The sequence below is a fragment of the Schistocerca gregaria genome, chromosome 8 (genome assembly GCF_023897955.1).
Source record: "Schistocerca gregaria isolate iqSchGreg1 chromosome 8, iqSchGreg1.2, whole genome shotgun sequence".
NCBI classification, from domain to species: Eukaryota; Metazoa; Arthropoda; class Insecta; order Orthoptera; family Acrididae; genus Schistocerca; species Schistocerca gregaria.
In genome coordinates, this window is record NC_064927.1 from 120,375,167 (window position 1) to 120,519,345 (window position 144,179).

Consider the following 144,179-nt stretch of genomic DNA (forward strand, 5'->3'; position numbering starts at 1 on the left):
TGAGTAGGGAGAAGAAATAAAAACTTTGGGGTTCGTCGATGACATTGTAATTCTGTCAGAGGGACAGTGTCTTGTAAGGAGGATATAAGATGAACATCAACAAAAGCAAAACGAGGATAATGGAATGTAGTCGAATTAAGTCGGGTGATGCTGAGGGAATTAGATTAGGAAATGAGACACTTAAAGCAGTAAAGGTGTTTTGCTATTTGGGGAGCAAAATAACTGATGATGGTCGAATTAGAGAGGATATAAAATGTAGACTGGCAATGGCAAGGAAAGCGTTTCTGAAGAGGAGAAATTTGTTGACATCGAGTATAGATTTAAGTGTCAGGAAGTCGTTTCTGAAACTATTTGTATGGAGTGTAGACATGTATGGAAGTGAAACGTGGACGATAAATAGTTTGGCTAAGAAGAGAATAGAAGCTTTCGAAATGTGGTGCTACAGAAGAATGTTGAAGATTAGGTGGGTAGATCACGTAACTAATGAGGAGGTATTGAATAGGAATGGGGAGAAGAGAAGCTTGTGGCACAACTTGACTAGAAGAAGGGATCGGTTGGTAGGACATGTCCTGAGGCATCAAGGGATCACAAATTTAGCATTGGAGGGCAGCGTGGAGGGTAAAAATCGTAGAGGAAGACCAAGAGATGAATACACTAAGCAGATTCAGAACTATGTAGGTTGCAGTAGGTACTGGGAGATGAGGGAGTTTGCAGAGGATAGATTAGCATGGAGAGCTGCATCAAACCAGTCTCAGGACTGAAGATCACAACAACATCATTGTTAAAATTTATATAGCATATATTTGGAGAATTACAAGGCCAAATCTGTTTTCTTTGTGAGAAAATAATACACTTTCAGTACCAAAAAAATTTTAAGATGACCGATTCAGAAAATCAGTGACGTGGGACGGCTCTAGAGGTATTTTTGCAGGGGACTTCCAACTACTTGTTGAGTCCATGCCACGTCGAATTGCTGAGCTACGATGGGCAAAAGGAAGTCCGACGCGATATTAGGAGATATCCCATGACTTTTATCATCTCAGTGTACAAATCAGGAAAGTAACTTCGCTGCAACAAAACCACACGATAACAATTAGTTTCCAAAAACCTTCTCAAAATTTTGTAAAACGCGATGAAAATGTTCTTATATCGAGTACCACCCACCCTGAAAGCCTGGACCCCCACTAATTGAGGATATGGATCAGGATGTCTTTCAATGACGTAGGGGTAAGTTTTAAGATCATCCGTTCCTTCGGTAGTCACAGTTTTGTATTATCTGCATGACAATTGGGCTTTGCGGTGTACGGTAGGACCACAGCAAGGACGCGGGGGAGTATTTCTTCCTGGCTCCGGCAGGCAGAGTGTGAGGCCCGCCTGGAGAAAGGCGGCGGCTCCCGCGCCGTCGGATTAAAGGAAACAATACTGGCGGCCGCGATATTTAGTGGGGAGGGGAAGGAAAGCAGCGAGCGCCGTTTGTCTGGCGCGCGGCGGAGGTCGGATCGCTAATCGTGCCCCGGGCTAGGGGGCGCGCGCATTAGCATAACTGCCGGCTCTGGGGGGCGGCGGGGGCGGCCGGGGGAGGAAGAGGCGGAACAGAGGGCGTGCAGGCGGCGGCTTGACTTACATCTCCCGGCAATCGGTGCTCCGTTACTGCGGAAACAGATTCGGCCCGGCCGCTATCTCGGAAACCGCGCGCCCGCCGCTGATGCTCTTTTTAAGACGTCGGCGCTCGTAAAGCGCGGCGAACGGTTCGCCCGCGGGGGCGGCGGAGGCGTGCGGGGGCGGCGCAGCCCCGCCTTATGTCCCCGCCGGGCGCCGCCATCTTGGCTCCGGCGCGGCGGCACTAAAAGAAGATGGCGGGCCGTCTGGTGGCGGCTTGTTATCTCCATATTGCCCCCCACGCCACCCCCCGGGGCCCGGCAGTATTTTTTAGTATTTTCCCATCCCCGGCGGTGGCCGTATTTCATCGGGATCGCCGCCGTCTTCTGCGGTAATAAGACGCTGGCTGCGGCTGATAGCGCCGGCGTGGGCGGGGGTGGAGGGGGTGGGGGGGTGGGGGGCAGGATGGGGATACTGGACGCGACCCGCAAGGTCTTCCCGGCGGAAGGAGGGGGAGGAGAAAAGGAGGGGGAAAAAGTATAAAAAGAAGGGGCGCTGGCTGGGGGTGCTGCCGGCCGCGTCTGATTGAACTCGGCGGCCTCGCGCCGGCTTACGCGCCGGACAACTCCTGCAGGCTTCTGCCGTACGCCGACCCGCTGCTGCCGGCCCTGACCCAAATAACGAACAACAACACGAATCTCTCTCCGTTCCTCACAAGTCCAGAGTCGAAGGGTTTCCGATGTTTGCTGACATCAATGAGCATCTATCGTTTTTGTTTGTCAAACTTCGTCTACAGTTGTGTAGGTTCACACTAACTGCCGTGTCGTCCTCTGTGAATGGCGTCATTGGAGTAATTTCATAACATCTTACGAAAATACCACAAAATAGAAATTCATCGTTTACCATAAAATATAACGGGCCAAATAAAAAAAGTTATGTGAGACGCTTACAGTTGTGCAAAATTCCTTATCTAGGCGGCTAGCTTCCTTATATTCGTTACGATGTGAACATTCCTGCAATTCATGGTGTATGAAGGTTACAAAATTCCATTTTAAAATCCAATTTACGATCCTGCTAAAAGTTAGTCACATATCTATGGCAGAAAAATATCTGTGGGGAAGAACATGCTACGAATTGTCGAGTATTTAAGAAAATGGTTCAAATGGCTCTAAGCACTATGCGACTTAACATCTGAGGTCATCAGTCCCCTAGACTTAGAACTACTTAAACCTAACTAACGTAAGGACATCACACACATCCATGCCCGAGGCAGGATTCGTACATGCGACGGCAGCAGCAAGCGCCTAGAACCGTTCGGCCACAGGGCCTGCGATCGGAACTTACTTTCTGGGCAAGCCTCGTATATTTTTCCAAGCAAATGTTTAGCTTTTTTGCAAAATTGTACCTGATACAGCTCTGGCGAGTGAGCATCGTGCCTGGGGGTGCTGGTCGTTTCAGAACACAGGGCTCTTTCCCTAAGCTTCTCAAGGGCCTAAGCACGTACAGGATGCCTCTGACCGTTCTTGTTTGCTGACAGAAAAGAGCGCACCCTTTGAAGTCAGGAAGTTCCGTTGAGTCCCAGAACTTTTGCAAATAAAACGTTTCTGGTTTTCACTGTGGTTTCCATTTCGAGCCCGATCGGAACTTAAATGGTTCAAATGGCTCTAAGCGTTATGGGACTTAACGACTGAGGTCATCAGTCACTTAGACTTAGAACTACCTTAACCTACCGGCATCACACGTATCCACGCCCTAGGTAGGATTCGAACCTGCGACCGTAACAGCAGCGTGGTTCCAAACTGAAGCGCGTAGAAACGCTCGGCGACAGTGGCCGGCTATCTAAGAAAACTAATATCGTTATACAATAAGCTAAACTCCTAGTAGAACTGAAATACATTCGCCATTTAAAAGATTCGAAATAAGAGACAAATCATACATTATTCGTATTTCACTTGTATTGAAAATTTGTCGTCCTGTTTTTTTAGCTTTCTGCTTCGACCTACGTAATGAGAAGACCGAGATCTAGCTTCAGCAGTTTCGAGCACTCTGTGAACGTCTACTCTATGTTGTTGGTTATTATAAACTCCGTTACACTAACAGCACCAGACAGTAACCTAAATTCATGTGCTAGGTAGATGCAAGATGTTCACGACGTAGTTTCACCTTCAAAAACGTATCAACAGAACGCGCTTCCTTTAAGATATACGAGGGCTATTTAGAATGTAAGGTCCGAAAAGGCGTGAAACGGAAACCATAGCGGAAACCATCCGATGAAGCTTTGCACAGATGCGGTGAGCAGCATCTCTCTTATGCCTACAGATCACGTCGCGCCACTCTGTTCAGTTCTGAGCGCACAGTGACCACACAAAGATGCCTAGAAAATAGTGACTCCCGCGAAGTACGAGCACGGGAGAGAGAGAGAGAGTTTGTCTGACGTCGTGACGCCCCAATAACAATTCTCGGCCGCACTCTGCAGCAGCAATGAAAATGCTCCTGCGGCGGTTTTGGGGAAGTGTTTCATCACCCACAATACAGCCCGAAATTGGCTCCTACTAAGTTTCATGTCTCCTCAGATGAGCCGCTAGCTATGAAGACAACATTCTGGCACAGACAACGAGCTGTAGACCAGCGTAAAACATTGGCGGAAAGCACAGGGGGCTGCCTTCTATGAAGAGAGGACTGCAAAGTTGGCGGAACACTAAGTCGGAGCGGCGACTAAGTAGAGAAGTAGCTAAAAGTTGATTTTCGTGGTGGTTTCCTTTTCGCGACCAGTCGGACTTCATTTTCCGAATATCCCTCGTTGAAAACGTTTAGAACACTGCGATATCAAGAGCCAAAACACTTAGCATCCCAAAAGGATCACAACCACAAGGTTCTTAGATGTAATAGTCATGCCCATAATAAACACAATCATTATGGCAGTAATGACAATCGCAACATTCTACCCACTTTCCCAAATGTCACAATGTTAACGTTAAAACTAAGCTCTATTTACAAATGACAGAAATATAAAATGCAGTTAGCTTGATGAGAAACATTTCCTGTGCATTTCTACCTTTAAACAAATTTGTAAATGAAACAAAATGGTTACTGTTCGTATTGCTGTTGCTCTAGCGGCTGCACGAAGACTGACGCCTTCTTACCAGATTCATTACTTATATAGGCAAAACTCTTGCATCCTTGAACCCCTGTTTTCGATGTACGCTTGGCGGTTCTCGGCTGACGCTAGCGATCAGAAATTTTTTAAGTCCGAAGAGTGGATATCCTGGACGCGTACTGTAGAAAATCTAGCAGCACGCGTCTCATTTGGCTTGTCATGTTTGTACACACAGAGAGGTAAGCGGTTGCGTAACGACCAAGGTCAACGCTCACAGAGAGTATCTCGCATTTGGCTGATAGAATAGGCTCTTTAATTATTTTTCTTTGTTTGATATGTTATTTTTTGGTAAGGAGAAAGGAAGGGAAAGAATTTATTTATTTTCTATAATAATGGGTGAGATCACCAACGAGTTTAAATTTTTTTTGCAGTTGTCCGCACCTTTAACCCACACTGACACAGATTCAGATTCATTTATTTTAGGATGATTCCTGGTCCTGAGTACAAACAGCATCGACGACAGGTAATATGATTTACCCATATCTCTATTGTAGACCTCTGCGATGTGAAATGTCCGATAAGCGATGACGTCACGGCTGTTAAAACATTCTAGTCCTGGAACTTCATCAATTTAAGGTCCACGGACGAGGGCTACGGTTGCCCAACCGGTACCATCCTGAAGGGTGCAGCCACGTGCAATTATTGCTGAGGGTAAAGTTAAGAGATCCACGACAAAAGATTGTTGGACGACTTGTGCACCTGCATAGTTATCCGTATCAATTCTTTCCCTTTCCTTTTCCTTACCAACAAAAAAAATGGTTAATGAGCCTATTCTATCAGCCACATGCGAAATACTGTATGTGAGCGTTGACCTTGGTCGTTATGCAACCGGTTATCTCTCTGTGTTTACAAACATGACATGCCAAGTGAGACTCGTGCTCCTGTTGATACATCAGTATTGGTAATGTTGTGGGCAGTGGAATGGAGTATCTCAGCGACTTTGGTAACGAATTAGAAGAAAAATCTGGAAGAATTGTTCTCCATACGGTGGTGCTACCTAGCTGCACATTCGGTACAATTTCTAGTCAGGGAGTTTGCACGCCGACTGCAACACCCTGTGATGTCAATGGCAAGCATGTTAACTGCTCCTACGGACTGGCCTCTAATGGTACCCGCTCGAAGCGCAACCGGCCGCACTTCCCGCCAGGGAGTTGCCGTAGTAATGCAACCCTCCTGAATTTTCTCCGAGTCCAGCAACGTTTGTTGGGCCCGTTACAAGACAACAGGATGCTGGACGACCAAAAGCAGTCGATTGCTACGTATTTCGTGGTATATATTAGGCTTCCCAAACCCAGAAAACTACAATGAGAAAAAAATCGCAGAACAAAGAAGAAGTTAGTCCACGAACCCACGCGAATTGTAAATGGTTGCTAAAACACACTTGACCTCTTAGCCACAAACAATTCCGAGCTAATAGAGAGCATCATGGCTGATACAGGGATTAGTGATCACAAGGTCGTTGTAGCTAGGCTCAATACCGTTTCCTCCAAATCCACCAGAAACAAACGCAAAATAATTTTATTTAAAAAGCGGATAAAGTGTCTCTAGAAGCCTTCCTAAGAGACAATCTCCATTCCTTCCGAATTGACTATGCAAATGTAGACAAGATGTGACTCAAATTCAAAGACAGCAACAGCAATTGAGAGATTCATACCTCATAAATTGGTAAGAGATGGAACTGATCCCCCATGGTACACAAAACAGGTCCGAACGCTGTTGCAAGGGCAACGGAAAAAGCATGCGAAGTTCAGAAGAACGCGAAATCCCGAAGACTGGCTAACATTTACAGACGCGGGAAATTAGGCACGGACTTCAATGCGAGATTCCTTTAACAGGTTCCACAACGAAACATTGCCTCGAAATTTGGTAGAAAATCCGAAGAAATTCTGGTCGTATGTAAAGTACACAAACGCCAAGACGCAGTCAATACCTTCACTGCGCAGTGCCGATGGTACTGTTACCGACGACTGTGCCGCTAAAGCGGACTTATTGAAGGCAGTTTCCCGAAATTCCTTCAGTAGGGAAGACGAATGGAATATTCCAGAATTTGAAACACGAACAGCTGCTAGCATGAGTTTCTTAGAAGTAGATACCTTAGGGGTTGCGAAGCAACTCAAATCGCTTGATACGGGCAAGTCTTCAGGTCCAGATTGTATACCGATTAGGTTCCTTTCAGATTACGCTGATACAATAACTCCCTACTTAGCAATCATATACAACCGCTCGCTCACCGATAGATCTGTACCTATAGATTGGAAAATTGTGGAGGTCGCACCAGTGTTCAAGAAGGGTAGTAGGAGTAATCCATCGAACTACAGACCTATATCATTGACGTCGGTTTGCAGTAGGGTTTTGGAGCATATACTGTATTCAAACATTATGAATCATCTCGAAGGGAACGATCTATTGATACGCAATCAGCATGGTTTCAGAAACATCGTTCTTGTGCAACGCAGCTAGCTCTTTATTCGCATGAAGTAATGACCGCTATCGACAGGGGATCTAAAGTTGATTCCGTATTTCTAGATTTACGGAAAGCTTTTGACACCGTTCCTCACAAGTGACTTCTAATCAAGCTGCGGGCCTACGGGGTATCGTCTCAGTTGTGCGACTGGATTCGTGATTGCCTCTCAGGAAGGTCGCAGTCAGTAGTAATAGACGGCAAATCATCGAGTAAAACTGAAGTGATATCAGGTGTTCCCCAGGGAAGCGTCCTGGGACCTCTGCTGTTCCTGATCTATATAAATGACCTGGGTGACAATCTGAGCAGTTCTCTTAGGTTGTTCGCGGATGCTGCTGTAATTTACCGTCTAGTAAGGTCATACGAAGACCAGTATCAGTTGCAAAGAGATTTAGAAAAGATTGCTGTATGGTGTGGCAGGTGGCAGTTGACGCTAAATAACGAAAAGTGTGAGGTGATCCACACGAGTTTCAAAAGAAATCCGTTGTAATTCGATTACTCGATAAATAGTACAATTCTCAAGGCTGTCAATTCAACTAAGTACCTGGGTGTTAAAATTACGAACAACTTCAGTTGGAAAGACCATATAGATAATATTGTGGGGAGGGCGAACCAAAGGTTGCGTTTCATTGGCAGGACACTTAGATGCAACAAGTCCACTAAAGCGACAGCTTACACCGCACTCGTTCGTCCTCTGTTAGAATATTGCTGCGCGGTGTGGGATCCTTACCAGGTGGGATTGACGGAGGTCATCGAAAGGGTGCAAAAAAGGGCAGCTCGTTTTGTATTATCATGTAATAGGGGAGAGAGTGTGGCAGATATGATACACGAGTTGGGATGGAAGTCATTAAAGCAAAGACGTTTTTTGTCGCGGCGAGATCTATTTACGAAATTTTAGTCACCACCTTTCTCTTCTGAATGCGAAAATATTTTGTTGAGCCCAACCTACATAGGTAGGAATGATGGTCAAAATAAAATAAGAGAAATCAGAGCTCGAACAGAAAGGTTTAGGTGTTCGTTTTTCCCGCTCGCTGTTCGGGAGTGGAATGCTAGAGAGACAGTACGATTATGGTTCGATGAACCCTCTGCCAAGCACTTAAATGTGAATTACAGAGTAACCATGTAGATGTAGATGTAGAAGTTGTGCGTCGTAAGTGAAAGATGGTAGGCGTGTTAACCAAGGATGCGTTTAAAGCGACTGAGACACCATTATCACCACGGGGTCATGTAATAGGGCTGCGAGAAGCCGAATGTTCCTCCCGCGATGCTGCAGCAAGATTTGGCAGGAATGTAGCCATTGTACGTGTTTGGTGGGAATGGTCGTCACGAGAATAATCCACGATCTGTAGAAGACCGGGCCGCAGGTATCCACGTGGAATTACCGAGAGAGAAGACCGTCATTTTCGGCGAATGGCTCTGGTGCATCGTACTGCCACCTGCAGCAGCAATCTGAGCAGCAGTTCGTACCTCAGTGAGACGGCCAACTGTTACAGCTCGGCTACCTCAAGGACATCTCCGAGCCAGACGCCGTGTAGCATGCATTCCACTGACCCAAAACCACCGCCATTTCTGACCAGTGATGTCACGCGAGAGCTCATTGTTTTACTGAATCAAAATGTACGAAGGAAATAAATATTTTTTATTTATGCGTAACCATTTTCCACGAAAAAATGAGAACAAGGATTTTCTTGAATTACAGCGCCAGCTACCAAGAATCAAAACAAAATTTTAAGTCAAAATTTACGTAGTTTTTATGTAGAATCTGATTCTGCAATAAAAATGGGGGTGCCCATTTGAAATTTTAAAGTTGCCTCCCGCCCCACCGCCAGGGGGCTGGGGTGGCGGTCTAATTTTAACACCAGAAAATGTCCCCCTCGAAAATAATCAACTTTGGATTCTACACATTTTTTCGCGTGAAGCTTATTTTTCGAGTTGTTCTGGTTTGTCAACTTGAAATTTACACCCTGTATAAAAAAAGCAGGTTTATCAAGTGTAAAGTTATTGCCGTTGTGCAACATTACAACAATACTACGCACTGCCACTGACATATAGACCAACAACTGAATGCGTAAATAGGACAAAAATGAATGAAACTAAAGAAATGTATTGTATAGTTATCAATAGAAATGGGCAGATTTAAATAACCTGCCAAAGAATCGCTACAAATCTCATAGCAAAACATGTATAATTATATAAGATGCTTAGCAGGTACGGGCGAAAAGTGTTTGGTACAAACAAATTAATTCAGTTGCAAAAGACAGAATTTTTATAATGTATATCATAAAACATAATTGCAGTTACCAACTGAGGAAAATGGCTGCAGATATTAACAATTTTAATACAAAGTAATTTGTCTCTCAGGTTTTCTTGGCATGATTCACTGACGCTATGATTAATGTGTTCTACCAAGCTATTGACTATCGACACAGCCGTCTGCTTCAGGTGCTGAGCGTTTTACTATTATGTGTACTCGCTGCCTGCACCCAAACCGCACTTTCAACAATTCTTGTGAACACTCCGCTATTTATAGCCTAGTTCCGCTCTCAAACCCCACTACGCCCCTTTTTTCAGAGCCAACACTGATGTTCCGAGAAGTGCAAATTCTCACAGCGTTTTCCAGGTGGGTACGGAGTGCGCGCGAAAAGATTCACGTTTTCCCATCTACGAGAGAGAAGTTTCAGCAAGATCTCAGCACGCGCATCGACTGCGAACGATGAGGAATGTCGTAAACAGACCTCCTGTGTGTGAGTGTCTTATGTGCTACTAGAAAAAGTCTGCACTGAACTCTTGGTAGCACTGTTATCATTAGCACTTCCTCTGAGAACTGTGCTGTGCTGTTAGTGCCAGTTCCTACTGCTTGTAATGTTGCTGTGGAGCATACGACAAGTGAAAGAGATCATAAGTTGGCTGTTGCTGGCGAAATAAATTTCTGAAACACAGAGAAACACGATGTTGAGTACCGTGGTGTAGAGTAAAACCAGGTAAGTCACGTATTTACTTAACGATTCTTCAACCAACATTCTGTTAACTAATGAAGTCACAGTCGAAGAACCACTTGTAACCTAAACAGACAATTAAAGGAGCGTAAAACAGAAGGCTCTTACTGAATTATGTGAGGGCCCTTTAAAACTAATTCGTAAAGAAGTTGCCTCCAGTGGACTCGATTTTTCCAGCCAAGATGTTACTAAAATTAAGAAATATATTTATCAGGCCAGATGTCTATTTTACCGCCACTACCGAAAACGTTCATACTCTTATATAGAGAAAAATCAGCAAAACAAAAACAGTTCAGTTTGCTTGTATTCAACCTTAAATAGAAAGAACTTCATAGTGACTTGAAGGAAAAGTTTATTTTAAGTGTAGAAAAAGAATATATACTTCTCATCAACGACTCTAACATAAATACGCTCCTGGAAATTGAAATAAGAACACCGTGTCCCAGGAAGGGGAAACTTTATTGACACATTCCTGGGGTCAGATACATCACATGATCACACTGACAGAACCACAGGCACATAGACACAGGCAACAGAGCATGCACAATGTCGGCACTAGTACAGCGTACATCACCTTCCGCAGCAATGCAGGCTGCTATTCTCCCATGGAGACGATCGTAGAGATGCTGGATGTGGTCCTGTGGAACGGCTTGCCATGCCATTTCCACCTGGCGCCTCAGTTGGACCAGCGTTCGTCCTGTGACGTGCAGACCGCGTGAGACGACGCTTCATCCAGTCCCAAACATGCTCAATGGGGGACAGATCCGGAGATCTTGCTGGCCAGGGTAGTTGACTTACACCTTCTAGAGCACGTTGGGTGGCACGGGATACATGCGGACGTGCATTGTCCTGTTGGAACTGCAAGTTCCGTTGCCGGTCTAGGAATGGTAGAACGATGGGTTCGATGACGGTTTGGATGTACCGTGCACTATTCAGTGTCCCCTCGACGATCACCAGAGGTGTACGGCCAGTGTAGGAGATCGGTCCCCACACCATAATGTCGGATGTTGGCCCTGTGTGCCTCGGTCGTATGCAGTCCTGATTGTGGCGCTCACCTGCACGGCGCCAAACACCCATACGACCATCATTGGCACCAAGGCAGAAGCGACTTTCATCGGTGAAGACGACACGTCTCCATTCGTCCCTCCATTCACGCCTGTCGCGACACCACTGGAGGCGGGCTGCACGATGTTGGGGCGTGAGCGGAAGATGGCCTAACGGTGTGCGGGACCGTAGCCCAGCTTCATGGAGACGGTTCCGAATGGTCCACGCCAATACCCCAGGAGCAACAGTGTCCCTAATTTGCTGGGAAGTGGCGGTGCGGTCCCCTACGGCACTACGTAGGTCTTGGTGTGCATCCGTGCGTCGCTGCGGTCCGGTCCCAGGTCGACGGGCACGTGCACCTTCCGCCGACCACTGGCGACAACATCGATGTACTGTGGAGACCTCACGCCCCACGTGTTGAGCAATTCGGCGGTACGTCCACCCGGTCTCCCGTATGCCCACTATACGCCCTCGCTCAAAGTCCGTCAGCTGCACATACGGTTCACGTCCACGCTGTCGCGGCAGGCTACCAGTGTTAAAGACTGCGATGGAGCTCCGTATGCCACGGCAAACTGGCTGACACTGACGGCGGCGGTGCACAAATGCTGCGCAGCTAGCGCCATTCGACGGCCAACACCGCGGTTCCTGGTGTGTCCGCTGTGCCGTGCCTGTGATCATTGCTTGTACAGCCCTCTCGCAGTGTCCGGAGCAAGTATCGTGGTTCTGACACACCGGTGTCAATGTGTTCTTTTTTCCATTTCCAGGAGTGTATCATGTGTTTTACCACTGAAAGTAATTTACAGCTGCTCTATGATAGTGGATGTTTTTCTTGAGGATGTCTTTGACTACTGATGGCAACCTTTTTGTATCAGTTATTTACATTTCATGTTTCAAATAACAGTCGGGACATCCATATATGCGTTATTTATTGATACTACATTAAAATGAATGCTACAGACAGGCCTCACCGATCTAGCAACAAACGTGAAAAACATGCAGTAGACACAGGATACGATTTTAAATTACAGAAATGGATCCTGTCATGTTTGAAGTTCTAAAAAAGCCTTTTTTATACTGGTAATAAGGAATAAAAATGATTTTCGTATCTCTTTAAATAACTTGACAAATGGCCCATTACAGGAAAAGAGTGTTTTATCACCCATTTCTAACCATACCTTAACGGTCATATAGAGTTCTAAGTCTCTTAAAAAGGGAGGAAAAATGCTGTAGATTCAAATTGTGTTTTCTCTGCATACAGTTGAATTGACTCAAAATTTCGCCACTACACACAACTGACCTATTTCGAAAAGTGGTGGTGTGTGTACTTGACCACTTCAAGAGCAGGCAAAACTTCGGATCTGCGAGCATTTGGGATCACTTGCGTTCTCCAGCTGTAGTGGATATAATGGCTCTCAAGATGACAATAAACTGAATGCCACAAGTAGTGAGGTAAAGATAGTTCTGAGCCATTTTGTTTGTATGAGTTGCATACATTCAAGCATACATTCAGAGTAAAATTATCCCTCTCCCCTTGAACTAAGTGGTTTATGACACTATGGAATTGATTTAAGACCCTCTAGGGATAATTTGTCTTTTAGAGGATCTCCCTGACCCTCCCACCCTTTTGGAAAAAGGCACACCTTTTTGTCAGCACTCTACAGTTCATTTCTGAGCCACTTTTCCCCATCCTGGGAAATCGCAACGCCCTTCCCCAACACCCCTCACTTCCCCCCTCGCCTCCTCCACTTCCTCTCCTCTTCCTACACTTGTGAATTGGCAGGAAAAATACACAGTTTGTGCTAAGTATTTTTCCTCCAGTTCACAAGTTGACATTATGTCTTCGACATAATGATTAAATAAAGAATATGCAAATTGAACTGAATATTTTATTGTTATGTCAGTTAATACTAATTTGAGATTTCATGTCATGAGATCCTTCCTCACCAGCATTCAGCATGAACTGAGTGTTTTCAACCAATTCACATATGGGTAACAGGGAGTGGGAGAGGAAAAGGAAAGTCAGCGATGAGTAGGGAGGGATGGGGATTTTCCCATGGAGGGAAAAAGTTCAGAACTGAACTGGGGAGAGTGTCCCTTTCTCCAGAGGAGGGGAGGAGGTGGAGTAAGTAGGAGGAGTGGGGTTTTTTCAGAAGGATGGATTATCCCCAGGGGATCAGAAATCACTTAGCAGAACAATATGGTGAGAGGAGAGGAGATGAATGATTTACCACTGACTGTGTACTTGCTACTGAATGTATGCAACCCATACAAACAAAGTGGCCCAGAACTCTCTTTACACCACAACTGGCAGACATCAACCCTTGTTTAAATTGAAACCCTATGTACACGATTATTCTGTTTCTCACATCTTTATTGCTATTATAATGGTACAAATGACAACTTTCTGGGGAAGCACAGCTAAGGAGTGTATGAAAAAAATTAGGAAACCTAATAAGCTGGAACAGAGGTTTCAATTTAAACAAGAGGCCTGGCACTCGATTTATTATGATCTTGCTGGTCATCGAATCCACCAGAGCTGGAAATTACTGAGAGAAATTACGTTTCCGTTAATATCAGCGCAGGATCTGAAAAACAAAAGATCATCAAAGGGCATAGTGGGCATCGTGAATTGAACACTGCTATAACTAGCGGCCTGAGACCAACAACACAGTCTCGCTGGAGTCCAGGTAGCGAGTTAACATAACAATGAAACTCGTAGCAGCTGAGGAAGATGGCTGTATCAGTTGTCGAAATATTGTGAGGAAATGGGAACAACAACTCTTTCGAACACCTGAAATCACACCTTTAATAATGAAAAGTGTCCAAACCAGACCCAATTATGTTCGTAATTTAATAATAATAATAATAATAATAATAAAATATGTTTTAATGCATTTATTAGTCACATTATCATGTTATATGCCATTTACATTTTACACTTAGAAAATATGATAAGTAGTTATTATAAAAAGGTTAAAAAATCTCTAAAAACTATTGCCAGAATCGGACACCCTGCTTAAAAATAATCGAAATGGTACTATACAATATTAAAATAATATTAAGTCAGAGCAAACGTAAGTAATTTGAAAGTAAATATAATATACTATGTTCATATACTAACGTTATAGAATTTCTCTGTGTGTCTTTTGATGAACTCAAGAGACCTGCTGTAGGCTTTATTTCTACCACTTTAGTTTTGTGGCGTTTAAGAAAAAGACTAACCCACTTTTTCACAGAAATTTATTTTCTGAAAGAGTGTTCAAGAGTGTGCGATGTTACTTAACTCTGCTAATTGTATGGTCGTTCTTCACAAGTCAATATGAGTAAGAAAAAAAGAAGAGGCTCCCATAGCAAGACAGTACTTCTTCAAGATCTTTACCCAAAAACTGCAGGTCTCTTCTTGGGAAATCTCATAAGTGTTGTTTTAGGAACATTAAACTGCTTACTAGACTTCTTCCAACCCATTCTCTTTTCTCAACTGCATCAATAGTTTTAATGATTTTAGATGGTCTTCACTTTGTTTGATCAACCTTCCCCATTACCCTCTTTCAATCTGCAAGATGATAAACAGTTTCGTGCATCTCAGTCTGCAAGAGAAATCCAAGAAAATGAGACTGCGTACTAACACAAGCAGACTTTTAACATAAGAAAGTATGGATCTGGTTTAAACTACTAAAGGGGCTCCAGTTTAAGTGACTACAGCCTAAATTTTCTTAACAGAATAAATTTTAAGCAGATACCTAAGTGAAACATTTTATACACTACTGGCCATTTCAATTGCTACACTAAGAAGAAATGCAGATGATAAACGGGTATTCATTGGACAAATATATTATACTAGAACTGGTATGTGATTACATTTTCACGCAATATGGGTGCATAGATCCTGAGAAATCAGTACTCAGAACAACCACTTCTGGCCATAATAACTGCCTCGATACGTCTAGGCATTGAGTCAAACAAATCCTGGACGTCGTGTACAGGTGCAGCTGCCCATGCAGCTTCAACACGATACCACAGTTCATCAAGAGTAGTGAATGGCGTTTTGTGACGAGCCAGTTGCTACGCCACCATTAACCAGACGTTTCCAATTGGTAGAGATATGGAAAATGTACTGGCCAGGGCAGCAGTCGAACATTTTCTGTATCCAAAAAAGGCCCGTACAGGACCTGCAACATGTTGTCGTTCATTATTCTGATGATATGTAGGGTTTCGCAGGGATCGAATGAAGGATAGAAAAGAATGGTTTAAATGCTCTGAGCACTATGGGACTGAACTTCTGAGGTCATCAGTCCCCTAGGACTTAGAACTACTTAAACCTAACTAACCTAAGGGCATCACACACATCCATGCCCCACGCAGGATTAGAACCTGCGACCGTAGCGGTCGCGCGGTTCCAGACTGTAGTGCCGAGAACTCTGGCCGGCTGCAGGGTAGAGCTACGGCTCGTAAAACGTCAGAAATGTAACGTCCACTGCTCAAAGTGCCGTCAATGCGAACAAGAGGTGACGGAGACGTGTAACCAATGGCACGCCATACAATCACGCCGGGTGATACGCCAGTATGGCGATGAAAAAATGACGTTTTGCTAGTTGTGCACCCAGTGCAGCCAGGTTCGTCATTGAGTACAGCATCGCAGGCGCTCCTTTCTGTGATGCAGCGTCAAGGGTAACCACAGCCATGGTCTCCGAGCTGATAGTCCATGCTGCCGTAAACGTCGTCGAACTGTTCGTGCAGATGGTTGTTCTCTTGCAGACGTCCCCATTTGTTGACTCAGGGATCGAGACGTGACTGTACGATCCGCTACAGCCATGCGGATAAGATGCCTTTCATGTCGATTGCTACTGATACGAGGCTGTTGGGATCCAGCACGGCGTTCCGTATTACCCTCCTGAACCCACCGATTCCATATTCTGCTAACAGTCATTGGATCCCGACCAACGCGAGCAGCAATGTCGCGATACGATAAACCGAAATCGCGATAGGCCACAATCCGACCGTTATCAAAGTAGGAAACGTGATGGTACGCATTTCTCCGCCTTACACGAGGCATCACAACAACGTTTCACCGGGCAACGCCGGTCAACTGCTGTTTGTGTATGAGAAATCGGTTGGAAACTTTCCTCATGCCGGCACGTTGTAGGTGTCGCCACCGGCGCCAACCTTGTGTGAATGCTCTGAAAAACTAATAATTTGCATATAACAGCATCTTCTTCCTGTCGGTTAAATTTCGCGTCTGTAGTACTTCGTCTTCGTGGTGTAGCAAATTTAATGGTCAGTAGTGTAATTATAACCATTAACCTTAAACATTACTATTTAAGAACACATATAAGCTAAAAGACGCAGCTACCAATATCTAGGAGAAATTACGAAAAATGTAGCACAATGTAAAAACTTCCTCCATTGTCAAAACTTTCAACAGAGAACTGATAAGTAACAAATGAAATGGAAGACGTCTGCACTCTCCTACAGAGTGATAGAAGCCTAAACTACTGTTTACAGTTAGTCTCGTCAGAGTTGAGGAGAATGAACAGCCGAAAGACCAGCGGGTCTGCTTTAGGAGGCATGAGATTCCAATTTAGCGCGGTTCACTGTATAATATATGTTTCAAGGCCGCTCTTTGCTTAAGTTAAAACTCCAGGGCTGAGAATCCGTGATCGATATACACAGTGTAACTAAATTCGCTTTACAGGCTTTAACGAAGGTTCCTTGGCCCAAACGAGAAAAAATTCTAGAATGTCTGGGCTCCAAAATTCATACCTTAAGAGCTGTGAGCACTTGTTAATGAAAGAGGTGTGTTTCACAGAAGCGAAGATGATCAAGTGTTCACAGCTCTTAAAGTATGCACCTTAGAGCCCTATTTACTAAACATGTTTTCCTTGTTTTTGTGTAAAGAAATGGTTCAAATGGCTCTGAGCACTATGGGACTTAACATCTATGGTCATCAGTCCCCTAGAACTTAGAACTACTTAAACCTAACTAACCTAAGGACAGCACACAACAACCAGTCATCACAAGGCGGAGAAAATCCTGACCCCGTCGGGAATCGAACCCGGGAACCCGGGCACGGAAGCGAGAACGCTACAGCACGCCTACGAGCTGCGGCAGGTGTAAAGAAACTGTCCTTAAGGTTTATAAAGGGAATTTAGTTATTCCCCATATAAAGTTATACCGGATGTCTCCCCTATGAGTTGCCACGCGATTTTCTCTGCTGTTGCGGTAGATATTTTCAATTTCGTTTTTGCAACGTAGACAAATCCAGCTCATCACGTCTTCCATACGACGGAAAGCGTCACGGAAAACGTCGCTTTGATTCCCGTTCCAAACAAAATGATCTTTAAATGGGATTTCTGTATGTCCATTCGACAGGGCGATTCCCAATTAATTTCGTGTAACAGGGACAGTAAAACTCGAAGAATAACCAGTATTCCAGCAGCATATGAGAAGAGCGCTGCCGCTCAGACTGCTGGAGTACCGGTTATTCTTTGTGTTTTAGTGTCTGTGTTAATACATAGTGGTAAAACGAGTATCGCCGAAACCTGCTTGTCAAGGAAGGCAGTATTCGGCTACAATTGTGGATAGGGGTGTAATCAGTTACTATTGGTTCCCTTTTGCAAGTACACACATTTATTTTAAAATGGTAGTTCCAGGCTCAGCAATACATAAAGGTATCAGACATTATTAATGAAGGAATAAACAACTGTGTAATTAATAGTGCTTCCTGTGCGTTACAATTTACCAAATGAGCTTAAAGCACTGACACAAAAATCAAGCCAATGTGGTCCCAGTTAGAATTTTAAGGCAAGTAACCACAATCACGGCTGAAGGCCTTTAACGCCAAAACCGGCAATTATAAAAAAAATTAATCAACATACTGTAAAACAGCAATGGTTAATTTAAAAAGACAGGCAACTGATCACGAAACAGATGTGACAAAATGATGGTAAACTTGGTAGCAGAATAATTTAAACCTGCTGTAACGCCAAGAATGGGACTTATATAAAAAATTTTGAAAATATAATAAAACAGCAAATGCAATAATAAAACACAAGGGCATGTCACAGACGGTGCACCAGGAATCGCGAGTGAGTATATAGGCAGCCAAGAGTTGCATTCACTTCGTAAGATGGTAACTCAGGCTAGTGGCAGTCTGATGAATGACTTATGATAATCTTGCTCAGGCTACCTGACGACCAATAAACCAAATCCAAAGATGTAATAATACGCCAAAGCCCGAACTGGCGCTCTGGACTCTGCCCGCAGAATACTGAGCTTAGAGCGCCTGGAGCGGGAAAGGAATCACTACCACCAGAGTAGAAAAATCGTCAGCCAACAACAATCAGGAAAGCTGTAAAAAGTACACGCCTCACCGTACAGCAGCGGCAAGGTGAGGAAACGTACACTGCCATTACATACACTAACCCCCAGGGCAGGTAACTGGGCCATTAGCGGCCACCAGGCAGGAAAAATACCGCTGGTTAAACTTAAGAAATAGTAACAAAATGAACGCATTAAATAGTAATTAGAAGTCCGGGAAGGCTAATCAGATCCGCCTTCCCCAAGCACTCCACTCGCTGATCTTCGCCTCGGCAACATGACAAGCAAAACACGAACCCAAGTCACTGGAGAATCTCAAGATCTCGCAATGGTGGAGGTTTCTCTACTTGAATCCAAATGCACTCATCTTAAAGCATGCTGGATCCGGTTTACGAAGAGGTCGTGCAGCCTCGTGACCACAGGCCTTCCATCCGGCAGTCCATGCGAGCTGCCAGTGGTCCCGGTGTGTTCTCGCACTACGCGGACCTGGCTCCTCCTGAGTCCCCCTACCGACCTGCACACTCACATCACCCGGAAGAACAAAAACGTACCCCGAAATATAGGGCCACAGTTACTACATATCGATAACCGCCGCTGCTGCCACTAGTGGACAGGGAACGCTTGCGAAACCAAGTGGCGCCAGTCAAGACGAGAAGAAGACAAACAACCGCAACCATGTCGACTAAACGATACGGTGTGGCGTCTAAACAGAAGACAGAAACCAACAGCACCAACGCGAGCTGCAGCATGGCTCAGTCCCGTTACGGTAATTGGGGACCGCTTCGTCGAATGGACGCGTAAAATTCCGCTTTAAAGATAATTTTAGTTGCAACGGGAAACAAACCGACGCTTTCCACCGACGCTGGGTATCGCATGAAAGACGCGGTGCCGGTTATTCTTCCTCCCCGGCAATTGGGATTTATCGTCATCGCCCCATCTTGTGTAGTTGCTCTGCATTCCACGGAGTGTTTGACATACTGTGTGTGCGATGCGGTGGCGATAAAGGAGTCCGAGGTGTCCGCGAGGTGTGGTACGCGTTTGCGAGCACAGCTTGGATAGTGACACTGTGGCAACGAGGGAGTGCTGGGGTTGTGGGTTTCGTTAGACCGGCTGTAGTCTGGTGATAAGGGCTGCGGTCTGATGTCACTAAAGGCGTCGTTACATGTAGCGTCCTAGCGTTGTCGCTAGATGTTTCTGATTACTGTATTGGCCACAGTCAAGGTACAGGCTTGCGTAATTTGTAGCCAAGAGTGGTGCTTGTTCTGCGGTCCGTCGCTCTCTGAGAGAGACCAAACAGTGAGGTCATCGGTCTAGGAAAGGAAGTCGGCCGTGCCCTGTCAAAGGAAGCATCACAGTATTTAGGGAAATCACGGAAAGCCTAAACCAGGATGGTCGGACACGGGACTGGACCGTTGTCCTCGCCAGTGCGAGTCGAGTGTGCTAACTACTGCGCCACGTCGCTCGGTCCTGTTGTATGAAGCTTCACCGTTGTCAGCAAGGTGGCTAAAAGACGGCTCGAACACGTTTACTTCAAGTTGTAAGAAGAAAACAACAGTATAACACGCCACCTTCAAGACGATGTGTGGTGCTGCCTTTGCGGATTACTGTAACGACTGGCTACGACAGCACCGTGGCTTGTTTAAGTCTATTATTTGCAAATAAGTGTTATAATGCGTACCTGGCGTCGTAAAGTGACGGGAACGACCTTTACTAAGCTAGTGGTCACCTCTCGAGAGTGTGATCCGCATCGATTTCCTCTGCGTCGTTGCTATCGGATTAATCAAGAGAACGGGCGGTGACTCCTATGTATCGATTCCCTAACTGTGAAACTTGGAGTGTGGAACATTGACATGTCCCTGTGGTGTGTTGTCGCATGGTCAGACTATTTCCGACAGTGTAGGGTGTTATGAGATCAGTTGTCTTGTTTCACATTGGTATTGGTTTTGTTGAGTTCATTTTAAAGGTATTCATAGCGCTTCTTTTGCGGCTTTTATTACGGAGGGCGGTTGTGTGAAACAGGGCGATTCGCTTGTGTAGAATAATGAAGTGGTGCACCACTTAATTAAGAATGCTTCAAATGCTTCATCGTAAGTACTGATTGTGGTACGGTCGTACTGTGTTACTTCATTTGTTTTGCGTAGCGCCATAGGTCCAGTGCTCAAAACCTGTCTGACGTTTGCCCTTGCTTGCACGGCCTTGTCCGGTTATAAGTTTATCGGCATCTGCAGCTGACTTTGTGATTCTGTGGGCGTAATGGGCAGTCTGTGTGGCAGGAAAAAAGGGTTCTAATGGCTCTGAGCACTATGGGACTTACTATCTGAGGTCGTCGGACCCTAGAACTTAGAACTACTTAAACCTAACTAACTTAAGGACATCACAAACATCCATTCCCGAGGCAGAATTCGAACCTGCGACCGTAGCGGTCACGCGGTTCCAGACTGTAGCACCTAGAACCGCTCGGCCAACACGGCCGGCTCTGCAGACTTAGCTCTGCTTCTCCTGCAATTTTAGGTGCCGACATAAACATGCAGTAGCGTTAAGTTGTTGTGTTGGCATCGCAAACCAGAGGTCCTAAAGGGCATACTCCTATCGTTTGATAGTGGTCAGGTTGAATAATATTAATTTGTTTATTGAACTTTGAGTTCTTACGCATATGGTATGCTGTTGTCGTGGTGGTTGACACGAGACTTTTAGTCTGTACTAAGTCACTTGCAGGAAGAAAGTAGCAATGGAGGGGGCAGTTTCAGGGGCCCTGTCTCAGTGTGTTGCAGTTTCGGGCAGGGTCAGTTCTCACCAGCTGGTCCTGCGCGATACCCACCCCCCCCCCCCCCCCCCATGAGATTCGACCGAATTTCACAATTCCGCCTCCAGGACCGAGAGGGGGGCCCTCCATCTTCTCATAATCCAGCGGGTGCTGGCCATGATGGAGAGCCTGATTTTTCATTATTTGGTAAACAGATTCCAATAAATTCAGTCTCAACAATTAACGTGACGAGCAGTATTTGTTTGGGTTCACTCCAGCTACATGTTTCAAAAACGAAATTGCAAATGTCTGCCGAAACACCAGAGAAAATGCGGCTGATGACTCTTAGGAGAGACGCCCTTTATGTCGTGTACTTTGACCAGATACAAAGAGTATCCCGTCGATTCGAAGCAGGCTGCAATAGACTCAAACAGACTGTCATCTGAGAACGAGAACAGTCGAGAACAAGAACAAGTACAGCAGAATGAACACACCAGCGATTCCACGCTGGAACGATCGTCAAGTGCGGGAGATCCACATCGAATCGACTACAAAACTGATTTCGACGTGTGACCGTAAATCTTTTCGCTAAACCGTTTACTCTCGGTCGATCGACGAATCTTTGTCGGGCTACTAATGCGCGTCAAGCTGGAGAGGAACGTAATCAACTGCGTCACGGTTCGATCCGAGGGAGAAGCAGAGCCGATTCGCTGCGGTTTCTGTTAGGCGAGGGCAGCGTCCCCCTACGTACTGATCGACCCCTATCCTATGTGTCATCAAAATGAAACAATAAAAGCATGAGGCGCTTTCACTATCTTTTTATCGCTATGAGTGTCTTATTTTATGTCTTCGGTGGTCTACAAGGAGTACTCATTCGGAAGATTTCCGGTAGCAGTCCACCCTGAATAAATGCAGTACTGTCTCTTCGATAATATGTTTCCATAACAAAACTTTGTCTCGAAACCTGGCAGAAAAGAGATTCTGGTCGTATGTGAAGTATGTTAGCGGCAAGAAACAATGAATGCCTTCTCTTCTGGAGATGCTGTGGAGGACGGTGCTGCCAAAGCAGAGTTACTAAGCACAGCCTTCTTTACTGAGCTGGAGGCAACAAACTCCATGTTTACTTCTTGACTGTCATTAGTACGAATCAAACGGAAAACCAAATCGCAGGCGACATTGTATTACGGGGAAAAAAGATTAATGTAATTGTAAGGGGAAGCACCTAAAAAAGAACGATAGAAAGGTGATCAGTCAATAAAAGGTAATGAGGTGAAAATAACATTTCATGCTGCGGAAGATTATCTGAACGAACAGCGCAGTAATTTGGGAGACAGGTAGAGGAACAAGACATGGATTGAGACCAGTTTTTAGGTGTCTGTCCACTGCGTTTAGGAAAATGCTGTGCTCACGAAATTCTGCCCTAAAGAATAGGATACGAAAACAGCAGTAACACGATAACATCCAGAACACAGTTTACACGACTCACCGGCAGGGGGCTCTTGGAGCGAGAGCTCAGGTCCCCGTGTTTTTTCTTGTGTTACGTTTACTGTGGTTGGAGTACAGTGTGCTGCGCTATTGTAGACCGCTTTAGCACTACCAAAACAATTAGGTGGCAGTTTTATTTTCAGGTAGAAATGCAATGTCTTAGTACACTTCTGCGTGTTCTTTGTCGGTTCATTTCTCGTGATTTAATATGGATAAAAGAATTATATTGTAAATACAATCTGTGCTTGTCGCGTTAGATTTCTCGCACAGATATTGTACATTAAATTTTGATTTACACAACATTTAATTAAAGTAACTAATATTACTTAAGTAATATTTTATGACAATAAAGAGCAATTCCACACTTTCCCGCTACTGACGAAATTTTCGATGAAATGAAAAGAGACATAAACAGTGGAAACTTTAGTGAAAAATAGTATACAGTTTGTATTTTGCAAGCACAAGGACTCATTTAAAAGGCACATTTTTACTACCAAACATCATTTACTACATAACTAATAAGTATTTAATTCCATATTTCAGCATGTGCCTTTATGGCCAAGTTTTAGTATGCCAAACTATTCATTCGAAATTCTCAGTTTCAATCCCTAATTAGTTTAATTTTTTTCAACTGCCGTTTCCTTCTTCCCTGGTTTGACTTGTTGTAGTGTAAAACTTGATTTGCTTCTTGTGAGAATATCTGTGGTACTACATCCAATTTATGAACCGCATGTTTCTTATATACAAACTGTTTTAAATTGCTGTTTTTAATATTCATAGGAAACATTATTGCTTGCGGAAAATGAAAGGCAGAGTTGATTGCGGAAAGTAATTTTGTCAGTGTATATAACGTGGATAACCAAATATCTTTGTGCATTATCATAGTTCTGCTGTATCAGTGTAGAAAGTATACATGCTTCGTTTTCGAAAATGAGATACTATGAAATTATTTTTCCGAGTCTTTACGTTTTATCTTTGTTCAACGTCAGTGTAGAAATACGTTCTCTAGATTTTTCCAGCGTAAGAGAATGCTATTAGGTCCACAATGACCCATTGAAAAAATACTGCGTGGGAATGAACAGGAAGTATTCAAAGCTTAGAGATCACTAACTTTAACAATGAATAACTGAAATGGCTTCTGAAAATGTGAAATAAAGCATAAAACTTCATCTAGTCAATTTCCAACATTAACAGAACGTCACCAAAGCTGCAGTAAATGTCTAATACGAGGAGAGTTCAATAAGTAATGCAACACTTTTTTCTCAAAGCAGATCAGTTGTATTCAAGAATCCAAAAAACCATACTATTTCCCACTCTTTTGGCTACAAAATGCTGTTTTTCAACATAATTCGCGTCTAGGGTGACTGCATTACGCCACCTTACTGGGAGGGCCTTTACGTCCACATGGTACTACTGTACTGGTCAACGTCTTACACCATCAGTAACCTCCCCATCATCTACGTACTGCTTACCGAGGTGTCCATCTTTGATTGAGGCAAACAAATGGAAGTCGGAGGGTGCGATTTCCAGGCTGTAGGATGGAGGAGGAAGAAAAGTCCACACACGTTATGTGAGATGCTCTCGGTGCTGTCACGGAGAAACGGAAGTTCATTTGCATTATTGTGGCGAAGAACAGGCTAAAGCCGTTTCTTCAATTTCCTGAGTCTGTGTGCGGTCGGCTGGCAAGCGGGAGGTCGGACAGGCTTGAACGATCTTTTTGCGATGATAACAGATGCCTCGCCTAACGACTCACCATGCTTTTGTTCACCACCAGGTCTCCGTACACGTTCGGCAAGTGCCTATGAATATCTGTGATGCTCTGGTTTTCCGTCGAAAGAAATTCAATGACAGTGTTTGCCTGGAATGCATCTTCTTTACAGAAGCCATTTTGAAGGCTTCATATAGCGTCGCCACCTCTCGAAACTTCATGAAGCTGTAGGGGCTGAAGCGGGTAATTCCACTGTGTCCCACAGCATTTTTTCAACCGAAACTGGCCAGATGTAAACAGTGTTGCATTAGTTATTGAACGACCTTCTTATTTCACTGTTCTTTCTGGTCGTCATACACATGCACTATCTCATAAAAGTACGAAGACACTCTTACTTAACGTGGAATAGAGGCGGAATCTCGCGCGTAAATTAAAAGGAAGCGGGAAGTATGGTGTTGTCAGCAGAATGCTTCCTTCAGGAGAGCTTAGAGGTTCCTGACGTGGACTAATCAGGGACATTCCAGCCTTTCGGAGGCTGCCAAAGTCAATGGCTGGTGATGTGACTGTGAAGCGGAAACGCGAAGAAACAGCCACAACTAAACCATGTACTGACGGAAAGGCACTGTCCAACACTATGGAGGGTTGTTATAAAAAATCGCAAGAAATCGGGGAATCACTCGTGAGTTCCGAAGTGCTAACAGCAGTCCAGCTAGCGCAATTGGCTGTGCTTTGGGAGTTAAAGAGAATGGGGTGGAATGGTACAGCGGCTCCTCACAAGCCACACTTTTCTTTAGTCAGTGGGAAGCGACGCTCGAGGTGGCTTAGAGAGAGACTCAGCTGGGCAGCGTGCGACTGGAAACGAGTGACATGGTGTGGTGGATCACGCTATACCCCGTGGCAATCTGATGGGATGGTTTGCTTTTGGAAAATTCCTGGAGAAAGTTACCCGCCATCAGTGCCAAGAGTGAAGTACGGAGGAAACGATGTTGCGGAAGGATATGAACACATTTTACAGGGATCTGTTCTGCGTACAGTAGGCGATTGTTTGTAGCAGCATGACAATGCACCTTGTCATTAAACAGCGTCTGCAAGGCAGTGCTCTGTGGAAGGGAGCATTTTAAAAATAGATTGATCTGCTCAGAGTCCAGACCTGAGCACAATGGAACGCCTTTGGGATGAGTTAGAAGTCGACATCACTCCAGACCATAGTGTCCCACATCACTAACATTTCTGTTTTCTGTTGGAATGGTCTGCCATTCCTCCATAAACATTCAGACGTCTAACTGAAAGTGTCCCCAGTAGAGTTCAAGCCACCATAACTGAAAAAGGTGCTTATGTCCATAACAGGTGTTCGGATACTTTTGACCACTTAGCGTAAATTGCTTCACACTTAACAGTGGAGTATATTCCACATTAAAGAGTATCCACATGTTGTTGTTGTTAGGGTCTTCAGTCCTGAGACTGGTTTGATGCAGCTCTCCATGCTACCCTATCCTGTGCAAGCTTCTTCATCTTCCAGTACCTACTGCAACCAACATCCTTCTGAATCTGCTTGGTGTATTCATCTCTTGGTCTCCCTCTACGATTTGTACCCTCCACACTTCCCTGAAGTACTAAATTCGCGATCCCTTGTTGCCTCAGAACATGTCCTACCAACCGATCCCTTCTTCTAGTGAAGTTGTACCACAAACTCTTCTTCTCCCCCGATTCTACTCAATACCTCCTCATTAGTTATGTGATCTACCCATCTAATCTTCAGCATTCTTCTGTAACACAAATTTCTCTTCTTCAGAAACGATTTCCTTCCAATTGTCAGTCTACATTTTATATCCTCTCTACTTCGACCATCATAAGTTATTTTGCTCCCCAAATAGCAAAACTCCTTTACTACTTTAAGCGTCTCATTTCCTAACCTAATTCCCTCAGCATCTCCCGTCTTAATTCGACTACATTCCATTATCCTCGTTTTGCTTTTATTGATGTTCATCTTATATCCTCCTTTCAAGACACTGTCCATTCCGTTCAACTGCTCTTCCAAGTCCTTTGCTGTCTCTGACAGAATTACAATGTCATCGGCGAACCTCAAAGCTTTTATTTCTTCTCCATGGCTTTTAATACTTACTCCGAATTTTTGTTTTGTTTCCTTTACTGCTTGCTCAATATACAGATCGAATAACATCGGGGAGAGGCTACAACCCCGTCTGACTCCCTTCCCAACCTCTGCTTCCCTTTCATGCCCTTCGACTCTTATAACTGTCATCTGCTTTCTGTACAAATTGTAAATAGCCTTTCGCTTCATGTATTTTACCCCTGCCACCTTCAGAATTTGAAAGAGAGTATTCCAGTCAACATTGTCAAAAGCTTTCTCTAAGTCTACAGATGTTATAAACGTAGGTTTTCTTTTCCTTAATCTATTTTCTAAGATAAGTCGTAAGGTCAGTATTGCCTCACGAGATCCAACATTTCTACGGAATCCAAACTGATCCTCCCCGAGGTCCGCATCTACCATTTTTTCCATTCGTCTGTAAAGAATTCGCGTTAGTATTTTGCAGCTGTGACTTATTAAACTAATAATCCGGTAATTTTCACATCTGTCAGCACCTGCTTTCTTTGGAATTGGAATTATTATATTCTTCTTGAAGTCTGAGGTTATTTCGCCTGTCTCATACATCTTGCTCACCAGCTGGTAGAGTTTTGTCATGACTGGCTCTCCCAAGGCCGTCAGTAGTTCCAATGGAATGTTGTCTACTCCGGGGTCCTTGTTTCAACTCAGGTCTTTCAGTGCTCTGTCAAACTCTTCACGCAGTATCATATCTCCCATTTCATCTTCATCTACATCCTCTTCCCTATCAATAATATTGTCCTCAAGTACATCGCCCTTGTATAAACCCTCTATATACTCCTTCCACCTTTCTGCTTTCGTTTTTTTATTTCAACTGGGTTTCCACCTGAGCTCTTGATGTTCATACAAGTGGTTCTCTTTTCTCCAAAGGTCTCTTTAAGTTTCCTGTAGACAGTATCTATCTTACCCCTAGTGAGATAAGCCTCTAAATCCTTGCATTTGTCCTCTAGCCATCCCTGGTTAACCATTTTGCACTTCCAGTTGATCTCATTTTTTAGACGTTTGTATTCCTTTTTGCCTGCTTCATTTACTGCATTTTTATATTTTCCATATATAAATGATATTCTCCTTAGTCACGTACCAAATAACAAACTAGGAGCTCTACTTTAGTGTCTCTTGGCACATTGACGTCCTGTTGTAGTTGATGGGCGATTCATTTCATGGTGTGACGCTACCTTGTTGAAGATGCTGCCTGCAGGCCGAAAAATGAAAGAAACATGGAGCTCGCCTTTGGAATACGTACTGCCTGCCTTCTGACACAGGAAAACTAACTTGCCTTAGGTTGCCTTGACGACTGTGGCGTCAGGAAAGCATCCTGACACAATTTTAAATAACAAAAAATACAATCTGCGAAATCCTGCAAAAGCAGACACTGTACTAGAGGGATACAAAGCTGGGGAAAAGAGATATAAATTGCGTAAAATTACTTCATTCATGTACTGCATAGGTTTCCGTGGTCAGAGTCGATTGCCGGCCGGGGTGGCCGAGCGGTTCTAGGCGCTACAGTCTGGAACCACGCGACCGTTACGGTCACAGGTTCGATGTCCTTAGGTTAGTTAGGTTTAAGTAGTTCTAAGTTCTAGGCGCTACAGTCTGGAACCACGCGACCGTTACGGTCACAGGTTCGATGTCCTTAGGTTAGTTAGGTTTAAGTAGTTCTAAGTTTTAGGGGACTGATGACCTCAGAAGATAAGTCCCATAGTGCTCAGAGCCATTTGAACAATAGTGCTCAAAGCCAGAGACGATTGACATGAAAGCAGAACGGGAAGAAGACCGCTGTAACGATAGCCAAAACGTTGGTTTTTCAGCTACAGTTTGTACGCTTTCATGAAGTACGATACTCATAAACATTTATGTCACCTTAAGTCATGTTTTGGATTTTGTGCCCAGGAATAAACTTATCATCCTCTGCCTTGATGCTGGCATTTTATCACGCTCAATCTCACTTGTCATCAAATAACAAAATATTTAAAGAAACGAGAGATACGAAAAGAAAGATGTAAGAGAAAGAACAAAGGAGCACTACAAAAACCAGTAAGGTAGTGCAGGAGACGGGCACCTGCTCGATACTAGTCAGCAGTAAAATGAGAAAAAGAAATAAAAACTAAACACTATTGCGCAGCTTACATCAGTACAGGGAGTCACAGGAGAATGGTCAATATTCAGACAGGAACGAACGTTCGAACCAAAAAACGTGTAGTAAGCATGGGCTCCAAAACGCATGAGCACTTGTTCATTAGAAGAGATCTGTTTCATAGTACCGAAGATGAAGAGGTGCTCATAGTTCTCAAGTTATGCTCTTCAGAGCCCATGTTTACTGAATATTTTCTCTTGTTTTGGTCCATACTATGATCTTTGAAAGCATGGAAAGGAAAGTGATTGCGCCAGAAGAAATTAATTTTGTTTCACTGTGTCGAACATGGAGAACATAGCTCTTATAGAATGCATTTTTTTGCTTCGAATGACCGTTCATCCCATATCCCTCCACATCGACCATTCCTCTTGGGTCACCGTATATACATATAACAACATTACATATTAACAAAATTTCAAGGGCGCTAGTTGTATTAACCACATCGTATGGCACAAAGTGAGTTAGAAAAAAAAGGAGGAAATAAACATTCGCTCCTTTGCTTAGGGTTCAGAGCGGGCTTCCTCATAATGGTGCAAAGCTTAGTACTTAGCTGTCACTGTGAAGACCTTCAGATTATATTTGTATTTTTGTTTTAAGTGTTCTGGTAAGTTCTTCGTTATCCTTTTCGATTTCTGCACTATATCATGCATTAGACGTGGACTATTGTGGAATTACAGCCCTCGAGTGTCCACATAATTAAAGCGTTCAGGAACCATTCCGTCCCAGTACACGAGAACACCGAGAACAAAATTAAATAACATTGGTAATTACTCATCGAGGGGTACAATAGAATTCTATTCAACCTCTAAGAAGAATATAGGTTCCTAGAAACACTTCACGAGCAACTATGTGGCCCATATGTAATCGTATGCGTTGTGATGTTGTTGCATTAATTTGTTCTGAAAGCGGTGCTGATATTCAAGACCATAAAAGTGGGTTAAAAGCTGTGAGCTATTTGAGGAAGTTAACCTTGCATTACTGCGCAACTGTTTCACCAGGTATCCAGTCCAGCTTATCAAATTCCCAACCTGACTAACATTAATTACAATCTTTTAGTACTCATCTTACGCTAACCGGAGATGTATATATAATAAGACAATTTAATAAAAAGAAATAAATCACTTTATATTTGGACATTTATTTTAACATTGATCATTGTTCCGTTAAAATTTCAGCGTATCAAACTTGATTCATAACTAAACTGGTGCCTTATTTAGGATTGTGAAAATGTGAGCTTGTAATCTTACAGAACACATCAAATAGGGAGCCAAGATTGGGAGATTACATACAACACTGCATTCATAAAATAACACACGAATAACGTTGAAACATATCCAAGAGGAAATTAACCACAACCAACCGATTCAATTTTCACCTAAAGAAGTTACGTTCGCAGCGCAATCCTGTCCGTCATGAAATTACCACACACTGGTATACTAAATTCATACTAACTCTCTGTGAAATCTTCCCGAAAAGAATAGCTGAGGGCTACTTTGATGCTTACACCACATGTCTCACGTGGTCAAATTGGTTTACGCAAAGAGTGTAACTCCACAATAATTTTGATAATTAAAATAAATTACATCGAAACGCAATTAACAAAAGAAAAACCTCGAACTGGTTACTATCGTCTTACTATTAACCTGCTGGGTCAAGCAATTGTATAAGCACGTGGTACTGGTCTCACAAAGTACACCCCACGTGGGTTGAACATAAAGAAAAATATTGTCAAGACGAGACGTTATAATTTCACGCACATTCGAATTTAAGATTGATGATCTTAGTTAGAGTTGATCAACACGTGGTTCCACTTTACTCACAAAGTAGTGACAAAGCAACAACTGGAAGATTTTCTGAACTTCACACTCAAATTACACTGCGATGTAATTTAAGATAACATTAGATATTTTAGACCTACACCTGGAATAAAGGTGATTACATTTTCAGTTAGGCTGAACTTAAGAAATCCATTGTCCTACGGACTTAGCAGACAGGCGCTTAGCCGGAGATCTTACCACTTCAGACGCTCGCAGCGGACAGACCGACCTGGGCCCCTACCGAGAGTGCTTAACAGATACAAACGGACGTGACCAGAGAGGCAGCTTCCTATACCAACATGACAAGGGACGGACAGGACCATACTAAGAATAGAAACCTCTCTGCTTTTAGAAAGCGTAGCTACCTGTTCCGATGTTGGTCCTACTGTTCTCTAGCAGACAGGCTTGTGTGCTACCATCAAGCATGCAACTAGAAATACATTTGCTCATTCATCCTCTCACACAGAAGGGAAGGGGGATGACACTATCTTATCATATACAGTAAGTAAAAGAAAGCGGATGTAGGTTCCGTATTAGACTGTGTGACATGAATTACATATAAAATGTGTTTTTAAGTGTAGTAGTGTGACAGATCGTTCTTGTTTATATGTAAAAGTAACACGTTTCACTGCTCAGTCTCCTCCCAGATAGAACACCACAGTAAATTTAGAAGAGGAATTTATGGCGTAAATGACAAAACATGAAAGGAATCGAACAGAGACCTTTCAGCGTGATCCAATTGGTAATTGTATAGCACATCCTTGATTAAACAGATTTTTTGGCTATCCTTATTAACTGAAAACAACCATCTACGCACAACACAGAAAATGCACAAGCCAATTCATTACAAATGAAACGTCTTTTCTTGTAAAGATTCTCTCATTATATGTATCGTATTTATGCATAATCTAGCAAGTAGCAACATTCCTCTCAGTATTGCTGAAATATCTCTTCTCGCGTTAATGTAAGACCTTCAATATCATGGTAGTTAAAACTTCGAAATGTATGTATCATCAGTTACTTACAAATCTCTAAAATATTGACAAGTATCAAAATTAAGATATTTTCATAACAGACTCTGACATCCAAACCGAGAGATACAAACTATTACTAAGGCAACGTAAATAAATTACAATAGGCACAATCTTTCGTTATTTGTTCCGCTTCTAATAAATGTTCAGTGTAATCTTTAGATATATGTCAGTTCATTTCTTTGGTAAGTCTTTAAAAATATTCTGGCCAACTCTAGTGTTTAATTCATCCTGATGTTTCAGTGCCACCTTCTTATGAAGTTGCTCTAATATCTTAATCTATAAGGCACTAGGCATTGAAAATAACCATCTTTGGTTTTAATTGTTCTCAATTCAATTGCCTAGACCTAATCGCTGACTTGAGCGTGTTTACGCTACTTGCTAAGTGTCAGAACAACTAACACTTTGGTTTTCTTTTTAAATTATTTCCTTTTCACGATCAGTTATATAAGACGGTTGTGATTAAATGACAACTTTAAGACTAAAATGTATTTTTAACCGATGAAAATTTATTTTCTTTTATTTAAAAATGTAAACGTTTTACATTGACCAAACGTCGATTGTGAATGAATGGCTGCAGAAAACTAATAGCCGCAAACCAAGCGAGATGAAGAACGCAAAAAAACTCAAAATAAATCCTAGGTGTCAGCATCACTTTATATGTGAACGTAAAGTTCAGATTTTCAAAATATCAGCTTCCTCGAGTTTTGGCCTCTCTGTTAGTCACTAGTTTATCCTAAATGTAACTGTCATTCATCACTTTTACTACAGAAATAATGGTAGTAGTTGAAATTTCCACTTTGAAAGAATTCAACTAGGGCAATGTTGTCTCAATGGTTACGTCACTAACAATACGTGCAAGCAAAAGACGCTGTCTATAATAATTCACCTCCGATCCTTATGTTTCTGTGCTCGATTCACCGATCAAGAAAGATTTCGGGAATAATTCTCTGTAAGAAGCAATTACTCTACGTTCACAGTAAGGTTACTACCTAGTAGTGAAAATCTAAAAAAATAAAATAAGAATAAAATAAAAAAGTTACACTCAAGGCTGACGCTGAATTACCGTAGTGTGTGCCTTCATAAATCCCACCTAACCATTTGCAGCACCCAAATCTACTGGCGTCTATACTGACTAGTATCGCAGTCCACCCAACAAGGGCTACTTCAAACAAAATTACGGAAACCAAAGTTTTAGTGTCGCCGTATTTTAACGACTCACGAATTCTACTATCAAATATTGACACAGCATACAAGCCACTATTCACTAAGCCGGTACCAACTTAAAATCATTTGACCTTTCGTGAAAGGTCAGGCAAAATGTGAGGACCTCGACTCTGACAGAATTCAGAAAATGATTACTCTCACCATGCGCTACGCTAGTTATTGGAGCCTTCAAACCTCGCATTTCAAACACAACTTAGTCCAGGAACAACTTGCTATAGACTTCCAACAACGGGAAATTCCACACTGACGAAATAGTCGATACAACGTGCTCCAGGTAGGTATTGACCACTGTGTGATGTGTTGTAACTCAAGCGCAGCAACGCATATGTCGCCTTACCGACTCAAGCTCACTATCTCGTCAGCTCCTCAGTAGTGACTGACTCAAACCCCTTCAAGTACCATAAATGAACCGTTAATTCAGACAAATGTTGGGCGCTACCGTTATTTCTTAGAAATTGAAGTAGAGGATCTTGTTGCCGTCGGTTGCTCTTCAAGCGGCCAACTCGCCCAGGATGATCTCTGACGTGTCCAAGCTCTGCTGTCAGCAACGGTGCACGGATGATCTTTGCCGTCTGTGTACGAATACTTGCATGGCTGGACACAGGACGGAACTTTCTAGAACGTATTCATCAACGCAAACTTTAGTTACAATGAAATGATAAATATTACAGTCTTTTCCTTGACTTATCTTACTTACGATTGCTATTATTATTGACTGCAACGATAAAAAATTAAATCATGACGACACGAAAACCGATGCAATAACACGTTCCTTGTGTTGACCGTTTTCGCAACAGCTGTATATAAATTAAAGTAATTAAAAAAGCGTCTTTTGCATTTTGGAAATTACGTTTTTTTTACTTATCTTGTGCGTCCAGACGCGTTTCGCCTTAGTTACAAGGCATCTTAAGTAGGTGTCAGATCAGAGTCTAATTCATTATTTTTAAGGCAACCAGCTCTCTCTCTCAGGTAGCCAACTGGTTGAAATTATGCACGTCACTTTTGGTCACTGTTTTCAACATAACTAAGGTGAAACGCGTCTGGATGCAAAAGATAAATAAAAAAAATTAATGTGCAGCATGCAAATGACTTTACCTTTTGAACTACTGTAACAGGAACAATAATTTTGAGCCGTCACAGACTCTGCCCCGTCGCAATTTAAAATAACATTGCTATTCACTTTAGTAAGCCGTTTACAAACATCATCGTCCTAAAACTCCAGTGGTATGGCATAGACGGAGAAATGCTGCTAGGCTGTGATCGTAGATCCCCAAAATCACTGGCTTAGCGGAAGCACACTCGACATTATGTTCCACTGCACTCGCACAGTGGCCGGCCGCCTCTTTTATTGCGTGCGTGATGTACTCCCACGTCGTTTGCATATCATTGCCCCCTTTACTGTGTACGCCCGCCACAATAGTTTCCATATGCGTCCGCGCCAACTATTTCTCCGATGCGAAACTGAATGGGATGTTCTAGCAGTGCCACGATATCACATACGTGCCAAAAACAAGAACTCCGACCTTCCCAACACATATGGAGTCAAAAATATTGTTAGAATATATCTCTATGCTCTCTTCGCTTGTCTATATTGGCTACGAATGAACCACATTTACATCTGACGCAGTTACAGGGAGAAAATTGATCCAAGTGACAGAATGGCGAAGACACTGAATGAGATGAGCGCATTTAAATATCCCATCTGATCATAGCGATTCAGATTTCCCGTGGTTTATCTCTATCACACTACTGGCCATTACAATTGCTACACCAAAAAGAAATGCAGATGATAAACGGGTATTCATTGGACAAATACGTTATACTAGAACTGACATGCGATTACATTTTCACGCAATTTTGGTGCATAGATCCTGAGAAATCAATACCCAGAACAACCACCTCTGCCCGTAATAACGGCCTTGCTACGCCTGGGCATTGAGTCAAACAGAGGTTGGATGGCATGTACAGGTACAGTGCACCCAGGTTCGTCGTTGAGTATACCATCGCAGGCGCCCCTGTCTGTGATGCAGCGTCAACGGTAACCGCAGCCATGGTCTCCGAGCTGATAGTCCATGCTGCTGTAAACGTCGTCGAACTGTTCGTGCAGATGGTTGTTCTCTTGCAGACGTCCCCATTTGTTGACTCAGGGATCGAGACGTGACTGTACGATCCGTTACAGCCATGCGGATAAGATGCCTGTCATCTCAACTGCTAGTGATACGAGGCCGTTGGGATCCAGCACGGCGTTCCGTATTACCCTCCTGAAACCACCGATTCCATATTCTGCTAACAGTCATTGGATCTCGACCAACGCGAGCATCAATGTCGTGATACAATAAACCGCAATCGCGATAGACTAAAATCCGACCTTTATCAAAGTCGGAAACGTGATGGTGCGCATTTCTCCTCCTTACACGAGGCATCACAACAACGTTTCACCAGGCAACGCCGGTCAACTGCTGTTTGTGTATGAGAAATCGGTTGGAAACTTTCCTTATGTCGGCACGTTGTAGGTGTCGCCAACCTTGTGTGAATGCTCTGAAAAGCTACTCATTTGCATATCACTGTATCTTCTTCCTGTCGGGTAAATTTCGCGTCCAAGCACATCATCTTCGTGGTGTAGCAGTTTTAATGGCCAGTAGTGTATTTCAAACAAATCCTGAGATGCTTATCTCATATACCAAATTTGTCTAACAGGGTATATAGAACGTATACAAAGAAATTCGGCACGAATCCTATAAGTTTTGTTTGACTCATTATTACACTTAGGAAAGAGAGTCACGAAATTTTTGAGATTTCTGAACTGGCATACTTGAAAACCACCCATTCCTCCCCGCAACCCAGACCCTTATTCCTTAAATAATCGAACTTCCATGGATAAAATAGCTTGTTGCGTCTGTTTACTTTACAAATGAGTTAATGTATTGAATATTTGACGTTAAGCAAGCAGTAGGGCAGCGCCAGTTCTGGGCAAGAAAATGATCCAGATACCAGGAACTGATAAGATAAAGGGGCACCAGGTTACACATCTGGTTTCATATAGGGTGGCGCACGAAATGTCTTACCATTTTGTTTTTGAATATAGACTTTATTGTCAATACAACCTGAAAGGAACATATACTACAATTTGTTCTAATTCAGCACGTGCTCAATATGTCCACCATTTCGTTTCCTAACTTCCTTCAAACGAACACTGAAGTTAGTGATTACCCTACGGCACATATATTCCGTAATTCCACTGCAAGCTTGAATAATAAGTCTTCTGAGCTCCATTAAATCACGTGGCCGTTTCGGGTAATTTTTTTCCTTTAGGTACACCCAAAGAAGAAAGTCAAATGGATTGGGGTCTGGACTATTGGGGGGTCAATTATGTCTGTCATTGAGGCGACCTGGAAACCTGAATGAAATGAACCGCATGTCGAAATGCTCGTGTAAAATCTCCAACACAGTGTTTGCAGTATGTGGCCTTGCTCCATCTCGCATGAACCACTGGGTATACAAGGGCAAGGCAGTAGCAAGAAGCTGTGGAATGAAGCTACTGCGAAGCATGCTCAAATAACGCTCGCTGTTCACAGTTTCTTCAGATAAGAAGGGTCCAATAAGTCCGTGACCGGAAATTGCTGTCCACGCTGCAATCTTGGAGCATAACGTTGTTGTTCATGAAGCACTTATGGGTTTTCAGTGGCCCAAAAGCGTACATTTTGTTTGTTTACCACACCGTCTAAATGAAAATGCGCCTCGTCTGAAAACCAAATGTTGTTGAGAGTTTTTTCGCTATCCTCCGCTCACTGAACAAACAGTAGTCTCTGCTGCTTGTGTTCTCCAGTGAGCTTCTGTGCATAGGTCATCTTGTATGGTTACATATGGAGGTCACTTTTAAGAATGCGTTGAACGGAGCGTCTGGATATTCCCAGTTGCGCTGCTGCCTTTCTACACGATTTCCCGGGACTTCTCTGTATAGAAACTCATACCGCTTCAATATTCTCGGGCGAACAAACAGGCTTAGGCCGAGGTAGCTTCGCTTCCATTACTGTTCCCTCCTGTACAAATTTATCGTACAGCCTGTGGATGGTCTTCTTGCAAGGGACCCGTCGTGTGTTAAACACGCCTCTGAGTCACAACAAGGCTTTTCGTTTAATGAAAAAGTAACAAAATTGCTGAACGTTGCTGCGCCGTCAGTCTTCCATTGTCAGCCATTGCTGCTTACTAGTCTCCTAGCGGCAGTATCGTGAATTGCACGTCATTTCGTAACTCATTTGTTTTTCCAAGCTCTGCTGGTACTACTGTAGATATCCCAGCGGGATATCTAATGTGCTTCGTAAATTGTGAAAGAAACAACTGGTAAGACATTTCGTGCGGCACCCTGTATGACATCTGGGACAATGGCGCATGTCATGTTTCACTGACAGCAGCATCAGCACTTCGTTATCTCCAAGGTCACTCCAGTGCTCACGACATTTTGTCACATGCAAGTTCATGGACAAGTTCAAGGACGTTGGGGAGGGGAGGGGAGGGCTCTGCGCTTGTGCAAATTTTACGCGAAACACTCCTCGCACTGTGCCCCATGCTCTCACTCTCCTACTTACTTCGTACCTCCATCCTCTGCTCACCAACTACGTTTGCATTACTGACTTTCAAAAAATTAATTTGAAGACTGCTCACATGCCCTCACATCGGACACTTTGATTTGAAGCTATACATCACTCACCATGGACTATTGAAATATAACAAGTTTTGCTATTAACAATTAAAAACTAAGATTTTCTCCTAAAACATAAATGACAAATAAGGAATTTATATCTGTTGAGCATGAGTATTACCTTAAATACAATCCTACAAACCCAGAAAATGCGAAATAATAGGAAATCCAAGTTCCTCCAGTCACTAGCAAATGGCGGCATTGAAACCGTCGACCATAGTTTGATCTCTGTACCACATAAATAGATGGCTCCAATACCAGTTTAAAAAGGCAGAAGAGTCTTAAATTAATTAATTTCCACAAATGAGGTGTTGCCAATATTCTAAAAGTATGCAAAATATGACAGCAACAAAGGTGGAGTTTACACACTTAACTCATGGGAAGTTCGATTTGTAGACCACATTTGGAAATGCCATGAGCAGAATGCTAAACTGTTAGAAAAACACAGCAAGGTCGTAAATAAATTACTTTCCACATCTAAGATGTAGAAAAATTTCTGAAATGTCTGCAGAATACAGCAGCAGAGAGAGATGTCCGGTGTTTATATTAGTTGTTGTGGTTAATACATGAAAAATGATGTCTGATGTCACAGTATTTCAAAAAAGTCTGCAGTGTAGAGGAAAGCACAGGTTAATTTCGATATATACACATATTCATCAAATCAGTGTCCAAAATTGTACCCCTGAGGCAAAGTTCAACATTTGACATTCTAAAACTTAGGACTAAAATTTCGATGTCTTGAAACTAGCCTACCCAGCACTATAGTTGAAGAAGAATAAGTGTTAGTTAGGCATACAAATAGACAGACTGAATGTACCTACTCACAGCACACTCTCAAATAAAATATTTCCCAGTCAGTGCAAAAAGTACGATACTTACATCACTTGTTCACGTTAATAAAAGAAAAATGCTGTGTGATGCCACAATAATGCAAAAGACATCTGCAATGTGAAAGAAAGCGAAAGTCAATTTCCACATACACACGTTTGTGAAATTAGAGCCCTGCAAAGTACTAAACTACATTCCACTAAGGTTGATTTCAAAGGCTAATAGCTGTTGACATTCTAAGAGTTGCGCCAAATAATTTGAGGTTTTAAAATTCTCCTAACTATGCTTATAACCGCCAAAAAATATCTGTCAACTAAGCAGGCAAATAGACAAACTGAGTTTAAATATCGTCTGCACATCATCAAAGCATATGTTTCTGCACTTTTAAATAGTTCTCAAGTTATAATTTAGGAGCTACAAACACATTATTCACTAGAAAAAATATAAACCGTGTTATTGATTGCCAGTTATTGCTGTTATTACAAATGACACAGGACTACTAAAGGGTATGCAAATAACACCTATTTGATGTCAGAAGGCTCTCTATAAGCTTTGTAGACTGTATTTGTTCTATACTATTGCTCATAATATTAAAAAAAGTATTTCAGCAGCCCAAAGAGAGAGATGTTCACTTATACAAATACGCAAAGTGTGGTTTTAATCTTTGCAGTTGTATTTCCAGAAACGAAGGCTTGCAAAAATAAAAACCTATAAACGACAACAACACCACAAACGCACATAAGCAACACAATTGTCTTATTAGAAAAAGGTAGGAGAGGGGAAGGTGTTCTTTATTACCAAAACCATTACTTAGACTGCACAAGAACGTGTACAGGGGTTAAACATGCGACAAAAGACAGTAACAGCAGGAGATGTGATATTTCCAAAGACAATATCGGAGTCTATATCTGGAAAAAACTACGTATAATACATTGCGAGACGCTTGACACTTTGCAAGCACAAATTATATACTGCTGCATCTAAATTGTCCGTTTAACTCATTAAAATACGTGTCTACCGTACTATAAACAAAGTCTCCAAGAAAATTCGATTTCGCACGTCTTGAAGACACAAAGAGACATAATAATATAGCTAACGCAAGACTTATTAGGACTATTCTCCATAACTATAAAGGCAAAACAAATCCCACAACGTGTATTAAAATGATGCTATTCATTATAACGTATACATGTGCAGCTGTCGAAATCGTTGTGTTCTAAAAAATAGCGTTAGAGAGTCTACGTCAGCTGGAATATAAGCTTAATATCAAATCCTCAAGAACATCGTCCACGTTAGGACTTTCAGTAAGCAAAGCTCAAACAAAATGGCTGTAAATATTATGACGTGTGGTACCGCAACATAACAGTGTAACATAATGACAGTGCCGGTTTGAAGAGACGAAAGTATCGACGACGTAATACGTGTAATACAGAGACGATGTAAGGTGTTTACAGTGGCAGTAGCGGTGCGGAATTAGCAATAATTGGAGCAATTATATTCCCTAACAGAGTAGTTGTAAAGCCATCAGTTATATACAGTAATAGTGTTGTACAGGGATCAAACACACGATTCATTCTGTCGTGGTCTCCAGCCAAGTAATACCATGTTCAGTGACTTGCCTGGTCACTTTATAAAACCTACAAGGTTGTTACCAATAACGTTTCCCGCTCCTAGACTTATGATTTGGCATGATTAAGTGTAGTAGTTCCACTCTACAACTGGAGGTCACCCTTCTTAATAGTCAACCCTAGCTGTCTTATCGTATAGTCTAACATTAGGTGTCGTTGTATATGCGAGATGTCGCCTCCAACTCAACATTACGCTCTACCCTGGAAAAACTTTATAGAACTGCTGAAGCTGGCTAGGACCGTTAATGCTCTAATACAGTGGGAGGAACCTGCTATAACTGCTTGATGTTAAATTGTCTTCTGTCGTTCCAGTTGTCTTATGTTGTAAACGATTTGACTTGAGCAGGAAGGTAGAGCTGTACCTATGTTAATGTTCAACAATAAGTCGATACTTCTGACACACTGCCCTTAGCCCATGTTATTCTACGTATAATACATCTAAATCTACATCTACATGGATACCGTGTAAATCGCATTTAAGTGCCTGGTAGGGGGTTCCTCGAGCCACCTTCACAATTCTCTATTATTCCAATCTCGTATAGCGCGCGGAGAGAATGAACACCTATATCTTTCCGTACGAGCTCTGATTTCCCTTATTTTATCATGGTGATCGTTTCTCCCTAGGTAGGTCGGTGTCAACAAAATATTTTCGCATTCGAAGGAGAAAGTTAGTGATTGGAATTTCGTGAGAAGATTCCACCACAACTAAAAACGCGTTTTTTAAAATAATGTTCAGTTCGCGCGAATGTCTGTATATATAGCTCCTTTACAAGCTTACTAGCTTACGTCATAATAGTGGCATATACCGGTAGTGGAGTCAAACTGTTTCCTAATGCCAATTTGCTGTTCCCTAGTCGTAGCCATATTTCGCCACACATAGTGTTTAACACAATATTTAAGCCTTAACGGCACATCTGCAATACCTTGTTCCTTTTCTAATTGCAATTATACTCTTCACTTATGGCAAAATTTACTCTTAGGACTTTCGGAATAACACTGTGGGCACCAGTCTTAATACTGTGATATCTATATCTGATGGTATCGTGGAGAATAATCTCCTGGATTGAGTGAAATATGTTTCCCATGCTTTGATATGGCACTTCCGTGTAATACTGTTTCGTCTTTGCTGTAGTCAGTATTAAAAATCTCCATGTAGTTTATGGGTGAGTAATAAACTGTATGCCGACAGAGTATAATATATAAGCTTTTCTCCATCTTGAGTGTCATGAAGGGTTATTCGTACATCAGTTAATTTTATGGTATTTTTGATACCACAGTAGACAAACAGCAGAATGTTGTTAAACACCACACATCGGCTGTTCTATACGGTAATAGTTAGCTGACACCACGTGGACGTGATTGACCCAGGGTGGAGTGGAGCACATTGTAAATCCTGTTTGTTAGTGTCTAACAGACATGAGTAGTCTTCCACAGGCTCAAAATCGTGACCCATTCTGTAGTTGCCTATTTTAGCCTCCAGCTGGTAGTAGCATGATATTTAGTCGAGAAAGACTTAAAAATTTCTCATAATCACGTCGCGAGGCACATTAAAATACTAAAAGGCGGTTGCCAAAAACTTTGTGTTTACTTCCGGACTATCGATTTGACCTATAAATTTATTCTACATATTTATTAATTCAGGTCAGCCACGTTAAGCAGTCTATTACAACTGTCATGTCGTTGCCGGGCAGTTTCCCTCCATGCAGAAGTTGTAGTTCGATATTACGTGCTCGTACATCTCCACTGCGTTACAAATCTCTGCATAATTTTGTGTTGTATAAAAATCCAAACGGTAGCCGTCATTTACATGAACCTTTGGCAGTATTTCACGCAGCTCCTCCATTAGAACACCCATTTTAACGAGGGCTATTTCTGCTTTATGCAGTACGGTGTGTACGTAACCTGTTTGTATTTTGGCAGCGCTGAAGACAGTGTTAATGTCGCTAACAGCGCTCTGCGGCCTCGGCAAAAGAGTCTGTGTTTCGACGGACTAGCAGTTAGCTACTGGACAGAGAAGTGTATGGACATGTTTTCCTTAGTGAAGACCCCGTGTTGGTAAGACATGCAACGTAAAGTGAGATGGAATTCCTGATAAGAAAATATGCAAAGAAAGTGTGACAATGGATGTATGGTTGACAATGTTTGGGTAGGGGAATTACTGATAACTATATAATTTTCGGAACTGGATGTCACATGAATGAGGTAAAATTTTATAAATAAATTGTTTGATCTTCAACAAAATCTGTCTTTTGCTAACCATATGCCTCCTAGTAATTAGAGTCTATAGTAGTTAGTTATTGAGCTGGCTGTTGCTGCTACTTGCTGTAATTGCTGTAGTTCGTTTTATGAAGGTTTTCTGTGAAGTAAGTGACTTATAAAAAAGAATGGGGGTTTCCAGTATCGCGATTCGTGATTGAAATGAGTTGGAGGTACTTTCATATTTCTTTAATTTCATATATTTTGGATTTGTATTAGTGTTAGGATTTCTTGCAAATCAGGGCCACTCTTTTGTGTTAATTATCGGAAGTCATGTTGTCAATGTATAGCAGTCAGGTTGCGTTGGGCTTGTATATTGTGGGTAATAAATGAATAGGTTAAGTTTGAGTTCTCTTTGTGAGGGAAAATTCTGTAGGTCAGTGTTTAAATGATAAACATAATTAAAGACTTAGTTTCAAGTGGTTTCGAGTGCTTCCTTGCCGATTTTTTCTCGTATTCCTCAAGCTATTGTGCTGTCCTTCTTGTGTAGGAGAAAAGTTAGCTTCGCCTTAACGCCACATCTCACACTGACAAACAAATGCTCTCTGCAGATAATGTTTAAATAATCACGAGTCTCCTTCTTAATATTACAGACTGCCTTGTCTCTGATTGCACCTGTTTACTTGATCGTAGATTTTGATATTCATAATGTGAACGGAAAATAGTTCTGTAAGCAGTGTAAGCACACTTATATTCTTTCCATTAAGAAGCGTACCATGTTTGGCGTATTTAATACTACCATCTGTAAAAAGATCGTCAATGTTCTAAGCTGAGGCTTGTTTAGCACATTGGAGGAAGACATTTTAATTCTTTCCACTACCACAGAATCCTACTTCTGTACCCTAAAGATGAAATAACGAGGGGCGTTATCGATATGTAGTAACTGTGGCCCTATCTTTGGGTGGTGGTGGTGGTGGTTAGTGTTTAACGTCCCGTCGACAACGAGGTCATTAGAGACGGAGCACAAGCTCGCGTTAGGGAAGGATTGGGAAGGAAATCGGCCGTGCCCTTTTAAAGGAACCATCCCGGCATTTGCCTGAAACGATTTAGGGAAATCACGGAAAACCTAAATCAGGATGGCCGGAGACGGGATTGAACCGTCGTCCTCCCGAATGCCTATCTTTGGGGTGACACCGTTGTTCTTCCGGGTCGTGTGAGTGAGCAGTTCGGTTGGGGACTCAGGAGGAGCCAAGAGGGCAGTGCGAGAACAAGCCGGGGCCGCTGGCGGCAGGCATGCACTGCTGCATTCTATGTGTTACTTCTTGTTAAGTACAACCAGCGGTATTTTTCCTGCCTGGTGGGCGCTAACGCCCCAGTGAGCTGCCCTGGAGGTTAGTGTATGTAACGGCAGTGTACATTTCCTCGCCTTGCCGCTGCTGTCCGACAAGGCGTGTAGTTTTGACAGTTTCCTTGATTTGTAGGTCGGTTGGTGTTTCTTCTACTCTAGTAGTAGTGGTTCCTTTCTCCTTTCGGACGCTCTAAACACAACATTCTGTGGACATAGTGCTGACTCCAGTTCAGACTTTGTCGTGGTGTTCCATCGTTGCATCGTTATCGGACGTTAGGTAGCTTCAGCAGATTATAATTAGTCATTCGTTAGATTGCCACTGATCTGAGTTACCGTCTTGTGAAGTGAATGCAACTCTTGGCTGCCTTTCTCATCGCTCGCGAAAGTATTTTTGGCCTGACCTACTCAGACGTCGATTCCTGGAGCAAAGTCTGTGACTAGGCCTTGTGTTTCATTCTTGTGTTATTATTTTATTATTGAACTACCAAGTTACCATCATTTGTCTCACCTGTTTGGTGATAAGTTGCTTGTCCTTTTGAATTAATCTTGTTTATGATTTTTATATTTAATTGTATGAGTATAAATTATTTTAATATAACTGTCATTCTTGGCGTTAAAGGCCTTCAGCTGTGACTGTCGCTACTTGTCTTAAAATTCTAATGTGGCGCTGTGGTGGCCGAGCGGTTCTAGGCGCTTCAGTCTGGAACCACGTGACCGCTACGGTCGCAGTTTCGAATCCTGCCTCGGAAATGGATGTGTGTGATGTCCTTAGGTTAGTTATGTTTAAGTAGTTCTAAGTTATAGGGGACTGATGACCTCAGCTGTTAAGTGCCATAGTGCTCAGAGCCATTTGAACCATGTAATGTGGCACCTGTACTTTAGCAGTTAACCTTTAAGACCTTGGTGATTTGGTTCCAACATTTTAATAACTGTAGTTTGTCAGTTGTAACAAGTTAAACAGTTCTTAATTTATTGCCATTAAGGCCTTCAGCTGTGAAAAAATTCTTAATTTATTGCCATTGAGGCCTTCAGCCGTGAAACAATTCTCAAATTATTGCCATTATTTTAATTTGTTGTTGATTTTAAATAAATGGTGTGTGATTAAAAGAAAATTCAACCAATAGTAACTAATTACGGCCCCGTCCACAATCGTAACGGAATCCCGCCTTCCTTGAGCACCAGGTCTCAGTGTCAGCAGGACGAGATTAGTGTTCTACGTACCGTCGATAAGTAGGTCGTTAGAGACGGAGCACAAGCTTGATTAGGAAAGATGGAGAAGGAAGATGGCCGTGCTCTTTCAAAGGAACCATCATGGAATTTGCCTGAAGAGATTTAGGGAAATCACAGAAACCGTAAATCAGGATGGCCTACCGAATGTGATCCAGTGAGCTAACCGCTGCGAGAACTCGCTCGATTGAGGCACCAGGCACCAGGTGTCACCGTCCCGCTATAGGCATCACGTAGTCAGCACTCCCGTTCCAATCTGTGCTATGTTAATCGTAGATAGTAAGGCAACGCCTCATCATATCTTGCAGGTACAGCACGTTATAACCAGTACGGCAGCAACTTAGGCGTGAAGCAGGCAAAGAAGCAAGGCATACATGTCACCCCAGGTAGGCAGAACCAGCTGAGGAATTTCATGTTAATGATCACGTGGTCTGCAGTTTGTAAGGCTTGAGATATAGATGAAGGCATCTGTAACTTATTTTTTAGACCACTAAACTCAAGTAGTCTGTTGTTTTCTCGATGAGTATAGAAATGAGGCTGCTTTAGACAAGCCCTGTATCTTTTCAATATTTATCCATTTTTCAATATTCTATATATAAATAACAATTACTCATATGCTCCTGTTGCTTACATAACCAGGTGTGGTTTGCTATTTTTTTTATACCAGTGATGTGGAGACTCATCCCAGTGAGGATATCTACTTATTCAATAAAATGGCAACATAAAGTGCCAAAACCAACGCTGAAACATACACACTCTCACGCATGCATGACTGCTGTTGCAAGTAGTCTTGGTCTTGGATATGAGGAAATTTGTTTTAAGTTTCTGTGGGGCCAAACTGCTGTGGTCATCGGTCCCTAGGCTTACACATTGCTTAATCTAACTTTAACTTATGCTAAGCACAACACACACATCCACCCTCGAAGGCTGACTCGAATCTCCGAAGGGAGTAGCCGCGCGAAACGTAGTATGACGCCCATAGACAGCGCGGCTACCCTGCGCGGTGCGTTGATCTTATTCTGCTGTAAACATACATATGAGAGCTACGATATTCCGTGGTTTGGCTTCCAGGAGGAATTACAGATGGACATGTTTGAATCAGTTATCTATTATTTACATAGTAAATGTCTGTCAGACGTGGCGGTATTGCGAAGCTACCTCGTCCCCTCTACGGGAACGACAGTGTAACAGCATGAGGAGTATTGGCAAAAACCGGCAACGAAGCACTGGAAACCATTTCGAGGAACCTTAAAGATCCTGTGGATATACTGCGTAAAGCGAAATCAGCCGACGTTAGAATGAGTGTTCTAATGTAAGAGTTGCCTGGAATATTGCAAAAGCTTAATGTAGATGACTTTACCGTTCCGATTTGGACATAATGCAAGACTTTTCAGGGATTTTTCAAAAAGTTGGGTTGTACGACTACCTACTATCAAACTACAACTTGTACGTGGAAGGAGACTGCTACAGAAACAGCAAAGTGATTATGGACAACGATGTGACTGATGGAAAAGACTGCTCCAATTCTAGGGTAAATATAGGTATTAGCACACATTCAACAAAACCCGACGTTTTAATTTCGCAATATGGGCATATGATTTGGGAAACTGAACGGTTAAAATTTCTGGGTATTCAGATAGATATTGAACTCTCGTGCATAGCCCACGTTCAGGGTCTTGTTCAAAGAATTAATGCTGCCATTTTTACTATTCAAACGGCATCTGAATTATTTGATAGTTCCACACGAAAAGTAATCTACTTTTATTCTTTTTATTCGCTTATGACATATGGTGTTACATTTTGGGGTAACACTTTCCATTCTCAAAGGATATTTTTGGCTCAGAAACGGGCGGTTCGGGCAGTAAGTGCTGTAAGTTCGCGAACCTCTTTTGTCGATCCCTGTTCATTACTCTGGATATACTGACATTGGACTCTCAATATATATGTTATTAACTGCCGTTTCTTGTTAACAATATTGGCTTATTTCCAAGAATTAGCAGATTTCGTAATATTATTGAAATTTGCTCCATACGGCTCGAATCAGATTCAGAAGGATGTAGGTTGCAGTAAGTGCTGGGATATGAAGAAACTTGCATAGGATAGGATAGCATGGAGAGCTGCATCAAACCAGTCTCAAGACTGAAGACCACAACAACAGTAACGGCTCGAATCCCTAGTACAATCGACCATGAAGGCCCAGTATTTTGCTTGTTTGACTCTGTTTATTTCGTTCATAACAGATTTGAACATTAATGTATTTAACTCTTTTTGTATGTCGTGGCTCAGATAATGCTGACAAAGTCGTTTTCGTTAATTCGTTGCAGTGCTTTTTTTACTTTTATATCATATTTGGATAACAATTTAAATAAGTCTATAGAGTTTCAACTGTTTCCGCTATCGTTCAGGATAAGGGATGAGAGACGCCCTCTAAACGCAAGATTGTGTGAAACTAAGCATTTTATAATATCGATCAATCTTTCAAACAAGTTATGCCAATTATTTTGTGATTCTCTAATCAACCTCTCTTTTTTCTTATTTATTGTTTCTCCGTATCTGATTCCTTTACAGAACTCCATACATCTAATCATGCACTCCATGTGTCCGTGACTTTTTTCATACCTTTCCAATATCCTACTCAGATCTTTCCAGTCACAATATCATTCTTTTACCATCTTTGTCTCCAAATGTGGAAAAAATCGACATGGAAAGAGACAAACTTTGTCTTAGGATATGGAGTTGGCAAACCATCTGTGATGTTGCTTTTTGCTTTTACTCAATTTCCTAGTAAAATACAATTTAGTAAAATGTCTTATAAATTCACATCTTTGGGGTTAAGTTGCATCAAGTTTTTCTAGGTTTTGCTGGGAACCATTTTGAATTAAATCCTGATTCTGCAAATCTGTTACTGGAACTACCCACTTTCACAGATATAATTCTGTAAATGACTCTCTTATATGAACGGTTTGCTCTTGATTATCATTTTTGTAGTCTTTATTACGCACACAATAACGAATCGCAGCAGTTCCACCCAGCTCTGATGCTGTATCAGAAAGGGTAACAGATTCAATCGATCCTGAAGCCGGTTCTGTTTCTGAAACTAGAGACGCTTGTATGAGAGCTTCATTGAAGGCCACTAGAAAAGTTACACCTGTAGTTTTCTTAAGAAATTTACTCGAACTTATAGCTTGGTTGGATATAATCGTCTCAATCTTTCTTTTCCTTTTTGATGCACCGGATTCCAATTTTGTCCCTATGTCTCTGTCTGTACAGGGTTCTCCAGACATGATGATCTAAAAAACGTTTTGTGCTACGTCCGTTGGCAAGTACATTAGGGTACTTAAAGTACTCAATGTCATAGTAAACAACGATTAGGCTGTGCTATTATCATACATGGCAGATAATATTTTTTAAATTCTGTCATGTATAATAGCAGCCAAATAAATACGCCGACAAACGTATTTGTATACTGGCTTACCACACGATGGGATTCCTTTAGTATGTGCACTATGAGATCAGAAGTATCCGGACTCCTAACTGAAAATTAGTAAAAGTTCGTGGCGCCCTCCATCGGTAACGCTGGAATTCAATATGGTGTTGGCCCACCCGTAGCCATGATGACAGCTTCCGCTCTCGCAGGCATACGTTCAATCAGGTCTGGAAGGTTTCTTGGGGAATGGAGCCAATTCTTCACGGACTGAGGAGAGGTATCGATGTCGGTCGGTGAGGCCTGACATGAAGGTGTTCTATAGGAATCAGGTCAGGACTCTGTGGAGGCCAGGCCATTACAGGGAAGTTAATGCTGTGTAACAGCTCCGTCACAGACCATGCATTATCAACAGGTGCTCAATAGTGTCGAAAGATACAATCGCCATCCCCGGATTGCTCTTCGACAGTGGGAAGCAAGAAGGTGCTTAAAGCGTCAATGTTGGCCTGTGCTGTGCTAGTGCCACGCAAAACAACAATGAGTGCAAGTCCCCGCCATGAAAAACACGACCACACCATAACACCACCGCCTCCGAATTTTACTGTTGGCACTGCAGACGCTGGCAGATGACGTTCACCGGGCATTCGCCATTCCCACACCCTGCCATCACATCACCACATTGTGTACCGTGATTAGTCACTTCACTCATCGTTTTTTCCAATGTTTACGCTCCTTACACCAAGCAAGGCATCGTTTGGCATTTACCGGCGTGATGTGTGGCTTATGAGCAGTCGTTCGACCATGAAATCCAAGTTTTCTCACGTCCCGCCTAACTGACCTAGTACTTGCAAAAAATGGTTCAAATGGCTCTGAGCACTATGAGACTTAACATCTGAGGTCACCAGTCCCCTAGGCTTAGAACTACTTAAACCTAACTAACCTAAGGACATCACACACATCCATGCCCGAGGCAGGATTCGAAACTGTGACCGCAGCGGCAGCGTGGTTCCGGACTGAAGCGCCTAGAACCGCTCTGCCATATGGTCGGTATAGTACTTGCAGTGGATCCTGCTGCAGTTTGGAATTGCTACATGATGGCCTGGATAGATGTCTGCCTACTACATATTACGACGCTCTTCAACTGTCGGCAGTCTCTGTCAGTCAACAGACGAGGTCGGCCTGTACATTTTTGTGCTGTACGTGTCCCTTCACGTTCTCACTTCACTGTCACATCGGAAACAGTGGACCTAGGGATGTTTAGGAGTGTGGAAATCTCGCGTACAGACGTATGGCACAAGTAACAGCCAATCTCCTGACCACGTTCGAAGTGTATGAGTTCCGCAGAGAGCCCCGTTCTGCTTTCTCACGATGTCTAATGACTGCTGGGGTCGCTGATATGGAGTACCTTGCATTAGGTGCCAGCACAATGCACCCAATCTGAAAAACGTATGCTTTTACGGGTGTCTGGATACTTTTGATCTCATAGTGTATGGTTGAAATTGGTACAACCACATCTTCAGAGATAAAATAGGTGTTCACCTGCACCAATTCAAAAACTTGAAGAAAGAGTAAAGTGTCACTTTATGGGACTGGTTTCAGTGAGCTGTTCAAGACAATGCTCCTGGCTGTATTGACTGTCCCACAGAGCACTGTTCCATTTGGTTGTTGTTGGATCGAAGTGTCAGTTCGGAAAAACTGTGCATGCCAAGCGGGCTGTGAATATGCCATTAAGAAAAGTACGTGTATTTTCCGTTTGACATGCATCTGTATTTAATATGGCAATCCGTTTCCGCTCTAAATATAAATTATTAAATTTCTTTTAGAAAATTATTTTAGTCTGTATGAACCATCTGTATAAATGAAGGTCGTATTAATGAACTTTGAACGAAGTTCGACAAACCGCGAGCGGTATATCTCCTTTGGGAACGAGCTGAGGTCAAGGTGAAGGCGAACCTGAGCCTGGAGCCAAGGTGGCGTTTAGCTCTCGCCCACTCTAAAGGTTGCAGGGAGTGGAAAATCAAGTTGCTGAAGGAGGCGACGAAACCGAACTCCAGGGGGTAGCTGGGCAGATACATACAACACGTATTGACGGTCGAGAGAGTCATCAAAAAAGGAACGATCAGACGGATGGTCGGGCCTTGATAATAGCCGACAGGCATACCGACAAAGGATGATAGTGGGAGAGGGGTGGTGGGATGTGTTTTTGAGAGTTGCATGGGTGTTGTGCAGGTCCCTCAGAATGGCACGCGTCGGTTGGTGCGGTGAGGCTTGAGGAAATGATGCATGTGATGTCATCTTAGGCATCGGTTGCTCGGGGGGCTGATACGCATGGGGCAGTGATGAGTGTGGTGGCTGCTGTCGTGGCCGAAAGAGAGGAAGTACTGGGAACGGGGACTGTGAGGGAGACGTATGTGTTTCTGCTTTGGTGGAAGAGAATACTATAGGTGAGGGACGACAGATTTAGGAGAGTAGCAATGTAATGACAGTGGGAGCAAGAGGAAGAGAGGCATAGATGACAGACGTTTTGAGGTGATCGATCATGTTGGACAGTGATGAACGGTACTGATTGCGATGAGCGGCCGCTGCAGCTGCACGGGGACGACGGTGACGAGCTGTGGTGGAGTTGTGAACGATGAAAATATGGCGGGGGTGAATAGGGTATGTCAGGGATAGTGCCGAGGCAGCGGCAAACTGACAGATGTGGCGGCGGCGACGAAGACGGAGGCGACCAGTGGACTGTGGGAGTGGCGGCGGCGACGATGGTGGCAGCGACGGCGACGAAGGCGGAGGCGAGGAGACGAAAGTAGCGGCGGCGGCTGCGACGGTGGGAAGGCGACTGTGGAGGCAGCGACGGAGGCGGCGGCGGCTGTGCAGGAAGACCTAGGCGGCGGCAAACACAAGGAGACGATCATGAAGACACTCCCACCCATACAGAGAGAAGTCTCGACGACATGTGCAAACTACGTAGACGAACAGGTACAGAAGCAAAGTGTAGCGGAATAATCCTACCAGTCTAAGCAAAATGGATAGTAGCAACAAGAAAACCATTACTATGGAATACCCTACGCTATCTATACGGTTTGTACGGGGGAAGGATGTTGCCACCATTATGGCCAAACCATAATTAACGAGTGATTATCAGACAGCAAAGGCCGAGTGTCAAGTGTCCAAAGAGTTTCCAAATTAGAGCCAGACGTATAAACTGTTAGATACAGCCCTCCAGACTGAACTTTTGTAGGTTAGGTGGATCTCTTTCAAAGTGTTAGGTTGAGTTAGTGTGTTGCGACATCATGTAGAGTGCCACGTAGTAGTCAAACTCAAAGATGAGTATTTCATTCAGTGTAAATTCTTTTGATAAATGTGTGTTAATTGTTTCATTTTGAGTTGCCCATATTACATGTATTTTAGATATAACGTCCTGTGAGCATACCTGGTGTTACAGTGCAAGACAGCTACCTTGTAGAGCAGCAAGTCTTCTGTACTTGGGGGTTCGCTTGCAGCTATCTCGGATGTTGGGAATCGGAATTATTTTGATAAATGCATCACTATACCATGCGGCTCGTTAGTTTTGGTACATTATAAAACTAAATCGCATGGACACAATAATGTTGATCATAGTTTCCTTGGTAGCACTCTAATTCAGTTCTGTTCGAGGAAAGGTGCGTATTTTTCGTATAGTTGGTACTTCTTTGTATTGTTCATGATACAGCGGAAAATACTTGCTACTAACTTCTTTATTCACATTACAAAGGGCTGTGTGGCGCTCTGCAGTTGCTCTAGTATCTGAGGGCAGGCAACCTCTTCTACACACCTTACATTTTGCACGCCCACAAGCACGCGCTGAAGTAGCAATGGAGCGCCAATCAGATGGATGACTTAATATCTCTGTACAGGTACATTTTTCAACTGCTCAACAAAGAGGTGCAGTGGTAATAAGTCCCTCCAGCACCTTCCAGATCGCCGGCCGGAGTTACCGAGCGGTTCTAGGAGCTACAGTCTGGAACCGCGTGACCGCTACGGTCGCGGGTTCGAATCCTGCCTCGGGATTGGATGTGTATGATGTCCTTAGGTTAGTTAGGTTTAAGTAGTTCTACGTTCTAGGGGACTGATGATCTCAGAAGTTAAGTCCCATAGTGCTCAGAGCCATTTGAACCATTTTTGAGCCTTCCAGTTCGGCAACGCCGTCGGTGCAACCTGCAAGTGTTGGTGAACTTGAAGGTGATGGAGGGACTCATTCCCGAGATCACGCTACCGGAGGGGTGGAACAGGAGGGTTCAGATTTCGTTGAATGATTCTGAACGGTCTCTAGTGGTTCCACCCTGTGCAGTAGAGCAAAACGTGCGGTCACGTTACACTTCAAATGGGTTCCATCAAATTCAATGGGGTTATAGGCCCACAAAGTACACTGGTGTTCAAAATTAAAGCTACAAACGGAAATTTTCCAAGGCTGCGATTAGTTTGCCACAGGACAGTACAAACAGGCGATAGTAATGTAGAAACAATGTAAATAACACGGAACAACTGCAGCATGCATAACTGTAGACAGAAATGTTTTCCGTTTTTTCCTACTTAACGGATTTGCACACACATTCCAGCACTTGGTTAATGTGCTGAGCATTGGGTGTGACCATGTCTGGCAGCAATACTGGCTTGAAAAAGAAGGGGCAATCTGTGAGTGAAGTTGAGGCAATGACGCCCGTTCTTCCTGCAGAGCTGCTCACAAGTCTCGGAGAGTGATTGGAGGATGCTCACGTGAGTGTAAAACGTTTCCCTAGTGCATTCCAGACATGCTCTGTGAACTTAAATCCGGGGACTGAGCAGGCCACGCCATGCGTGCAGTACCTTCCGTTTCCAAGGAAATATCAACCAACTGTGCTCTATGAAGCATTATTGTCAGTACGATGTCTGGGACCACACCACTTTGCAACAACCGCACATGTTATTCAAAGATCTCGTCTCGATATCTGACAGCAGTTGAACCTTGCCGACTCAGCGATACATTTCATGAAGAGGTGTTCGAGTGGTCAACATAATCCCTGCCCAAAGTCCTCATCGATATTGGTCTCCTTTCACAATATTTGGGTTCCGAAATCGTGTTAGACGTTCTCTCCAGATGCGAATGGGTCGAGAGTCACTCCCCAGACTGAATCGGGACTTAACTGCGAAAAGAACATTCGCCCACTGTTCGACAGTCCAGGTGGCATTTTGACGACTCCACTTCAGACGTTCCCTTCCGCGAAGGAGCATCAGAGGTACATATACAGAAGGTCTCCGACGATAAAGGGCTACTCTCCCGAAGCTTTCTGTACACCGCTTGTCTCGATACAACACGCCCAGTGGACGCTAGGTCAGATACCAGTAGCTTTGCAGTATTAATCCGGTACTGTCGTGCCATTACAGCCAAATAACGAACGGCTCTTTTTGATACCACATGTGGTCATCCATGCCCTGGTCTTCTGGATACTGTTTCGGTTTCTATTAATTGTCGTCACATCTCAGAAACAACAGAACGATTCATATTAAGCCTGCAGGACACATCAATTTGCAATTGCCCTGAGTCCATTCTTCTAATGGCAAACCGCCACAGAGAGTCTGTTAACCGCCTTCTTTGTGCCATACTGCATCGTCTGTGACTGTATACAGAGCGATGTCGACGTGGGCTACCCGGCCGACGCTACCCCATTTGGTAGGTGCCTTGACGTCATCTTCCACGTGGCTGTCCATTCACTTTTCTGTGCAGAACACGATTGTGTGGACATCTGTTGACATTTTGCATGATTATGCCGTGAATTAGAACAAGACGGGGAAGTGCCGGTTTGTTGCTTTTGTTTTGGGCACCAGTGTAGTTAGACAAGGGTTGAATCGGCCGGGGAGTGTCAGCAGCCTAAACTGAGGTCACGAGTATCACCCTGTTGCTCACTGCACTGCGAAATGTTGCTTTTGAATGTGAAATGAGTGGGAATAAACGTCTGATTGGAGGTGTGATTTCACTGACGCCCTTTTATCATCTCCTGAGGCCTTTTCGTGCAGATTCTGAATAGCAGTGTGTCTGAAATGTTTTCCTCAGCCACACATAACACAACCGCGTGATGTCAATGTTTGTTCTAGCCACGTGAACAAGTTAGTTCCTGCTTCGGTTGTTCACTTTGTCAGTTAATACACCACTGGCCATTAGAATTACTACACCACGAAGATGACGTGCTACAGACGCGAAATTTAACAGACAGGAAGAAGATGCTGTGATATGCAAATGATTAGCTTTTCAGAGCATTCACACAAGGTTGGCACCTGTGGCGACACCTACAACCTGCTGATATAAGGAAAGTTTCCAACCGATTTCTCATACACAAACGGCAGTTGACCGGCATTGCCTGGTGGAACGTTGTTTTGATGCCTCGTGTAAGGAGGAGAAACGCGTACCATCACGTTTCCAACTTTGATAAAGGTCGGATTGTAGCCTGCCACGATTGCTGTTTATCGTATCGCGACATTGGTGCTCGCGTTGGTCGAGATCCAATGACTGTTAGCAGAATATGGAATCGGTGGGTTAAGGAGGGTAATACGGAACGCCGTGCTGGATCCCAACGGCCTCGTATCATTAGCAGTCGAGATGACAGGCATCTTATTTGCATGGCTGTAACGGATCGTGCAGTCACATCTCGATCCCTGAGTCAACAGATGGGGACGTTTGCAAGGCAACAACCATCTGCACGAACAGTTCGACGACGTTTGCAGCAGCATGGACTATCAGCTCGGAGACCATGGCTGCGGTTATTCTTTACGCTCCATCACAGACAGGGGCGCCTGCGATGATGTACTCAATGGCGAACCTGGGTGCACAAATGGCAAAACGTCATACTTTCGGATAAATCCATGTTCTGTTTACAGCATCCTGATGGTCACATCTGTGTTTGTCGACATCGCGGTGAACGCACATTGGAAGCGTGTATTCGTCATCGCCTTACTGGCGTATCACCTGGCGTAGTGACATGGGCTGCCATTGGTTACACGTCTCGGTCACCTCTTGTTCGCATTGACGGCATTTTGAACAGTGGGCGTTACATTTCAGATGTGTTACGACCCGTGGCTCCACCCTTCACTCGATCCCTGCGAAACCCTACATTTCAGCAGGATAATGCACGACCGCATGTTGTAGGTCCTGTACGGGCCTTTCTGGATACAGAAAATGTTCGACTGTTGCCCTGGCCAACACATTCCCCATATCTCTCACCAACTGAAAACGTCTGATCAATGGTGGCCAGGCATCTGGCTCGTCACAATACGCCAGTCACTACTCTTGATGAACTGTGGTATCGTGTTGAAGCTGCATGGGCAGCTGTACCTGTACACGCCATCCCAGCTCTTTTTGACTCAATACCCAGGCGTATCAAGGCCGTTATTATGGCCAGAGATGGTTGTTCTGGGTACTGATTTCTCATTATCTATGCACCAAAATTGCGTGAAAATGTAATCACATGTCAGTTGTAGTATAATATATTTGTCCAATGAATACCCGTTTATCATCTGCATTTCTTCTTGGTGTAGCAATTTTAATGATCAGTAGTGTAAAAAGGCATGAGGTAAAGAGTTTTGGTGAGAAACGCGCAGCGCACACTGGGTTTAATATATGTAAAGGTGGAAACAGTACATATTGTCATCATGAAGACGATTGAGGTGCCGTCGTGACCCAGAAGGACGTTGCCCGCTGTTTCGCCGTGGCGGCTGCCGTCAGTTTGGAGCGAGTGGCACGCAGCGCCGTCACGGCAGGTGGAGGCGGACCGCAGCCAGCGAGCAGGCGGCGCACACTGCGGCGCTGGGCAGCTGCGGCGGCGCGTCGGCGATCACCTGCAGCACCCACGGCAGCTGCGTGTCGAGGCGCGCGTACACGCCCGGGAACTCGCTGGCGCAGCCGACGCCCCACGACACCACGCCCACCTGTCACAGTGGATCAAAACAATATGTACATACACTCTGTGACCAAACTGGTACTGACTTGGCAGAAAATCCTAAGAAATTTTGGTCTTATGTCAAAGCGGTAGGTGGATCAAAACAAAATGTCCAGACACTCTGCGACCAACATGGTACTGAAACAGAGGATGACAGACTAAAGGCCGAAATACCAAATGTCTTCTCCCAAAGCTGTTTCACAGAGGAAGACTGCACTGTAGTTCCTTCTCTAGATTGTCGCACAGACGACAAAATGGTAGATATCGAAATAGACGAAACAGGGTTAGAGAAACAACCACCTCATCTTTCCGTTTCTCACTAGCTATCTTCACTACCCATCCCCTTCCCCTATCTCTGCTCACCTGTATCCATCCACGCATGTACCTCTTGCAGGGCACACAACAAGCCTGGTATACAAGGCAGTCTACATGACAGGGATTGAAAAGTGTTTTTGCACTGTCTCCGCTTATATGGGAGCTGACGCTCTAACTACCACAGTGCTGGTTTTCATACAGCAAGCAAGCAGTGTGCCACCAAATTTGGTTGGAAACGATCTAGTACTTTAGGAAGAGATATTGGACACGCACACACATACACACACATATCTGTGTGTGTGTGTGTGTGTGTGTGTGTGTGTGTGTGTGTGTGTGTGTGTATGAAACTTGGTGGCCGCCTATGCTTAACGCACATGGTCATGGTGCCGAGACCAGGGTCTGCTCTCGTCTGGGCCGCAAGCAGTGTAGCAAAGAGGGGAAAGTCGTGCAGGGACGACACAGAATCCGAATCTAGGTGAAAGATAACGAGTTTCTGGGTGTTAAATTCTGCATCCGTGTGCACTGGAAGCTGGGATCAATTATGGGCATTGGCATGGCGGCTGTTCGCTTATAGAGGATTTCATTGGTATAGCCCTACGTTGCAGCCTTTGCACTGTCCTGTACAAAAGACTAGAGCGTTGCCAAAACAATGCGAGTAATGGCTTGTGGTTGGTCAGCAGCAGGAATTGGCCGCCATGCAGAGTGATCTGAAATTTCTTTACTGCACAAACGATGGCAATGCCTCTTTTTCAACCGGGGATAGTTGCGTTGGGCAGCACTGAGCGTCCTAGTACCGAAAGCAATAGGATGTTCCGCCTCCTTGTGGGTCAGGACCGCCATTACGACACGTCGCGACGCATCTGTGCCTAGGAGAAGGGGCTTCCCTGGTGAAAACACTATGAGGCAAGACGCCGACTGGAAGACTCGTTTAAGTGCGGAAGAAGCAGCGTCGCACGCCAGGGGTCTTCACAACAGAACTGTTTTTCACACTGCGTTGAGCGGTTGGGAAGTGTGCACCGTCGCAAATTCCCAATTTTCACACAGTCCAATTTTTTCACATGGAGAATGAAACGGTCGTAATAGCTTTATATGGCACGGACGTGCTTGGTAGGACACATGCCACGTTTGCTAATCATAAACCCGAGGTACTCAACAGACTTTCGGAGAAAATTAAGTTTATAGGAGTTACACTAGAGTGCATCTTCTTTTAACCGAGAAAACAAAGACTGCAGGTTCTGAAGGTTTCCATCAGTTGAGGCCCGTGTCACTATGATGTCATCTAAATAACTGCAACATGAGGGAATGTACTGCATCGCCTGCTCCAAATAAATCTGGAAAATACTAAAGGCCGGTCTGTTATACATGTACAGGCCAAAGGGTGGCTTGAGCACCAGCAGATCCCGAGATTCAGGGTGCAGCAGCAACTGTAAGTAGGCCACCAACAAATCGAGATTAGAGCCCGCACAGAAGCATACCGACAATCCTTTTTTCCACGTACAATACGAGACTGGAATAGAAGGGAGAACCGATAGAGGTACTCAGGGTACCCTCCGCCACACACTGTCACACTGCGGAGTATGGATGTAGATATAGATGTAGATTATAACAGACAGCGTTTGGTAACTTGGAAAACAGGTCCTCTGGGCAGGGAACGATCGACGATGACTTGGACGTTAGCGGCCTTGACACCATCACATAGGCCTTCCGGTGTTTCCACGATCACCTCCAGGGCCACCAGTTTGTCCAGTTCTGCCTTAACCTAATCCCGCAGGATGTCCGGAATCGGGCTGACATGGGAGAAGCCAGGCACGATTCCTGGTTTTAAGTGAATTTTTTACAGCTGCATCAGCAGCTCGTTCTAACCCAGGGGTAAACAGATCTGAATACGAGGCAGTGCTGCGAAATGGAATCACAGTGGAAATTAAACACACGTTGTCCGAAATGGAAAACCCAGAATGTTTCAATACATCTAATCCAAAGATATTTTCCGCATTACCAGAAGCAACAACCTAAAAGGAAAGGTTCCCTGAGTCAGTTTTACAAGAGACATCTACAACAAAAACACCTTTCATGTGTATTTCATGGCGTTACTCTTCGACGAGGAGGCTGTAGTGCAGGAGAACCTAACGCAGTATGGGTAGTACTATTCACAAGAGAATAGGATGCGCCAGTATGCACCTGGAAAACAGACTTCCAAACCATTCACTCGTTTGACAGCTTGATCCGTTGTTGGATGAGTCAACGTTTCAATGGAGTGCACTGGTTCGAAAGAAGAACTGTGACGAGACCCCGCGAGGGACGATATGGGAGAACCAGATTCTCCACACATTAATAATGTAATCCCTAGTGCTGCACGAAAAGCGAGTAGTCGCTGGGAGCGAGGGTGTCGGTGAAAACGCCGTGGACAAGACGACGCAGACTCCGTCGAGACGGAGAACCCTGAAAAGAATCTGAAATTGAGTTACGAGAGAGAAAGATTTTTTGGAGATATCTGAAGTGTCGCTGACCTGTTAGTGCTTCTCGTCGTTGCGCTCGCGTGGTGTAACATGTTTACCGGAGTGGCCGACACTACCGTGTGATTACCTATTGAGCCTATGGGAAGCGTGTACCGTCGCAAATTTCCAATTTTCACACAGTCAAATGTTTTCACCTTCAATGTAACCACTGTCACGAATAATGATGATGATGATGATGATGATGATGAAATGATGAGCACAATACAAACACCCAGTCTCCGGGCAGAGAACATGCCCAACCTGGCCGGCAATCGAACCCGGGACCCCGTGACCCAGAAGCAGCAACGCTGACCACTAGACCACCAGCTGTGGACTAGTTACGAGGGACACTGTGGACTGAGACTCCCACTGGCTTTCTGTTTTCTGTGTCAATTCGAAAGCGTGAACAGTTCTAAGGACATCGCCTAAAACGGATGTACTAGTCATAAATCCCGTAAGCGGACTTATTTGGCGGGAGAATGTTGCAGAAGTAAGTCCTGAAACGAGGAATTGATACACGATCAGCGATGTTCCCCATCGGAGCACACAAAAACACAGCGGGCGCTAAGATACCGAAAGTCAGTGGCCCAGTCTTTGTACGTTTCTGACGGTCGTTTTCAACGCCTGTAAAATTTCTAGTGAGCAAATGCCACACGGGACTGACACCCAAAATGATCAGACAACAAAGTCCAGCAAAAGATCTATCATGATCTTTCTTGTGGGGACAACATATGGAGCAAACCCAACAAACTACGCGAAGACCTCGAAAGAAAAATGACCGTTATGATTTGGTTCAGTTACCTGTAGGCAGTGAGGTGATAATGGAGGCGCCGTAAATACGTCTCCCAATCGTCTACGCTATTCAGAATTCCTGATGGACAACACCGTTATTTGTTGCTGTAGTGAGGCCAACTGCTGTTGCTGTTCTTCCAGTAATTGCCGATCGAGGACTCGCTGTTTCTGTCTTTATTGAAGCCACTGCTTCATAAACTCTACGTCCACGTTGTCGAATATTTTGATGCACTTAGAGATCGAAAATACTCTTCGCTACTGTATAAGTCTGCAGTTGTGAGCACAATTTTTTGGGCTTGTTACGTCCGCCTGCTTAGCTGGGTGGTAACTTGCTCGCCTCCCATGCAAGCGGACCCGGCTTCGATTCCCGGCCGAGTTGGAGAATTTCTCCGCTCTGCGACTGGGTGTTGTGCTGTCCTCCTCTTCACTTCGTCCTCTTCACTGGCCTGCATGTCGCCCTATGTGGCGTAGACTGAAATAAGACTTGTACTTGGCTGCAGAACTTCCCCGACTGGGGCCTCCCGGCCAACGATGCCATATGCTCATTTAATTTTTTTTTGGGGGGGGGGGGAGGGGGGGCTTGTTCCACTGACAATAGAAACGTACAGCAACTAGAATAACGTAAAAGTTCGACGACACAGAAACAGTAGACAGGCGACCAATAATGAAGTCCAAACGAAGTCAACAGACAGTGGCCGGTACATCGAGCTGCAACACAAGAGACTGAGTGCTCGGCCATGGGGTATTTCCAGGTAAAGTGACGAGAGATTCGGAGGCGTAACATATTCCCAGAGAGCTAGTCGTGGAGACAGCTTGTGGATTGCGGTGGCACAGGTGGTGCTGGCTGGAGGCAAGGATTGACCATCTACAGCTGTGTCAGCACCATGTCGCTGTCGGAATCTGTTGCTCGCAATAGTCCGTCGACAGTAACATTCCCGAATGGACTTCCTGACCTACCCAGAGTACCAGCCCGAACCCAATGCAGCACGTTTGGGATGACTTCGAACGTTGACCAAGTGTCCAACACTGCTATTCACTGCCTTCCGCGGTTTTGTCTCTTGAGGAAGAATGGGCTGCCATTCTTCCATTTAAAGAGTCCCCAGAAAAGTTCAAGCTGTCGTAAACGGGAAGGGTAGACACACCCCATGTTAACATCCATGTTGTTTGGTCAGATACTGTATATTATTTAACTTTCTAGCAAATAATTCTTCATGCATGACCGTTGTAAATCTGCTGCTCATTAATGTTTATTACACGGTATTGTTTTTCATTGTCTTGTGCTTCATTAGCCTTCAGATAAGTTAATCTACAAGCATCAGCTGTACACAGACGTACAGCTTTACAAAGAATGACGTTAATAGGTGTTAAAACAGGCATCTTCCTATTGTAGAAAAAATTGCGTTCCCTTTAAGCGTGGCATATGGAGCACAGCTTCCCCCCATGAACCATGGACCTTGCCGTTGGTGGGGTGGCTTGCGTGCCTCAGCGATACAGATAGCCGTACCATAGGTTCAACCACAACGGAGGGGTATCTGTTGAAAGGCCAGACAAACGCGTGGTTCCTGAAGAGAGTCAGCAGCCTTTTCACTAGAGACTTTACACTGACTCCTCAACGATAAGCTTGGAAGCCATTTTGCTTCACAGCGTAAACGCACTGTCAGCTGTCCGTGTAGATCACGCCATACAAACAAAGGAGAGCTACGAAAGTGTGAAGCTGCTTCTTGAATAATAAAATTATAATGTCCATCAGAAGCAGATATGTGGCGATGTGAAGGTTACTGCAATCATACTCGGAATGCAGTTATCATACACCAAATGTTGCTGCTTACCTTCCGAGTGGGAAAGCTACGACATCAAATCGCACTACATTCGAAAAATCTGCCCTGAAAGGAAAATAATGGAGCCTGGGAAGAAGAACGTACAGTAAATTCTATTTGTTGCCCGTGATAAAATCTTTTTGCTACTTCTACACAAAAAGCTAGGAGTTACGAAAAATTTACTGAAAGTAATGAATAATGGACAAGCTTTAAACAATTTACAGCCAAAATTCCAACATCTCAATTATGCGAAGATCAAAGAGATAATCTTCAAATGGTTCAAATGGCTCAGAGCACTATGGTACTTAACTTCTGAGGTCATCAGTCCTAGAACTTAGAACTACTTAAACCTAACTAACCTAAGGACATCACACACATCCATGCCCGAGGCAGGATTCGAACCAGCGACCGTAGCTGTTGCGCGGTCCCAGACTGTAGCGCCTAGAACCGCTCGGCCACTCCGGCCGGCAGATAATCTTCGTCGGTCCGCTAATTCGAGAATTCTTTAAGAGCGGAACATTTAACAGGGTCATTGAAAGGAAAGAGAAAGCAGCTTGGAAAGAATTAAAAATGTTGTTAACTATTTATCGAGAAATCAAAGAGCAGAAAATTACAATGTATCTGTTAATGAACGTCTGAGGACATACCACAAGCTAGATTATAGTGTGTCGTTCAAGATCCACTTCTCGACTTCTTTCCAAGCAGTTGTGACGCTGAGTGACGAACACCGAGAACGCTTCCATCGAGACGCTTCAGCAATGGAAACAAGGCAACACTACAAGAGGAACTCATCTACGCTTCCAGGGTATCGTTGGAGTCCATGTGAGATGCCGCAGAAACAGATTACAAAGGAGAGAAAAAACGCTCTGCCAGCCGGAGTGGCCGTGCGGGTCTAGGCGCTACAGTCTGGAGCCGAGCGACCACTACGGTCGCAGGTTCGTATCCTATCTCGGGCATATATGTCTGTGATGTCCTTAGGTTAGTTTGGTTTAATTAGTTCTAAGTTCTAGGCGTCTGATGACCTCAGAAGAAAAGTCCTATAGTGCATAGAGCCATTTCAACCATTTCTTTGAAAAAACGCTCTACCTAATAATTAACTAGGTAAAAGACCAAATGATATACACAGTGTGATCAAAGTATCCGGACACCCCCAAAAACTTATGTTTTTCATATTAGGTGCATTGTGCTGCCACCTAGTGCCAAATACTCCATATCAGCGACCTCAGTAGTTGTTAGATATCGTGAGAGAGCAGAATGGGGCGCTCCGCGGAACTCATGGACTTCGAACTTGGTCAGGTGATTTGGTGTTATTTGTAACATACGTCTGTACCCGAGATTTCCACACTCCTAAACGTCCCTAGGTGCACTGATTCCGATGTGATAGTAAAAGTGGAAACGTGAAGGGCACGTACAGCACAAAAGCGTACTGTCGGAATTCACCTGATGACTGACAGAGACCATCCACAGTTGAAGAGGATCTTAATGTGTAATAGGCAGACATCTATCCAGACCACGAAATAGAATTCCAAACTGCATCAGGATCCACTACAATTACTATGACAGACAGGCGAGAGGTGACAAAACTTGGATTTCATGGTCGAGCGGCTGATCATAAACCACACGTCACGCTGGTAAATGCCAAACGACGCCTTGCTTAGTGTAAGAAGGGTAAAAGCTGGACGATTGAACAGTGGGAAAACGTTGTGTGGAGTGACGAATCACTGTCCACAATGTGGCGATCTGATGGCAGGGTGTGTGTATGGCGAATGTCCGGTGAACGTCATCTGCCAACGTATGTAATGCCAACAGTAAAATTCGGAGGCGGTGGTCTTATGGTGTGCTCGTGCTTCTCATGAAGGGGCTTGCACTCCTTGTTGTTTTGCGTGATACTATCACAGTACAGTCCTACATTGATGTTTTAAGCACTTTCTTGCTTCCAACTGTTGAAGAGGAATTCGGGGATGGCGATTGCTACTTTCAATACAATCGAGAATCTGTTCATAATGCACGGCGTGTGGCAGGGTGGTTACACGACAATAACATCCCTGTGATGGACTGGCCTGCACAGAGTCCTGACCTGTATCTATAGAACACCTTTGGGATGCTTCGGAGCGTCGACTTCATGCCAGACCTCACCGACCGACATCGATATTTCTCCTCAGTGCAGCACTCCGTGAAGAATGGGCTGCCATTTCCCAAGAAACCATCCAGCACCTGACTGAACATATGCCTGCGAGGGTGGAAGCTACCACCAAGGCTAAGATCGGGTCAACACCATACTGAATTCCCGCATTACCGATGGAGGGAGCCACTAACTTATAAGTCGTTTTCAGCGAGGTGTCCGGTTACTTTTGATCACATAGTGTATATATACCTTTGAACCGAATGCTAATAAAGAATTTCTAGTACCATAATTTTGTACGTCGATCTCAATTTGTTTCGAACTGATTGTTTTTTGTAAGGAATTGAGAGAAGATTAATTTTTTTTCTACTCTAGTCAGACACATGAACAGTCTAGTCTGGGTAACTTGCTCTCCGTTTCAAGCAAAAGCTACTTCTTTACTTATCTCAGTGTTTATAACGACGTATTTCTTGAACTCTTTGCCATAAAATGATATGACTCTGCAAGTACATGCAGTAGCAGATGTGGGTGCTGTCTCCAAAACGTGTTGGGAATAGAATTAGTGGTAAAGGCATAATAAATTAAAACTTCATGACTGATGCAAAGGTTGTACTGCACGTAGAACGAAAATGTAGACAATTTACCCTCCCGTAATTTCGTGGGGAAATCAGGGAGAATAAGTTTCGTAAAGGTTTGAAATTATCTGTAAAGTTCGTTGAAAACCGTTAAGTGCTCTCATTGTCAAATACTGCATGAATATACTCTGGGTAACTTGCTCACCACGAGCTACGTTGCTTCATGACATACACACAGTTTATAACTGCAAGACTTCTCTTATCGTATTAAACCTGCATTGTTAAATAGATTATGACAGCATTTAATTTGAGACCTTAACTTTTCCTGGCAAATTGAATGTTCAAGTTACTTAGAGCTCTGCTGCCGGGTGACGTCGTGGACCACTGCCGATATTTCGACAGGAGCACACCCTGCCATTGTCAAGGCACAACTACAGGGGGAAGCAGTCTCCAAGAGAATTTAATACCTCGGTTCACAGAGGAGAAACAAAGAAGATACCACACACAGAACAAGTAACCGCAGAGTCAACACACAACCATCGATAATCAACTTCAGGAATATCGATAGTGACTATTAATCAGCAAGTGAGGTAGCTCTAATTCTGTCCCTCTGTTTTTTGATGAGAGACAGAGCCGGATTCCAAGCAGCATTTAAACAAAATCCACCATCTCTGTTTATAAGGTTGCTTGATATTTTGATTTCAACAACTTCCTTAATAACACTATCCCAATAGCTGGACGTGGAAGACAGACTCTCCATGTTGTATTCCATAGGATGACCGGTGTCAAGGCAATGTTCTGCAATAGCGGATTTTCTCGGCTGTTGTAAGCGTGTGTGACACTTACGTTCAATACACCGGTCTTCCACAGTCCTGATTGTCTGACCAATATATGACATGCCACAACTGCAACGAATCCGATAGACACCAGCGTTACACAAACCAAGATCATCATTTACGAACGCCAACAGGGCCTTAATCTTAGAAGGTGGTCGAAAAACACATTTACTATCATATTTCCGAAAAATACGGCCAATCCTGTTGGAAATGCTTCCTGCGTAAGGCAAAAAGGCCGTAGGCTTAGGTGCCACTTCGTTGCTATCGTCACTCACGAGTTGCACAGAAGGCTGATGGCGCAACGCACGTTTGATCTGCCTCTCACTATAGCCATTCTAACGAAAGGTGACTCCGAGATATGATAGCTCAGCTGCCAAACTTTCAGCGTCTGAGATAACGTGGGCCCTGTGAACCAAGGTACGAAGTATTCGTTCACGCTGAGCTGGATGGTGACAACTATCAGCAGTAGGCTTCCTATAAACAGAATCTCCCAATGTACCGTCAGTCTTCCTTCTGACAACACATCAAGGAAGGCATCCATTTTTTTCCACCTCCATAGTGAACTGAAAATTCAGGAGGATTCAATTCAGGTGCTCCAAAAACCGGTTTAAATTCTCACTACCATGAGGCCAAGCAACAAAAGTATCGTTTACATATCTGAAAAAAAACCGCAGGTTTCAATATCGCTGACTCCAATGCAATTTCCTCAAAGTCCTCCATACACAAATTGGCCACAATAGGTGACCACGGGCTTCCCATTGTAACTCCATCAGTCTGCCCGCAGTGCTCACCATTGAATAAAAAGTAAGTGGAAGTCAGCACATGTCGAAACAAATTTGTTAACGTGACACAAAACTTAACCTCAATTAGTTGCAACGAATCAGAAAAAGGAACGCGAGTGAAAAGAGAAATCACATCAAAAGTGACTAAAACATCAGAGTCATCCAAACGCAATCCCTCGTCGTAACAAATCTGCAGAGTTCTTAATGTGGTGTTCATACCTACCTACTAATGGGCTCAAGAAACTAGCAACATGTTTAGCTACACGATATGTCGGAGCAGCAATATTACAAACAATACGTCTCAAAGGGACAGCCTCTTTACGGACGTTAGGGAGGCAAAAAAATGGCTCTGAGCACTATGGGACTTAACTTCTGAGATCATCAGTCCCCTACAACTACTTAAACCTAACTAACCTAAGGACATCACACACATCCATGCCCGAGGCAGGATTCGAACCTGCGACTGTAGCGGTCACGCGTTTCCACACTGTAGCGCCTAGAACCACTTGGCCACACCGGCCCCCCACTTAGGGAGGCCATATAATGTAGGTGGTACAGCACAGTAAGAATGAAGACTGTTGATAGTCTCCTGTGACAAAGACCTTTTCTTCAGGAGGTTATTAGTTTTTCTCTCAACACTCTTAGTAGGGTCAGCACCGATTTTGCTATACGCCGAATCAGAAAGTAGACACTGCATCTTTTGAATGTAACCGTGCTTGTTCAACAAAATCGTGGCATTTCCCTTGTCCGCAGGTTAATTAACAACATCAGGATCCATTCTGGTTGAACTTAAAGCAGCCGCATCAGCTGCCGTAATGTTAAACTTGGGTGGACGGACCCCAGTCAACACACGACAAGCTTCCCTACGAACCTCTTCCGCAGCCTCGGAAGGTAGTTTATAAACAGCCTGTTCAATAGAACTAATAAAATCAACGACTGCCAAACTCTTAGGCGTCGGTGCGAAATTAAAACCTTTCCCCAGCGCAGACAAACGTTTTCTCCGTGAGATTAATCACATAACGTCGAGAATTAAAACCATAATTAGACACTGAGCCAAGGAAACGTTCAAACTTCGCGGAATGACGAGCAGTTACAGACTGAAATTCCCAGTCAGACTGCGACCAAGAGACATTTAAAGTATTTGAATTCGGTCAATAAGTATATTAAACACCGAAAAGTAAATTTTTAGTGAAGTCGTCACACAGGCAATTTGCACCTGGAAGCGTGCACCACAAACTGAGTTAGCTGCTTAGTCCACTGGTGTGCAAAATCTAAGAACGAAAGTAATTTCCCATAATCTTTTACTACGAAGTAGCATAACTCCATGAAACGTGGACCATACATGGAAAGACCTGCTGCAAGACAGAGGCATTAAAGACATTAGATGCCAGTGGAAATTATTTTGTCGTTGATTTATTTCAATGGGACAAGCTGAAAATTGGTGCTAGAATGGTATTTGAACCCAGGTCTCCTGTTTACTAGGCAGGTGCGCTGATCACCACACCATATGGGCACACCAGTCACAGCAACTGTACAGACTACCCTAGTTAGCCTCCCATCAGACCCAAATTCTCAATTATACCACACATTACTGATGTAGTGCCCATGCTGATTAGCCTCAATTCTCGCGGCATCTCCCCGACTTTAGTAAGAGTGCATCTGTACTGAAGGAATCATTGACCATGATCACCTTGATTATGCATACGTGGTGACTATCATTTTGGACATGTATCGAGCGAGATGGCACAGTGGTTAACTCACCGGACTCGCATTCGGGAGGTCGACGGTTCAAATCCACGACCTGTTATCCCGATTTAAATTTTCCGTAATTTCCCTAAATCACTTCCGGCAAATTTCGGGTTGATTCCTTTGAAAGGGCATGGCCGACTCACTCGCTCATCCTTCCCTAATCCGATGGGACCGATGACTCACTGTTTGATCCCCTTCCCCAAATCAACCCACCAACCATGTTTGGACCTGTCAAAAAGATCAGGAACTACATATACAACCGCTACAATATAGTGCAGAAGTTAACTGAAAGAAGTACACTCTGAGGAAGCAGATAGTACAGTTTTATTCAAAGACAGCAATTGCAGTGAAGTCACCGTGATTGATGATGGTCCCCTGGACATAAGAAAACGCGGAACTTATTTCATGGTCGCAACAGATGGCAATGCATGCTATACAAGGCACTCCGATGTTGGCCACAAGCTTCGTAAGAGGTTCTTGTGAAGGGTGTATCATTCCTCCACTAGCGTGATAGAAAACTTTTTGGTGCTTGTTACTGCATGCAGACGTGCTGCAATATATCTCTCCCCAACGTATTCAACATATGCACGATGGGATTTGAGTCGGGATGACGGGTAGACCAGTCGATTTGCCGAATATCTTCTCGTTCCCATGGGCTCCTCCACCTGCGCTGTTCGATGCGGTCGCGTATTTTCATCTTCAAGACCGATGCACCCATGAGAAGGAGTACAGCGCCACAATAATGGTTTCTAGTCTAGTCAGACACATCAACAATCTGGTCTGGGTAACTTGCTCTCCGTTTGAAGCAAAAGCTACATTTTTACGTATCTCAGTGTTTATAACTACGTATTTCTTGAACTCTTTGCCATGTAAATTTATAAGTTTGCAAGTATATGCAGTAGCAGATGTGGATAGTGTCTCCAGGACACCCATGTAACACTTTGCTTCCGCCCACCATAAACTGAGCCGTGCTGCGGCTGGCCTTGGTGCTGTTTGTAGGTTTCCTCCCTCTGCTCGAGGCCAGACGTATCGATTAGTTGGCATGGTTGCGGTTGTTTGTCTTCTTCTCGTGTTGACTGGCGCCACTCGGTTTCACAAGCGTTGCCTGTCCGCTAGTGGCAGCAGCGGCGGTTATCGATATGTAGTAACTATTGCCCTATCTTTGGGGCGTCGTCGTCGTTTATCCGGGTCGTGTGAGTGAAACAGTTCGGTTGGGGACTCAGGAGGAACCAGGTCCGCGCAGCGCCAGAACACGCCAGGACCGTTGGCAGCACGCATTGAATGCCGGATCGAAGGGCTGTGGTCACGAGGGTGCACAACCTCGTTTTAAACTGGATACAGCAACCTTCAAGATGAGCGCATCTCAACCCAACTAGAGAAACCTCCACCATTGTGACATCTCGCGATTCTCCTGTGACTTGGGTTGGTGTTGCTGCTCGTAGTGTCGCCGCGGCGAAAAGCTGTGAGTGGAGTGCTTGGGGAAGATGGATCTGAATAGTTTCCCTCGAATTATCTTGTTACTATTTACTGCGTTCAATTTGTTACGTTTGTTAAGTTCAACCAGCGGTAATTTTTATTGCCTGGCGGCCGCTAACGCCTCAGTTACCTGCCATGGCGGTTTGTGTATGTAACGGAAGTGTAGATTTCCTCGCCTTGCCGCTGCTGTCTGGTAAGGCGTGTAGTTTTGACAGCTTTCTTGATTGTAGGCCGGTGTGTGATTCTTCTACTCTGGTGGTAGTGATTCCTTTCTCGTTCTAAACACATTATTCTGGGGATGTAGTGCAGACCGTCGGTTCCGGCTTTGGCGTATTGTTCCATCGTTGCATTTGGTGCATCGGACGTCAGGTAGTTTCAGCAAGATTGTCACTAGTAACTCGTTAGACTACAACTAGCCTGAGTTACCATCTTGTGGAGTGAGTGCAACTCTTGGCTGCGTATCTCATGGCACGCGAAAGTGTTTGTTCAAATGGTTCAAATGGCTCTGAGCACTATGGGACTTAACACCTGTGGTCATCAGTCCCCTAGAACTTAGAACTACTTAAACCTATCACACACATCCATGCCCGAGGCAGGGTTCGAACCTGCGACCGCATTCTGGGACATTACATCTTATTTAAGACATCGATTGTTATACTTCTTTGATTTTCCACACAAGAAAACTATAATTTTGTCAAAGTTTATACTTATTTGAAAACCGGAAGCAAGTAAAAGACCAGAGGTACCCAAAATATTCTGGCGGGCATCCAAAAGCTATAAATATTGACTGAACACTTCAACATCAAGACAGTTATTTCAGTTTGTTCTCAGATTTCTTAGATGTTCAGTGATGATGATGTATGTCATTTGTCTTTTAAATGCTCATCACTGTTCAGTTGTTGGTCTCTTCAGTCTGTATTGTTAGGGTTGTGCCACGTAGTGACTATTCAGTGTTGTTGCGTGTACGATTGTAAAATCTTACATAATGTCCTGTTGAGTTGAAAAATGTGGCTTTGTTTCATTTGAGGATTATTTTGGGCAAATACGCAACTGAAAATCGAGCAGTACCTGAAGGAAAATAAATCTCAATTAAGACTGAATAAGATGTCTTCATCCGTGTATACACTCTAAGACAAAAAATGACACACCACGAAGGAATTATGGAAATTGATCACAAACTGATATTCGTACACAATGTATAGTTGAGCTCAAAGACGTCGGTTGGACTATCAGCCAATCGCTCCACATTTGCATACTCGTCGGAGGAATGTTACTGTTGACGATGTAACCAGGGATGGGTGAACCATAGTCCGACACAGTGTCAAGAAGGAAGCAGTCGACCTAGAGAGACCACAGAACGAGATGACCGGGCAGTCGTCAGAAAGACACTCAAAACCATGGATTCATCATCATCATCATCATCGATCCAACTTGCAACTGGACTTTCAGTGTCCACAAGGACCATTTATTAATAGCCAGCTCACAGGAAAGGGGTTGACCTCTGAACACAAACATTCGGTCTGGAATCTCTTTAAATGGAGTAGAAATGGATTGAGTGATGAGTCCCGTTTATAACTGAGCGAAGGCGCTCCTGGAGATGCCCCAGGCAGTGGTGGCATATCAGCCAGTCTGTCGCTGGTTTATGGCCCGACAAAAAGGGGTGATGGTCTGGTGTGCTATTTTATTTCATAGCAAGATCCTTTTCGTCGTCATCTGAGCACCCTTACAGCAAGAGGTACGTCGACCATTTTCTACGCCCCGTTCTGTTAGCCTTTAAGGCATTCTATACTTACATTTCAGCAAGATAATTCCCACCCGCATGGGGGAAGAGTTTCTACTACATTTCGTCGTGTTTGTTAAACACTACCCTTGCCAGTGAAGATGCCTGATCTTTCTGCAGTTGAGAACATTTGGAGTATATGGGCAAGAACACTTCAACACGCCAATTGGACACAATTTGGCTATAGATCTCTATCAGTCAATGCAAAGCCGAATAACTCTGTGTACACACATAAAAAAATGTTTTGCATCACGTCGTTTCCGAGAGTTTCGGGACCTGTACAGAAAACTGTAATGGAGAGCAACATAAACATCATTTCCGCCCTTTTCATTGCTCATGAAAACCACACATTGCATGTTGTACCACAATACAGCGAGACCTTCAGACGTCGCGGTTCACATTGCTGTACACACCGGTATCTCTAATACCCAGTAGCACGTCCTCTTGCACTGACGCTTCGCTGTATTCGTCGTGGCATGCTATCCACAAGTTGGTCCAGATTGTTCCACTCCTCAACGCGATTCGGCGTAGATCCCTCAGAGTGGTTGGTGGGTCACGTCGTCCATAAACAGCCCTTTTAATTCTATACCAGGCTTGTTCGATACGATTCATGTCTGGAGAACAGGCTACCACTCTATCCGAGCGATGTCGTTATCCTGAAGTAAGTCATTCATAAGATGTGCATGATGGGGCCGCGAATTGTCGTCCATGAAGACGAATGCCTTGCCAATATGCTGTCGATATGGTTGCACCATGGGTAGGAGGATCGTCACGTATCGTACAGCTGTTACGGCACCTTCCATGATCACCAGCGGCGTACGTCGGCCCTACACAATGCCACCCCAAAACATCAGGGAACCTTCACCTTGCTGCACTCGCTGGGCAGTGTGTCTAAGGCGTTCAGCCTGACTGGGCTGCCTCCAAACACGTCTCCGACGGTTATCTGGTTGAAGGTATTTGCTACACTCATCGGTGAAGAGAACGTGATGCCAATCCTGAGCGGTCCATTTGGCATGTTGTTGGGCCCATCTGTACCGTGGTCGTGGTTGCAAAGATGGACTCCGCCACGGACGTCGGGAGTGAAGTTGCGCATCATGCAGCCAATACGCTGCATGATGCGCACAGTTTGAGTGGTAAGACGACGTCCTGTGGCTGCACGAAAAGCATTATTCAACATGGTGGCGTTGCTGTCAGGGTTCCTCCGAGCCAAAATCCGTAGTTAGCGGTCATCCACTGCAGTTGTAGCCCTTGGGCGGCTGAGCGAAGCATGTCATCGACAGTTCCTGTCTCTATGTATCTCCTTTATGTCCGAACACCATCGCTTTGGTTCACTCAGAGACGCCTGGACACCTCCCTTGTTGAGAGCCCTTCCTGGCACAAAGTAACAATGCGGACGCGATCGAACTGCGGTGTTGACCCTCTAGGCATGGTTGAACTACAGACAACACGAGCCGTGTACCTCCTTTCTGGTGGAATGACTGGAACTGATCGGTTGTCGGATCCCCTCTGTCTAATAGACGCTGCTCATGCGTGGTTGTTTACATCTTTGGGCGGGTATAATGCTCCGAGCACCATGGGACTTAACATCTGAGGTCATCAGTCCCCTAGAACTTAGAGCTACTTAAACCTAACTAACCTAAGGACATCACACACATCCATGCCCGAGGCAGGATTCGAACTTGCGACCGTGACGATCACGTGGTTCCAGACTGTTGCGCCTAGAACCACTCGCCCACCACGGCCGGCTGGCGCGTATAATGACATCTCTGAAGAGTCAAAGAGACTGTGTCAGTGATACTATATCCACAGTCAACGTCTATCTTCAGGTGTTCTGGGAAACGGGGTGATGTAAAACTTTTTTTGATGTGTGTATTAGAACCAGAGGTGAGCCATTCTGTTATTGACTTTCTCAATTTGTGAAGTTGTTTCCCTAAAATAAACTGTTCTTTTTTTCTGAAATTTTAATCACTTGTTTGTCTGAACATGTAGATCACATCTGCCGATTTCCGCCCCATTCGGATAATTCCTTCGTGGTGGGTCGTTTTCTAGCTCTTCCCCTGCTCGATGAGGACTTTTTCTTTAGAGGTCATCGGCAGAAGATAAGTATGTAACACATTCAGGATTAAATTTGCACATTATCCTTCGCCCGTTAGTGTAAGACAAGCGTTGAATTTGCTAGAAGGTCTTACGAATTATTGATATTCTATTCAACATCCAATTCGGCATAGGCATTTTCAGAGTTGAAGAAGATAATGCATTATAGGGACGGCAGTGCTTTGTATGTGCTGTGTTGTATGTGTGAAGGTGGGAGGGGCTACCGCGTGATGTGGAGCTGTGCAAGTCACGGGACACTATCCAGCGCCTACGAGAAAGACCGGCCGCGGCGCGTACATCAGTGCAGCAGACGCACTCCGTTTTTACACCTGTTAACTCGTAACTAGGCGTGTCCGTGCAAACGAAAACTGAATCTTCTACAGGGATCTGCTATTATGGAATCTTACTGTTATTAGTCCTATAATGATGGGAAGTCTGTGGGCCTACTTATAATTTGTTACTGCTGTATTGGCGTACAATAAAATCAAATTCTGCTAAAATGATTATCAGTTGCATAAGGCACTACTTCCAGCATGTAATGGGTACTGTTCAAAATTGTTCAAATGTGTGTGAAATCTTACGGGACTTAACTGCCAAGATCATCAGTCCCCTAAGCTTACACACTACTTAACCTAAACTATCCTAAGAACAAACACACACACCCATGCCCGCGGGAGGACTCGAAACTCCGCCGGGACCAGCCGCACAGTCCATGACTGCAGTGCCCGAGACCGCTCGGCTGATCCCGCGCGGCAGTGGGTACTGTTCAGCAGAAAAGACTAAATGCTGTAAACAAGCCGCTATACAATTTATAACGAGTATTGATCTAAAACTATATTTTGCTGTGGTACTGTTAATCAGTAAGATTTCATAATACCAAATTCCTGTGGAAGATGCAATTCTCGTAAGTACTTACATGCCCAGCTGCGAGTTAATACACTACTGGCCATTAAAATTGCTACACCACGAAGATGACGTGCTACAGACGCAGAATTTAACCGACAGGAAGAAAATGCTGTGATATGCAAATGATTAGCTTTTCAGAGCATTCACACTAGGTTGGCGCCGGTGGCGACACCTACAACGTGCTGACATGAGGAAAGTTTTCAACTGATTTCTCATGCACAAACAGCAGTTGACCGGCGTTGCCTGGTAAAACGTTGTTGTGTTGCCTCGTCTAAGGAGGAGAAATGTGTACCATCACGTTTCCGACTTTGAGAAAGGTCGGATTGTAGCCTATCGCGATTCCGGTTTATCGTATTGCGACATTGCTGCTCGCGTTGGTCGACATCCAATGACTGTTAGCAGAGTATGCAATCGGTGGATTCAGGGGGGTACTACGCAACGCCGTGCTGGAACCCAACAGCCTTGTATCACAAGCAGTCGAGATGACAGGCATCTCATCCGCATGGCTGTAACGGATCGTGCAGCCACGTCTCGATCCCTGTGTCAGATGTGTTACGACCCGTGGCTCTACCCTTCATTCGATGCCTGCGAAACCCTACATTTCAGCAGGATAATGCACGACCGCATGGTGGAAGTCCTGTACGGGCCTTTCTTGATACAGAAAATGTTCGACTGCTACCCTGGCCAGCACATTCTCCAGTTCTCTCACCAATTGAAAACGTCTGGTCAATGGTGGCCGAGCAACTGGCTCGTCACAATACTCCAGTCACTACTCTTTATGAACTGTGGTAGAGTGTTGAAGCTGCATGGACAGCTGTACCTGTACACGGCATCCAAGCTCTGTTTGAATCAATGCCCCGGCGTATCAAGGCCGTTATTCCGGCCACAGGTGGTTGTTATGGGTATTGTTTCGTCGGGATCTATGCACCCAAATTGCGTATAATATATTCTCCAATGCATTTCTTCTTGGTGTAGTAATTGTAATGACCAGTAGTGTAGGTTCAGAAACGCATTTTGTATGCTGAGCTTAGTGAGCGAGATAGTTCAGGACTACGTTCGTGAATTACGCGCCGCGGCCTGTGTTCCTCGGCGGCTTTGCCCGCGACGCTGACTCACCTGGACACCGTGGCATATGAGCGCGGCGCCCGAGTCGCCCTGGCAGGCGTCCTTGTCGATGGTGTACGTGCAGATGTGGGTGTTCTCGCGCAGCTGGCGATGCAGCTTCTCCGAACACTCCTCCGTGTCCACCAGCTGCAGGTCCACCTTCATCAGCATCCGGTCTTTCCTGTCACCAGCCCACACGCCGATTCAGCTCTAGCCTTTAGAGTCCAACAGATAAGCTGGGTTGCGCCACAGGGTTCAGTAGGGAAGTAGTTCCCACTTTAGGGGTCATTACGCTCTGAACAGTAAATTTACATTTTCTGAGGGGTAAAAATAATAGTTTCCGATTGTGTTTCGATCACGAAACTATATTATTTTTAAAAGACCATTACTGATATCACTATTTTATAACACTGTAACACTGATTACACAAGTTACTAAGTACTATGAAAACTACCCAATAAAAAATACAACACATTTTTTCTTAATGCTGGAGGGTTTTGGGTTAGGTTGTTGTTGGGTCAACAGCGAGGTCATCGGTCTCATCGGATTAGGTTAGGATGGGGAAGGACGTCAGCCGTGCACTTTCAAAGGAACCACCCCGGCATTTACCTGGAGCGATTTAGGGAAATCACGGAAAACCTAAATCAGAATGGCGGGATGCGGGATTGAACCGTCGACTTCCCGAATGCGAGTCCATGGATGGTTTTATTTACGATTTAGATACACAGTTTTGTTTCCCAGTAGTTCGTCTATTGACACTGTGGTGTTATGTATCGATACCAACCCACGACGTACCAAGATTGGCAACAGAATTGCAAATTTCCATTCAGAACGACAGCAGTCGTGTAGGATCCAGTAGACTCTATTCCAGTACCGGAGATCCTCGGCAACTGTGACGATTTAAGAAAGGGGAAAATAAGCTGAAGGAGTGAACTGATGTTTGTGTTAGGGAGAGCAATGGACTAGCGTGATCCACACAGGCTAATCATTACCATTTCTCACGCCGGGCGGGAAGGTTCCCCCCGTCCCCGCCTCTATTGTCGCATTGCGAGAGCTTCTTTGTTTATCCTCAGTGTTGCGTAAGTCGTTGTGAGTGTGACATCATTGTTTGTCTCTCGGTTTCTCGAGTCTGTCATTCCATTCTGACGCGGAATTGTCTTGCGCCGTCATGCCCTCCATTGCTCCCAGGCACATTCCATGCACAGGTACTGTCCGTTATAGTTTTGACATGTCCACGCCTTAGAGGCAGCCAAGTTCAACCTTCTCCAACTCTTCTTAATATTTTTTCATTCCTTACTCGGTCTCACAATTTCACTTTTTGCATTCTTCTCCATATCCACATCTCTAGTGCCTCCAATCTTCTTTCATCGTCTTTCCTCAATGTCCAGGTCTCCGCACCATATAGTGCAACGCTTCAGATGTAACATTTGTCAAGTCTTTTCCTCAGATCTTTGTTTAGTGGTCCACAAAGTAATTTCTCTTTCCCCTTGAATCCTTCTTTTACCATTGCAATTCTTTTCCTAATTTCTGTTGAGTACTACATATCATCCAAGTAATAGAAGTTATTCACTTGGTTTCACGTTAGTCTTTCTATCCTTCTGATGCAATTAGCCTCAACTGTCTAGCTGGCAACTGGCTTTCCTTACCCGATCAGCTGAAGCTGCTTTTTCGGTTGCACTTCTGTGTCGAGACTTTTTTGTTTTTCTTCGGAACAAGACTAATTCGATCGTATGGGCTCTCGGATACTACGCCCGCTATGTAACTGGGTGTGACAACCTTATTTTTTGGCAATATATGGTGAACACTCATTGGAAGTGGCAGAGGCTTCCATGTTATCGTGCTTTATTTGCAAATATGTGGCACCTTGTCTTTAATCGTCAAGGAATTGAATAGCCTTTGTTTTCTGGGGAGCCTTCTCTCATTGATTTCTTCTTATAGACATTTTTTTTTTCCTTTTGTGCCCCAACATTTTGGAATTTTGTTATCAGCTTTTCTTTTCGTAACGCAAATAACAAAAATAAAGGAAGAAATTAAGAAAATATAAAAAATAAAAAATAAAAATAGACATGAAAAGATAAAAAAACTTGAAATAAAAAAACAACCCTAGTTCCATGTCCATGTGAGTGACCAGCACATTATGGCCAGGTCTCGGGTTGTGTCCACTGCCCGCATTATGTACACCTGGCCTGAAGCTATGTCTGTCATTCCCGCAAAATAAATAAATAAATGCTGTTGTTGTTGTGGTCTTCAGTCCTGAGACTGGTTTGATGCAACTCTCCATGCTACCCAATCCTGTGCAAGCTTCTTCATCTCCCAGTACCTACTGCAATCTACATCCTTCTGAATCTGCTTAGTGTATTCATCTCTTGGTCTCCCTCTACGATTTTTACCCTCCACACTGCCCTCCAATACTAAATTGGTGATCCCTTGATGCCTCAGAACATGTCCTACCAACCGATCCCTTCTTCTGGTCAAGTTGTGCCACAAACTTTTCTTCTCCCCAATCCTATTCAATACTTCCTCATTAGTTATGTGATCTACCCATCTAATCTTCAGCATTCTTCTGTAGCACCACATTTCGAAAGCTTCTATTCTCTTCTTGTCCAAACTATTTATCGTCCATGTTTCTCTTCCATACATGGCTACACTCCATACAAATACTTTCAGAAATGACTTCCTGACACTTATATCTATACTCGATGTTAACGAATTTCTCTTATTCAGAAACGAATTTCCTTCCCATTGCCAGTCTACATTTTATATCCTCTCTACTTCGACCATCATCAGTTATTTTGCTCCCAAAATAGCAAAACTCCTTTACTGTTTTAAGTGTCTCATTTCGTAATCTAATTCCCTCAGCATCACCCGACTTAATTCGACTACATTCCATTATCCTCGTTTTGCTTTTGTTGATGTTCATCTTATATCCTCCTTTCAAGACACTATCCATTCCATTCAAGTGCTCTTCCAAGTCCTTTGCTGTCTCTGACAGATTGACGATGTCATCGGCGAACCTCAAAGTTTTTATTTCTTCTCCACGGCTTTTAATACGTACCCCGAATTTTTCTTTTGTTTCCTTTACTGCTTGCTCAATATACAGATTGAATAACATCGGGGAGAGGCTACAACCCTGCCTTACTCCCTTCCCAACAACTGCTTCCCTTTCATGTCCCTCGACTCTTATAACTGCCGTCTGGTTTCTGTACAAATTGTAAATAGCCTTTCGCTCCCTGTATTTAACCCCTGCCACCTTTAGAATTTGAAAGAGAGTATTCCAGTCAACATTGTCAAAAGATTTCTCTAAGTCTGCGAATGCTAGAAATTTAGGTTTGCCTTTCCTTAATCTTTCTTCTAAGATAAGTCGTAAGGTCAGTATTGCCTCACGTTTTCCAGTGTTTCTACGGAATCCAAACAGATCTTCCCCGAGGTCGGCTTCTACTAGATTTTCCATTCGTCTGTAAAGAATTCGTGTTAATATTTTGCAGCTGTGACTTATTAAACTGATTGTTCGGTAATTTTCACATCTGTCAACACCTGCTTTCTTTGGGATTGGAATTATTATATTCTTCTTGAAGTCTGCGGGTATTTCGCCTGTTTCATACATCTTGCTCACCAGATGGTACAGTTTTGTCAGGACTGGCTCTCCCAAGGCCGTCAGTAGTTCCAATGGAATGTTGTCTACTCCGGGTACCTTGTTTCGACTCAGGTCTTTCAGTGCTCTGTCAAACTCTTCACGCAGTATCGTATCTCCCATTTCATCTTCATCCACATCCTCTTCCATTTCCATAATATTGTCCTCAAGTACATCACCCTTGTATAGACCCTCTATATACTCCTTCCACCTTTCTGCTTTCCCTTCTTTGCTTAGAACTGGGTTTCCATCTGAGCTCTTGATGTTCATACAATTGGTTCTCTTATCTCCAAAGGTCTCTTTAATTTTCCTGTAGGCAGTATCTATCTTACCCCTAGTGAGATAAGCCTCTACATCCTTACATTTGTCCTCTAACCATCCCTGCTTAGCCATTTTGCACTTCCTGTCGATCTCATTTTTGAGACGTTTGTATTCCATTTTGCCTGCTTCATTTACTGCATTTTTATATTTTCTCCTTTCATCAATTAAATTCAATATTTCTTCTGTTACCCAAGGATTTCTACTAGTCCTCGTCTTTCTACCTACTTGATCCTCTGCTGCCTTCACTACTTCATCCCTCGAAGCTATCCATTCTTCCATAAATAAATAAAACTAAATAAAATATAATAAATGCAGACGTGTTACATATACTGTTATGATGATGTAATGGCCACACACCTGCCTAGTAAGAAAAGAAACCTGGGTTCAAATCCAGGCTGGAGCGCAAATTTTAATTCATTTCTTTAGTTTCCATCATTATCGTAAATAATCTTGAGACTCATACGTCTCAATGAAAACTTGATCATATCAAATCTATAGATCACCTACACCTGAGGTACATGCAATATTTCCCCATTACGTACAAAGCTGGGGTGTTATTCCAATATGGAAGAGTCTTGGCGATAGCGACGATTTAAGAAGGGGAAAATAAGCTGAACTGTTGTAGATTGTGGAGGGGGGCGGGGTGTTATTTATACTGCTATGATATCAGAAACGATTTCAGTGTTGCATTCAGACGCATAGATAACATTTCGAACACCTATTTTAACGATTAGAGACGCCATGTGTTCCCAGACGCTGATGGATTTCAACAGAAAATGTATTGTATCTTGACAACGCTTGATTTGTGGGCCCATGGTTTTGGATCTTTCTGGCTACTTTTGGCCTGTACATTCCATGAGTGAATTATTGCCCATCACTTCTGAAACACCTTGCATATGTATGTATAGGAATGTATGAGTGTGGGTATGTATGTGTATGTGCATACATGTATATATGTGTGTATGCTTATGTTTATATGGTTGTATTCACGTGGCGCCACTGTTCTCACGCTCGTCATATTTGTGGAATAGTTACAGGAAGGAAAGATGCCAAATAGATAGCACTCATGTAAAAGCGTCGCCTTGATCTTTGATGTATGCAACCTAAAACATTCGTTTCATACTCGATGCGTTTCTGATATCTGCTAGTAATACAGTCCCAAACATATTGATGGTGTGCGCCCTTGCATTTATTGGGATGTATGGTGCTTTACTCAGCGAGATTAGTTGTGTACTCACGCACTTTATGAGTGTATATAGTTATCGAATATCAAGGCTAAAGTGCTCACTGTTGTTGCTCACTTATTGAAGTCACGGAGTAAAAGTGGATGATAGTGGTCACAGTAGGGCTTTAGCATGTCGGTCTTGCCCGGGGCAGACACTTAGGAAAGTGCTGCAACTACAGTAGTTGGCGAGAAAGTACACCATCTGTAAAAATGAATATAACAGATAGCTGTAGGAAAATAATGGTTATGGTAATTTTACCAACGTTCGCGGCAACTGTTCTGGCAGCCGTTGGATTGCACTATTGGATTGCACTGTCTGTTGGATCTCAGTATGCACATGTGTGCAGAGTGGCGTATGACGATCAATGGTCCAATTTATTTGTCCTCTGTCGACATTAAGCATAGTTAACTTGTAAGACGAGGGGGTGACTGTCTCATGCTTTTGTATGAAAATGGGAACCAAACAATGAATTTATCTACAATGAAATCTATAATTTTATTCAATATAACACTGTCCAGTCACTTTAATGTGATCACCTGTCAAAAGCCTGAGTAACCACCTTCGAAAGTGCGAATTGCGGAACGATGTGCAGGAATGAAGTCAATGAGAATCTGAAAGGTACTGACAGGGATGTGGAGCTATGTGGTAGGTTCCTCAGTTGACAACAGCCTGATCGAAGTGGTCCCACCGAGTCTCTATTCGGTTTAAATCTGGGAAGTTCGAACCAGGCACATACACCGAGAGCTGCGTCACGATGATAGATGTCATCATGCCGAGAAAAAACAAACGGGAAGTAGGGGTGGAGATAGTATTCTCGTTCCCTGAAAATGAAAAAAATGTGGTATGCTTCTTATATACCTGTTGTAAGTTACAGTTTGGTGAAGAACGATCTATTCAGTAAGTACCGTTGCCGTGATTGCATATACATTTCTGTTTTAACATCATCCACAGGATATCCAGAACTCCAAAGACAACTGCTCTGTGACTTAAGCAAAGTCTATCAATGTTGCCATGTTTCGTCAGATAAAATATAATATTAGGCTCAACGTCTCTATCACGCAACAGTTAATTATATTGCTAACGTCGTTCGACAGTACTTCAATAGATCAATATGTGCGCGCTCGTTAGTTTGTAAGGAGTTCACGTTTGTGGACTACTAACACTCAAGTCTGAAGCGTTAAGGGTTGCCTCGATATTCTCGTACTTCTTCCCAAGGCACGTTCTCCTCTAACATGGCGACCAAACTCCAACCGAATCTTTGTATCTTTTTACATCTAAGGCACGTGAAGTTCACACCTCAAATATCGATAAGACAAAGCAGGGTGATTCAACTTTAAAAAATTCCAGAGGAAATCGACTTCGAAATTTTCCGAGCGCCCTTAATAGCCCAGAGTAAGGCTGTCATTTTAGAAAGACAAAATGGCACTGTGGGAGAGTAGTTGCCTGTCACGTGGATATCGTGGGTTCGATTCCCAGCCGTTTTGAACTTCTGAACAAAGAAGCATTTTCTACCTGCATGTCCGTTAAGAAGAAAAACATTAGTCCGTAATTTTTTTAATCTAAGCAGTATTTATTAAGAAGCTATATAAATAAAAATCAGTTGCCGCATATATGAAAGATAATCACGTGAGAACGGCTTGACCGATTTGGTTGACTTTTTCTGTGTTCGTTGTTGTCAGGACAAGGTTTGCAGGATAGAAAATTTTCGGAAAATCTAAAGGAAAAGTCTGAAATTAACATCAATTGTCGCATGTGTGAAATACGTCAATTAAGAATGGCTCGACAGATCTGGAGGATTTCTGTCTTTGTTGTGTTCGTAGTTGTCAGGACATGGTTTGTATGAAAGAAAATGTTTTGGAAAATACACCGGAAAAATTTGAAATCAAAAACAACTGTTAAAGACCATCACTCGAGAACGGCGAGACCGAACTCTAATTTTTGTGGACGGTAATGGCATTTTTAGTACGAAAAACGAAATAAAAAAATTTGCGTTCAGTTTCACAGTTCTGCTGTCAAATGTTTTCATAGCATAACAAAGAAATCAGGTTGACAGTTATATATATATATATATATATATATATATATATATATATATATATATATATATATATATATAATACCTAAAGACATAAGCTATATATAAAGGAGAACGTTGTTTCTAATGTATACATATATATGCAATATATAAAGTGGAAGCTTACTTATCACAAACTTCGAAAAGTTATTGACAGATTTACTTCAAATTACGCGGTACTCTGCCGAACATGAATAGATACACGGAAAGAGAGGGAGGATGAGGAGATGGGCAGAGCGAGGGGAGCAAGGACTTTAGGGTGTATGTGCAATTCCTATATACATTACGTGATCAAAAGTATCCGGTCACATCGCTGAAAATTACTTACAAGTTCGTGGAGCCCTTCATGGGTAATTCTATATAGAATTCTATATGGTGTTGGCTCACTCTTAGCCTTGATAACAGCTTCCACTCTCGCAGGCATACGTTCAGTCAGTCGCTGGAAGATTTCTTGGGGAATAGCAGCCCATACTTCACGGAGTGCTGCACTGAGGAGAGGTATCGATGTCGGTCGGTGAGACCTGTCACGAAGTCGGGGCGGGATTCTGTGCAGGCCAGTCCATGTCAGGGATGTAATTGTCGTGTAACCACTCCGCCACAGGCCGTACATTATGAACAGGTGCTCGATCGTGTTGAAAGATGCAATCGCCCGAATTGCTCAACAGTGGGAAACAAGAAGGCGCTTAAAACATCAATGTAGTTCTGGGCCGTGATAGAGCCGGGGCCGGCAGGAGTGGCTGTGCGGTTCTAGGCGCTACAGTCTGGTGCCGAGCAACCGTTACGGTCGCAGGTTCGAATCCTGCCACGGGCATGGATGTGTGTGATGTCCTTAGGTTAGTTAGGTTTAATTAGTTCTAAGTTCTAGGTGACTGATGAGCTCAGAAGTTAAGTCGCATAGTGCTCAGAGCCATTTGAACCTTGTTTTTTTATATAGTGCCGGGCAAAACAACAAGTGGTGCAAGCCCCCTCCATGAAAAACAGGAACACACTATAGCACGACCGCCTCGGAATTTTACTGTTGGCACTACACACGCTGGCAGATGACGTTCACTGGGCATTCGCCATACCCACACTCTGCCTTCGGATCGCCACATTGTGTACCATGATTCGTCACTTCACACAACGTTTTTCCACTGCTCAATCGTCCAATGTTTACACTCCTTACACCAAGCGAGGCGTCGTTTGGCATTTACCGGCGTGATGTGTGGCTTATGATCAGCCGTTCGATCATGAAATCCACGGTTCCTTACCTCCCGAATAACTGCCATAGTTCTTCCAGTGGATCTTGATGCAGTTTGGAAATCCTGTGTGATGGTCTGGATAGATGTCTGCCTATTACACATTACTACATCCTTCAACCGTCTGCGTCTCTGTCAGTCAAGAGACGAGGTCGGCCTGTGAGATTCTGTGATGCAGATGTCCCTTCAGCTTTCCACTTCACTATCACATCGGAAACAGTGGACCTAGGGTTGTTTAGCAGTGTGTAAATCTCACTTTCAGACGTATGACGCAAGTGACACCCAATTACCTGACCTCGTTCGAAGTCCGTGAGTTCCGCGGAGCGCCCCATTGAGCTCTCTCAGGATGTCTAATGACTACTAAGGTCGCTGATAGGGAGTACCTGGCAGCAGGTGGTAGCACGATGCTCCTAATATGAAAAACGTGTTTTGGGGGTGTCCGTATTCTTTTGACCGCATAGTGTATATTGCACACTTCCGCTATATATCCGGGTCCGCCATCTTTAATAAAAGGTCAGTGATGATGAATTTATGTTTGCAGCAACGGCTGGATTATTGACGGTGATATCTGATTAGAAATAAAAACATTTGCATTTGTCATAAAAATGATAAAATATGTGTGAGTTAATTAACGTATACTTGAGGAACCTTTTACTGAAATGATATATGTATTCGAACGAAAAATAAAAGATAAATAAAGTGTCCAACACGAAACTCGAATCAGCGATTAACAGTCTCCAGCGCTACCTGTTCTTTGCCATCTTTATGCATTTTACGCTTCTGGGAGATGCGCGTACAGGATGTACCACTATTCAAGAGCTGTATTACGATAGCCAACGACCAAAAAGTTTGGCTTCTATCTATACGTCAAAACAGTATGAAAGTGACAGATTTATTTATCATAAACCAAAAGATGATATTTTCAGCATTTTTTCGCATCTCTGCTGATCTGACACCATTTTCAAAAATGTCAGCAAATTTTACCGAAGTTTATCATAGCAATACGTCTGATTTTGGGAATGAAGCTCAATGATGCATTTAAGATAACTAAAACACGTTTTCCAGGCGCCTGTAGCGTAGCACATACCTGGGGAACTATATGAAAAAATAAAAAATTAAACAAAATGTAACAAACTGTCTGAAATCTGTTTTACTGCTAGATTTAGATAAATTAGTGCGTAAAAACCGTTTTTCAGAATAAAATATGAGCACCATTCATTTTACAACCGTTATGATTTTATCAATCGCTAACAAAGCATCTCTTCGGAAAACTGTTGAATATGATAAAAGAAGTTGCGCAGATGGAGAAAAAAATTGGTATCAGACACGTAGTGCTGCAGCTTACTAAACAGACAACGTTCCAAAACTCAAAAACCATCACAATACTCCACTGAGGAGTATGCAAGCCTATGTTACAAGCCAATGAATAAGTTCCAACAATCAAATTCTGATATGATTAACAATGATTAGCACACCGTGTTCAGACCACAGGTGGCCCATCGGGACCATCCGACCGCCGTGTCATCCTCAGTTGAGGATGCGGATAGGAGGGGAGTGTGGTCAGCACACCACACTCCCGGTCGTTGTGATGGTTGACTTTGACCGGAGACGCTACTATTCTGTCGAGCAGCTCCTCAATTGGCGCCACGAGGCTGAGTGCACCCCGAAAAATGGCAACAGCTCATGGAGGCGGAATGGTCACCCACCCAAGTGCCGGCCACGCCCGACAGCGCTTAACTTCCGTGATCTCACGGGAACCGGTGTATCCACTGTGGCAAGGCCGTTGCCTGTAGATTAATAAAGAGCTTACTCGAAAACATCGCACTGAAGGATTTTTTAAACAAGTTCCACAAAGATAAAGTGTGTTAAAGTTCGAAAAATACGGTTTATTCACAGAGAAGAAAATGTAAATATGTTTAACTATTACAGGACTCATCAACATTATCGTCACTATCAAAATCTCCTTCAGTGTCTTCTTCTGGAAAACAAAGACAATAAGACAAAAGCATTCATCAGTTTATAAAAATTTTACACTGAATTTCACGTCAGCTATACGTTTTGTGGATGCTGATTCTTCGTCAAAAATAACTGTCTACCGGAGAACCACAAAAAATCGTAACGTCCCACGTTCATGCCATCCAAAATCTCTGGGGTTCAGATCTATGAGATTTTTGGTATGATCATCGCTACATATTTGAGAAATATATTTTGTTTTCAATAAATACTGTTCCAATTCTGTTTTACAGGCAGCAAAATTAAACAAATCCAGATTTAGAGGTGTCGAAGGACGTTCACTTCTCATTATATATGATTCAGTAAAAATGTTTAATGTCATCAAAGTAACATCGTTAATTTTTTTCGTTTCATAATCTACACATGAATTCATCTAAGACGTTCAATACATTCCCAGTGTCAAAAATATAGCACATTATCTGCCTACATCTGTGAAAGCGTTTTGGCAGCGTGTAGATTGTTCCAGTGTTGTCAGTGACCATTTTCCCCTTTGCGATAGAATGCGGGGCTGTAATAGCAGCTCTTCATAGCACGAAAAGCAGTTAAAGATTTTGCTAGAGCAATCTGATTGTTTCATACAGACGCGAAACATCGATGTAACGGCGGATTTACCAAAGCCAGCATCCATCCAAATCTTTCCGCAACTTTTCACAAATCCCATATTCCCAAGAATTATAGAAAAATGTCAATGTTGAATACTGAATTGATACTCGACCCCCATGAACCACGGCCCTTGCCGTTGGTGGGGAGGCTTGCGTGCCTCAGCGATACAGATAGCTTACCGTAGGTGCAACCACAACGGAGGGATATCTGTTGAAAGGCCAGACAAACGTGTGGTTCCTGAAGAAGGGCAGCAGCCTTTTCAGTAGTTGCAAGAGCAACAGTCTGGATGATTGACTGATCTGGCCTTGTAACACTAACCAAAATGGCCTTGCTGTGCTGCTGCTGCGAACGGCTGAAAGCAAGGGGATACTACGGCCGTAATTTCTCCCGACGGCATGCAGCTTTACTGTATGGTTAAATGATGATGGCGTCCTCTTGGGTAAAATATTCCATTCGGATCTCTGGGCGGGGACTACTCAAGAGGACGTCGTTATCAGGAGAAAGAAAACTGGCGTTCTACGGATCGGAGCGTGGAATGTCAGATCCCTTAATCGGGCAGGTAGGTTAGAAAAATTAAAAAAAGGGAAATGGATAAGTTAAAGTTAGATGTAGTGGGGATTCGTGAAGTTCGGTGGCAGGAGGAACAGGACTTCTGGTCAGGTGACTACAGGGTTATAAATACAAAATCAAATAGGGGTAATGCAGGAGTAGGTTTAATAATGAATAGGAAAATAGGAATGCGGGTAAGCTTCTACAAACAGCATAGTGAACGCATTATTGTGGCTAAGATGGATACGAAGCCCACGCCCACTACAGTAGCACAAGTTTACATGCCAACTAGCTCTGCAGATGACGAAGAAATTGAAGAAATGTATGAGGCAAGAAAAGAAATTATTCAGATAGTGAAGGGTGACGAAAATTTAATAGTCATTGGTGACTGGAATTCGGTAGTAGGAAAAGGGAGAGATGGAAACGTAGTAGGTGAATATCGATTGGGGGTAAGAAATGAAAGAGGAAGCCGCGTGGTAGAATTTTGCACAGAGCACAACTTAATCATAGTTAACACTTGGTTCAAGAATCATAAAAGAAGGCTGTATACATGGAAGAAGCCTGGATATGCTGACAGGTTTCGGACAGATTATCAAATGGTAAGACAGAGATTTAGGAACCGGGTTTCAAATTGTAAGACATTTCCAGGGGCAGATGCGGACACTGACCACAATCTATTGGTTATGAACTGAAGAAACTGCAAAAAGATGGGCATTTAAGGAGATGGGACCTGGATAAACTGACTAAACCAGAGTTTGTACAGTGTTTCAGGGAGAGCATAAGGGAACAATTGACAAGAATGGGGGAAAGAAAAACAGTAGAAGAAGAATGGGTAGCTTTGAGGGATGAAGTAGTGAAGGCAGCAGAGGATCAAGTAGGTAAAAAGACGAGGGCTAGTACAAATCCTTGGGTAACAGAAGATATATTGAATTTAAATGATGAAAGGAGAAAATATAAAAATGCAGTAAATGAAGCAGGCAAAAAGGAATAGAAACGTCTCAAAAATGAGATCGACAGGAAGTGCAAAATTGCTAAGCAGGGACGGCTAGAGGACAAATGTAAGGATGTAGAGGCTTATCTCGCTAGGGGTAAGATAGATACTGCCTACAGCTAAAATAAAGAGACCTTTGGAGAAAAGAGAGCCACCTGTATGAATACCAAGAGCTCCGATGGAAACCCAGTTCTAAGCAAAGAAGGGAAAGCAGAAAGGTGGAAAGAGTATACAGAAGGTCTATACAAGTGCAATGTACTTGAGGACAATATTATGGGAATGGAAGGTAATGTAGATGAATATGAAATGGGAGATACAATGCTGCGTGAAGAGTTCGACAGAGCTCTGAATGACCTGAGTCGAAACAAGGTCCCCGGAGTAGACAACATGCCATTGGAACTACTGACGGCCTTGGGAGAGCCAGTCCAGACAAATCTCTACCATCTGGTGAGCAAGATGTGTGAGACAGGCGAAATACCCCCAGACTTCAACAAGAATATAGTAATTCCAATTCCAATGAAAGCGGGTGTTGACATATGTGAAAATTAACGAACTATCAGCTTAATAAGTCACAGCTGCAAAATACTAACGCGAGTTCTTCACAGAAGAATGGAAAAACTAGTAGAAGGCTACCTCGGGGAAGATCAGTATGGATTCCGTAGAAATACTGGAACACGTGAGGGAATACTGAGCCTACGACTCATCTTAGAAGCTAGATTAAGGAAAGGCAAACCTACATTTCTAGCATTTGTAGATTTAGAGAAGGCTCTTGACAATGTTGACTGGAATACTCTCTTTCAATTTCTGAAGGTGGCAGGTGTAAAATACAGGGAGCGAAAGGCTATTTACAATTTGTACAGGAACCAGATGGCAGTTATAAGAATCGAGGGGAATGAAAGGGAAGAAGTGGTTGGGAAGGGAGTGAGACAGGTTTGTAGCCTATCCCCGATGTTATTCAATCTGTATATTGAGCGAGCAGTGAAGGAAACAAAAGAAAAATTCGGAGTAGGTATTAAAATCCAAGGAGAAGAAATAGAAACTTTGAGGTTCGCCGATGACATTGTAATTCTGTCAGAGACAGCGAAGGACTAGGGAGAGCAGTTGAACGGAATGGACAGTGTCTTGAAAGGAGAATATAAGATGAACATCAACAAAAGCAAAACGAGCATAATGGAAAATGGTCGAATTAAGTCGGGTGATGCTGAGGGTACTAGATTAGGAAATGAGACACATAAGGAAGTAATGGAGTTTTGCTATTTGGGGAGCAAAATTACTGATGATGGTCGAAGTAGAGAGGATTTAAAATGTAGACTGGCAATGGCAAGGAAAGCGTTTCTGAAGAAGAGAAATTTGTTAACATCGAGTATAGATTTAAGTGTCAGGAAGTCATTTCTGAAAGTATTTGTATGGAGTGTAGCCATGTATGGAAGAGAAACATGGACGATAAATAGTTTGGACAAAGAGAATAGAAGCTTTTGAAATGTGGTGCTACAGAAGAGTGGTGAAGATTAGATGGGTAGGTCACATAACTAATGAGGAAGCATTGAATAGGATTGGGGATTAGAGTAGTTTGTGGCACAACTTGACCAGAAGAAGGGATCGATTGGTAGGACATGTTCTGAGGCATCAAGGGACCACCAATTGGAGGGCGGCGTGGAGGGTAAAAACCGTAAAGGGGGACTAAGAGATGATTACACTAAGCAGATTCTGAAGGATTTAGGTTGCAGTAGGTACTGGGAGGTGAAGAGGCTTCCACAGGATTTTGTAACATGGAGAGCTGCATCAAACCAGTCTCAGGACTGAAGACCACAACAACAACAACACTCGACCTAATTTGATAAAAATGGTAAACAATCTTACTATCTGCCTTCTCGTGGTATTAACAAGATAGATCTCCATTAACTGTTTGTTTAACTGTATAATATTTAAGCCAGTATTCATAGCCCATGTCGTGATTAATATGGATGATTTTGTTCACGGCTATATCGATTAGAACCTAGACTGGAGAACCATGGCCTGGTCAGATGCGTCCCGACTTCAGTTGGTACGAGCTGGTGATAGGATTAGAGTGTAGCGCAGGCCTCACGAAGCCATGGACCCAGGTTGTCAACAAGGCACTCTGCAAACTGATGCCGGCTCTATATTGGTGGGCTGTGTTTACATGCAATGGACTAGGTCCTCTGGTCCAACTGAGCCGTTTATTCACTGAAAATGGTTATGTTCTGTTACCTGGACTTCGTATTTCCAAACAACGTTTGGATTTTTAAGGATGACACTGTGCCATGTCACCGGGCTACAAGCGTTAGCGACTGGTTTGAAGAATATTTTGGACAATTCGAGCGATTTGGCCACTCAGACCAGCCGACATACATCCAAGCAGACATTTGTGGGACATAACCGAGAGGTCAGTTCGTGCACAAACTCCTGCACCGGCAACACTTTCGCAGTTATGGACGACTATAGAGGAAATATGGCTCGATATTTCTACAAGAGACTTCCAACGTCATGTTAAGCCCATGCCATGTGGAGTTGCTGCTTTACGCGGGGAAAGAGCAGGTCCGACACGATATTAGCAGGATCACATGACTTTTTTTTGGCAACTGCCTTGCCGCAGTGCATCCTCCGGTTCCCGCCAGTCACCAAAGTTAAGCGCTGTCGGCCGTGGCTGGCACTTGGAAGGGTGACCATCCGGTGCCGCCATGCGCTGTTGCTATTTTTCGGGTTGCAACCAGCCTCGTGGTGCCAGTTGAGGAGCTACTCGACCGAATAGTGGCGGCTCCGGTCAGAGAAAACCATCCTAACGACCGGGAGAGCGGTGTGCTGACCACACGCCACTCCTTTCCGCATCCTCAGCTGTGGATTCCGCAAGACGGAGTGCTTTACATGACTTTCTTCACCACAGTGTACAAGCAAAATCTCACATTACTAGCGGTTAAAAATTAGTCATGCATTACCAATGCCAGGAAGTGTATCTAAATTACAGTCTACGAACTGTATGCAGGAGGTATTGACTGTCTTTTGCAATCATTTCTGTTGCTTTTGGAGTTCCATATCCAGTCCGTTTATGATATTGGTGACAACTGGTAGCACATGAAACAAGTCAGTAATGCATTTCAAATAACCAACAGATTTACATCAAGCAACAAAATAGGTAGCGGATGCTATTTAGCGCAGGAGTGTGGACTGACCGGCGCGCGTCAACCTTCTCGGTGTTGCCCCAGCCAGCCACGGTGCAGTTTTCAGTGTGCAGGAGCTTCAGGGACATGATGTCGTGCGGCAGTGGCACGGTGTGGACGCGGGGGCCCTCCCTCAGTGGAGACTGCAGCCGGATCATCGCCAGGTCATAGTCATACGTGGCTCCGACGCGGACCAGGGGGTGGACCACGAACAGGTTCGGCCAGCCGCGTTGCGCCTGCTGAACATAAAGTAATGCATAATTGCGTCTTTTACTTCTGCCTCTGGAATCATATCGTATTAAGGGATAATCCATGACGTTTGTCGCCTCAATGTACGTGTAATTTCTAACAGACGTTATTACATTTTTAACAGACGTTATTACATTCGGTATCATACCTGGCTATAAAGTACCGATGGGAAGTCTTTCGCTGTTTGTTATCGTAGGAAAAAAGAACGATGAAATTCGTGCTTTGTGTGCCTACTTGGAAAAGAAGTTGTCTTATGTGGATAAATGGCGGCATTTTGTATAACTGTTGTAGGCATTAAGCAACTTCATGTTGTAAGGTGTCAGGCAAATCCAACACCTTCCATGAAAACCCTGACATGATAAGCAATCCAGTAGTATGTCACATAGCTCCGAATAAATCGTGACATTAAATTAACGAAAGTAATACGAGTAACGAGTGAGCAAATGGAATACCACAGACTAACACAAGAATGCCTAAATGCATGTCGTACCTTTCCACCGTGAGACCGACGCAGTTCCGAGGGGAGAAACGAGAACAGAAGCCGAGAGCAGAACCGTGTTAAGCTAGAAGGCCCTACGATAAGGTACGGACTGGACACCCACGTGGCCAGCCTACCTCTAAAACTACCACCCGCACGTTTTAGCGTGAGGCTTTTTCGCGTCTCTGTTACGTCAAGGACCACCCGCCAGCCCATGTTAAAAGCTAGAGCCCTCCGGAAAAACAGTATAGATATTACGATAACACAAAAAGGGCCACTACCACCCGCAAGTTTTAGCGTGAGACTTTTTCGCGTCTCTTTTACGTTGCAAACTTTAAAAACATTGCCCCACCACGAAAAGTATAACGTTTCCCATTGGATAGACAGAATTTTTGTATGCGGAGCTTAAGGTTAACATTGAGACCCTGATTGGTCAGATGAAAACACAGCCAGATAGTTTTGTTAAACCAACTTCGGTAAATTGTAGTAAGGAGAAGGGAGAGTTACTTCCGAGATGGCGAGGTGAGCGGAGCTGTGCTGCCCGCTGTCGCCCTGACGCTGCCTAAACACCGACAAGGTAATGAACGCACGCGGTGCCGCATTTTTGAGCGCATAAGGCTTCGCTCAGAACTGCAAAAGTCTCATCTGTTACACCTCCTTTTTTGCGTAATACTAGTGTCGATCGTAAATTAAAGCTCATGGTGTTCACATTTGCCACTTGAAATAAAAATCTGAAACGCGATGATTTCACTGTTATATAATTATTGAGAAGCCACATCAGCCACTGTAATTTACAAGTGAGATAAATAATTAAATATAATTGAGGGTCACAGTAGACCATTTGGATAGTTTTTCTCTTTTGTGAAACTTAATTTAAACCTAGATTATAGATGTAATATAGCATAGGTCATCCTTCGATCGATTGTAGAACTTGGAAACCCATTCAGGAATATTCGTTCACATTTTTGTTGAACGCAGTTGGTTTTTACCATCCTGTATTAAAACATCTCCTTTTATCAATAGTGCAATTGATAAACAATGATTCGTGAGTAGAATAAAATTTGCAATGGTAAACTTAACTGCTTTTTCGACGTTATTTTACCAGCTAACTAAAAATAGGAAAGCCTTGAACCCCTTCCACTAAATTTAGTTAGTATTAAGATTCTTTTACAGGGAGTGCAGTGGAGCTGACGCTGAGATCATTAAGTATTTGATTATATCATCGCTAGTCTCACTGAACTCTTCTGAATTCTACATGTCATGTGTGGTCTGGCGTCTCCTTACCAGCAACAGGTCCCAGGATCAAACTAGTCAATTACCTAAAAAACACGCCCAGAGCGTCGTTGCGCAAAAGTGGTAGCGAGACACGATATAGAACAAACAGACACCACCATGAATGTTTAGAATATATAAAAATTAATGTGAACGTAGAACATGCTTTGTCAAAAGACTAATGATCTTGCTTCAGTCAAACAGATCATTGTTATACAAATAAATCAAAAGAGACAAGTGACATGTATACTACAATCCAGTCAACAGTTGTCAGTGTGTAGCCTGAAGCAGACGGGTGATGACTATAGGTATAATAATAATGGTGCATCAGCGCGAAAGAGAGAAGGTAATGCTTGTTATGTCCGAAGCACTCGCTAAGCTACAAGTGTCCCAGGGATCGTGCCCAACTGTGAGCACCTCCGGTGACAAGGTGGCTCTTCACTATGTACACGTTTGCCGGATCTGAGACGCCCCAGCTGGAGGCATGTTACCACCGTCAGTTCTGTCTCACTGTAATCTCAACCTATTCTTCAACAACCACCAAACAGCCCGACACTGGAACGCTAGGCGATGGAACGTATGAATCATGCCCGGCTGGTATGACGGCTCGAGTCTCGGAGTTTACTGCCGAATGCAAAATGTGGATTTCGAGCCCGGCGTTACTTTGTTCACCCATGCCATGAATGGTTTTCTGCTGAAATCTCAGACTGTGGCCGTGTCTTTTGATTTGGAAAAGGCTTACGATACCTGCTGGAGGACTCGTATCCTTCGCACTCTTTACACGTGGTGCTTCCGTGGCCGCCTGCCCTGTTTCCTACAGGCATTTTTAAAAGGCCGGGTTTTCAAGGTGCGTGTGGATACTGCCTTGTCGGACACCTTTATCCAGGAAAACGGTGTGCCTCAGGGTTCTGTCCTGAGCGTTGTCCTCTTTGCTATCGCCATTAACCCCATCATGCCCTGTCTCCCGCCGGCATCTCCAGCTCCCTTTTTGGTGACGATTTCACCATCTATTACCTGTCTCACTGAGCGGCGTCTTCAGCGATGTCTCGATCGTCTTTACTCCTGGAGCACCGAGGATGGCTTTCACTTTTCCACGGACAAATGCGCCTGCATGAATTTCTGGCTACGCAATTGGTTCCTCCCACCATCTTTACATCTTGGGCTTGTTGCTCATCCGTTTGTTGAAACTACGAAATTCCTGGAGCTCATGCTCGACAGGAAAATGTATTGGTCCTCTCATGTGTCTTACCTGGCAGCCCGCAGTACGCGGTTCCTCAATGTCCTACGTGTCCTCAATGGTACTTCCTGGAGTGCCGATCGAACCACATTCCTCCGTTTGTACCGGTCCCTACTCCGTTCGAAACTCGATTATGGGTGCTTTGTTTATGCGTCTACACGTCCACCCATCATAAGTGTCTCAACACTATCCACCATCGTGGCATCCGTCTGGCCACGGGCGCCTTTTACAAGAGCCTGGTTTAGACTCTGTATGCTGAAGGTGCTGAACTACCACTGCCCTACTGCCGCGACTTTCTTCTCAGCAGGTATGCATGCTGTTTGTCTGTCATGCGTGGCCACCCATCCTATGCCTCCTTCTTTGATGATTCCTCTGATCGTCAGTATGGGCCGCGTCCCTCTTCTCTCTTACCTCCTGAAGTCCGCTTTCGGCACTTGTTACAGCGGCTTAACTTCACACTATCTGCATCTTTCCCGGTGGGTGCGAATTCTTTACCACCTTGGCTTCGTGAAGCGGCCCATGTTAACCTTAGCCTTCATTCGTTTCCTACGGACACTACTCCAGCCTCGGTCTATCGCCTTCAGTTTCACGACCTTCACATGGAACTTCGTGGTAGTACCTCCGTATACAGTGTTGGCTCTCGGAAAGACCGTGGGGTCGGGTGTGCCTTCTTCATTGGCACCCGTGTCCTTCGATATCGGTTCCAGCACGCTCCTCAGTATTTACAGCCGAGCTCTTCGTCCTGTATCAGACCACGGAGTACATCCGGCGACACAGCCTTTTCGATTGTGTCCTCTGCTTCGACTCTCTCAGCGCCCTTCAAAGTCTATGAGCGCTGTACACCGACCATCCCTTAGTGCAGCGGGTCCAGAAAAACTGTCACTTGCTCACTCTTGGTGGAGCCAGTGTGATGTTTCTGAGGGTACGTGGTCATGTCGATCTGCCAGGAAACGAGGCTGCTGACGCTGCTGCCAAGGCTGCAGTCCTCGTACCTCAGCCAGCGAGTTCCTATGTTCCCTTCTATGATCTCTGTGTTGCCGTCTCCCTCAGGAGGTGGTGTCCCTTTGGCATCGCAAATGGTCCGCCCTTCACGGGAATAAGCTCCGGATTATTAAGTCTCTCCCAGCGACTAGGATGACCTCCTCTCGGCCCTCCCGCCTGGTAAAGGTCATTTTAACTAGGCTGCGTGTTGGACACTACCTTCTAGCCATTGTCATATGATAAGCGGCGCTACTTCAGCACTTTGTACACATTGCGCCCAAGTTTTAACTGTCCGCCACTTCCTGATGGAATGTCCATTTTTTAACCGTTTACGTCCCCGCTTGGGTTTGCCGTCTGAGTTATCGGCCGTTTTAGCAATTGACGCTCGGGCTGTCGACCGCGTTCTACTTTTTACCCGTAAAGCAATATGGCGAAAGCCATTTAATTTTTAGTTTTGTACCTTCGTTTCTGTATGGTGTCTTTCTTTAGCCCTTTTTCCAAGTACCTGTTTTTAGCTATCTTCTATTATGTTCATTGAGACTGACGTATAGTCGTTTTTTAACTCCTTGCTGTCTTCGTGTTCTATAGTTTTGACTTGGGCGTGTATGACCCCAGTTGTATTGTACGCCCTAAAGCAAAAACAAAACAAGCAAACAAACTGGAACGTTGCACGTCAATGGAAATGGACTTCTTGGAGTAATTTCCTTCGTCCGTTATTTCATTGTGACATTAAGCTCTGGTTATTCTTTTGGGACCACTGCAAGCCGCGACAGAGCTACCACTGAAAACGGGGCCGTTGGCTTACCCTCATGCATCCGTCAGTCATCTATTACGGTAAGCTCTGTGTACAAGTTTTTTTTTAGTTTTAGTTATGTCACGTCCCGTAGATCATTTTCTTGATTATTTTATCGATGTGATGTGGAACAAGTCAGGTTCTACACATGCAACTGCATTTAGAGGTACAATTTTTTTTTACCATTTCTGAAACAGAAGCTCGTCCATGGAGCAAAAGGAGTTGTTCAAAGGAAATGATTTTAATCTAGATTTAAAACTTGATCTGCTACCTGCCAGACACTTTATGTTGTTGAGCAAATGATGAAAGATTTTTGTTGCTGAATAATGTACTCCTTTTTGAGCAACTGACAGCTTCAATAATGGGTAGGAAAGGTCTTTTTCCCTCTAGTGTTGTGCGTATGAACATCACTGTTCTTCGCGAAATGAGATGAATTATTTGTAACGATTTCCATTAGGGAATATATGTACTCTGATGGTGAAGTTAAAATACCTAACTCCTTGAAAATGTGCCTTCATGATGTCCTTGGGTGAACGCCACTAATTATTCTCACTGCTCTCTTTTGTGCAATCACTATTTTATGTCTAAGTGGTGAGTTACCCCAGAAAACTATTCCATAAGACACTACTGAGTGGAAATATGCAAAGTGCGTTAGAAGGCTGATCTGTCTGTTACCAAGACTAGCGATTGTACGAAGAGCGAAAGAAGCTGAACTTAATTGTTTGAGAAGCTCAGTAACATGCTTCTTCCAGTTCAAGTTGTCATCAATATGAACACCCAAAAATTTGGAGAAATCTACCCTGTTAACTGAGCCCTGTTCATGTTGTTGTTGTGGTCTTCAGTCCTGAGACTGGTTTGATGCAGCTCTCCATGCTAGTCTATCTTGTGCAAGCTTCTTCATCTCCCAGTACTTACTGCAACCTACATCCTTCTGAATCTGTTTAGTGTATTCATCTCTTGGTCTCCATCTACCATTTTTACCCTCCACGTTGCCCTCCAATGCTAAATTTGTGATCCCCTGATGCCTCAAAACATGTCCCACTAACCGGTCCCTTCTTCTTGTCAAGTTGTGCCACAAACTCCTCAACTCCCCAATTCTATTCAGTACCTCCTCATTAGTTATGTGATCTACCCATCTAATCTTCAGCATTCTTCTGTAGCACCACATTTCGAAAGCTTCTATTCTCTTCTTGTCGAAACTATTTATCGTCCATGTTTCACTTCCATACATGGCTACACTCCATACAAATACTTTCAGAAACGACTTCCTGACATTTAAATCGATACTCGATGTTAACAAATTTCTCTTCTTCAGAAACGCTTTTCTTGCCACTGCCAGTCTACATTTTATATCCTCTCTAGTTCGACCATCATCAGTTATTTTGCTCCCCAAAATAGCAAAACTCCTTTACTACTTTAAGTGTCTCATTTCCTAATGTAATTCCCTCAGCATCACCAGACTTAATTCGACTACATCCTCGTTTTGCTTTTGTTGATGTTCATCTTCTATCTTCCTTTCAAGACACTGTCCATTCCGTTCAACTGCTCTTCCAAGTCCTTTGCTGTCTCTGACAGAATTACAATGTCATCGGCGAACCTCAACGTTTTCATTTCTTCTCCATGGACTTTAATACCTAGTCCCAATTTTTTTTTGTTTCCTTTACTGCTTGCTCAATATACAGACTGAATAACATCGGGGACAGGCTACAACCCTGTCTCATTCCCTTCCCAACCGCTGCTTCCCTTTCATGCCCCTTGACTCTTATAACTGCCATGTGGTTCCTGTATAAATTGTAAATAGGCTTTCGCTCCCTTTATTTTACCCCTGCCACCTTTAGAATTTGAAAGAGAGTATTCCAGTCAACATTGTCAATAGCTTTCTCTAAGTCTACAAATGCTAGAAACGTAGGTTTGCCTTTCCATAAGCTATTTTCTAAGATAAGTCGTAGGGTCAGTATTGCTTCACGTGTTCCAACATTTCTACGGAATCTAAACTGATTTTCGCTGAGGTCGGCTTCTACCAGTTTTTCCATTCGTCTGTAAAGAATTCGCGTTAGTATTTTGCAGCTGTGACTTATTAAACTGATAGTTCGGAAATTTTCGCATCTGTCAACACCTGCTTTCTTTGGGATAGGAATTATTATATTCTTCTTGAAGTCTGAGGGAATTTCGACTGTCTCATACATCTTGCTCACTAGATGGTAGAGTTTTGTCAGGACAGGCTCTCCCAAGACCGTCAGTAGTTCCAATGGAATGTTGTCTACTCCCGGGGCCTTGTCTCGACTCAGGTCTTTCAGTGCTCTGTCAAATTGTGTGGTGTCACCACCAGACACCACACTTGCTAGGTGGTAGCCTTTAAATAGGCCGCGGTCCGGTAGTATACGTCGGACCCGTGTGTCGCCACTATCAATGCTTGCAGAGGGGGCGCCACCACACGGAAGGTCTAGAGAGACTTCCTAGCACTCGCCCCAGTTGTACAGCCGACTTTGCTAGCGATGGTTCACTGCCTACTTACGTTTTCATTTGCCGAGAATATAGTTTAGCATAGCCTTCAGCTACGTCAATTGCTACGACCTAGCAAGGCGCCATTATCAGTTACTATTGATATTGTGAACTATGTACCGTCAAAACCGACGTTCATCATTAATGGATTAAAGTTAAGTATTCCACCAGCTACGTCCGTTGCTTCTAAATTCTAATTTCCTTGTCCTGTTCCAGACCTCACGGCAGCCTGCGTGAGCTAAATCGCGTGCCTTTTGGCGTCCTCTAGTAGTAACACGGTGTTGGCTGTCCTGCCAACCACAAAAAACTCTTCACGCAGTATCGTATCTCCCATTTCATCTTCATCTACATCCTCTTCCATTTCCATAATATTGTCCTCAAGTACATCGCCCTTGTACAGACCCTCTATATACTCCTTCCGCCTTTCTGGTTTCCCTTCTTTGCTTAGAACTGTGTTTCCATCTGAGCTCTTGATATTCATACAAGTGGCTCTCTTTTCTCCAAAGGTCTCTTTAATTTTCCCGTAGGCCCTGTCCATACGCTACATCAATTATCGGTATGACTGTATTCGGTGTACAGAACTGGACATAGTTTTTTAAAAAGTAAGGGAGAGTCCATTTTCTGAGAACCACTTAACAATCACAGACCACTGCACAGCGCGACGGTGGAAAGCTGCGTGATAGTGGGAATCTCTCATAACCTCGTCCATGAGCTCTCCTAACCCCCTGCCTCCTCCCTTACCCACCCCTTCGTGATTCGTAAGGGACGGTGCGAATGGATCGTATAACTTTGTGAAACAGTCTGCAGTCGCTTCCTGTGACGCAATGGGGTAGATAGAGTGGAGAATCACATGATCGTTCTTCACTTTCCAGAATTATCAAAGAGGGAACTGCAGGACCACAGTCCAGCGTTCTAGCTTCCCTCGCGCTTTAATCCTCTACTCCCGCCCTCTGCACCATGTTACATTCCCAGAACACAATTTATCCCTCGATACCGCTGTAGCACAGTTAGACGTGGTACACACATGTCGTATTTGCTGTCATATTTTTCCTGTCTTTGTGATGCCTGATGCTCCGATTGTGGTCGTTTTTGATGCGACCTCTGTACACCGACAAGCCCGTTTGCAGGGCACATTCGACCTGGAATCTCATTGACTGGAGTGATGGGTCCCACTTTGAAGTGAGCCCCGGTGACCAGCAAAGACGTGTCTGGAGACGCTCCCGACAGCGATGGGTTACGAAACTGACAGTCGGCCGCCATTAGGTCCGTCAACCAGAACTGATACTCTGGGGTGCCATTTCTTTTCGTATGAGGACCACTCTGGTTGTCATCCGTTGCACCTTTACAGCACAGGGGAACATAGACAATATTCTCTGCCCCGTTCGGTTGTCCTACATAGCAGTCCTTCCACGATTTACATTTCAGCAAGATAACGGCGGCCCACAGACAGCGAGAGTTTCTACTGCTTGTCTTCGCTCTTGTCAAACCCTGTGTTGGCGAATAAGGTCGCCTTATCTCTCTCCAACTGGGTGCGTTTTAAGCACTATGGGTAGGGCACTACAACCAGGTCGTTATTTTGACAATCTGAAGCTCCAACTGGACAGAATTTGGCACGATATCCATCAAGGGGATATCTAACAGCTCTGTCATCAATGGCAAGCCGAATAATTGCTTGCATAAGGGCCAGATGACAACCGAAGCGTTATTGACCTGTGCAGTTTGTGAAACTTTTTCCTTTGATTAAGCCAGTAGACGGCTCATTCAAGCTTTCGATGTTACGTGTGCCGTTCGAACGACGTCACGTTTGGAGGGAGTCTCGTCAGAGGAGCGTTACTCCTGGATTTGGTGCAGCGGTTACTTTATTATTGGAGTTGAGGTGCTACCACGGCAACAGAGCCACACCCAGAGTCATAATAACTTGTCTGTTAGTATATACATCTTAGATCTAGCGATTTCTGACACATCCGGATAATTCCTTCGTGATGCATAATTTTCTTTCAGCTTAGAATGTTAATATAATCGCTAATAGTTTCTCTAACAACTCTAACAACAATTTAAGCTGTGCCTTTGATTCAATCCTAACCACACTCTCCTGAACGAAAACATATTTGGAATAAAGAGCATAGTTTACAAACATCATAATTCACATCAGTTATCAAGACAACCACGGATAACATTTAATAGCAGGCTGCTTAGATCCTTCACATTGTAAACTCACAACGTCACGGCAGATGAGTGGAATCTACAAGCTGGCTGCAGAGCACATACGAGGGGTGTTAAATAAATAAGGTAATGTATTTCTTCAGCCACTATAGTTTCATGAAAGCCCGAGAGGTGGCTGTGCAATACGTAGTCTTCGAAATTTCGTCTGTAGCGGAGGTGCGTTCCAAGCAGAGACCTGTCATTGAGTTTCTTATGGCGGAAAAAAAGAGTGTCGTAGATGTTGAAGTCTGTCTACGGAGCCCTGGCAGTGAACAAAAGCGCGGTGAGTCGTTGGGCGAGGCGTCTGAAAACATCGTAACAAGGTCGTGCAAACGTGGCTGTGTGCCTTCCGCACACAGATGTCACTCCTGATGTTGGAACGTGCGGACACTTTCATTTGAAGAGATCAAGGGATCAGAATCAAACACGTCACTGTACATCAGGACGTCTCTGTCAGTAGTGCTGACACACTCGTCCTCCAGTCGGGGTTTTGCGCACGCTCGGTTCCTCGCCGTCTAATAGAAGACCATAAAGTGCAACAAAGGACCATTTGTGAGGATTTCCTTGCACGTTACGAGGCTGATCATGACAATTTACTGTCGAAACTCGTCACAGGTGATGAAATATGGGTTCATCTCCTCGAACTGGAAAGAAAACAGCAGTCCATTGAGCTGCGCCGCTCTACCTCTCCTCGAAAGAAAAACTTCAAAGCCGCAATCTGAGCCGGTAAAGTCTTGACGACTGTCTTCTACGACATGCGTTATTCTTCCCTCATCGTACAACGATCATTCTGAAGTGAATTGTGCTACCCTCAGGACACTGAAGAAGCTACTTCAATGTGTTCGCCTCCTCAAAAATGTGAACGAACTTCTCCTTCTCCATGACAGTGCAAGCCCTCACACAAGTCCGCGCGCCCGACAGGAGTTCAAAAAACTTCGCTGGACAGTTCTTCCTGAACAGTCCTTCGGCCCAGATCTCGCACTTTCCATCTGTTTGGGTCAGTAAATGATGCACTCTGAAGGAAACAGTAGGTTGATGGTGGGGAGGTTACTGATGCAACGACGTCTATGCGGGAATACAGACGCTCCCGAGTAGGTGGCGTAAAGCAGTCGATTTGAACGGAGATTATGTTGAAAAATAGATTTTGCAGCCAAACGTGTGGGGAATAACATGGTGTATTGGAATCGAGAATGGAGGTAATTTCCAAGAATGATTGCCTATCGAAGTCGAGGGGTCCAAACGATGGCCGGCCGGAGTGGCCGAGCGGTTCTAGGCGCTTCAGTCCGGAACCGCGAGACTGTTACGGCCGCAGGTTCGAATCCTGCCTCGGGCATGGATTGTATGATGTCCTTAGGTTAGTTAGGTTTAAGTAGTTGTAAGTCTAGGGGACTGATGACCACTGCAGTTATCCCACAGTGCTCGGAGCCATTTGAACCATTTGTCCTGCTAGCTCAGGGATTTCAAATTCCCAGAAATGTTGCATCAAGCTTCGAGGGGCTGTAGAGGGTGTCTTAAGGAACAAATCGAAGATAGGAAGCTGTACCCTGAAAAGTTATCTAACGACGCTACAGAGTGTCGATGTTTTGGGCTCCGGCACCTGCCTCTAGGCCGCGTCTTCCTATGCTGACGGATAGTATGTGGAATGTCTCGCAATGTCATTTGTTATTCAGTGACGACAGCTGATTGCCACAAGTGGAGAAAATGGAGATAGCTACTGCGTAGGCAGGCTGCTCTGTTGCCTTTGCGGATGTCAGTTTCGGACGCAGTTTTCCATCTGCAGTTTCTTTCTCTCCTGTGTAATGAAAAGCGTTGGAGATGTTCCAGGAGAAAAATAAACTTCAGATGGAAACCAGTGTTCGAAACCGTCGTCCACCAAGACAACATAACATCCCCAGATGTTAAGTCCCGTAGTGCTCAGAGCCATTTGAACCATTCAAACGATGCATATCGAACGTGCGATTGTAAATCGATCATGCGACTGGTGGCGGGCGCTATGATCAGTTATTTGTGATCGTCATTTTTATCTGTTTTCCGTCGTCCCCTTAGTTGCTCTAAGACACATACCTCCACGAATTATTTGTCAGTCGCTAGGGAAACCCAGACGATGTATGTCGGTAGTGAGTGGGATGTCTGGTGTTGTTGACATATCTTCGGCGGATTCTCTCACATAGAAAAATCTAATTTCGCGCTTATCCAGAGTAGAAAATTGTTTCACTTTTTGTTGCAGATATGGAGTACTACCGGAAGAGGAAATAAGGTTCAAAAATGGTTTTAATGGCTCTGAGCACTATGGGACTCAACTGTTGTGGTCATTAGTCCCCTAGAACTTAGAACTACTTAAACCTAAGTAACCTAAGGACATCACACGCATCCATGCCCGAGGCAGGATTCAAACCTGCGACCGTGGCAGTCGCACGGTTCCGGACTGCGCATCTAGAACCGCGAGACCACCGCGGCCGGCAGGAAAGAAGGGACCGCGTAGACTGTGATGGTGCTAAGTGTGTAAAGCTTTGTAAGAACAGTTTCGATGCTGAATTACAGTTACAATTTCATTGCGGACAGTGCGGAAAACGAACGAGTATCAGGAAGAATACGTATTTCGACTCTTCCAAATTATCCATCCAGACCAGCGTAATTCTTCTATCTTGCTGGATTAGAGACTGCACCTTGCAAGTAACAGCATCGGAAACTAACTTATTTGCGACTACCGTGTGCGACTATTTCAGGTTTTGGAGAGAAGTGTGTTATGTGGTATTGACGAAGTACGGTGTATCTATTAGTGGACAGAGTAAAGTTGTTGAAATGGTCAAATCTCATACAGCAAGAAGGAATAAGCAGAGAGGACGATCTTCAAAGGATGAAATCGATCATATTTGGAAATTTGGTGGAAGAGAACGAGAGTGCCGGAAGTGTTTCACAGTATTGTCCAAAGCAAATGGTTGAAATGGCTCTGAGCACTATGGGACTTAACTTCTGAGGTGATCAGTCCCCTAGAAGTTAGAACTACTTAAACCTAGCTAACCTAAGGACATCACACACGTCCATGCCCGAGGCAGGAACCAGCGACCTTAGCGTTCGCGTGGTTCCAGACTGAAGCGCCTAGAATCGCTCGGCCACTCCGGCCGGCTTGTCCAGATACAAGGTCACTTCAGTGGGTCTGATAAAGCACTTCATACTGCCTGGTAGTAAAGTCATTACAGACTGGTTTCAGTCATACAAGATGTTCAAAGCAGAAGGATTCGACCAAGAGTTCGCCAACCACTCTGTATAGTTCGTGTCTTCTGATGACTCAGAAAATCGAGCGGCTCTGGATGTCTGTGAAGTCTTCCATTAAAAGAGAAGGGCGTCCAGGACAAGGAGACGAACTGTACTTGTTTCAGTACGGCTATTTCTCCAAATTGCGTTAGCAGGGAAAAGTTAATCCAAGAGACACTCTACCCATATTCTTGCGTGATGCAAAGTTTACCCAGGCTATCGCAAAAAGGGAATTCTTCCCGTAGCGTGCAGTTCACATGGACATTCACATGACGACAACACCGACGACGAGTAAGGTAAGTCGTCTCCTTTGTAATTACAAGTATTTTTGTAACGCTCTTCTTTCGAAAGAGTCTAGTGAAGCAGGGGATACAACTCATTCGCTTTGACCAATGACGTCATACATTTGTCATTGATAGTAATGTCTTCACTTCGAGGCGTAGATAGTAAAAGATAAGCGCTATTATTGCACATTAAAATAACCGAATGTGGTTCTAAAAGCGATCGCTACGTATTGCTTAAAATATTATTGAGCAAGATACAAATGTTGCGTATAGCTATACAGCTCAAGTGAAGAATGGGATATTAGTGTCCAAAGTGAAAAAAAAAATTTACGACATAGTGAAGTACGGGGTACAAATTGTACATGTGTCGTCTTATTGCCTCTTCGTGTAGTTCAACTGAGGTACAGGTTGCAAATGTAACGTACGTCTATTTCTACCTTTTCGTTAGCAGTGCACATATATAGAGGTCAACAGAAGTATAGTATACAAATATTACGTACGTAGCTCCTTCTGTCATCAGTAGTACTTATATGTACGTAAGAATAGACTGTTAGTAACAGCGGAGACGAAATAAACAACACATCTACAATCTGTATCCCATGTTTCATTTAGCGTTTACGGAAGCGGAGGATACATCGTTCAAGTGAACAGCAAGACAGTAATGCTAGTGAAAACGAAGAAATCGACATACGCTAAACTTGTATCCTGTACTGCACTTAAGCCATACAGTTCGAATGAGTTTCGAGATACAACTGATATACACGTGACGTGATGTATTCTTTGCTACTAATATATTTCTTTCATTTTTTCCATTGTATTTTGCGGAGAAATAATAAGATACAAACACGCGATATCATTAACGTGAAAATACTACTGGCCCTTATATATGTGAACTATAGTTTTTGTCTCTTGCATTCCTTTGTCTCTGAACATTCTTCTCAGCTCTTTCATCTTTGTAATAAATGCTCTCTGGCCAATTCCGACGCCATTGGTCGAAGCGGACGGGTTGTATCCCTCGCTTCAGTAGATCCGTCGTAGCTGTAGTGACCAATGCCCGCCACCAGAGTCGCATGATCGATTTACAATCGCACGTTCGATATGCATCGTTTGGACCCCGCGACTTCGATAGGCAGTCATTCTTGGAAATTACCAGAATGGAAGCAACTTGCTTCCAGAAAAAAAATGTGTTTCATTACTCGTACGAGGGTGTGGAGTAGGGGTACACACCTCCATGTTGTCATCGTAAGTGAGGTTGGTGACGCCGGCGAGGACGGTGTAGTCGCTCGGGTGGCTGGGGATTGCCGAGAAGACGCAGTGCGCCGCGGTGACCAGCCAGCTGTACGTGACGATGTTGGCCACGCAGCTGTGCCCCGTCTTGCGCCTCTGCAGCGACACGAGGAAAGGGAAGTCCGTGATGTCGGCCACCTCGCCGCCCACGATGCGGCTACCCTGCGTCTGCGCGGCCAGCCACACTAAGGCAACCACCACCACTCGCGCACCCATCCTCCGACCAATACCTGGGCGAGGCGCTGTTACCCCGGTAACACTTCTCCAATAATAATGTAGTAACCGCTGCGCCTAATCCAGGAGTATCGCTCCTCTCACAAGACTCCCTGCAAACGTGACGTCGTTTTAACGCTACACGCAACGCCGAAGACTGAATGAGCCGTCCGCTGACTTTCGTGATCATCACAACACGCTAGGTGAACATGACGTCGAAAACACAAAAACATTTTTCTGCATAAATTCTAATGTCCGGTACTACCCGTCGGCTTTGACCAATGACGTCATACGTAGATGCTGCAACGGACGATCTATGAATGGAACGGATCATACTCGTAAACAAACGAATGTAGCATGCCATAAAATATTACATTTAACGCGACTATTATTTAGGCACGAATTTCATTTAAATGAGTTGAGGATGACTGAAATAAATAAGAACACGAGAGCATCAGTCTGGAACCGCGGGACTGCTACGGTCGCAGGTTCGAATCCTGCCTCGGGCATGGATGTGTGTGATGTCCTTAGGTTAGTTAGGTTTAAGTAGTTCTACGTTCTATGGGACTGATGACCACAGATGTTAAATCCCATAGTGCTCAGAGCCATTTGAACCATTTTTGAACCACGAGAGCAATTACCAGTGAACATATTATATTTTGCACATGTGCCTGAGTCGAAACAAGGCCCCGGGAGTAGACAACATCCCATTAGAAACACTGACAGCCTTGAGAGAGCCAGTCCTGACAAAACTCTACCATCTGGTGATCAAGATGTATGAGACAGGCGAAATACCCTCAGACTTCAACAAGAATATAATAAATCCAATCCTAAAGAAAGTAGGTGTTGACAGATGTGAAAATTACCGAAATATCAGTTTAATAAGTCACGACTGCAAAATACTAACGCGAATTCTTTACAGGCGAATGGAAAAACTAGTAGAAGCCGACATTGGGGGAGGTCAGTTTGGATTCCGTAGAAATATCTTGCCACGTGAGGCAATACTGACCCTACAACTTATCTTAGAAGCTAGATTAAAGAAATGCAATCCCACGTTTCTAGCATTTGTAGAATTTGACAAAGCTTTTGGCAATGTTGATTGGAATACCCTTTCAAATTCTGAAGGTGGCAGGGGTAAAATACATGGAGTGAAAAGATATTTACAATTTGTACAGAAACTAGATGGCAGTTATAAGAGTCGAGGGATATCAAAGGGAACCAGTGGTTGGGAAGGTAATGAGACAGGGTTGTACCCTCTTCCCGATGTTATTCAATCTCTATATTGAGCAAGCAGTGAAGTTGAGCAAAAGAAAAATTCGGAGTAGGTATTAAAATCCGTGGAGAAGAAATAAATTGTAATTCTGTCAGAGACGGCAAAGGACTTGGAAGAGCAGTTGAATGGAATGGATAGTGTCTTGAATGCAGGATGTATGATGAACATCAACTAAAGCAAAACAAGGACAATGGAATGTAGTCGAATTAAGTTGGGTGATGCTGAGGGTACTAGATTAGAAAACGAGACACTTAAAGTAGTAAAGGAGTTTTGCTATTTGGGGAGCAAAATAACTGATGATGGTCGAAGTAGAGAGGATATAAAATGTAGACTGGCAATGGCAAGGAAAGCATTTCTGAAGAAGAGAAATTTGTTAACATCGAGTATAGATTTAAGCGTTAGGAAGTCATTTCTGAAAGTATTTGTATGGAGTGTAGCTACCTATGGTAGTGAAATATGGTCGATAAATAGTTTGGACAAGAAGAGAATAGAAGCTTTCGAAATGTGGTGCTACAGAAGAATGCTGAAGATTAGATGGGTAGATCACATAACTAATGAGGAGGTACTGAATAGGATTGGGGAGAAGAGGAGTTTGTGCCACAACTTGACTAGAAGAAGGGACCTGTTGGTAGGACATGTTCTGAGGCATCAAGGGATCACAAATTTAGCATTGGAGGTAGAGGGAGACCAAGAGATGAATACAGTAAGCAGATTCAGAAGGATGTAGGTTGCAGTAGGTACTGGGAGATGAAGGAGCTTGCCCAGGATAGAGTACCATAGTCCAGCCTACGGGTCTGGGGTAAGAATAGGCCCGAGGTATTCCTGCCTGTCTTAAGAGGCGACTAAAACGAGTTTCAACCGTTTCGGCCTTCCATGTGACGGCCCCCCTTGAAGTTTGACCTCCATTTTTCAAAATTCTACAGAAGTACGGGCCTTTTGGGGAAGGACGCCTTACGTGGTGTATCACTGGTCCTCAGAGCAATAAGACCTTGGCACTCAGCATTGTAACGGCATTGTAACCGCACCCACTATTCCTCGTCTTGGGCCTAAACGCCTGATGGGTTGCACAAGTTACGCCCATAGTGCGTCCCCATCTGCACCTACGATCATGATGGACTCTCCATGGCATCCGAAATCCAGCACAGTAGCCAACCCGTTGTGGTGGGGTCGTCATGTACACTCAAGGTTGTAGCCCCTTGACAACACAGGGATCGTACTGCCGATACCTGAGCTGTACCCTCCCCACGTCGGTCAGGGAGTAGATGCCCGTCTCCTTGGGGCATCAGGACTCCCGGCAACGGTCATCCTGCCAGGTGGCCCTTGCTGAGGCTGGGTGGCGCCCGTGGGGAGAGGCCCTGGTCAGAGTGTGTGGTACCGGGGCGGACGTTTCGCAGATGAAACGTCAACATGTATCAGGTCGATCTGCGGCCAAGTCTTTTAAAAAGAAAGGTACTGTCTCTGGTTCTGGTTCTCCTGCCCTTTCCCCGTTGGCCACTCCCTGGGAGGAAGGACAGGCCCGTCTGCTTGGGGCGAAGTACTTCCCCCGCTATTTAGTCTGTTCTCGGACCGATGGGGGGACATTCGCCACCTCCAAGCCCATGTTCTTTGTCCAGCACATCGAGGACATCTTCGGAGAAATCGAGGTTCTCAGTAAAACGCATTCGGGGTCCGTTCTTATAAAGACCATCTCCGCCACACCGTCGACGGCGCTCCAGGCGTGCGACCGACTAGGGGACATCCCAGTGTCCATTGTCCCGCATCTGGCACTGAATAGGACGCACAGGGATATTTTTCATTGGGACCTCCTGCTGCAATCTGACGAGGAGCTCAGGGCCAACCTGGAGCGCCGAGGCGTGCATTTCGTCCGGCGAGTCCAGCGCGGCCCCAAACACCGTCGCATCGACACCGGGGCCTTTATCCTCGCCTTCGAGGGGGACGTTCTCCCGGAGAAGGTAAAAGTGATGTGCTACTGGTGCGACGTGCGACCTTACACGCCTCCTATGCGCTGCTTTCGGTGTTTGCACTTCGAGCACATGTCATCACGGTGTGAGGCTGAGCCCCTTTGTGGCGATTGTGGACGTCCTCTTCGTGAGGAACATATATGCACCCCACCACCTCGGTGCGTCAATTGTCCTGACCTCCACTCGCCTAGATCGTTAGACTGCCCTGCGTATCAGAAGGAGAAGAAGATTCAAGAATTAAAAACTTTGGACCGTCTCTCTTATTCTGAGGCCAGGAAGAAGTATGACCGCCTCCATCCCGTGACGTTGACAACTTCGTTTGCCTCAGTCGTGTCCAATCCTTCCACAGTATCCTCACCCCTATCCTGTCCCCCCTCCATCTCCCCACCACATCTGGGGTCTATGCCTCAGTCTCCCAAATTCCTCCCTTCCAAATCCTCCTCCTTCGCAGCCCCTGTCCCCTCTGCCCTAGGGGCCACCCTCCCTCCTCCTCCCCCTCCGCCGCCTGAGAAGCGATCCTCTTCTCAGGCGTCCATCGGGGAAATGTTCCGGACCCCGGCTTCCGAGATCCAGCGTTCCAAAACGGACCCAGCGCGTGAGACCTTCTTCGGGTCCAGCCCACCATCCCTGTGCCTCATCAGACTTCCAAGAAGGCCTCCAAGAAGAAGTCTTTCTCCCCCTCTCCACCCCGGCACGTTTCGTCTGACGCTCCATCCGTGAGTCGCTGCTCCCGGCTGTCCTCAATTTCGCCGGGACGCTCTGCTGCCAGGCGCTCAGCTGGCCTGTCCTCGGCGAATGATGCTGCCCCTCCTACGCAACCCAGGAATGCGGCCGCAGCTGGCTACGACTCTATGGAACAGGATCCGCCACCCGCCGGTTGTAGCGTTGTTCCCTCGAAACCTGGCCATCCGCGGCCGTCGAGGTGACCAGCTCTTCACCCGTTTCGTTCCCCCTTTTTTCTGACTAGCGATGGCTTTGTTACATTGGAACATAAAAGGCATTCGATCTAATCGGGAGGAATTATAACTGCCTGCACTGTTCGCTCGTCCTTGGTCTCCAGGAAACCAAGTTGCGCCCAACTGACCGCATTGCTTTTACCCACTATACCTCGGAGCGGTCTGACCTCACCCCTGTGGGCAGTATTCCAGCTCATGGTGGGGTCATGTTGCTCGTTCGGGACGATGTCTATTACCATCCCATCCCATTGACCACCCCACTCCAAGCAATACCTGTCCGTATTACTCTTTCTGCCTTTACTTTTTCTGTTTGTACTGTCTACACTCCATCGTCATCCGCAGTTAGTCGGGCTGACATGATTCACCCGATTGTTCAGCTTCCTCCGCCGTTTTTATTGCTTGGCGACTTCAATGCCCATCATCCCCTTTGGGGCTCTCCTGCATCCTGTCAGAGAGGCTCCCTCTTGGCGGATGTCTTCAACCATCTCAATCTTGTCTGCCTCAAAACTGGCGCCCCGACTTTCCTCTTGGACTCTACTCATACCTACTCCCACTTGGACCTCTTGATCTGTTCTACCACTCTTGCCCATCGGTTCGAGTGGTATGTCCTTTCTGACACCTATTCGAGCGACCATTTCCCCTGTGTTGTTCGTCTCCTGCACCACACCCCATCCCCACGTCCTTCGAGCTGGAACATACCGAAAGCTGACTGGGGACTTTACTCCTCCCTGGCAACCTTTCCGGACCACGATTTTCTCAGTTGTGACAGCCAGGTCGAAAACCTCACGGTTGTTATCACCAATGCTGCCGAACGTTCCATTCCTCGTACTACCTCTTCTTCACATCGTGTTTCCGGCCCCTGGTGGAATGAGGCTTGTAGAGATGCTATCCATGCTCGACGAGATGCCATAGCGATCAATCCAATTATGGATTGCATTCCACCTAATGTCTCAGTCTCTCTTTTTGTCGATGACTTCGCGATCTACTGTAGTGCCCAGAGAACATGCCTCCTGGAGTGCTGCCTTCAGCATTGTCTTGACAGCCTATACTCATGGTGTGGCTAATGGCTTCCGGTTCTCTGAAGAGAAGACGGTTTGCATCAACTTTTGGCGATATAAAGCGTTCCTTCCGCCATCCTTACATCTCGGTCCCGTTGTTTTCCCATTCGTGGAAACAACTAAGTTTCTAGGGCTCACACTAGACAGGAAACTTTGTTGGTCTCCGCATGTCTCTTATTTGGCTGTCCATTGTACACGTTCCCTTAATGTCCTCAGAGATCTTAGTGGTTCATCTTGGGGAGCGGATTGCACTGTCCTGCTTCGCTTGTATCGGTCCAAAGCTGGATTATGGGAGCCTCGTCTACTCGTCTGCTCGACCATCCCTCTTACGCCGTCTCAACTCCATCCACCATCGGGGGTTACGTCTTGCGACCAGAGCATTCTACACTAGTCCCGTCGAGAGTCTTTATGCTGAAGCTGCCGAATTACCATTGACTTACCGGCGTGGCGTACTGCTTTGTCGGTATGCCTGCCGGCTGTTGTCAATGCCTGATCCACCCCTATTATCAGTCCTTCTTCGCCGATTCTCTCGACCGTCAGTACGGGTTGTACGTGTCTGCCCTGCTGCCCTCTGGAGTCCGCATTCGTCGCCTGCTTCGACAATTGGATTTTGCCCTCCCTACCACGTTCAGAGAGGGTGAAAGCCCGACACCACCTTGGCTCCAGGCTCCGGTTCATATTCATCTCGACCTCAGCTCGCTCCCGAAGGAGGGTATTCCGGCTGCAGTGTATTGCTCATGGTTTGTCGAACTTCGTGCGCGACTTGCCAGTCACAACTTTATTTACACTGATGGCTCCAAAACTGACGATGGTGTCGGCTGTGCCTTTGTCGTCAGGGCCGTCACCTTTAAATACCGGCTCCTCGACCAGTGTTCCAGCTTTACGGCCGGGCTTTTTGCTCTCCATCAGGCCGTTCAGTATGCCCGCTGCCACCACCATTCATCGTCTGTACTCTGCTCTGATTCACTCAGTGCTCTTCAGAGCCTTGGAGCTCCATATCCGGTTCATCCCTTGGTGCAACGGATCCAGCAGTCCGTCCATTCTTTTGCTGATGATGGCTCTCCTGTCAGCTTTCTGTGGGTTCCCGGCCATGTAGGAGTGCCTGGGAATGAGGCTGCTGATGCTGCAGCCAAGGCTGCAGTCCTCCTGCCTCGGCCAGCCTCCCATTGTGTCCGGTCATCTGACATTAGTGGGGTTGTTTGTAAGAGGCTTGTGTCATTGTGGTGGGATACTTGGTCATCACTTCAAGGAAACAAGCTCTCGGCCGTAAAACCGTTCCCAACTGCTTGGACAACCACCTCCCGACCATCTCGGCGAGAAGAGGTCCTCCTGACCAGGTTGCGGATTGGGCATTGCCGGTTTAGCCACCGCTACCTGCTCTCCGGTGACCCAGCCCCGCAGTGCCCTTGTGGTCATGCATTGACAGTGCGCCATGTTTTATTGTCGTGTCCCCGTTTTAGTCAATCTCGTGTTGTCCTGTCTCAGCCATCTACTTTACAGGATATTTTAGCTGATGACGCTCGAGCAGCTGCTCGTGTTCTTCGTTTTATTACTTTGACTGGCTTGTCCAAAGACATGTACCGCCGAATAGCTGGAATCGGTAACTAGAAGCAACCTATGTAGGAGGTCATTTCTAGTTACAGATTCCAATATTACTGTTTGTTGCGCAAAAACCATATAACATATCAGAAACGTGCTTAAAAATTATCTTGTTAGTGAACTACAGAATAGGACTAGATTTTCAAAAAACGAAAATCCTTACACACATTACTGCACACGCAAAGAAATAAAACGCAAAAATGATAAAACCTTGTACAGATAACTATATTACACGAAAGTTACACCAGCTAAAGTAGCTCCAAGTAACACTCAGTAAAATCCATACACCAGGAGTGACAGGAAAAATAAGAGAACTGTAGCAGAAACATCGAAAAGGAAAACATAAAAATGGCTACAGAAAAAGAAACTTATCGCATATGAACTTCCAAATGAGTCAAAGATCGAGGCTGACAAGAACTTAATAAGGACACAACAAGAAATGATAATGTTAGAAGGCAAACTTTAACGGAAGAAGCAAAATGCAGAATAACTAATGAAAAAATAATAAGAAACACAAACTGCCAGGCAAGAATGAGGTACCACCCAAATCAGTTCTTCCCTACCATCCGCCCTCAATCAGACGCTAAGTTTTAAAATAATAAAAAAAAAATGAAACCACGAGTCAATCACATAAACCCTCCGGCAAAGGCACAGCAATACCCCTCGGCCCAAAATTGTAGGCAGAAGCCGGCCTGAGTGGACGAGCGGTTTTAGGCGCTACAGTGTGGAACCGCGAGACCGCTACGATTGCAGGTTCGAATCCTGCCTCGGGCATGGATGTTTGTGTTGTCCTTACGTTAGTTAGGTATAAGTAGTTCTAAGTTCTAGGAGACTGATGACCTCAGATGTTAAATCCCATAGTGCTCAGAGCCATTTGAACCATTTTTGTAACCAGAAAATATTAAAACGAAAGAAAAAGCTCCCTCCAGAGAAACCAAAAAAGTAACACTCGCACAATATACCAACATACGAAAACGCAACGAAAACAAGAAAAAAGTATGAGACCCACCAACACCTAACTAAAAAAAAAAAACAAGCATGTACATTTTGATGACTACTTTCATAAATGCGAGAAATACACAATAATATTTAGGAATGAATACTCTTCCTCCAACGGTATTCATCTAAATGGCCTTGCAAGACTGAAATCCTTCTCTTTCCCCTACCGACAACAGATTTTACAGCTCCCCAATACCCCTCGATAGTATTAGAACGTGCTCCCATCTTAAAATCTTTAAACTGAATATTGCGATTCACGACCAAATGATGATAACCTCTTTTACGAAGCAAAACCCATGCGACATGACTACATAACCTTCTCCCATATATTATTCTGTTAAAGATGTCAAGACTTTCTTTGTCCGATTTGGTAGAACCATACATACAACATCAGCACAATCTACTCCAGAAACTACTACTGCAAACACCCAGACGAACAACCTCGTGCCCCCTTTCGTACTTTCTCTTTCCAAAATGTGACTCATCTACTTCAACTATAACCCCTGGCTCCCCCATTCACCCCCTATACTTCTCTACAAAGCGAGAACTAGTCGACTACAGTGCCGCACGAAACCCCTGCTTCGTGCACGACAGATTTTCAAGAATATTCATAGAAAAAATAGTAGGTTAGCATGACTATTCCTTCTAAATTCAGCCTCGATATTTCGAATCACGTCTCCCTACGCATGGATCTCCATATGTTATTTTTCCTGCACTTCCACATGTATTCGTCGGAAGTTCGTGATAACGCAACCTTCGTCAAAACCATATAATTTCCGCAGACACTGTACTTGCAAAATTCAGCAATGACGCTCAATGATAGCAAAAATTTTGTAGTTGATTTACGCTCACTGATATTCTGAAGCAGAATTTTCGCAGTAAAAACAACTGACTCATCCATAACGAACCGCGTGACAAATCAAGACCTTATCAATCACAACTACTTTCATTAGCAAAAGATGCATAAAATAAATTGCGAGTTGAAAACGAAACAACCTACATCGAATTTGTAATGTACGTGCATAACGAGGAAATCCAGAGAAATCATTTAACGTTCATCGACAGTAATATGCGGTACAAACAAAATAACATCACATATAACATTGGTCAAAGCCAGCGGGTGGTATCGGACACTAAAATTGACCCCTTTTTCTGTACTGGAGGATACGTTAACTTAGAAGTTGCGTTGGTTTTGTGTGTGTGAAGTTCTTCACTCATGTGGACTCGACTATGGAAAAGGGAGAGATTAAGGTGTTCGCAAGAATTAATATTGGAACTTACGCAAAAAGTTGTAGTATTCTTATGTAGTTGAAGGAGGAGGTGCGAGAAAGGATCGGAAAGAGAAGAAACTGATAATGTCAGTGGCATCGGGACTTTATGCAGAAATGTATACCGACGTTTCCCTTTTTTTTTTACGTCAGTCCCCTTTTTAACTGGGACTTTAGGCGATCAGACCGTGGGATGACGGAGGCTGGGTGGGTAGTGGTCGCAACGCGAGGGCTGGCCACGATGTCTCCTCCCTCCTGATACTGGGGATGTGGTCCAAGGGATGAAATGCCTTTTTGGTTGCATTTAGCTTCATTTACTTCTTTATGTGTTTCTTATTTTTGTATTTATTTCGCCGGCCGCGGTGGTCTCGCGGTTCTAGGCGCGCAGTCGGGAACCGTGCGACTTCTACGGTCGCAGGTTCGAATCCTGCCTCGGGCATGGATGTGTGTGATGTCCTTAGGTTAGTTAAGTTTCAGTAGTTCTAAGTTCTAGGGGACTGATGACCACAGCAGTTGAGGCCCCTAGTGCTAAGAGCCATTTGAACCGTTTTTTGTATTTATTTATGTTTTAGCGATTTACAGCCGTAAAACGTAACATAAAGAAACAAAAGGTGTCATTCAACACATCTAAACTAAAAACGGCTCCTAGTGGCGCCTAGATTTAACTAATTCACCAAACCAAACAGAACCCCGCAACGGCCAATTTTACGTCTGTCCAGGTTGGTTTCTCGCAAACTGAAAAGTGATGTATAGTCCCCTGCATACATCGGGCATGATCGTAAGGTGTTGAACCATGATCTATCTCCTCATTTCACTTCTCTCACCGGCAGCACCCCATAGTCAGAGGGTCTGTGGATAATGAACCCTAGTAACTGGCAAAATATGTTCTATATTTTACGTGTCGCCGAAAGGTCATATGTTGCTTCTGCATTGTGTACCAGAAGTCCGGCCCGATGCAGATAATGGTCTCCTTTATCCAGTTCACAGCGTTTGTCCGGGTGGAGGGAAAGTATGTTTGATCATGGAAAACTAAGTCGTCAGCTTTGATTGCCGTCTACGCCTTTCGCAACGAAGGGGCCAAAATTTTCTTCGTGAGCAGCCAACACACGACTGGCGTGGCTCAAACAAAACGATGGTCGTCGATCACACAGTGGAGACATATCAGATTGTCGATCTGGTGAATAGAGCGCAGTCGTTGACGTTTAGGAAATTTGTCGCCCACCACTATATACCACAACACACGTACCTCCGTTGAGGTGGGAGGTGGGGGGTCCGAGATGAACCGCCCTTCATATTACCTGTCATTGTATCGCTGGGTACTTTTGTTCTACCACATTGCGAGGGTGTTGTTGGAGGAAGCGTCGATGAATGTCGTTCGTTGCGGGCAACCTGGTTTCCGCCAAACCGTACTGAATGTACAGGGCGTACCACTCAAACCTCCCTGATTTCGAGGTTTTTCTCTCGTAAGTAGATTTGACTACGAAAAATGCACCAAATTATAGAGCATCTCAAAGAATTTATATTCCCGCTTCATACGTGCCAAGTATCCTTGCCAGAGTCCAGCACGGTCGCATGAAGTGAAAATGGCGACTCCACAGCAGCGCTCACAAGCAGTAGTGTGGTTTGCAGAAGCAAAATCGCCGATTACGGTGCGAAGAAATTATCTTCGTGTGTACGAATGTGATCCACCTGATGTGAAAACGAATAAGGAATGGTATAGGAAGTTTCTGGCACCAGGAAGTGTTCTGAAACATTCCTGCGGTGTATGTTACTAAGTTTCAGAAAAGACAGTGGAGGACATCAGAAGCCCACGTAAGTCACTTCGTCAAGCATCTAGGCAACATGATGTACCTCGATCAACATTGCATCATGACGTTCACCAGCGCCTTCGTATATGTGCTTAGAACGTGCAAATTCTGCAACATTTGACGCTGAACGACAAACCAGGCCGACACAATTTGCTGCGGATATGCTGCAGCGTATTGATATGGATACCAACTTCCTGGAAAGATGTTTATTGTCAGATGAGGCAAACTCAGGAAGGGTTAATAAGCATAATGTTCGGATTTGGGGTTCTCAAAATCGGCACGTTGTTACTGAACGTGTTCGTGACAGCCCTAAACTAAACGTCTGGTGCGGGCTAATTCACGACAGGATTGTTGAACCGTTCTTCTTTTTGCGGAACAAACAGTGCATGGGTCAGTGTATCTGGACATGTTGGAGCAGTTTGTGTATCTTCAGTTATAAGACTTGCTACCCAATCTCATTTTTCAACAAGATGGAGCTCCGGCGCATTGGTCAACGGCTGTTCGCAAGTTCTTGGATAGGAAATTTCCCAACCGTTGGATCGGACGCGAAGGACCCGTTACCTGGCCACCACGTTCATCTGACATTACGCCTCTTGATTTCTTCATGCGGGGATTCGTGAAGAACCGCATGTATGCGACCAAAGTGGACGATATTTCTACATTGCAAAATCGTATCACAAGTGCGATTGCAACAATAACAGAAGTAATTTTACAAAGAACTTGGTAAGAAATTGAATATAGACTCGATATTCATCGTGCTACAAATGGCTCACATGTAGAGGTGTATAAATAATAAATAAATAAATTCTTTGAGATGCTCAATAATGTGGTGCATTTTTCATTGTCAGATCTACTGTGGTTTTTTTCCCCCTGTGTCTTTGAAATTAGGAGGTTTGAGTGGGACACCGTGTAAGATTAATCGAGGAAATGCCGAAGGTGTATTAGTGGTGCCGTAATACGGCCAACATTGACTGGGGCTATTTTGTTGATCACTGTGCCCATTAACATGACATGCTTGGTCCTCCAAAATGGGACTCGAACACTTGACTGCCTGCTTAGTAGGCAGCTGTGTTAACCACTGTGTCACTCGGACACAGGGCTCATCTCATATGCATGGACTATCTTGGAACACTCCCACGCAGCGCCACCTACCCGCACTTCCACTCCACGTCATCCACGCGTTATAATTTTAGATTCCTGCTGGAGTTCGAACTTAAATGTCCATCCACAATGAAGCTTGTTGATTAACTGCACATGTAGGCAAAACAGGTATATGAATGTGTAGTGTCTATTATTTCGGACATGGCCGAAGACAGCGAATAGGTGTTGCTAGGTGGGAGGGTGAGTCGACCGGGAAGTTTGCCGAGATAGTTCGATAAATATTGTGCCCGTGTGGCGCAGTGGTTAATACGATTGCCTCGTAAGCAGGAGATCCCAGGCTCAAGTTCCGGTCCAGCATTCATTTTCACTCGTCGCCGCTGACCCAGCATAAAGTCCCGAAGCAGCTGATATCATTAGACCCTCCCCTTTCCTTTCCTTTCTCCCTCCTCCATGTTTAATTGCATAATACATATAACAGCTGAGGACTTCGCTTAGTGTCTGTCCTTTTGGATATGTCCGAAATAACAGGCACCAAGTATTCATGTAACTGTAATAACGATTTTTCCTGTTGCGTCTTCATCAACCCCCACTGTGAGACGAAATATTGATTTACAAGCAAACAAACAAGCTGAAGCCAGTTCGGCACTGAATCCATTTAACGTACTTTTCCACATTGTTAGTTAAGGTGTCTCAACAACGTATGATTGTTTCTAGAAACTTTGAAAACTAGGTCCAGAGATTGGCCTGTATTAAAGAGGATGGATAGCCACTCTAGCATACGAATTAAATCTTCAGATCATTTAACTTAGAGGGTACATCAAATATGGCGACGCTCTTGCCGCAATGGATACACCGGTTCCCGTCAAATCACCGACGTTAAGCGCTGTCGGTCGTGGCCGCCATGCGCTGTTGCCATTTTTCGGGGTGAATGCCAATTGAGGAGCTATTCGACCGAATAGTGGCAGCTCCGGTCAAAGAAAACCATCATAACGACTGGGAGAGTGGTATGCTGACCACACGCCCCTCCTATCCGCATCTTCAGCCGAGTATGACACGGCGGTCGGATGGTCCCGATGGGCCACTTATGGCCTGAAGACTGAGTGCTTTTTACATCAAATATAAACGGGATTTTTGTTCTTGAACATCGTTGGATGGACCGGAACCGTGCTTCTAGTTTTGGTAGGTGGGGACGTTAGTAGGGAGAGCCTGCCGTTACATACTTCCAACCGCTTCCACAGAAAAAAATGGCTCTGAGCACTATGGGACTTAACTGCTGAGGTCATCATTCCCCTAGAACTTAGAACTACTTAAACGTAACTAACCTAAGGACATCGCACACAGCCATGCTCGAGGCAGGATTTGAACCTGCGACCGTAGCGGCCAGCTACGATAGCAACGCTCACTATGTCGGAGCAACGGGTGCGTCCCTCCATTGCGTAATGCATAATTATACCATTACTTGCTCGTGTAGGAGTTCAAACGACGGAAATTTTCCAGAGACTGATTGCACACTTCTGTGATCGAACAGTGTCAAGGACGCGTGTGTTTGCTGGGCATAAGGAGTTCGAGAATCAGCAACACGATCGCGGTTCTCAGACCAGCGTTACAAACGAAAACGTTCGTGCGGTTCGAGACATTCTTGAAGGCGATCGACGGGCGAGAGTATTATAAATAGCGGAACAGGTTGGAATAAGTAATGGGAGCTGTCAAGCTATCATCGCAAGTTACCTACAGTTCCGCAAAGTGTGTTGCAGATGGCTCCCTCGTCTTTTTACCGAAAATAAGAAGCTGCGGAGGTTGGAGGTCTATCAGAGGGTTGCGGCGAGGTTTCCTAAACAAGGTGATGCATTTCTGAGACGGATCGTCACTTGAGAATCCAAAAAAAGCCAGTAAGCAGCAGCGGAGAAAAATGGGAGTCAGTCCCAGTGAAAGCCCAACAATCGACTGTCAGCTAGCGAAGTTCTGTCAACAGCTTTTCTCGACCGGCGAGGGACTTTGCTCATTCATTTTTTGCGTGGCCAACACATAATCAATACTGCTTACTTCTGTGAGCTGTTGAAGAAGGTGAGGCATGCACATCGCCGCCAAATGCTAGACCAGCCTCCTCCTCGACAATGCCATACTGCAACTAACGATCACCAAACTACAGAAATGCACTGCACTTAACTCGGACATTCTCCTCAAAGACTGGCACTATCGCTCTGCGATTTGCAATTGCTTGGATCTCTTAAAGAAGCGATTTGAAGGTAATGAGAGGGAGGAGGAATTCGTATGCAATTGGCCTCTGACTCAACCATCATCATTCTACGATGCTGCAATAAAAAAGACCCTTCCTCCTCGCAGGGAAAAATATATTTGTAAAGCCTTTTGTTTTTCAATAAAATTATTTTTCTTAAAATATAAGATGCGGTTTATATTGGTTCACCCTCGGAGTACATGCGGTTTCAAAAGACCACCACAGGATCTTCGGAAATCGCGTCAGTATTGCTACAATTTAATCTATAAAAAAACGAAATACGTAATATTGGTGACTAAAAATGTATCGAACACATTCTTGCTTGGTAAAGAAGTGTGCTAAAAGAAATAGCTTTTAAAATTTCTGTTATACTTTATAGATATCTGAGACTAAGTTACTTTTAATTTTTTTTGGATATTTGTCAGTCTTTTCTATGTTTTTTGTACTCAGAGTGATAGTTTGTTTTACCAGATGACTCGCATTTGTGTGTTTCACGCTTAATTTGCAAATTATTGATGATAACTCAGTGCTTTTTCTGATATACTTTATAGATGTCTGAGACTAAGTTTCTTTTAAATTTTATGGATATTTGTCAGTCTTTTCTATGTTTTTGTACTCAGAGTGGTAGTTTGTTTTACCAGATGACTCGCATTCGTGTGTTTCACGCTTAATTTGCAAATTACTGATGATAACTCAGTGCTTAGAGAACTCTTATATGTACATAACGTCGAGTATTACAGAACTACTTGTGGTAAACTAGTAGCTCCGCCTGAACAGGCTTCGGAAGACGCAACGGTACCGACCGATCGCCATGTCGTCTTCAGTCGACAGGCGTTGCTGGAGGTGGATATCGAGGAGCATGTGGTCAGCACACCTCTCTCCCAGCCGTAGTCAGTTTTCGCGATTGGAGCCACCACTTCTCAATCAAGTTTCTCAGTCGAGTTCTCCCCACTTGCCAACAGCACTCAACAGATCCGGAAGATCACTCATCCAAGCGCTAGCCAAGTCTGATAGTAGACGCAAGCAGTGCATGAAATATAGTGCATTCGCTATTTAACCTATGAAGTAGGTTTCTATGTTGGTAACGCCACGTAGCGCTCTATATGAAAATCACTTACTGCGGTGTGTGAAGCCTGTGGCTAGTTTGCATTGTTGGAATTTGCTATTGTAGTGTTGGGCAGTTGGCTGTTAACAGCGCGTAGCGTTGCGAAGTTGGAGGTGAGCCGCCAGCAGTGGTGGATGTGGGGAGAGAGATGGAGGAGTTTTGAGAACGGATGATCCGGACGTGTGTCCATCAGAATGAGTAAATTTGTAAGACTGGATGTCATGAACGGATATACAGGGTGTTACAAATAGGTACGGCCAAACTTTCAGGACACATTCCTCACACACAAATAAAGAAAAGATGTTATGTGGACATGTGCCCGGAAACGCTTAATTTCCATGTTAGAGCTCATTTTAATTTCGTCAGTATGTACTGTACTTCCTCGATTCACCGCCAGTTGGCCCAATTGAAGGAAGGTAATGTTGACTTCGGTGCTCGTGTTGACATGCGACTCATTGCTCTACAGTACTAGCATCAAGCACATCAGTACATAGCAACAACAGGTTAGTGTTCATCACGAACGTGGTTTTGCAGTCAGTGTAATGTTTACAAATGCGGAGTTGGCAGATGCCCATTTGATGTATGGATTAGCACGGGGCAAAAACTGTAGCGCGGTACGTTTGTATCGAGACAGATTTCCAGAACGAACGTGTCCCGACAGTAAGACGTTCGAAGCAGTTGATCGGTGTCTTAGGGAGCGCGGAACATTACAGCCTGTGACTCCCGACTGGGGAAGACCTAGAACGACGCGGACACCTGCAATGGACGAGGCAATTCTTCGTGCAGTTGACGATAACCCTAATGTCATTGTCAGAGAAGTTGCTGCTGTACAAGGTAACGTTGACCACGTCACTGTATGGAGGGTGCTACGGGAGAACCAGTTGTTTCCGTACCATGTACAGCGTGTGCAGGCACTATCAGCAGCTGATTGGCCTCCACGGGTACACTTCTGCGAATGGTTCATCCAACAATGTGTCAATCCTCATTTCAGTGCAAATGTTCTCTTTACGTATGAGGTTTCATTCCAACGTGATCAAACTGTACATTTTCACAATCAACATGTGTGGGCTGACGAGAATCCGCACGCAATTGTGCAATCACGTCATCAACACAGATTTTCTGTGAACGTTTGGGTAGGCATTATTAGTGATGTCTTGATTGGGCCCCACGTTCTTCCACCTACGCTCAATGGAGCATGTTATCATGTTTTCATACGGGATACTCTACCTGTGCTGTTAGAACATGTGCCTTTACAGGTACGACACAACATGTGGTTCATGCAAGATGGAGCTCCTGCACATCTTCTTACGCTTCTCAACAACAGATTCGGTGACCGATGGATTGGTAGAGAGGGACCAATTTCATGGCCTCCACGCTCTCCTGACCTCAACCCTCTTGACTTTGATTTATGAGGACATTTGAAAGCTCTTGTCTACGCAACCCCGGTGGCAAATGTAGAGACTCTTCGTGCTCATATTGTGGACGGATGTGATACAATACGCCATTCTCCAGGGATGCATCAGCGCATCAGGGTGGATGCATGTATCCTCGCTAACGGAGGACATTTTGAACACTTCAGGTAACAAAGAGTTTGAAGTCACGCTGGAACGTTCTGTTGCTGTTTGTTTCCATTCCATGATTAATGTGATTTGAAGAGAAGTAATAAAATGAGCTCTAATATGGAAAGTAAGCGTTTCCGGACACATGTCCACATAACATATTTTCTTTCTTTGTGTATGAGGAATGTTTCCTGAAAGTTTGGCCGTACCTTTTTGTAACACCCTGTATATATTATGACTTTTGAACACTATTAAGGTAAATGCATTGTTTGTTCTCTATCAAAATCTTTCATATGCTAACTATGCCTATCAGTAGTTAGTGCCTTCAGTAGTTAGAATCTTTTATTCCGCTGGCAGTATTGGCGCTCGCTGTATTGCAGTAGTTCGAGTAACGAAGATTTTTGTGAGGTAAGTGATTCATGAAAGGTATAGGTTATTATTAGTCAGGGCCATTCTTTTATAGGGATTATTGGAAGTCAGATTGCGTTGCGCTAAAAATATTGTGTGTCAGTTTAGTGGATCAGAATCAGTAAAGAGAGTAATGTCTGAGTACGTTCAGTTTTGCTCAGCCGTTTGAAAAGCAAATAATGTAAGAGGTTTATCAGCACAGTCATTCATAAATTTTCCTAAGGGGGCGTTTCAGCTAGAAACTTGTGTGATGTATGTGCAAACGACCGCAGTAAAATATTTATTTGCAGTGGTTATCGGTTTCCGTCAGAATATAACCATCTTGAGACCATTTATACCATGACTGTAGGCGGTGGAGGTGAACGGAGCAAGTGCTGCCACTCCAAGAACGTCAGCAGTTGAGAGCGTGGAGTCACAACACCTGCTCCGTTCGCCTCCACCGCCTACAGTTATAGTATAAATGGTATGAAGAGCCAGCCGGTGTGGCCGAGCGGTTCCAGGCGTTTCAGTTTGGAAACGCGCGACCGCTACTGTCGCAGGTTCGAATCCTGCCTCGGGCATGGCTGTATGTGATGTCCGTAGGTTAGTTAGGTTTAAGTAGTTCTAAGTTCTAGGGGACTGATGACCTCAGAAGTTAAGTCCCATAGTGCTCAGCCATTTGATCCATTGTGGTATGAAGATGGTCATATTCTGACCGGAACCGGTAAGCATTGCAAATAAATACTTTACTGCAGTTAAAATTGTTTATCATCCACTTTTTAAAAAAATTGAATCAGACTGCTGTTTTCTTATACGAGAAATGTTCTAAAAAGTTATTAGATTTTAATTACATTAAATTTCAGCCTCCAGATGCATAAGTAAATAAACTTTACCTAGATTTCTAGGCGCTACAGTCTGGAACCGCGCGACCGCTACGGTCGCAGGGTCGAATCCTGCCTCGGACATGGATCCGTGTGATGTCCTTAGGTTGGTTAGGTTTAAGTAGTTCTAAGTTCTAGGGGACTGATGACCCTGAGCCATTTGAACCATTTGAAATTGCAGTACCATAAAAGGGAAAAGACGTATAAGAACGCCTGACCCACCTGGGTTTCGCCACGTGTTGAAGACACTCCCAACAGCACTCCTCAAACTCCCACAAGTCGTGCAGTTTTCGAGATGTTCGTGGCGGAGTTCCGCGCCATCACGATCTTCCTTCGGTCAAAGTCAGATAGATCGCGCGCCTTCCCCATTCTGCACACGGAGAGCACGCTGACCTATACTACATGCGTGTGTCTAACTAGCAGTCGTTCCTCGGCAGCTGACGCTGTTGTCGCATTCAGGGTTTACATAGATAGCAGGTCGATGGTCATTATGTTCTGGCTGATCAGTGTATTTTGTCCTGTCGTTTGAGCGCGGTTTCTCATTCTGCCAACTGTAGGTCTCCGTGTTTTGCGGTGAGTGTAGTGTGTGTGTTCCTAATCTAACATTAATTGCGTGTTCTGCAACGCGTTAGCTCCGCTAGGAGAGGTTTAGCAAACATCTCGAAGTTTCTGATTATGAATACGTGTTTTGTTTGTTCGGTGTGCGAGTCGCGTGTAGTAGCAGTTTTTAATTTTCTTTCTGTTTCATGTCTTGCACCAGTGAGAGTGAGTGTTAGTAGGAAGTTTTGGTACCACGTCTTGTAAAATCACTTTGATCACCTGGAGAGGTCTCCAGCTTGACGTACCACTCCTAAAGGGGTAGTTACGTTTGCCATTAATGCCAAACGTTTGGAGATTTGGTCTTGGAAAGTTTATTCACGATGTGTAGTACTGTCACAAGGACATCGAGATCTTAATTGTGCGGTACAATTGAAAACCTGCATTCGATTTTTGTAATTATTGTGGTTGCAGCGTTCGCGTTTGAGTTCAGTCGTGTGAACGATATCTGTACAGTATTGGATCTTATTCTGTATGCACCTGGAAGCGGAACTGCAGTTGAATTATTTTTCTACACCGTCACATTGTTTGCCAACTTATTTTGAAATGTGAGAGTACTGGTTAGTCCCTGTCACCAGGTTAGAATTTGTTTTTGCAACAGGCACCGACACGCACTTGTTGGCGTGTGTCTGTTGTGGGTTTGGTTCACATATGTGTTGGTACACCTCTTGTTCTTAAACTTTTTTGTGAGGTGCATCTCAACCTTTTCAGAGATGATCTCTTCGTCTGTTCTCCTGCTCCTATATGACAGAAACTGACTGCTCGATATTAAGACCAATTCGAAATCTTTTGCAGATTACCTGAATAGCAGGAAAGAATTATTACTATTATTTATGTAATTATTGTTGTTATTATTATTTATAGTATCAATTTAAATGAAGAAATATGCAGATACACACCATCAAGCCTTCAACAGCAGAAATTTGATAATAAGCTCCCCGGTCGGACATTTCAGAATCACTAAGAACATCTTCCTTTCCTTGTAACTCATCAAATTAGGCTACAATCTCGGATAACGTACACGTGTCCCTCTTAACGCTAGCTTGTGTTGAGCGAAATTAGAGCTTTTTCCTGGTATATAATACTCTGCTGCTCATAGTTACCGCCACTTGTTCCGTAAGTCAAAATACACAGCAATGGCACTTACCTTTGTATTTTAACCGAGGTAGCCATTTTTCTTTTTTTCTGTTTCTGGTCGCTTTGCTCTACCTGCTTGGCATGGTGGCCTTTTTGCAGACTTTTATCTAAGATCAATTTTTCACTACGGAAGAAGGATTCGAATAATAATATAGTTGCGTTATAGTTAGAGAATGTATTCGTATTATACAGACATATTTCATATGCTTACCTGTGAGACGAGGTCATAGAAAAACAACCTTTTGCTTAGGGTGGTCACTTTACCCATCTTTCCCCTACCTGTCCCGATCCTAGGTAGTGCGGATACCAGCTTCTTTCTGACTTCTTCTCCCCTTGATTATTTGTTGTGTGGACTGTGATATCGAAGGACTTTTTGTAATTTGCTGTCGTTCTGATGTCAGAAGTGACAAGAAGACAACCTTCTTCATTCAGTCTGTGATGTTAATGCTTCCAAAAATGGTTCAAATGGCTCTGAGCACTATGGGACTTAACTTCTGAGGTCATCAGTCCCCTAGAACTTAGAACTACTTAAACCTAACTAACCAAAGACATCACACACAACCATGCCCGAGGCAGGATTCGAACCTGCGACCGTAGCGGTCTGAAGCGCCTAGAACCGCTCGGCCACACCGGCCGGCGTTAATGCTTCCATATCAAGACTGATGTGGAGTTCTGGTCTTACAAGGTCACCAAATTCCCAAAGAGGTTCCTTGTTTGTGAGTCTTAGCTATCTTTCTTCGTTCTTTTTGGTACATTTGAGCCAAATCAGCAATTTCATGGATAGCAGATTATGATCTCTTCCACAATCACCTGCGGGAAAGGTGTTGGAGTCTAAGACCGAAGTCTCCCAAAATCTTGGCACTAGGGTAAAGTCAGTCTGGTTTCTAAGTTCTGTCACCAGGTGGTAACCAACAGTACAGTCATACTGGATGTGCTTAAATATGGCGTTACAGACGTTCATGTCATTACTCTCTCAGAAAGCCAGTAATCACCTGCCTCGTTCATTTCTCTCACCGAGACGATAAAGTCAATCTACAGATTACACGCCTGTGTCCATTTCTAGTATTGAAGGCTTCTTTTACTTGTCATGGATCTTACTAAGAAGTTGTTCCAGCTGTTCACGGAAATCCTCTGTCTCCTCATCCGACACTACAGCAATATGAGAATGGGCCTGATTAATGTGGATTTTATACCATTCACTTTGATAGAGATGATCCTTTCATTAATGGCTTTGTAACATATAACACACTTGTTCAGATTTATTTATACAGTGAACCTACTAATAGACTTTCAGAGTAGGTAGTACAGACCAAACCAAGAAAACAATGTCTAGTAAACATGGGCTCTAAAATGTTTGCTTTAAGAGCTACGAGCAGTTATTCATCTTCGCTACCGTGAGAAGCGAGTGACGGTAGCTCTTAAGGTATGCATTTTAAAGCCCATATTTGCCAGTCATGTTTTCTTGTTTTGGCAGTACAGACTGCCACCAAAAATATGGAAAGCAAAGAGCTTCCATCAAAAGAGATTTGTTTTATACTATTTAAGATGAACATATGTTTATAGCTCATAAGGTCTGAAGTTTAGAGCCAATGCTTACTAGACGTTTTTCTTATTATGGTCCGTACTATCACCAATGAAGGTTTGTCATTGGATTTCTGGTTCATCCTGTGTATATGTGTACACACAATTTTTGGTTGCGTGTATAATTTTTGCTAACTTTACCAGATCCAAAATATTATTCTTCAGTTACGATATACTTTTGATTTTTTTGTATATTCGTGGATGACTACTGTAAAACTAATTTATGTTTCAGAAATATGATTTGTTACTAAATTAATAAATCGATTTACATCGCATATAAAATTTAGGTTTGCCTTTTGTTCTGATTAGGTAGACAGATACTTGCATATGCTGACGATACGTTCATATCTAGATATCGTTTGAGAAAGAGCCATCGCTCGAAGCTGATAGCAGTAAATGAAATACAAAGAAAAATTTCGTTTACGCACGCTTCCGGGCAGTGGCATGACGTCACATGTGTTGAATACCCACTGTCGACTGCTGTCATCCGCTGTTGCTATAATCCCATTGTGGAACACTAGACACATTTTCTTCATCACCAGAATCCAATATCGCACACTGTCACACCCTCCTCTCCTTCCTCTCCACATTCCTGAGGTGTCTATGGCCCTCTGTATAGTCTTTAACGGTACTGAATGACATCTGGATTCCTGTGATGAAGGAGATGTGTACCAGTCTTCCTCAGTGGGGTGGCAGCAACAACTGACGACGGCAATCGACAACGGCCAATTGCGCTCAGGGATTCAAAACTTGTGACGTCACACCGCTGTGTGGGAATTTTGTTGCAGTCAGTAGCGAGCCAATGTGTGTGACCCGGAGACTCAAAGAACTGAAAATGTGCTCCGCAGATGAGGATGAAACGTTTGGTTTAAATGTGAAATCGAAAATGGTTCAAATGGCTCTTAGCACTATGGGACTTAACATCTGAGGTCATCAGTCTCCTAGAACTTAGAACTACTTAAACCTAACTATCCTAAGGATATCACACACATCCATGTCCGAGGCAGGACTCGAACCTGCGACCGTAGCGGTCGCGTGGTTCCAGACTGTAGCGCCTAGAACTGCTCGGCCACCCCGGCCGGCTGTGAAATCCATTCGACCACGTCATGACAGCCCGCAACATTTTATTATTTGTAACATTTCCGGCAATGAAAGTTTACATTTTATAATGACTGTAATTGTGATTAATGGATTGTACAGAATAAAAACGAGATTTGTCGGACCGGAAACGGAGTGAAACCGCTTTCTATGTACACATCAGCGTAACTTTGTGCATATCCGTACGCCAATAAAACAAACTGAGACTGCTGCAGTTCGATTGGTGCACCTAACAGGGCAAAGTGTGGGTCACGTGGGGAACAGTACATTAGTGCTACACTGCAACATATGGTGTTTCGTTCGCGTCGCAGAGAGGATAGGAGACGGGCGGAGAGGAGGATATTAATTAGGCTACAGACTGGACAGATGATACATGCGAGCGTCACAGATGGACAGGCGAGAAGCGCGCATTAATCAGGCAACGAGTGCGGAGTGGCTCTTATAAATTATAGCGCGCCCGCCGCGATACACAGCGGACGGGACAATCGGAGTATAGAGAGCGCGGCACGGCACACAACAGCCCCCGCGCAGCGCCGAGCCGCGCCGCTATCGCACCTTTTCGCTCCATTTAATTTAACAGTTTTCGAACACAGTTAAAATAAGGGCGGAGGCCCGTAGCGGCTGTGTGCCGCCGCGCTGTGAAAGGGTGAGCCCCGGGGTGGGGGTTGGCTCAGCAAGCTCTCTCTGCTCTCGTAATTACCACTTTGCTCCCGGCGCTTTTATTACGAGTGTTAAAAGCGGGGCCAGCGATCTCTTATGGAGGATGTCGGAGGGGGTGGGTAGGCGGGGGAGGGTGGCATCTTAGCCTCCCCCGTCCCCTTCCCGCCGTGGAGCCGCCGGAAACAGGGCAGATGGGGCGCGAACCAGCTTGGCTGAACTTTAGCCGGTACTGGCGTAGGCGCTTGCCTTCGGGTGGTCTGTGGTGGAATAATCTGTACTCGCTCTGATACGAAAATGCTCTGCCCTCGACCGATACAAGACGGCGCGCTGCCCGCTGCATTGCTGGCCTGTGAAGTCACTATGCACAGAATCTGCTCCATTTTTTGAAACGTATTATGTTACTTCCGTATTGTGGTATCAGGTGTCGATTCCACCTCATGGCTTATCGAGTTTGGTAATGGAATAGCAAGTTTCTGTCTGACCCATAGGATCTGGCGGACCCAGTGGTGCGTGTCTGCTGAGCCACACCTGCTGCAGCCTGGCACTAGAGCGTCCTCTGCCACCACAATACAGGACAGCAGGTGGCAGCTGCTCGCCCCACTTCCACTTGGAACCTCATCGCTACAACACCATACTTCGTGCTTTAGTTCAGAGAGTCTCATCCTAGTTGACATTCTGATAGCCTTTGTCTATTTCTTGCTACAATATTTTTCTTCCTATGCTTGGAAAAATATAAGTTAAATAAATCTTCTGTTTGTTGTGTTATCTTGCTCGCTAATCATTTCTGCTCCTGTCCAGTTTTCCTACGATCACACTGACCGCTACGCTCTGAAGCCCGCCCCTCCAAACCGTTGTGTACGAAGCCGTATGCACAGAAGCGCCAAAGAAACTGGCATAGCCATGCGTATTGAAATACAATGTAAACAGGCAGAATACGGCACAGCAGTCGGCAACGCCTATGTACCACAACGAGTGTTTGGAGCAGTTGTTACATCTGTTCCTGTTGCTGCAATGGCAGGTTATCGAGATTTAAGTAATTTTGAACGTGGTGTCACAGTCGGCGCACGAGCTATGGGATACAGTATCTCCGAGGTAGCGATGAAGTGGGGATTTTCCCGTATGACCATTTCACGAGTTTACCATGAATATTAGGACTCTGGTGAAACATCAAATCTCCGACATCGCTGCAACCGCAAAAAGATCCTACAAGAACAGGACCAACAATGACTGAAGAGAATCGTCCAACGTGAGAGAAGTGCAACCCTTTCGCAAACTACTGCAGATTTCAGTTCTGGGCCATCAACAAGTGTCAGTGTGCGAACCATTCAACGACACATCATCAATATGGCTTTTGGAGGCGAAGGCCCGCTCGTGGACCCTTGATGGCCGCAGGGTACAAATCTTAATGCCTCATCTGAGTCCGGGAACACCGATATTGGACTGCTGATGACTGGAAACATGTTGCCTGGACGGACGAGTCCCTTTCCAAATCCTATCGAGCCGATTGACGTGTACTACACTCCTGAAAATTGAAATAAGAACACCGTGAATTCATTGTCCCAGGAAGGGGAAACTTTATTGACACATTCCTAGGGTCAGATACATTACATGAACACACTGACAGAACCACAGGCACATAGACACAGGCAACAGAGCATGCACAATGTCGGCACTAGTACAGTCTATATCCACCTTTCGCAGCAATGCAGGCTGCTATTCTCCCATGGAGACGATCGTAGAGATGCTGGATGTAGTCCTGTGGAACGGCTTGCCATGCCATTTCCACCTGGCGCCTCAGTTGGACCAGCGTTCGTGCTGGACGTGCAGACCGCGTGAGACGACGCTTCATCCAGTCCCAAACATGCTCAATGGGGGACAGATCCGCAGATCTTGCTGGCCAGGGTAGTTGACTTACACCTTCTAGAGAACGTTGGGTGGCACGGGATACATGCGGACATGCATTGTCCTGTTGGAACAGCAAGTTCCCTTGCCGGTCTAGGAATGGTAGAACGATGGGTTCGATGACGGTTTGGATGTACTGTCCCCTCGACGATCACCAGAGGTGTACGGCCAGTGTAGGAGATCGCTCCCCACACCATGATGCCGGGTGTTGGCCCTGTGTGCCTCAGTCGTATGCAGTCCTGATTGTGGCGCTCACCTGCACGGCGCCAAACACGCATACGACCATCATTGGCACCAAGGCAGAAGCGACTCTCATCGCTGAAGACGACACGTCTCCATTCGTCCCTCCATTCACGCCTGTCGCGACACTACTGGAGGCGGGCTGCACGATGTTGGGGCGTGAGCGGAAGACGGCCTAACGGTGTGCGGGACCGTAGCCCAGCTTCATGGAGACGATTGCGAATGGTCCTCGCCGATACCCCAGGAGCAACAGTGTCCCTAATTTGCTGGGAGGTGGCGGTGCGGTCCCCTACGGCACTGCGTAGGATCCTACGGTCTTGGCGTGCATCCGTGCGTCGCTGCGGTCCGGTCCCAGGTCGACGGGCACGTGCACCTTCCGCCGACCACTGGCGACAACATCGATGTACTGTGGAGACCTCATGCCCCACATGTTGAGCAATTCGGCGGTACGTTCACCCGGCCTCCCGCATGCCCACTATACGCCCTCGCTCAAAGTCCGTCAACTGCACATACGGTTCACGTCCACGCTGTCGCGTCGTGCTACCAGTGTTAAAGACTGCGATGGAGCTCCGTATGCCACGGCAAACTGGCTGACACTGACGGCGGCGGTGCACAAATGCTGCGCAGCTAGCGCCATTCGACGGCCAACACCGCGGTTCCTGGTGTGTCGGCTGTGCCGTGCGTGTGATCATTGCTTGTACAGCCCTCTCACAGTGTCCGGAGCAAGTACGGTGGGTCTGACACACCGGTGTCAATGTGTTCTTTTTTTCCATTTCCAGGAGAAAACCTCATGAATCCATGGACACTGCATGGCACTGGGGGATTGTTCAAGTTGGTGGAGGCTCTGCAATGGTATGGTGCGTGTTCGTTGGAGTGATACGTGACCCCATATATGTCTAGATACGACTCTGACATGTGACCACCTGCATCCAACATGTCCATTGTACGTTCCGACGGACTTGGGATATTCCAGCAGGACAATGCGATACCCCACACGTCTAGAATTGGTACACAGTGGCTCCAGGAACGCTACTCTGAGTTTAAACACTTCCACTGGCCACCAAACTCCTCAGACGTGAACATTATTGAGCATATCTGGGACGCCTTGCAACGTGCTGTCCGGAGGACCGTCTCGTACGGCTTTATGGGTAGCCCTACAGGATTCATGGTGTCAGTTCCCTCCATCACTACTTCAGACATTCGTCGAGTCCAAGCCACGTCGTATTGCGGCACTTCTCCGTGCTCGCGGGGGCCCTACACAATATTAAGCAGGTGTACTAGTTTCTTCAGCTTCTCAGCGTAATACTTGAACGTAAAAGCTAATAAAATATCGTTTCAGTCGTTTAAGGACAAACTGATCTTATGCACCATAATTCTTGAACCGCCACCTGACCAGCTTAATCAAAATTACTTAAGCGACTAAAATTCATAGTTGGTAATGTTTTTGTGCTTCTCAAAATCAAATGGCTGTAAGCACTATGGGACTTAACATCTGAGTTCATCAATCCCCTAGACTTAGAACTACTTAAACCTAACTAAGACACATCCATGCCCGAGGCAGGATTCGAACATGCGACCGTAGCAGCAGCGTGGTTCCGGACTGAAGCGCCTAGAACCACTAGACCAAAGCGGCCATCTTGTGCTCTTCAGTCCGGAGGTTGGTTTGATACAGCTATCCCCGCCAGTTTACCTTGTGCAAGCTTCTTCATAATTGAATAACTATTACACCCTATCGACGTTGGGGAAAAATATCGAAAAAGTGCGAGAAATACAGGCTTGAACATAAAAGTAGATGCTAGTGAAGCTTCCAGGTTGAGCTGTTCGTTTTGACCGCGAACGGCACCTGTGAAATGTCCTCAATACGTAGCAGCTTTCAGCTGTGGTCAAACACTGTTTTGTGTACTTGAGAGTTCATTATGTTAGAGGTAACTAACATCGAACGTGGGCAGATTGGTATTCCTATGGTGGGTGCTTCCGTACCCTAAGTAGACGAAGTGGTTCGTGGGAGGCCCCGTATCGAAGATTTATACTGCATTCACCAAACCACAACGTGGCGAAAGTGCATGTCGAATGATCGTGACAGACAGCCATTGAAGAGGATTTTGACGAAAAATGAGATGACGACAGCTGCAGAACTGAATGTCGCACTCACGAACCCCGTCAGCATCAAAACAACATCACTGGATATTCATAAGCTGGGAATTTCAGGGCGGTCTGGAACTGCAAAACCACTTACCAGTCATGCAAATGCATAGGGAAACATAGTGACGAAACAATAAAACTGGACTATGGACCAATGGAAGAATGTCATTATCCATGAGGCTTGTTACACACTGTTCCAGCTGCTAGTCGAGTTTACGTCCCAAGAGTGAAACATGGATTCGGTGATCATCTGGGCAGCCATACCTTGATATTCCATGGACCTACGGGCACTCGGCAAGGTCCCATTACAACCAAGGATTATGTGAGCATTTTAGTCGAACAGGTCCATTCTATGTACAATGTTTGTTTCCTGGTGGTGACGCAGGGTTCGAAGATGACAGGGTCCCTGTTCATTCAGCTCTCATAGTTCAGGACTGCTTTTGTGAGGTCGAGGATGAATTGCGGCATATTCCCTGGGCAATACAGTCACCAGGTCTGAAAATTATTGAGCGCCTGTGGTCTATTTTGGTGATAAGTTTGCGTGATCGCTAACAACCTCAATCATTGACATGTGAACATTCTGCTGTCTACCAGGAAGTTCTGTATAATATTTCGTTGAAAACCATACATAACCTACACTGCTGGCCATTAAAATTGCTACACCAAGAAGAAATGCAGATGATAAACGGGTATTCATTGGACAAATATATTATACTAGAACTGACATGTGATTACAATTTTCACGCAATTTGGGTGCATAGATCCTGAGAAATCAGTACCCAGAACAATCACCTCTGGCCCTAATAACGGCCTTGACACGCCTGGGCATTGAGTCAAACAGAGCTTGCATAGCGTGTACAGGTACAACTGCCCAACTAGCTTCAACACGATACTACGGTCCATCAAGAGCAGTGACTGGCGTATTGTGAAGAGCTAGTTGCTTGGCCTCCATTGACCAGATGTTTTCAATTGGTGAGACATCTGGAGAATGTGCTGGCCAGGGCAGCAGTCGAACATTTTCTGTATCCAGAAAGGCCCGTACTGGACCTGCAACATGCGGTCGTGCATGCTGAATTGTAGGGTTTCGCAGGGATCGAATGAAGGGTAGCCACGGGTCGTAACACATCTGAAATGTAAAGTCCACTGTTCAAAGTGCCGTCAAGGAGAACAAGAGGTGACCGAGATGTGTAACCAATAGCACCCCATACCATCACGCCGGGTGAAGGGCCACTACGGCAATGACGAATACACGCTTGCAATGTGCGTTCACGGCCATGTCATCAAACACGGATGCGCCCATAACGATGCTGTAAATAGAACCTGGATTCATCTGAGAAAATGACGTTTTGCCATTCGTACACTCGGGTTCGTCGTTGAGTATACCATCGCAGGTGCTCCTGTCTGTGTTGCAGCGTGAAGGGTAACCGCAGCCGTGGCCTCCGAGCTGATAGTCCATGCTGCTACAAACGTCTTCGAACTGATCGTGCAGATGGTTGTTGTCTTGCAAACGTCCCCGTCTGTTGACTCAGGGATCGAGACATGGATGCACGATGCGTTACAGCCGTGCGGATAAGATGCCTGTCATCTCGACTGCTAGTGATATGAGGCCGTTGGGATCCAGTACGGCATTCCGTATTACCCTCCTGAACCTAGCGGTTCCATATTCTGCTAACAGTCATTGGATCTCGACTAACGCGAGCAGCAATGTCGCGATACGATAAACCGCAATCGCAATAGGCTACGATCCGACCTTTATCGAAGTCGGAAACGTCATGTTACGCATTTCTCCTCCTTACACGAGGCATCACAACAACGTTTCACCAGGCAACGCCAGTCAACTGCTGTTTGTGTATGAGAAATCGGTTGGAAACTTCTCTCATGTCAGTACGTTGTAGGTGTCGTCACCGGTGCCAACCTTTCGTGAATGCCGGAAAAGCTAATCATTTGTATATCACAGCATTTTCTTCCTGTCGGTTAAATTTCGCTACTGTGGCACGTCATCTTCGTGGTGTAGCAATTTTAATAGCCAGTAGTGTATATTTATTCATTGACATTTTGATTGCCAACGGTTTTCCTGCGCCTTATTAGGCATAGTAATGTTTTTGGCGTTTCCATATTTTTGTCCGCGTCCTGTATATCAATTAGAAACATGATGACTGCAATCAAGCCATCAATTCCATGTGCTGTTTCTATCTTCTGCCCAGCCCTCCAGTACTTAGCTGACAGTACTTTAATGCCGTATGCTGCGCCTTATCTCCAGATTCGTTGTTTTAGATAAGTTGTGCCACAAATTTTTCCTTCGTAGTTTCGAGTGCATTTCCAGTTTTGAGTGCCTTATCATTTGTTATTTCCATCTATTGTTTAAAACTCCAGAACTTCGGCAACATTACATTTCAAAAAGTACTATTTCCTTCTAGTCCCATCTGTTAATAGTATTCATTTCAATCCCGTGCACCAACTCTTACAGAAACCAGACCGCAGTTTTAAAAGTCAAAGAGCATGAAAGGTAAGCAGTAATCGAGAAGGAAGTGAAAGTATAAGATAAATATCAAAAATCTAAAATAAGGGTAATGGAATGTAGTGGAATCAAATCATGTGATGATGATAGATTTCAATTACAAAGTCACATACTAAAAGTAGTAGATGAGTATTGTTTGTGCAGCAAAATAACTGACGTTGGTCGAAGTACAGTAGGTCTAAAATGCAGACTGGCGACAGCAAAAAAATAGTTTTTAAGAAAGATAACTTTCTTAATATCGAATACAAAATTAAGTGTTAGGAAACCTTTTCTCAAGGTATTTGCTTGGAGTGTAGCCTTTTACCGAAGCGAAACGTGAACGATAAGCAGTTCATACAAGAATAGATTAGTAGCTTTGATGTATGGTGCTACAGAATATTTCAAATTGTATTGGTAGAACGAATAACTAATTATGAGGTATAAAATCGAATAGGAGAAAAAATTAACTGGTTGATAGACTTATCCTGAGCAATCATCAGTTTGTTGACGGTCAGAAGTGTGTTTGTGGAGAGAGGGTGTGAAATTTGTACAGGGAGACTAAGACTTGAATAAAACACGAATGTTTAAATGGTTGTTGGTTCCAGTAACTATGCACAGGTGAAGAGGTTTGTATAAAATAGACTAACGTCGAAGCTGCACAAAAAAGTCTTCGAACAGACGACCACAGCAAGTACAACTACAACACGGCTACACACTTTATAAATACCTTCAGATAAGTTTTCCTAAAACTTACATTTATAACAGATATTAACGAAGTTATCTTTTCAAGAAATGCTTTTTTTCCTACTGCCAGTCTTCAGTTAATATGCTCTCTACGCCGTCCATCATCAGTTACTCTGCTGGCCAGGTGGAAAAATTCATCTATCGCTTTTAGTGTCTCGTTTCCTAATCTAATCCCCTTAGCACAACCTGATTTCATGCGACTACATACCATTACTCTCGTTTTATTTTTGTTGAAGTTTATCTTATATCCTCCTTTCAAGAGCGTATCAGTTCCGTTCATTAGATCTTCCTGACACTTTACCGTCTTCGATAAGTGTATTAGACTTTGTAAGCGGGACTTTAGTTACAGCACTGTTCAGCAAAGTTTTTGTTACGCACAATGTGTATGGTCTCGGGTGATGAAATTGAAAATCAACTGTGCTATCAATTCTAAAGTATTTTTCTAGTGTCTGGGTCAGTAACAAGAAGATATTGGCAAGAGATAAATGATTTAAGAACATAAACATATGCACTCCTAAGGCTACACCGATCTGCACTTACGCAATGTTAAAGTCAAGTGGCTTCCGAAATATTAGTCACGCAGAGTGCATGCTCTTAATTATGTCTTTGCAAGCTTTCTATCCCACTCGCCACAGTGACAGACTTTAAGATGATAAAACTTCTTCCTTCTACACCAAATAAAAACCTAGATTCTTTGTGATACATGCACAATATAGCTTTCTGGAGGTGTATAGCGCCCACTATTCACAGCTGATTACAATTCAGAAATTAAGCATGCCTGCATCAGTCCTATAAAATGATCGTCAGTAACGGAAACGGACAAATGCGGCGCTTGACATGTGAAATTACATGCCATGCTGCACTAACTCCTAACAGGACAACTGTCAAGAAAATGTACACATAGCGTTTGCAGTACTTCAGAAGCGTCTGTCACTAACTTAGAATCGCTGCAGCTATGAAGCTGAAGACTCGAGCTATGCCGAAGATGTGGCATGGGAATGAAGTATTTCGCATACATCTTCTCTCGTTTAGGGTAGGGTGCCATCGGTTTGGTGGAAAAGAACATCATACGTGCGAAGGAACCCTCTGCTGACGGTGGTATGGAGAGGTTTGCTGTTAACGATCGCAGGTAGAGAGCACTCTAAGTCACGCACAGGACACGCAGTTGTATTCGAGTCGTCGCAAGTTGTACCGCACAACTGATGCACACGGAGGGTACAACGGAAAAAAATGGTTAAATGCGTGATAAAGGACTTGCAGCAACATCTCCCTGTCTCTGTAATCTATCATCAGCCCACCATTAAATTATACCTCATTACAACCCCTCTCAACAGACCACTTCATTTACTTTGTATCATCCTTTAATGCAGATCCACGTCAACTTAAATGCAGATGGTCCTCTTTTCCAGAAAAGAATGAAAGTCAGCGGTCAACTTCTATTTATCACTATTACCTCAATAGACATACAGTAGAATGTTGCTAAAAAACCATACACCAACTGTTCTGTAAGGTATTTGTTAGCTGACACCGCATGGTTGTGATTGATGGACAGTGTTAGTGTTTCAAACACCGAAACACTCCTGCACACTCCACACGAACCATTCTGTAGTATATATTTCAATATAAAATACAATCTCATTAGCTAAGGACACTTTATAAAAATCTATAAGATGGTTGCTGGTAACTTTGGGGTCACACCTGGCCTCGTGATCGGACATGTACACATATCAAAAAAAAGTTTTTCATCACCCCTGTTTCCTGAACTCCTGTAGACGTTGACTGTGGATATTGTATCGCAGACACAGCCCCTTTGACTGTTCAGAGATGTCATTAAACCCGCCCAAAGATGTAAATAATCATCCATGAGCAGCGCCTATTAGACGGAAGGAGTCTGGTAGCCGATCTGTTCCAGTCACTCCACCAGGAAGAAGGAACACGGCTCGTGTTGTCTGTAGTTCAGCCCCGTCTAGGTGGACAATACCGCGGCTCAATCGCATCCGCATTGTTACTTTGTGTCATGAAGTGCTCCATGCATCTCGGAGTGAACCAAAGCAATGTTGTTCGGAGATAGGGGAGATGCAGAGAGCTGTCGGTGACATGCCTCGCTGAGGCCACCCAAGGGCTACTAATGCAGTGGATGACCGCTACCTACAGATTTTGACTCTGAGGAACCCTAACAGCAACGCCACCATGTTGAATAATGCTTTCTGTGCAGCCAAAGGACGTCGTGTTACGACTCAAACTGTGCGCAATAGGCTGCATGATGCACAACTTCACTTCCGACGTCCACGGCGAGGTCCATCTTTGCAACCACGACACCATGCAGTGCGATGCAGATTGGTCCAAAAACATGCCGAATGGACCGCTCAGGATTGGCATTACGTTCTTTTCACCGACGAGTGTCGCATATGCCTTCAGTCAGACAATCGCCGGAGAAGTGTTTGGAGGCAACCCGCTCAGGCTGAACGCCTTAGACAAACTGCCCAACGAGTGCAGCAAGGTGGAGGTTCGCTGCTGTTTAGGCGTGGCGTTATGTGGGTTCGAGGTACGCCGCTGGTGGTCATGGAAGGCGCTGTAACGGCTGTACGATACGTGAATCCCATCCTCCGACCGATAGTGCAACCATATCAGCAGCATATTGGCGAGACAATCATCTTCGTGGATGAAACTTTGCGCCCCCATTATGCACATCTTATGAATTACTCCTTCAAGATAACGACATTGCCATACTAGAGTGGCCGGCATGTTCTACAAGCATTAATCCTATCGAACATGCCTGGGATAGATTGAAAAGGGCTGTTTATGGACGACGTGAACCACCAGGAATCTACGCCGAATCCCCGTTGAGGAGTGGGACAATCTGGACCAACAGTGTCTTGATGAAGAAAAATGGCTCTGAACGCTATGGGACTTAACATCTGAGGTCATCAGTCCCCTAGAACTTAAAACTACTTAAACCAAACTAACCTAAGAACATCACACACATCCATTCCCGAGGCAGGATTTGAACCTGCGACCGTAGCGGTCACGCGGTTCCAGACTGAAGCACCTAGAACCGCTCGGCCACCACGGCCGACTGCCTTGATGAACTCGTGGTTAGTATGCCACGACGAATACAGGCATGCATCAATGCAAGAGGACGTGCTACTGGGTATTAGAGGTACCTGTGTCTACAGCAATCTGGACCACTACCTCTCAAGATCTCGCTGTAGGGTGGTACAACATGCAATGTGTGGTTTTTATGAGCAATAAAAAGGGCGGAAATGACGTTGATCTCCATTCCAGTTTTCTGTACAGGTTCCGGAACTCTCGGAACCGAGGTGATGCAAAACGTTTTTTGATTTGTGTATGAATTTAACAGTGCATTTTGTGGTCATTCACGTTAAATATTCTATTCCAGCCGTCTTATCGCTGTCGACGAAAAGTGACTGTTTCCCCGGTACTTGGTACAGGCATGCCAACTTTTTCTCGTATTCTTCTTGCTGTCACATACTCGTTCGCTAGTGTAAGAATATTTCTGCGCCAAGAAGAATACATGCACGTACTCTGTCATTTTTCCGCAATTTCCCCGCACTCTGGAGTATTTTACCTTAATTTATACATATTTTCAGTCAATTTTTGTAATTTTATCGGTTTTATGTCCATTCAACCATGACATCACTACTCGGTACGTACTCTAAAATTGCTTGTAAATGCAGCACAGTTATCAGCACCTCGCACAAATACAAGATTTTTCTGTTCGGACAGTACAGTATAGCACTGTACTCGAATGCATCCAGTCACCTCCAACCACATATTCTACAGCTGCACTGCATTTGCTTTATTTTCTGTATGTCTGTGTTTGTATGTATGTCGCAGATCGCTCCCACGACTCACTCCTCCCACTGGTGGATCCACATAGTACACACCTCTGAACGTAACACATAGTGGATCCACCTTCGAACGATAGAAGACTGTTAGTCTTTTTAAAGTTTGTACAAAGCCAGTAAGTCATTTCTTGAATGAGATTTTCACTCTGGAGCGGAGTGTGCGCTGATATGAAACTTCCTGGCAGATTAAAACTGTGTGCCCGACCGAGACTCGAACTCGGGACCTTTGCCTTTCGCGGGCAAGTGCTCTACCAACTTTTTTTTTTTAAAATCTCATTTTGTTCGCTTTTGTTCGTTGCATATGGTCAGGGTGGACGTCGTAAGACATCCATTTATGTTCGTTTTTGATCGATTGACTCAGTTTTTTTTTATTACAGAGGGCGCTTAACCCTCTGACCGAACACGCTGAGCTACCGTGCCGGCGTTCACTCTGCAGCGGAGTGTGCGCTGATATGAAACTTCCTGGCAGATTAAAACTGTGTGCCCGACCGAGACTCGAACTCGGGACCTTTGCCTTTCGTGGGCAAGTACTCTACCAACTGAGCTACCGAAGCACGACTCACGTCCGGTACTCACAGCTTTACTTCTGCCAGTATCCGTCTCCTACCTTCCAAACTTTACAGAAGCTCCTCTGCGAACCTTGCAGAACTAGCACTCCCGAAAGAAAGGATACTGCGGAGACATGGCATAGCCACAGCCTGGGGGATGTTTCCAGAATGAGATTTTCACTCTGCAGCGGAGTGTGCACTGATATGAAACTTCCTGGCAGATTAAAACTGTTCGAGTCTCGGTCGGGCACACAGTTTTAATCTGCCAGGAAGTCACTTCTTGTTTGTATAGTCCACTGTACACTTACACCCGTTGCAAATCAGTAAAGGCTTCCCTTTGGTGATCTCGTTGAACTCCATAATGCACTAAAACACGGAACATTACTGAGCCGTGGCGCTCGTTACTGGCGCTCCAGTCTCTTGGATGTCCATTATCGATCCTCCGATGTTTCGTAGCTTTGCTTGCCCTGTTGTTTTCCGCATTCGCGGGGCGAGGGGCAGTTGACGTTTGCTCGAGGTACCTGCTGAGACGCCGCGAGGTACGAGGTGGGAAGCAGCCATGTATATGTGCACTTGGTTGTACGCGGTCTGCTGGTTCAGGATGGAGGATATGTGTTGCCTGCCTGCCTGCCTGCTCTCCTGATTTTGCTCGCCGTGCCTTGCGACCGCCTAGCTTGGGTTGCTGCTTGATGTATCCTACACGAGCCATACCTGACGTCCAGCAGAAGTTAAGCAGCATTGTGTTTCTTTTAAAGAAAATGAGCAAATATATAAGACTTTTGTAATCAATTTAGGTGGCTTCTTAAGTGTGGCCTTAGCGTTTACACTGCCTTTGGGGAGAGCTAATTCTTTTAAATTTAAATATTTGGGATTCCCTGCCCTTTATAATCTTTTGGGGGTTTTATTTGAATTTTCTCTTTGAGGTTGCTTCCTTGTGCTTGGTTAAATGTTTACTTGTATAGCTGGATGTAACTCCTGGTTAAAACTCGGAGAAGGTGTTTGATGTTACTGCCGCCTGCGGCATTCGTCCTTCAATGGAGGGTTGTCATCCCTTCGAGCGACATGATGTCACTCCTCGTTAATTAATGCTGGTTTATGTGTACTTAATTTTGAATTGGTCATTTGAATTAATATTTTGGAGCGCAGTATAGCACTAAGGCAACCTCATTGTATACCACCTTGTGCCCCATTCTAGTACCTTAATTTTCATTGGCACGAGTTAGCTCCACTACCGGTTTTAGTGATGTGCTCCCTTCAAAACCTTGCCCCATGTGTGTCTGGGAACACAGAGATGAGCTTTAGTGTAACTTCAGTGCTAGTCAGTTAATGGAATCTTCATTTTGGCTTGGCTTCCACTGAAGAGTTTGAGTGGAGCGTAGTATGTTTGATTTGTTATTCATTTAATTCAAAAACGGTTCAAATGGCTCTGAGCACTATGGGACTTAACATCTGTGGTCATCAGTCCCCTAGAACTTAGAACTACTTAAACCTAACTAACCTAAGGACATCACACACATCCATGCCCCAGACAGGATTCCAACCTGCGACCGTAGCAGTCGCGCGGTTCCGGACTGAGCGCCTAGAACCGCTAGACCACCGTATTCATTTAATTACTGTAAGTTTGTTTATTTAATGTGGAGCAAGACATTTAAGTACTGTTGGTATTAACTTCCCTAGTTGCTGGGTGTTGCTAATTCGTTCCAATTGGCCTACTACTTATTCAATGGCAAGGCTGTACTGTGAGTACGAATTCACGCTATTTATTTGTTGCCGAAATTATTAAAGTGTCTGTATCGTGAATCAATCACGTTACTTGTTTGAGCTGAATTGATATAAACCTTACATTGCCTCCTTAAACTTTGTTGCCAGCAGAAACTCTTAAGAGAACTAAGTTTTGTCACTGCTTATGTTAACCTTTACTGGGAGCAATATTTCATGTAGTTAAATTTTGTCTTAAAATGTGTATTTCTCTGATGTAATAAACGAGTGATAAAAGAAAAAAGCAAAGGGGCCTGGTCCTTGCTATTGTGTCGATCTAACCGCCGTCTGCTTCACGTCTGCTGTGCAGCGAGCTACCTTAATTTAAGTATTAATTATATTTTTCTTACTTGTCACTTCTTCTTCGGTGTGTTTTTGCTTTTAGGGAGCTTTAATTGTCGAGTGCTAGTAATAGTGTTACATAGATTTCGTGTTTGTTTTGAATACAGTCAGAGAGAGTCCCTGTAGTCAGCCATAGTGCTAGTAGTGCTAGTGTTTGTTTTGAATACAGGTCAGAGACAGGTAGTGCTATTTTCATTGTTTTCTACAACAAGTGGTTAGCAATCACAGTTTAGTCAATAATCAGCCGCCTTTAGTGAATTAGCAGTCTAGTTAAAAGTTGATTAAGTCTCTTCAGTAAATTGATTCCTTAGGATGGATAGGATGTGTGACTGCTGTGTACGGACGCAGGAGGAGCTGGCCACTCTTCGCGAACAGCTGAGCGTGTTGATGGCCGCGGTCAGCCGTCTTCAGGCTGCTTCCTCCGAGTGTAGCGGCAGTGGGGAGTCTGGTGCGTCGCAAGGTACACCCCAGGTGTTACATGCTTCACCCACTGTCCCTGCTGTCGAGACATCTTCGCGGGTACCGGGCGCGGTTGGGCCACCCTCTCCCCAAGGGGAGTGGCGGGTTCAGCGGCGTTCGCGACGCACGAGGCGGAGGGTCAATGTGGAGGCTGGCCGTGTGGCATCGCCCGCTCTGCCTGTGAGTGGACATGTGGCTGCTCCTCCAGCAAGGTCCGAGCAGGCACACGGGGGAAGGGGTTTATTAGTTATTGGGAGCTCCAACGTTAGGTGGGTGATGGAGCCCCTTAGGGAAATAGCGGAAAGGTCGGGGAAGAAGGCCAGTGTTCACTCTGTCTGCTTGCCGCGGGGTCTCATCCGAGATGTGGAGGAGGCCCTACCGGCGGCGATAGAGAGCACTGGGTGCACCCGACTGCAAATTGTTGCTCACGTCGGCACCAATGACTCCTGCCGTCTGGGTTCAGAGGTCATCCTCAGTTCGTACAGGCGGTCGGCGGATTTGGTGAAGGCGGAAAGCCTCGCTCGCGGGGTAGAATCAGAGCTAACTATTTGTAGTATCGTTCCCAGAACCGATCGCGGTCCTCTGGTTTGGAGCCGAGTGGAAGGCTTAAACCAGAGGCTCAGACTTCTGCGGAGAGCTGGGGTGCAAATTTCTCGACCTCCGCTATCGGGTGGAGAAATGTAGGGTCCCCCTGAATAGGTCAGGCGTGCACTACACGCCCGAAGCGGCTACGAGGGTAGCGGAGTACGTGTGGAGTGCACATGGGGTTTTTTTAGGTTAGAGAATTCCCTCCCTAGGCCCGACAAGACGCCTCCTGAGACGCGGCAAGGAAGGAGTAGACAAAATGCAACAGGGAATA

General features: G+C 44.5%; 1 protein-coding gene across 1 annotated transcript; it reads right to left on the minus strand.

Moving 5' to 3' along the window:
- Positions 1-1,676: 1,676 nt before the first annotated feature.
- On the minus strand, positions 1,677-105,558 carry LOC126285070 (serine protease 55-like). The gene is made up of 5 exons (XM_049984393.1): positions 105,283-105,558; positions 90,815-91,038; positions 74,993-75,161; positions 55,971-56,126; positions 1,677-2,267 (listed from the first exon to the last, which is right to left on the minus strand). The coding sequence occupies exons 1-5, from the start codon at positions 105,556-105,558 to the stop codon at positions 1,677-1,679; spliced, it is 1,416 nt and encodes a 471-aa protein (XP_049840350.1).
- Between the last annotated feature and the right edge of the window lie 38,621 nt (positions 105,559-144,179).

Bases quoted from the DNA above. Each gene is read 5' to 3' on its own strand.
- LOC126285070 (XM_049984393.1), bottom strand. From the start codon at position 105,558: ATGGGTGCGCGAGTGGTGGTGGTTGCCTTAGTGTGGCTGGCCGCGCAG. The intron at 75,162-90,814 runs GTCAGTCCACAC...GGCTGGTGACAG, and splicing joins GAGAAGGTTGACGCGCGCCG to GAAAGACCGGATGCTGATGA. The intron at 2,268-55,970 runs GTCCGCCTCCAC...TATTTGGGTCAG, and splicing joins CCGCCTGCTCGCTGGCTGCG to GGCCGGCAGCAGCGGGTCGG.